We start from the raw sequence: 135,989 nt of genomic DNA on the forward strand, positions 1-135,989 counted from the left end.
AGTTGGAAGTTCCCAATTTCCAATTACAGACGAACGCAGCATATTGGTTAGTGATGATCTATGTATATGAATAATTTTATCATGTGATTAACGATTCACATGTGTATTCTATTAGTTACATGTCTAATTTAATACATAAGTCGGAGGATCACGCTGTTTTTTAACTTTGAACGTAAGTTGACATTTGTGTCAAACACCCCCACCTACAGAAACTATTGACCTTACTCTTGTTTTAACATACTGGACATACATATACATACTAGTGTACTCGTTATTGCTAAAGTTTCACATAATATCTTCTTTTATACCAGTTGGACGACTACACTTTCATTTAATTTACCCTGGACAGGACGCCAGTCTATCGCAGGGCACATAGAGACGAACAGAGACAGACAACCATTCACACCTAAGGGCAATTTTGTAGAGTCATCAATTAACCTCACACGTGCATGTCTTTGGATTGTGGGAGGAAACCGGAGAACCCGGAGGAAACCCACGCACACACGGGGAGAACATGCAAACTCCGCACAGAAAGGCCCACGCCGGGATGCGAACCTGGAACCTTCTCGCTGTGAGGCGACAGTGCTAACCTTGTGTTTCCTTATAATATTGTGAAATTGTAACATTATTTAGGTGGAGGCTTCAAATCAGCCCACTGGGTTTTCTGCCTCTTCCTTCACTGTATGTTATTTGTATTCTTTGTCATTATTTGTGTATTTTTTTAAATTGTGCTAAATAGATAAATAAATAAATAAAATATTATTAAAGCATGAAATGAAAAACACAACTGTTTATTACAAAAAAACATAGCACGACAGATTTTACTCACCTCATTTAAGAACAGCTTTGCAGGGATAACGAACGGTATGACGCCATTACATGATCATTCACAGGATTGGTCAGTCTTATGTGCTGAACGTACTGACGAAATTTGACGTGTCGGACTTGCATGGTTTCCGGGAAATCATTTCATTCGTCCCGTGTTTCAATCGTACCGGCTCTCCCTTAACTTAAAAGACAATTAAATAGATGAAAATATTACGGAGTACAACTTTAAATCTTTTTGTAATCTCTTCACATGAAGCCCACCCCTGTCCGACGCCCCTGCAGGCTGCAGTGTTTCTTACATGTCTTCTTTTGAAAACTGAAACTGGACCATCGTGTCACCATCATGTAGTTTTCAATATTGGTGGAACAGTTGGGAGTCGAGGGAGGACAGACAGAGCGTATGACCTCATTGTAACCTTGTCTGCTGTTTCCTGTAGCACTCCCTCGTTTGTTTTGAGTCCTGTAACAAGCCGACTGCCCATCGAGATGCAGCAGAGCGAGTATGCTTGGACATTTCAGCATCTGTGCCTGCTGAACTTAACTACCGCTGGACATACAGTTTCCTGGTCAGATTTCTTTGAGCAGTGACAGAGAGAGCACGCCACTGAACACCTTACATAACTCGGTGGCTTTGAAAGGCACAGAACCCCATGTCTGCCAAAATCTTCTGTGCAAAATGGCCTTCAGTCACAGTGTGAATGTGTCTGCGCACTTGGGAACTTTCTATAGCCACCTGAAGAGCACAAAAGTGTAGTTTGAAGAGGATTATATGTGTTCGCACAACTGTATTTGGCTCTTTATTCACACAAAGTGAAAATGGGAAGTTTCCTGAGAACACAGTGTTCTTTTTTTACAGTATTAAATATGGAAGTGAGCAGATGCTGTCTTCCCCGAAGTGTCCAGTGTCACGCTGGTGATAATCCTCAGGGCTTCATCACTCTGTGTGTGTGTGTGTGGTGTGTGTGTGTGTGTGTGTGTGTGTGTGTGTGTGTGTGTGTGCGTTTGTGTGTGTGTGTGTGTGTGTGTGTGTACAGCAGTGTCTTTCCAGTCCTCTCATGTATATTTTGGTGTTGTTTGCTTTTGGATTCCCCTCCGCCGTGCTTTTCATCCTTGAACAACACGTCAGTCAGGTGCTCTCTGAGGACTAGAGCAAGAGAGGAAGAGAATGAGATGTAGGGACACCAAGAAAGAGTAAAACAGAGACAGAGAAAAGGGGAAGAAGACGGGGGGAAAAAAGAGTTTGAAAGACTTCTAACTTCCAAGCTGACTGTCATAGATGAGCTTGCCAGAGGGGAGAGCACCTTTAGGCATACTGGATGAGTAACGATGTGGAGTGACTACAAAAGCAAAGTAATACATAATAAGCAGCGCCTGCTCGCTCTGCTCCTCTGCCTGCTAACCTACATGAAATTGGTGTTGAGAGAAAATTTGGGAGTGCTTGAAAGGTCAGCAAAGGCCTTGTGTAAAAGGGGCTTCTCCTTTAACACTCTGCACACACTGTAATAAGGTTTAGAAAGCATGAACGTAACTGTTAGATTGGGACGTCGACCTCAGCGCATAGATTTCCATAGAAATGAGAGAAAAAAACAGACAATGTAGTGACTCAATCAAAACGTGACAACATTTTTACATACTGTATATAATCCCAGTTATACTTCCGCAGTAATTCAGTCATTAGCTGCTGCTTCGTAAACCTGCTTCTTTTTCACTGCAGCATGAATCAATACATGCATATTTTTCTGCTGTTTTAAAAGAAAAAGTAAAATAAATCATCGTGATCATCGTTGAAATAGCTGAACCGTTTTTCTTTAGTGCCACTCATCTTTTGACTTCATTCCCAGTCCTGTTTCACTCATTAGGCCTAAAAGGCATTTTCGCTGGTATCGATGATAATAGAAAATGAAGAAATATGACTGTGATGCTGTGTGTGTGCAGAGCATTGCCTGCTGTTTGAACAAAATACCCTGTGGTTTGTTTAGCACCACCCAGAACTCAAACATTAGGGTGTTTGCGCTCATATTGACAGACAGCCAGCCATGCAGTGTTATGCCAAAATCAACTGCTTGTATCCTTGCAGGGATTGACCATGAAAGTGTAGTTAGGTTTGTCCTTGTGCGTGTGCACAGCAAGCAAGATCATTTAATTTATTTGTATTTTAGGTTTCTGCTTGAACATGTTTTTATCATAGACTTTATAAAAAATGGATGTAGCATACCCCTCGAGGTACGTTCTCTCAACTTGATCCAAGTTTGCCTACGGGAGTCGCCATCTTGTCAAACTTTGACTCCGCCTCATTTCCTCTTACCAAAAAGTGCATTGATGTGACCCCACATTATTTCTCTCATACTGTCTGAATATACCTGTATTCACCTTCTGTCTCAAAACGCTCTGTTTTAGCGCCTGTCTCTTTAAACCCCCTCCTGAAAATCTCAGTCTGCTCTGATTGGTCAGCATTTCCGGGTCTTCAGGGTCTGCACGCTTGACGTCTTCGCACCGTCATTGCACCCAGACTGTAGCAGAACTTTCTCAGCTTTATATTTTTCTGAATATGAGCAGTGTGCATTTCTCTGTGGACTGAGCGTTTTGATACTATCACAGTATTTATATAGCAACTAGATCTGCTTTATAATCATAAAGACATTAAAATATCACCCATATAATATGGGAACTTTAAGTATGACACAACAATAGCTCAGCTGAACTTAGTTTAGTTCAGTTTGGAAGTCTAGCACATATCATAACTCGTCTGTGCTTGAACACAAGTGGAAAGAGTAATGGGTCCTCTGCACGCTCGCTCTTTCCAGCTCTTTCCTTCTTAGGATGCAGGACAGCTCCTTTGTAGTCACTTCATTATGTAGAAATGATAATTATGCCCCAGTGGAAGCTAGCTTCAGCAAAATACTGTATATTGGAGCCCTCAGTCACATCCACTGATAATCACTTTGTGACTGTCATTTTCAAATTCTTAATTTTCAGAGTCTTTGAGCGAGACAGTCGTTGGACAGGAAGAAAATAAGCAAATGGAAAATCTCATCGTTTGTGCTTTAACCTGTTACAATGACCCTGACATCGAAGACAGGCAGAAATGAATCATTCAAATTGATGGGAGGATGTTTTTGCTTTATTTGACATCACAGCACGTCAAATAGGAGGCAGAAGTACTAAGAGAAAATGAGACGTGACTGTGCTCACATCTCGCTTCAGTCATAACATTACTCTGAACTCAAGGGCGCGGACACTCACACACACACACACACACACACACACACACACACACACACACACACACACACACACACACACACACACACACACACACACACACACACACACACACACACACACACACACACACACACACACACACACACACACACACACACACACGCACACGCACACGCACACGCACACGCACACGCACACACACGCGCACGCACACACAATGGTAATTGGGCATTTTGTGCAGCAGTAGCCTTTCAATTGTGCTGTAGGGAGGATCTGCAGACCTGCTAAAAGCCAAATTATCATCTAAAGTCTGAAAAGTGGCAAAGTCAATGATATTTAACTCAAATTGAGGGAGTGCAACTCTTGATAAACTTATGAAACTGCAGCAGTGTTTACATTTCCAAAAATGAGGCAATAAGTCTTTCTATCTAACTAAGCTCTTGTTCTATCTTTGACAGTGGTCTAGGCCTGCAGGAAGTGGAAAAAAACGACCCACAGTTGAATTGTTTGTCAGTCAGATGGGTTTGTGTTTGCTTTCATGGCTTCCTAACAATGCTGGGAGCAGCAGGAAAGAGATTTGGTCGACTAAATCCAGGTCAGACATAGTCAGATTACCCCCTGATCTGGCCCGGAAAATTCCACCATCCAACACACTAATGTGAAGACGCTTGGTGCTTGATTGAAGGGAAATAAAGGACAAGAAATGTATTCTTTTAAAAAAGTAAACTGTATTATATTTGTTGGATTTGCATACAATATAGAGACACAAAAACAATCATATGTACATTAATGAAAATCAAAACATTTCACAATTCACAATAGTAAAAATGCATGTAAGTATGCTTAGTTTGAGGGCTTTAGTAAAAGTCAGTGGGGCTGTTGCAGATGTTCATGGTGATTTGTACTTAGTGTGTCGTGGATTTTAAACTGAGGGAGATTTAAACTAACCCTGAGATGTGGAGGGATTGGAGAAAATGGCTTCCACAGACAATTAAAGTCAACTGGTTTGGGGGGAAAAAGGATTTACTTCAAAGCCTCCCAAAATGCTGCAGTAAGGGTCAACTGGGTGTAACAAACGAGAACATACTCGGGGACGTCGCCTAAGAATTGAAAAGGGTCCAAAATCACAACAGCCACTGTCTTTGTTGTCATTATCACCGTTACCAGGGTTATAATTATCAAGTGCATACTGTTTTTTCTGAAATGTTCCTCTGGAAAATAAAAGACTGCATTTTGAGTAACATCAGTCTTCGTTTCTTTGGCAGAGCTGCTGTGGATGAAGTTAAAGTTTCAGCAATCCTATCTGGAAAAGCACAGCACTTATTACGCGGCTCAATTTCCAATTCTCTCACAGGTACGCTCACAAACACATGCACACACACACACACTCACACAGAATACAAAATGAGGCCGCAGCACAGAACAATCTCCCAGACAGGCTCAGTGATACAAAAACACATAGACAAAAAAGGAAAGAGCTATTATGTGAGGTTTGGGAGAGATAGTAGTATCTATTCATATTCTCCTTTATAAGTCAGGAACAACAACAACAACAACATCTTTCACTCCATTAAAGGACTTGCATTGCGCAAACAGAGATAGTTATCTCCATCACATTACATGAGCATGCTGCTGTGCAGTGAAATAGAGTAGCTGCTCGACAGAGGCCAGTTCCGAGCCATTATTTCACCACAGAGAGGAGAGCTGTAATTGCTGCGGAGGGTACAATCAGGTACTGTGTTTGTCTCTGCTCTAATCTCTATACCCTGCCTGGCCCTATTCATAGACATGAAGCTGTCGCTTTACATCCAGCCTTTCATCCAACTGCACGCGGGGAGTCCTTTAAGTTCAAATTTGTCAGAATTCAGACCAGAGTTTTAGTGCTTTTTGGATAAACCTGAGGCCACGTCAATACATCAGGATCAAAGCTGACCCTGGGCTCCAACACCTATTATTTAGAGTAGTTTGACTTTGACCCCCCTTTATTGCTTTCTGACAAAATGCCACAGCAACCTTTGTGGCTGGTGCCACACTGTGCCGCCTCCCTGCTGCAATCAGACAGTGTCATTTTTTTTCTGAGCAGATTTAGTCAGCGACATCTTCAACAATACACAACACAATCAAATTCCTTCATGTTTATGGTCCCCACTCTGACCTAAATACTTAGTTGTGGTGGCTATAAACCAGACTATTAAAAGCAAAAACGGGGTTTATAGGTGCATTCTAAACAAAAGACCTGACCTCTCTACAAAGTGGAGTTCAGTGCATGAAGCTGTAAAATGCAGACTAAGCAGGATTACTTTACTGCCGTGTTTCACATGGTTTCATTATTGCAGGAAAGTACAGTACAGCGCTTGTTCAGGATTGAGTGCAATACTACTTTTAGAAATAAAAACACCCCCCCCCCCCCCCCAAAAAAAAGAAAAAAATCACTTCTTTATGTCCTTGGGGATTTGGAGAAGATGGGAATTCACTTTCTTTCTTCTTCTGGTGCCCCCTAAACCATTTTGGTCTGTTAAAAGCTCCTCACAGAGATATGACTAAAGGCCTGTGCCTGATTCATGTCTTTTTGATTGAGAGGGCAAACATAGTGCCCTTTGAAGGAGGGAAATGTTTTTTTCTCAAGGCACAGTTGTCAAGGCTCCTATCCTTGAATATACTGATAAGAGCATGAAGTTTTACATTCAGTTAAAAAAAGAAAACACACATTCTGGGTTTTGGTTACTGTGGAATAACAAAGAGTCAGGCTGAAGAAGAAACAGACTTTGGACTAACTAGCTGAGATCATTTCAGTGTTACAGTAACAGCTGAAAGGCACACACAAACACAAAGCAACAAATGAAAAAGAAAAATGTTTATGATTGTCACCTTAAAAAAAGAAATCTTACAAAATGGTAAATGAGGGGTGACTAGAGGTAAACAGTGCCTGATGGGAAGGCCAGCGGAGGTCAGAGGTTCCCCTCGTCAAGCATCTTGTTGACCCCGTTACAAATCCTCTGCAGGTGAGCACGATAAACCTCAGAAGGCCCGTAGAGCGACGCCAGGAAGTCACAGTCGGCGAAGTGATTGAACACGTGGTTGACTCGTGAGTGGCTCTTGGCTGTCAGGTGGCGTTTGATGGCCTGGTGCAGCAGTTCACGGCAATCATTCAAAATGGCACTCATGACGCGGCGGTCGAAGGTAAACTCAATCTGGTGGAAACTGACCGCCGTCATGGCCAGAGTGTGGACTTTCTTCCTGTGAGACGAGAAGACAGAAGAGAGGCTGTCAGTTCCTAATTCTGGCTGGAGCAGCAGAAGGAAGTAAAAATAGAAACTGCTGTCTTGTGATTTTCTTTAGAAAAGTTTCACAACTCCCCTCCATCACTTAGTGTTGTCCTTTGCAGCGATGCGTGTCCAGGCTAATATAATCACCATTCACCAAACTGTGCACTTCACATGCCTCCAAGCTTGGTTTGACTATTTAAGTGGAAAATATATAAACTGATGTAAAAGTCATTTTCCTTAATTTGCTTCCATCAGCACACAGAAATGTTCTTGAACTGAAGTTCTCACCACTTGAAGCTCTCGAGCAGAACCAGCTGTTGTTGGTTTGTCACCTTCTGATACACAGTATGACAATATTTAAAGTTCACATATAATGCCCGTTTTTTTGAGATTCATACTATTATTTTTGGGCTGTTGTTCAAAAAACACATTATTTTGTTAATACTGTGTCTGAATATACCTGTAGTCACCCTCTGCCTGAAACGCTTTATTTTAGTCTCTGTCTCTTTAAGGCCCCTGCTGAAATAGTCGGTCTGCTCTGATTGGTCAGTGTTTCCAGGTCTTCTGCATCAGCGCTGTCATTGCAGCCGGGGAATGACTGTAGCGCGGTTTGTACCTTTATATAGTAAAGGTGGGACATCACACCTGTATAGAAGTCTTAACGGCTAGTTTGAAGGCAGTCTCTGAAGGGCTGTGTGCATTTCTTTGTGAACTGAGCGTTTTAATACTTTCACAGTATTTATATAGCACCTCAATGTGCTGTATAATCAAAAAAAAAAAGACATGGAAATCTCACTTTTTAAAAAAATGAGACCTTTAAATCTGTGTACATATAAAGCGCTGATCAGATATGAATTGATATTCATTAATAGTCACTGTATTGCATATTCCTTTGCTTTGTGACAAAGTCGAGCCGGAACCAAGCCGGACAAACTTTCTCATTTTACAGCTAAACAGTACACTAAAATATGTTTCTGAAAACACTTTATGCAAGAAATATGCAATATAAAGACATAATATTGATTCATATTTGATCAGATTTCATAAGCAGTCATCATCAATCTTCTCTCAAACTTTAAGAAAGAAAGCAGAAAAGCACATTACTTCAAACGTTCGAGTATTCCTCCGATGCCTCTTGCTGCCTACCTGAAGTTCTCCACCAGGATGAGCTCCTCGCCGTTGAACTGGTTGTTTCTGTAGAGTACTCCCAGCTTCACCACCATCTTGATCAAGTTTTTGATGATCTTCTGGGACTCTTTGCGGTTGCGGGTGTACTCCTTTGTGACGCGGTACAGCTCGTCAAGCACCTCGCTGCTGGTGTCATCGATGAAGAGGCTGGCCACGCTCTTGGTGGCCATCTTGCTCATCAGCTTCTTCTGCGCCTGAAGGGCTAAGTTCTTGGTGCTGAAGGAGTCCATGGTCAAGTCTGGTTCAAGAAGGTCAAGAGAGAAAAAGACTGTTTAGTTAAATGGTTATGTATGTGATGAGTGGATACAGTTCTATTTTCTTTTGTTTTTACAGGTGATACGAAAAAACTTCTTAGAGAACAGCTCAGACGTTCTCATGTGGAAAGCAAGAAGGGCAAAACACAACACACCAACAGCCTGCAATGTGTGAGGTTATTGCAAATAGCGTCTACATTAGTACTGTTTAAACTGCAGGGCCAAGATCTGTACCCTGTATGAGATAATGAACCGTGGCAGCTGTCAAATTAGTGCCAGCAACCCTCTGGCTCGGAGCCTACAAGGCAGTTAGAGAAGAATGTGTCATTATACATGCAGGACTAAAGTCAGGTACAGCACGACCATTCAAAGCCGACAATGTAATCTGGACATCTCATCTGCTGAATGCATTCAGAGAACAAGGTGTGCATGTGTGTGTGTGAAGGTGAGACAGACAGTACCAACTTATTCACTGCACACATGTTGCTTGATTTATGTATGCTGTTGTTGTTTTTGAGTGTGTGTTTGTGAGCCAAAACCTCAGAGAAAGGCTGCCCCAATGATGGAGGCTCATGAATAGCAGGTTCACGGGGGCCGCCTTCTTTCTTGCCCCCTCCGATCTCTACTATCAAATGAGGCAGGTTCACACAGCAGCCCGCTTCATCATTTCAGCAGCCTCGATGTGTTCTGCAGGTCATTTCTTCAGGTTTGAACATTCTGGTTTTAAAAATTAATCTATTTTTCAGAGCACAACTTCTCTTACCCTCACAGATTTCTAAAGGATAACATGCAGTACACGAGAGTAAACACACAACAAAGATGTTTTTCACACCTGCCCTCCAATGCCAGTGCAGGCAGATTGAATGAGGCAGAATTGCCGGAAGTTTAATTTTGATAAGACATGGCTATCGTTTTCAGAAGTGTTCACTCAAAAGCAAGCATGCTTATTTTAAACAAAACAATAAAAAGCCAATTCATTGTTTTTAAAATCATAAAACTACTCCCTAGATGTAGCCTGGTGAATGTTCTTTTGTCCAGGTCATCGTTATCCCCAAAGCAATTTCAGTCAAAAGCTACTGGACTTGGTTATTTGTCTATCCGCAGAATTTTAAGGCTGCACGGTGGATCAGTGGTTAGCACTGTAGCCTCACAGCCAAATGTCCAGGGTTTGATCCCCCGTGTCGAGTTCGCATGATCGCCTGATTCAAAACATGTTCCACACAATTTCATAGATAAAAATTACACATAAAATGTCTTCTTCGCTGCAGAGTTTAGATGCAATTCATTTTGAATGAATTATGTAAAATGGTAGCCTACAGCAAGGTCAGTGAATAGACCATGAACAAAATACACACACGGTAACTAAAACTGCTCTTGCACGAACAGCAGAGCTGTCCAAGTCAAAAAACTCCCTAGATTTACATAAATATGTATTCTGATTTATCAGATGAAGAGAGGTGGTACTGAACCTCAATAGTTTTGTTTTTCACACCAGAAAACTATCAAGTACAGATAGCTGGCATTGAATGCCAGAGCTAGTTCATGTTCTTTATTTTATTTAAAAAAGAAAAAAAACTATTTTGCCACTTTTTAGACCACACTCTAGGTCGTTCTAATAACTATACGTTTGGATTCCTTTATCAAAAGGAAAAAGAGGTAGAGAATAAATTGGCCTGCAAGGTCTATTCTCCGTATTGATTAACCTGACAATTATTTTCTCAACTAACTGCTTTGTCCCTGAAATGTCAGACTGAGTGGGAAATGTCAGCTTCAGTTTTCTAGAAACCAAGGTGACAGCTACAAATACCTTGTTTTGTGTGACCAGCAGTCCAAACCACTAGGGCATTCAGTCACTCTGACGTAAAACAGAAAAAAGAAACAAATCATCACAGTAGAGAATTAACGATTAACAAAATAGTTGCAGATTTATTTTCTGCCAACTAACTAATCAGTCAATGAACTCATATTTTCTGCTCTATGGGCTAGTGTTGTTTATATTCCTCAAAGTAAACAAAGTATTGGTATCAGTAGGCCTACCAAAAAAAGTGTTGAATCAGCACCAGTGTTCAAAGCGTTTTAAGCAACACCAAGCCTCATTCAGCTGCCTCTCAGGGTTTAAGGGAATATTCATGATAACAAGTAAAACATTTCTTCACCTCAGGGGAAGCATTTCCTTAATACACCATTATGTCACTGACAAGCTTAATGTAGCGTAATTGGTGACTGAATAAAATAGATTTACGAAAAGTGTCCCAAAATCTCCTCAACATGAAAGTAACCCAATAGCTTGACTGAAAATCTGAATCGGATTTTCTATTAGTGCAGCAGACATTGAATGGTGACACATCCCTGCTGGGTGACTAGTGATTTTTACTGTTGGTACTAGAAGGCAGTGTTTCTGCTGCTTCAGTGTGTGACTTTCACCCCCTCTACTCTCCATCTCTCCCTGCAATGCCTCTCCAAGAATATCAATAAGACTCCTTGGAGAGAGTGTCAGCAGGATGCATCCCAGGGAGGAGACACATGAGGAGAGGGAGAGCAAAGACGGAAGCAGAGAGATGGAGGGGAAAAAGGGCGGTGTGTGTTTTGTATATCAATCGCCAAATATCGAGGGAAATGTAGGTGTTGAATGAGAGGTCATTTATATACACTGTCTTGTGCTGAGTCTAGTTTTACTCCCTTTCTTTGCAGGTGGTGTTTAATCGGCTGTGCTGATCAAAGATCACTGGCAGATCCCCATCGACCGATTCGCAACGATTGTAACTCTCAACTTGCTGCACTTGTTACAGAAAATCTTGCTCTGATGCAATGTGTGTGAAATGGATAACAAAGGGAAAGACACTAATGACGAGACTGAGTAAAAAAAACAAATTTGAAAGCTTTATATCTGTGAGGCGCGACTGAAAACAATCACTTAGTCTCACTGTCACGCTCTAATCGCAACGGTGAGCCTCAAGAGGACAATCACTTATCGCAACACTTAGAGTAGTCTGCGTTTACCTCCCGCTCTTCCTCTGAGCCACTTCTGATGGACATTTAAGAATTTAGAGAAGTGCGACTTGATAACGGGCACATTAAGAAAAGCAACCTCTTTGTCGGATTAGACAAGGGTTTTATATTGCTTATTTTATTCCACTCTCGTCGGGGACACTTCTCACAACTCTGTGCGGCCTGCTGATGAGCACCAGAAAACGAATGAGAAAGGGAGGAGTGTTTGTCTTTCATACAAACAATTTAAGGTGGTGGTGGTGGCACTTGGGATTGTCTGTGTGAGGTTTTGCTGAAAAGATAAAAAGAGACATAACAGACCCCTGGCACGCTTATCTTAAAGATGGGGGGAGATCTTTACTACTCTCACTTTCTCCCTCCATTTCCCCCAAAATGAGAAAACTAAAGGCCTCATGAAAAAAGGTCCTCGGGGAAGAGGTGCTCAAAGTGATGAAAAAGGTTTTCCATCAAGGAATCCTTTTTTGTGACTTTGCAGCATGAGAGAGAGGTTAGTGCCAGATCTAAATGGCCTGTGAAGTCCAGTGCTCAGGGAAAGCCTTGCCAACACTCACACAGTATTTATAAAGGAAAATTTTTAACGGATTTAAGGCGGAACAAGACATGACAGCGGCAAAATCTGCTGTGTTGTTCCAAATATACACACGCCACAGCCACGGCTGCATGCAGAAATCACACAAACAAACATCTGCACGCATGTATGCATACACATTACTGATGGGTCTGGTTTGAGCAGCTGAAAATGAAATGAAAAACAAAGAGCAGCCGCCAACAGCACCCCAGCATAATTACAGCAGTTACAAAATCATCAACTCGCATCGAACAAGCCAGCATACACTCACTTACAAAGACATGCAGGCGAAAGCTCAGCAAAGATGACTCATGGAAATGAAACCGGACCCTACACAGTGCTTGCTGGATGTCTCGTGACAGTGAGGGAGTCTGGGTGATGTACCCAGGGACCCAAACACCCTCCAGCAGGTGCAGACAGCCTTGTCAGCCATGTGTGATGATGAAGAAATAACGATGCAGGATTATTGAAGCTGGGTCAGGTGAAGCTGCATGCAACCTTTTTTTTATTTGGTTTTGCCTCTTTGAGTTTCAGGGCAGGTAAAGCGGATATCTGCCTTTGGGGATACTTCAACCAACATCTTTTCCCAATTCATTTGGAGGAAGGGGAATAAGGGGGATGACATCTCTTACTGGCTGTCGTTTTCATTTAGCGTTTTCACAATGTGACCGTTGTCTCAAAGTTGTGAGACTGATGCAATGAACAAGGGCTGTGAAGAATGATTTCTATGTCTTGTTGCAACAACTTTGAAACACTGTGTAACTTATTGAGCATCCAGGACTGTATTATAATTATTAGCAATTTTCACATTAAGGCTGAGACTAATGATTACTTTCATTATCAGAAGAATATCGTCGGTTGGTCCACCACTTTGGTCCAGACTGAAATGTCTCAACTATTGGATGGATTTCCATTAAAAGTGTGATACAGACAGATAGACAGTCACGTTCACCGTTGGATGAAATGTAATGACTTTTCATTTAGCACCATCATCAGGTCAAAATAAATGTGTTTTATTTGCGTCTTCCTCAGCTTTGTATTTTGTGTTAAGTACTAATTGGCAAATGCAAGCATACCAAGACACTTAACCAAGGCGGAGAGCGCTGTAAACATTATACCTGCTAAACATAGACATGTTAGCATTTAGCTCAAAGCCCAGCATCACTGAGCTGCAGGCTTTAGACTCGTCTTCTCGTTTCTTGTGAAAGACTGGATCCTTTAATCCTGAATAATTCAAATGAAACAACCCAAGAAGGAAAATGACTTAGGTTGAACTGCTCACAACTAATACTAAAACAAATTGTAATTAGGGGTCCGGACACTCAAGCAAATATTGCTTCCTTTTAAGTTTCCATAAGACAAAATGTCGAAAAATAGTGTAAGAAAATATTAATCACAATTCCATCAAAGCAACAGCCCCAACTATATGTGAATTATAAAGGATATGAAAAAGAGAAAATCGGAAAATCATCATCATCATCATCTTTGAGAAGCTGTAGACAGTGAATGTTTGAGTGAACTAGCTCCAGTATTTATTGACTGTGTTGACTCACTCACCAAATAATAAAACAAAAAAGAGCTATCTACAGGGTAGTACATACAATTCCTCACATGCTACTTAAGGAGAACGTTTTGTTCCCATTTGGCGGTTCATATTTAAAGAAAATCCAGCATGATGCGAGCGTGGCATTGGTTTTCCAAAGGGGGACATTGAGCAGGATCCAACCTCTGCATTGACTGCACTCACTTGACAGTCAAACTAACGCTGAGGTGTGACAGGTGAGAACGAGCCAGAAATTGGATACACCTGTAGCTCCTGCCCACTCTAACACATGATGGCATCATGCGTCAGGAGGAGGAAGAGGCCACAGCACCTAAAATATCACCACTCCAATACCTACTGCCAATCTAGACAGCTTGGTGGGTGCTGATAACTGACAGCATAAAGAGAAAACCAATAAAGAATGTGTTTGTACGGTGTTTGGCCACAACATGTTCCTAAAAAAGCTTTGGCAGAGAGTGTAGAACTTTCCATGACACTTCGTCTTACAAGTGATTGGTTGATGGCAGCAGAAAATGTCACGACTTTCATATTCTTCAGGGATGAGTAGTCACATGGATGGGGGCACTGTGAACCTGACAGAGGCGACTCCCTCAGCAGAGACAATCTTCACTGCTATAGGATGACATCGATTACCGAGAACAGCTCTGTTTTTAGGGATTTACTGCTCTCGAAACTTCTGAACAGACGTAAATCACACCACATAACACAAACAAGCCTATTATCTGCCCTTGATGTAATGTGTGTCCATGATAGGCTCGGGAAATATGATGATATACATCTTCAAAACGTTGTAAAAATGTCTGATATGGGGCCAATATATTTTTCAGTTTTTCTATCTCAATGTCAAAATTACAGCGACGGAGCTGCGTTATTGCCAGTATTTACGTTGTTTGAACAAAGCTTTACGGGAAGTCACAATATGAGATTTTGATATCACGAATATTGTTGCGGTTTTCATGATTATTCATAAAGGAATTTATTACTCAACACTAGGGAAGAAAAAGGACAAGCATTTTTTTGTTCCTGTACTTTTAATTTGTGGAGTATTTAATTCATGCAGGAATATACAAAAATAGGCTTTACCGTGTGGTTGTTTCATTAAGACTATTTATTTATCGAAATACCAGAAAACATCTTATAGCCTGATATATATTGTTGTTGAAATATGAAATGGCCATGACCATGTCACCCAGTCCTAGTCCATAATTACCTCCGATATTTGAGGTGAGAGTACTTGTTCTGCTGTACTGCACATTTTATGTCAACATTCACAACCTTAATTTATATTTTCCAATTTCTAGTCCTTCACAGATTTGAAAGGATAAGTCTTGGTGACTAAAATGTCAAGGACAGATACCATATGACGAAGTTTAAATCCAGTCCTCCCAAACTCTTCTGCTGTCAACTGTTCAATAAATGCCATAAATATATGATTTGAATTGCTTAAAACTGGTAAAAACTAAACAAATACTATGAGTAGTACAAACAGAATAAGTTTAGGGCTGTAGCAAACAATTCCTTTCATTAATCTACTGGTTATTTCTCAATAAATTGCTTAATTGTTTGGTCCATAGAACTGTGAAACGGGCCATGTTTAAATTGCTTGTTTTGTCCAAAACCCAAAGATATGCAGCTCACTATCTGAAGTACATACATATCAATGTGAAAGTTAAGAAATACAGTTTATAGTCCAATTTTTTGGAGTAAGAAACTGAATTTAGGACTATTTGGCTAAAAAATGCCATAAAACAATTGTTCAATCATTCATTTTCTGCCAATCAGCTAACCACGTCAGTACAGTACTTTGCAGGACGCCCCAGTGTGGAGACAGTGACAGCAACGTCTGTGGTCTTTAATAAAACCCTGTACACAAAAAAGTATTTTCTGGATCAATCCTTGGTCTACAAATGTCAGAAAATAGTCATTAAAATTTCACAGCGCCCAGGGCAATGCAATCACAGTGCTTGTTTTATTTATCGGAGCAACGGCCCAGAACCAAAAGATATTCTGTTTACTATCACAAGACAAAACGAGAGCAGCAAATCCTAACATTTCAGAAGCAGGAGCTAGTCACTGTGGTAACATTTTTGCTTTAAAAAATAAATAAAAACGTTTAATCGATTCTCAAAATATGTAGTTAACAATTATTTTTCATCATATTATTTCAGTTTCAACATAATGACTTAATTTACCACACAAGGGAATGGTAGTATTTATGGCGGGGCTGTTGAACTGGATTGGATGACATGTATTGTGTACAATCTTTGAACATTTGTTTTTGCTTTGCTGCCTTTTGGTAGAACTCCTGCGTGTAAAAGGTGAATAAAAAACAGCATATGCCGTCTACAGAACAATAAGCATATCTTTTCCTATGCCAGTTTGGACAAAAGCCGGCACGAAATAACAAGAAAACTGCGGCCCCCTGAGAGAAAGTTTGGAAATAGCTTCCTGAACGTGTCCACAAGCATCACGCGTCATTAACATGAATTCTTGAATCAGAAAACTTCCCTTCTCCACAGATTCTCCCCAGCTGTATGATATCATCCGTCTCTACTTTGAGAAACAATAGACAGTCCTGGTTGTTATATAAGGTACATCCGTGCTTTGTGTTCAGAGAGGACAAGTAACCACTCAAATGAGCTGTGCAACTGGAACCACTCCACTGTTAGGGAATCAGCAGCAGGATTTCAGGACAACTCAACGCTGAAATGTTTCATCTTTCATCAAGTTTTGTAGTGTTTGCCTCACTCTTCTCTTGAGATGTTACATAACAGAGGAGGTGCTGACTGTTGATAAGAGAGCCAGTGCTGTGTGTTAACAATTGTGGCAGGCGTGTGTCTGCGTAATGGCCTCTTTGTACACACACACACACTCATCTGGTTCAGTGGCTCTGACATGAGAGCCGTAATTAGATCCAAACAGATGCATGTGAACGCCCGACACGCATGCTTTGGATAAAGTAGTATGATGGTTATGTGCTGTCGCTTTCTCATCCTCCCACACGGTCATCATCTGTGAAGATCTGCTGAGAAAGGAGGCAATCATTGCCTTTCGCTCGGATACTATGCCCCGTCCTTCCCTTTTTTAACGGTTTTCTCAGATCTGCCAGAGCCCTCTGAACAATTAATTATTAACACATCAGCATATAATGGATCGGAGATTAATAATTTAGCCTTGCCGAATTGGACTAAAATAGACCGGAGGCTGAGAGGAGTCTGCTGCGGTGCAACAGGTTGGGGCAGAGATGAGGGACAGGGATAAGGGGTGGACCGTCAGCACATACAGTAGGAGACCGTGACTGTGAGCTGATGGCGCTAATTTAGGAACATCAGTCACTGTTATGCATATATAATAAGGCTGGGAATACAGTAGCTGCTGCGCTGCCCGCGGGCCAACACAACACTCACTGACAACATTTGTTCAAGCATTTAAACTCAGAAGCTGGTAGTTTTACGATTAAAAACATACACTGTAACTGAGCTAATTTGGAATAACGAATCTGAAAAAAAATTAAATAATAATTAAAAAGCAGTCCAGCATTGCCTGACTTCACTTTGACTGCCATGTCCAAGTTTTAATTACATATTATTTTGAATATAATTAGCATCTCAACAGCGCTACAAGACATAATCAAGGTGCTAAGTGGTGCTAAGAGTGATGTAAGGGCCTAAGACATTTTAATCAAGCCCACCATAAGAGCAGGGCACATTGTGAGTAATTTTCTTCACCTCGAGCTTCTAGAGAACATAATTTGTTAACTTGGTATGTCAATGGAGTGGCATATACCAGAGTGCTTGGCTGTAAGAATAGCAGGGATGGAGAGGAGTGAAAACAGACGGGGACCAATATGGGAGGACATGACTGTGACTAATAGATGGCTCAAGTGGGATCTCAAATGAGTCCGGCCTATTGGCAGATATCTCCATTTCAAACAATGCCATGATAATTGCAGGTCATGAGACTCTGCTCTTTCAGACAAGGCCACATGCTTCGACTGTTTCGGGTTTCCAGGGAAACTGGAGGCCACTTGCGTGCTCCGATGAACTTTGCAGCCTAGTAAAAGCAGGTCAAACACCTCTCTTGTCTCGTCAGTGAGTTACCATGGATTCTCCTCAGCAGGAAGAACAGTGTCTCTAGCATTACTGCTGCAATTTCAAGCTCTGCCTTTAATAACACTACATGGGGGATGTCTGGCAACGTGACTCTATTGTCCTATTCTGAAAGACACTGAGAGGAGGGGAGCCGCACAGATACAGTTACACTGAAATATACATAGACGAGGCTCGCCGGCATTTGCTTAATCCAGCTATTGACTGACAATTATCATACACCATTATTATTATTTCTTGTCTTTCAGAATCACATTGTGCTGAAACAATAATAAAGCTGTTGTGAAGCACAAAGCTATGATTAATGATGAAAAGCAAATACTCATTAAAACCAGCCATGGATGAAATCTAAAACAAAAGGACTTTCATTGTTCTTCTATTGTACTATATTTCATTTTCACTATATTTCTCTATCATGGCTTCCAAGACAATGTGCATGAATTTGATTATTTAAGAGCGGTAACTTTCGATTATTTATTATTATTATTATCATATTAATGAACTGTATTAATCGTTTATGTCACAAAAAGTCTGAAAACAGTTTTTAAAAATGGTCATCATGATTCCCTAAAGCCGAAGGTGGAGACTTTGGATTGTTTGTTTTGTCCGACCAGTAGTCAAAAACCCAAAGATATTCAATACAATAAAGATATTGCTCCTTTTGACGGTCACATGCCAAAAAGGTTGGGTACGACAGGTTTAGCCTAGACAATGACAGAAAATTGCACAAAAAATGCACACCTGAGGAGAAACCATTAAATAGCCAAGTATCTAATCATTTCAACAGTGCAAAGACATGCAAAGTACAATGATATTACAGAGAACAGCAGCAAATCCTAATAACCAAAAAGCTGTAACTAGGAAAAGTTTGGCACTTCTGCTTGAAATATGATTTGCGCAAGGAATCAATAATCAAAATAGTTGTTTACTGTCAATCTGCTAATAGATTAATCAACTAATTCTGGCAGTTCTAGGTTATTTAGTCAGTATCTTTACATTTATTTGCTGATATATGATAATAGAGAAGATCGAAGAAGTTCAAAGTCCTGCAATTGTTTTCCTTGCCCACCTCAGCTCAATGCTACCAACCACGATGACACAAAGGGCGCCTCGGCAACTTAAACAGAGTGGGTTGAATAACACAAAATCATTTCACTACTGATACGGCTAATGCAAGGAGAGAGGCAACTTCAACTCCTGATCCAAGGCCATAATTCATTTGACATGTCTGTTGAGGCTGCGCATGATAATGTGTGCTGCTACCTGCCAGAGCCTTGACTGCACAGAACAGTAAAGCTATTCATCCACACTCAAACCTTATCCTGGAGCGAAGCTTTACAATGTAAACACAGCAAAGTGTTACAAAACATATCAGTGTTTGCAAAACATATGTTTTTACCCTTTTCAGTCACAGTCTGGATATTCAGTGGATTACACTGAAACTACGAAACAAAGAGGCTGATTAGGTGTTCAAACCAGCAGGAATGAAAGCACCCCCCCCCCTCTTTCTCTTCTTGTTTTTAAATTTTACATTTATTTAGCTATTTTAAATATCTTGTGAGACACTAAATCATGTTCATTCACTATGAATGTAAAACTCAAAACTCTTGTCGATAGATATTGTCTGAACTGACCACAATATACACACATTATCTATAATGGTGCTCTACAGTTTGTTTTATCTAATTGCAACCAGAAATGGAGCATACATAATACAGTTTATGTAGTAGTGTCTTATGAAATTCAGCAAACATGGCCCTGAAAAGTGTAAAATTGAGATTTGGATGGTATTTGATGATATTTATCAGATTTTACAACCATTGGTTTCACATGACAACACATATGGTTAGCCAGTCTGTGATGTTTTACCATTGACAATTATAAATAAACCTGGTTAGGAATCTTAACTGTCATCCACATGATGGCCTAAAACGCCTTGTTTAATTCATGAACAGAGTCAAACCTAATTTTGTCTTCGAATAACATTATGCGTGATAGTTGCTAATAAACAGCATTGTTTCTATCTAACTTATAGCCTAAATAACAAAACCGGTCAGCCAACTCTGAGACTGCCAACAGTACCTATCACATTAAGCCAATAATTTAGCAATTGAATTTCTCACATAATCACCACACTTTTATACGTTGAAGCAGTTTTGTTGTTGCTAGCTTAATAATCAAAATGCTATGTTTGAATCACGTCCTAACTGACATGCTTGACCGTTACTTCCGCCAACTTCGTAGTAAAATACAGCCTGTAAAGAAAGACAAGTGACCCAGCAAACGATACTAGAGCCTCATTAAGCTGATATTAGTATTTGAACGTGAAAAAAGCAGCCCAACAGCGACAACAGTAAACATTTTAACGGCCTAATAATAACAACTCGGGTATGATGTGACCACAGGCCTCTGATAATAGGTGACCGTTACTGTTTGTAACGGCTCGACCGTTAATTACCGTTACTGTTTGTTCACGAGACGTTCCATTCCAAAAACTGCTCGACTTGACTTTTGGTAACTGTTGTAACTGCTCGACCGTTAGTGACCGTTGCCAGACGTGGGCTCACCTTTCTCTCACCTCAGCGGGACTCAGGAGCGGTCAGCCGACAACACGACAAGGTAATGTGGACTAACGTTACGTCTCTCAGGTCTTCATCCTGGCAGCGCAGGGGGAAAAGTCACTTCACAGCATGTTTTTTGTTTGTTCACTTGTTTCGTTGGAGCTCCGCGATAGAAAAAAAACCAGCAAGAGCTCCCCTCGCAGCTTCTTGTTCTGTAACCGTGTATCAGGCACATATGTGTCAATTATTGAAAGTGTTTTCTTCTCTCTCTCGGCTGCTGTGAGATCGGTTACAAGAGTCGGTTGTAATCCGAGTCCTCCTCCTCTTCCTCGTAAAAAAAAAAGTTTCAAACTTGAGGGGGACCTGGAAATCAACAGATTGATGTTGGCTCGGACCAATGAAGGCGGAACAAGGGGAGTGGTCCAGCCCAATCAAGGCCGAAAGAAAAGGGCCAAGTACAGCCGGCACATTTCCCTGCCCCCCCATCGGGGTTTCCAGTAATTATCCTTGTCCAGTCCCCAGACCCAAGGCTGAAAGGTTCCCAGAGGAAATGGTGTTAAGGGAACAATGGACAGGAACTAAAGGGAGCAGTTTTTCTGTCATGTACTACATTATGTACTGGCTGGTTAATTTATCCATTAAATGCACTTTTTACATCACAATTTTCCTACAAAATTGTACATTTCATTGTTTCTTCTTGGTTTGCACACATACACACACACACACACACACACACACACACACACACACACACACACACACACATCCACACACGCACACATCCACACACACACACACACACACAAACACACACACACACACACACACACACACACACACACACACACACACTTTGTCAGCGGATGTTTTTAGGATACAGGAAGTTTGTCATCTGTGTAATGGGGAAACAGGAATTCCCGAGGTCAAAATAGCCAGAATTGCATTGTTACTTTAACGCTGATGTTATGTTATAGTGGCCCATATATCACACTGCGAGTTTTAGCCCCTACATTGCCAGAAGCTGCATCCTCAGTGTTATTAAAGCGAGTCCTACACCCCATAAACTAAACCTTTCAATACTTATATATCTCATGCTGTAACTCTAAGTATTGTGCTGCTGCAAATCTCCTTCATAATAAAACAGACAACACCTGCAGTGGTGACATTGCGCCCTCTAGTGATAAATACTGATCAGTGAAAGAAGACCATGGATAAGGGTATGAAAATCTGCCTGCCTTCATATAAAAACAAATACATATACAACCTGAACAAATTGCATTGTTTTAATAAGATTACTGTTTAATGGTTAAATAGGTTAATGGTCATTTTTCCTGTAATATAACATTTTCATGGGGTGATAGTATTATGTTTAGGGCTGCAACAAAAAAATATTTTCATTATCGATTACAGTAATCTGCTAAATATTTTCTCTATTGATCAATATTGTTTTTCTACAAAATATCAGAAAGATTGTGAATAAATCATCATTACAATTCTCCAGAGCCCAAGATCTATTTTTTTTGGCTGACCAACGTTAGAAATCTTAAAGAATATTCAGTTTATTAAGTCATAGAAAAAGAACATTCTTTTAAGAAGTGAATGTGATTAATCAAGTGTTTTAAAGTAATTATCTGTCGACTAACTGATTCATTGACTCATTATTTTAGCTTTTATTAATAGGCTTCCACGTTCTGTAAATAAGTTATACTGGCACTCACGCCTTTGCAAGTGATTAATCAGTCTAGGCCTACATTTTGGTCATCACAGTGGGGTCATATTAGGGTATTTTTTGCATGCATGGGAGTGTTTTAGGAGGGTTTTTGAGGAGGTTAAACTCACCATTACTCGGATAATCCAACTAACCCAGTACACTTCTAGTTCACCTTTAATTGGGCTAACACAGGCCCAAATTAATATTCACTATATCTATTTATAGTTGGTATTAAAACAAATACATTGATACCATAATGAACTACCTCTGTGAATATATTGGTGGCAAAACAATACAGAGTAATACTCTGACATAATATTTAAAAATGTTTTTTACTGTAAATTATGCTCTCCTGGTTTGATTTGTTGTGTTTTAATCAATAAAAAAGACAGTGAAAAAAAAAAGTAGTTTAGTTTTTTAGATGCCTCTACTTAGGTAGAACCAAACACGACCAAGTTTTTCATCATTTTGATGTCCCCTTCATGAAATGGATGTATATAATAAAAACTATTTTATGCAGTAAAAAGCGCTGAAATTGATCCATATGTTGACTGAAATGTGCAGAATAAAACCACTATAATTTTTCATCTAATTCTGGGATTTAGTTCAAATTTGCACTAATAGTGTCCTGATATCTGCCCTGCTCCTCAAAACAATAAGGAAGACAAAATATGTTTTCATTATAAAACTAGAGGCTTTTAAATACAAAGTGTACTTGATGCTGCAGTACAGGCAAAATGGGTACGTTTTTTTCATGTTAATATGTAATTAACAACAAAAAACAGAAACAACATAATATATATGGTTTATCTTTAGTTAAAACTAGCCCTAAATGTTCTCTAACTGCATTTTTGAAGTGCCCTTGTTGTTGAACTCAACTTCCCACAATCCTCGGCGACAAGCAGGAAGATGACGTATTTTCGCTACGTGTCCGGAAGTTCTGGAGGCAAACATGGCGGCGCAGCAGAATGATGTTGACGAGCTCTTCGATGTGAAAAATGCCTATTATATCGGCAGTTATCAACAATGTATTAACGAGGCTCAGAAGGTGAAGGTAAGAACATAACACTGCATCAGTTTAATGTTTTAAAATGTGCTGTTTTGTCCGTGTTTTACCCCTTTGCCTAACTGCAGTCAACGGCGTTTTCGAGCATCAATGCTAAACATGTTAGCGAATGTTTTCTCTATAAACTACTGCCTGTGTTTTATTGTCTTTAAAGCCTTTAACCCCGGAGAAGGAGATTGAAAGGGACATGTTTTTGTACAGAGCATACATTGCCCAGGTAAAACTTTTTTTGTCACACTGAGCTCTGTCTCTTGTCATTTACTTTATATTCATCGCTGTCACAGTCATTTGTCAGATTAAAACCCTGCTCACCCTGACCTGTTGTGGTTTGCGCTATTGCAGAGGAAGTATGCTGTTGTCCTGGATGACATCAAGGGCAACTCTCCACCAGAGCTTCAGGCTGTCAAGATGTTTGCCGAGTATCTGTCCAGTGAAAGCAAAAGGTAGTAGTTTGCATTAGGCTAACATGAGAGGTGGAAGTGGCGCATAAGGCTACGCTCTTTGTCAATATGCTGTGTTAAGGTTATTTATTTGTACCCTTAGGTAAATTTGGTTTGCAGGACATATGGAGAAGAACAAGGCATCCATCTTAACACACATCGGATAAACACAGACACAAACAATACAGAAACGGTACAAAAGAGCTGTAGCCTCAGACAAGGGTCGATATTATCTCCTATGTAGTAACGTCTTATATATATAGGTTACTGCTGTGGGAACAAAACTGTTTTATATTGGTTTGCTCCACATTTTGGGACCTTGAACCTTCAGCCAGAGGGAAGGTGCAGATATTCACAATGTGAAGGGTATGGGAAGTCATTTATAATGGAGGTGGTTAACTGTCTGGTGTACATGGACTCCAAGTTCATCTGTTCACCAATTAGCATACCGGCTCACCTGACAATCTGGTTCAATAGGTTTTTGATTTTCAAAGACAAATTCCCAAACCTTGACACCAAAGGAAAAAAATAAAATTGACTCAGGGGGTCATTATGGTTTTGCTAATTTGAAAAGAGAACAGTTGCCTTAAGCATTACAAGCGCTGGCGACTCTTCATGCACACAGCTTCACAGTTCATTTTGAAGTTTAAGTAGAATCGATAATTGTACCAAGGTTTTTGTAGGTTTGACCTGTTCAAGATGGACCCTTAATGGTGGTGGAATCACAGCTGTGGGCCTGCTTTCTAAAAATCAAATTAGACTAAGGCCCGATGTATTACAGTCAGTTATGCAGCCACACTTGAATGCACATTAGAGTGCCATTCGTAACAGAGACTTTACCACTTGAGAAATTATATTTGGTCTGGGGGTCTCAGGTTATCCAGCAGAATATAATTGTCCACACATTTCTGATGAAACCATGTCATTAATAATTTGACATATTACTGCTGTTGATGGCGTACTGCACGCACCTTGAAAGAATAATACAGCTATAGGTGTCTACATGTGTGAGTATGAATACTTGTGCAAGATGAGGCTGAAATTCAAATGCATACCTATGCTGCCACTCTTTGGTGACTTTCCTCAGTTTGTTTGGTTTGTCTTGATGGACTGGTTGCATCAAAAGTGCATTAGGTGTACCGCCATATACTTAAGTATGTTCAACTAAATAATAAAATATACTTTATATTTCGCAGGGATGCTATTGTTGCTGATTTAGACAAGAAGATGGCGAAGAGCGTGGATGCTGAAAACACCACCTTCCTCCTCATGGCTGCCACCATCTACTACCATGAGATGAACACTGATGCTGCTCTCAGGACTCTGCACCAAGGAGAAAGCCTCGAGTGGTAAGAAAGGATTGTGAAAATCTGCATTCTGAAGTCATTAATCTCATAAAGGTAAAAATCAACCGCACGAAGTAGAGGGCTGTTTATCAACTGGGCCTTTCACAACTTGTGAAGTCAATAAAAGTTTTGGCTACCCCATCTGCTCCAGAACACTCTTATTGGTCACTGGGTTTATGAGATTGCTTTAACTTTATTGACAAAAGCCGGAACCAAACTGACCAAACTGAACAATTGTTTATTTTTCAGCATGGCCATGACCATTCAGGTGCTGCTGAGTCTGGATCGTGTTGACCTCGCAAGGTATGACAAAACACATAAACAGTGGATGATTTGCATTAATATTTTAGGTTTGATTTGTTATCTGAAGGCTCGCTGAAACCATCCAGCTGATTCTTGGATGTGTTTAGTACAAAGATTGTATTAAAAAATGGATGTAGCCTCTTCGCCGAGGTCCGTTCTCTCAACTTGATCCAATCGTCCCCCCCCTTAGTGAGTCACAATCTTGTCAAAATTTTGACTCTGCCTCATTTTCTCTTGACCCAAAAGGGCATTGATGTGATGTTTGGAGGAGGGAGATACAGCCATCTGGCTGACGTATACCTCTGAGGAAAAGTGCGGGCCAGGGGCTAGCTGTCACTAGAGGCCACAGCCCTCATTATTCATAAACTTTAACCTCCAATAGAATAAAAAATAGCCTGGTACAAAAAAAATCACCCGACTCAATGTTGTCATGGAGATATGACCTAAACATACACACAGGTATGTTTTTTGTACCAGTGAATTTGGCCTGTTTAACATGGAGGTCACTGAGAAATTGCTCTATTATGAAACTTGCCCCTAGTGGCAACTCATCGAACTGCAATTTTTGGCACATTCCTTATTGGATCAACCAGGAAGTTACTGTGGCAGGGGCTTGATTTAGTAATATCTATAGCAGTGTTTCTGGACTTGACTGTGTCAAAAGTACTGTGTTCCTTTAATAACTAGGACATTTTATTCCTCTCATTGACAGGAAAGAGCTGAAGAAGATGCAGGAGCAGGATGAGGATGCTACTCTAACACAGCTGGCCACAGCCTGGGTTAATATTGCAGTGGTGAGCAGGCCAGCATTCAGTTCCATTTGGTGACATCTTTAAGATACATGTATTTATAAGTCCCCCATACATGGCGCGAATGTGTCTGCATATATCAAATAAATAAAATTCCTATTCATCACATTATCAACATCCAAGTGGTGTTGTGATTGACTGAAGCGGCAGGTCAGGTTTGAAATAATGAGCAGGCAGGATAAGATAAGAAACTTTATTGTCATTATACTGCTGTGCAAGACAAGGGGGGTGGTATATGTGTGTTGAATAGGAGTATGTAGTAATTCTTGGCGCTGTACAAAACTAGCCTAACCAAAGGATAGCAGGTCTAAGGACTGTGCTCCATTTAATTTGCTCATACTGCACATTATAGTTTTTCCAACTCTCCAGGAGCAGTAAGTACCTCTCACACCATTAAAATACAAAACAAATCCCCTTGTGTGCATTTATTATTGGCTTTTCAACTGCTGGTCACTGCCTACATTTGATTGCACTATGCTTGTTGTTCAGGGCGGAGAGAAGCTGCAGGATGCATACTACATTTTCCAAGAGATGTCGGACAAATACTCATCTACACTGCTGCTCCTCAACGGGCAGGCAGCCTGTTACATGGCCCAGAACAAGTGGGAGGAGGCTGAGGGGGTGCTACAGGAGGCACTCGACAAGGTCAGATGACAATAGTTTAACAAACAGTACTAAACGCAATTTGGTGTACATGCATGCACAGTTTATTCAGCTCAAGCTCTGTGTGGCTGGTTTCTGCGGCTGGTATTAGATTCATATCCTTCATTATTAAACCCTCACTGAATGTCTCACAATGTTGTGCCGGAGGTGCTTTGTAATATGCATACGGGGCTAAATCTCATTACAAGCATTTACGGCTGTGGCGGTATGGCTTTTTTCTTACCGTGGTGAAAAAGCAACATATCACCCCGGTAATATATTTATACAGTGCCTTTTTATTGGGAATCAAAAAATCAATCAATCAATCAAAAAAATGGACGTGAAACATAAGTAGAGTAAATAAAGCAAACACCTTTAATGAACCGTCAGCATTGTACAGCAGATGGCACCACAAACTCTTTTGTGGTCTACAGTTATTTTACCATATCCATGACAGGACAGGGTTTGACTAGTGCACACTGTTTATTCACAAGACACAACAAAAATATTCACATTGCTGTTTGTTTTTAAAGTTAGTCTATTTTTATACATTATCCATATTCATATTATACTTTGAGAATATTGCAGCTCTCTCTCCAAATGCATTGTGAATGGATGTTTGAGTCTCTTGAGGTGGCTTTCTGTAATGGCTTAAAACTAAATATCTTCATTTTACTGGTTAAATTAGTACAAAGTGATCGTTATCCAGACAATTCTTATTTTCATGACTAAAAGGAATAGATAAACAGGAGTTAAAGTGTTTCACACATGTAGAAATATACACATTTGGAGCATATCTTGGCAGATGTTTACATTGGGACTGAAATACTGAACAGTTACCCGAACCACCTTGTTGCCTGCTGTACTTGTGATATCTGAAATTAAATACATGTCAGTAAGTGACACAAAACTTGCTAAATAGAAGTAATTTTTAGTTTTCACTGAAACTGTGTTTTTTTTTGACTCCACGTTTGTGTTTCTATTGTTGTCCTGTTTGATATGCGAGGAGTGACTGTCTCACTTTATGTCCATCTCTTTTCTCTTTACCCTTTTAGGACAGCAGCCACCCTGAGACGTTGATCAACCTCATAGTGCTGACACAGCACCTGGGCAAAGCTCCTGAGGTGAGACTTTGGACCCAATGCTGTAAATGAGAGCCACGCTTTAACAGTTTAGCACTTTATCTTAGACAAACTCGTCCTCAGTCAAAGAAGACTTGAAATACCTCTAAGAACACCGCTCATAGAGTGCAAAATGCTCTTCTCAGCAATTGTTTGTGTGTTTGCTTTGATTGAAGCAGGCAAAAGCATTCAACCAAGCAATTTCTTTGATTGTGTTTGTCCCCTATCATGAAAAGTGTCATCTAAGCATTTCTACTGGTTTAGTGCTGTGTGAGTAATACAGCCTGAACTCAGAGTTCATGAGATAAAGACTCAATTATCTGTCTTAACTAGAGTTATTTTCCGATACTGATACCAAAAAGTAGTTGATGTTCTTTTTCCACCATGGCTGTCAAACAAGATCATAAAAGAAAGGTCTGTTGCCTTAATTCTCTGTATGTACAACCTGAGCCAGGCCATGCAACAGTCAGAGCGATCATATTGTGTCCGTACAGGGTTAGCAGTATACAGCTCTTAAAAAAATAAAATAAACACACTGCTATCAGATCAGTACTTAATAGCTGCTGATACGCGTGTTCAGGTAATGGAATCGGTATCTGAACATCTCTAGTCTAAACGTTTTATGGATTTGATGGTAATGCAGAAGATTGCTGTGTGTCCTACTGTGATAACCACTGATTAGAACATTTCACTTAAGTTGAGTTTTTCCATTGTAAACTTTGGGTCTGTAAGATACTCCCAAGATGCACCATCTCCAAAGTGCGCCAGAACTGCCTCCAAGAGGGTTGTGTGACGTGAATAGCCATTTGTTTTCTGTTTCCTCTCCTCATCACGAAGCCGCTCTGGGCCGGCTGTGTCATCGTTTTCCTAAGGGGAGAGTGGTGGCGCCCCAACTAGGTCGAAGCACCACCCTTGGCATTAGCGATCCGCTCCAAATTTCCACTGAGCACTGCACTCAAAGTTCAAATTATTTCAGCTTCAGCGGTGATGACGTATACCTGCACGTGTCTGCACTATGCTCTGCTGTCCCTCGCAATGAGCCAATTTCTCATCATCTGAAGGAAGTTTAACTCAAATCCGGTCTTAAAATCTCACAAGAGCAAAGCCATTTGAACACAACTGTACAAAGATCACGAATATTACGATGTTCAAGTACCCACTGACCTGCCTTTTTTTCCTCTCTAACATTAAATATTCATGTCTAAATTGTGTCCTGACAGCAAACACAAACAAACCCACAACAGTCATCAGATAAGTGAAACGAGCCTCACTCGCTTCAAACTAGTGAGAAGAGAGAAAAATTGCTCTTTTTACAGCAGAACATTGTCACGCACTGAAAACAGTTTTTGTTTTTGACGAGCCTTCACGACACTTTCTCTCCGTGAAAGTATCTGAAGTTAAGGTCTTTAGAGGCTTTAAACGTTTGTTTAGAGGCTTTTTTTTGGTTGTAATTTACTCCGAGTTCATACAGTGCTGTCAATCCCTCAGAACACTTGAATTTTAGTGTGGTGTTTTCAGGGTTTGGACAGTGCTCGGATTTTTAATAAAGTGCTTGAAACTGGTTGAAATGTATGTTATGTGGTAATACATTTATCATATAAGACAGAGAACAGAAGAGCTCTATATGTAAGAAAACAGCATTTTCTGACATTTTTGCATTAAAAATGACTTTTGTTGATTAGCAGATTATGAAAACAGTTGGTCTAAGGGTTGCAGCTCTGACGGCAAGTCTATTAAACATGAAACATTGTTTTCCTTTAACTTGTCATCCTTCTGTAGAAAGCTATCTCAAAACATAATGTTGGTTGTTTATAGGACAATAACATCTAATATAATGTGATGAAGTGAAATAATCAGTTTACTGAATATACTGTATGCACTTTATTCAAATGTGTAGTTTACCACAGCTGTTAGGTGCTGGAAAATCATGAAGTTTCATTTTGAAATGCTGAAAAAGTGCTTGAAATTGACTTTGGAGAAGCTGCAGGAACCCTGTTTACTATTGTCACTTTCTAACTTCCCCATCCTCTGTTTACATCTGCCCTCAGGTAACCAATCGCTACTTCTCTCAGCTGAAAGATGCGCACAGAGCCCACCCATTCCTCAAAGACTACTTAGCCAAGGTAACTTGATTAATGAATGCTTTTCGTTCTGAACGAGGCCTTTGACCTGTGGCTCGGACTATTAAGGTTCACTTCGTTGTTGACAAAACCTTCACAACCTTTAATCTCTTATGATTACCTGGCTTGGTTGTTTCGGATGTTGGACAGCATGTGTCTTTGAAGCAATTACACAGGAGTACAGATGTACATAAACATGCTAAAACTGGGTTATAACATTACCAAACAAACCATGTGATGCACAGCTGGTCACATATTTGTCTTGGTGTTTTGACCGTTTCCTCTGCTCTTTGTTTCCCTGCAGGAGAATGAGTTTGACAGACTAGTCATGCAGTACGCTCCCACCGCTACAGCATAAGACATCGTCTTTTACTGAGACACCAGTACAACGCCATGATGTCACCGTGCTCTATACATACCTGTATTTGTTTTGATATTTCTACCAGTCAAGAAAAAAGAAAGTCAAATTGAAACTTTGGCTGTATTATTTAAACCCGACCAGAAGCGTAGATGACACATGTTTATTCATTCAAATGCAATTCATCTGTTTTAATGTAAGCATTCCTTTCAAATGATAATAAATGTGTAAAACCTGCGTTGTGGGGGTTTTGTGTGCACATGCAAACAACATGAATTCAAGCCTTATTAGATATAAATAGTGGGGCGGATTAGCTCAATATTTACACCAATCTTTCACTTTGTGATAAAAGCATGAAATTTGGTAGATTTTTTGGTGAATATGTTTCAAACAAATCTGGATATTGGGCCACCCCAAAAGCGCCCCCTAGTGGCAGTGGCAGCCATTTATGTGAAATGAATGATGAATAAAAACTGCCCTTTCTTTAATAATACCAACTGGTAATGTATATTGTTGGAGAACCTGATTAGTCACCTTTACAACGAGCTCCAGCTTGTAAGGACTGCATTCATGGAATAAGCAAAGGGGCTAAACGTGTGGGTAGCGACCCCCAAAAATGTGCATCTCCTGTGGGGCTGATTAGCTCAATTAATACAGCTGTTTGTTTTGTGAGAGAAGCACAACAGAAGAATGGGGATATGGACACCTAATAAAATGTTATAAAACGTTTATGTTCTTTTATATTAAACTGTAATAAAGCTTGTGTCACTTTAACATGTCTCTAAATTATATTTGTGGTGCTGAAAACATGAAACAGCAGCTGAAGAGTAGGCAAAACATGCATATTACACTGTCTATATTAATAATGATAAAATCCATAGACGGTATTCATCCAGATATCTTGTGCACACGGTGGCTCTCAAAGGTAAGATGTATCTTGTGTGTGTCGAGCATTTGTCTGCGCTGTCCCTTTAAGTCATCCTTTAATCCTCAAGCAGAGGGTTCTTACAGAAGATAGCGGCCCCTTAATCACGTCACGCCGCCTCTGCATTTTTTTCCTCTCCTTCTTTCGCATAAACGCACGCTGTCCTCTTTTCACCGTGCCACTTGATTTCCATTGAAAGCGACGCGCGGCTCGTCAAAGCGCAGCCGCGGACACGTTGACGAGCCCCAAGAGCGGCAGCAGCTGCGGCGAGAAGAAGAAGAAGCAGCAGCAGCGACGGCAGCAGCAGCCTCTTTATAGGATAATACTCCTTATTCATCCTTTTTCCCACTTCGCTGGAGATACCGCGGCTCCGTGTGCCGGTTTATCGGGGAATGTGCGGCTCATGAAACGGTACAGAGACGTTACATAAGACGAATAACGGACAGAGATGAGACGTTACAGCGCAGCGGCACAATAATAACCGCATGTGCTGTCGGGGCTTTGGCGCTAGAAAAAAAAGGCGACGCAACCGTAAAGACTCGAGCTTTATGTCGTTCATGTGTGCGTGAGCTCCCTCACCTTTTTAGGGGTAATTGATTTAAGTAGCTACAGCTTTTAGCTCGGAGGCTGCAGCCAATGCTGGTCCATTCACCGGTGTGTGCGTTTGATTTAACTTAGCTTAGGCGGCTAACCGGGACGCGCTGATGAGCCTGTGTGCGTAATAGCGGAATGATGATGAGAAGAAACCACCAGACAGACGCTAATGGCCCACAGTAATCGTCTGAACAGCATTTGATCATTGGTTTGTGTGATTATCAAATAACAGCCTCACAGCCGAGGTGTGTGGTCGGACCTGCGGGGCCCTGCTATCATTCATAAAACTGTCCTGGACGCACAAGAATGGGCCCATGTCTTAATGTGGAAAACAAAGAATTAGGCTACTGAAGAGGGTAAGCTGGTTAGATAAGCTTGTTTTAGCGTTTTTAGGTGAGCTATCAAGCTGGTTCACGGATTATAGCCGCACAGTCTGGACACTACTCCTCCCTGCACTCCCTCTGTCCCTCAACTGGAGTATTTCCCCCCGGTTTCCACGTTTTGTCCTCTCTGCGCCGCAGCACAATGAGCAGTCATACCGGCGAGGAGACCGGGCCGGTGGAAGTGGAGCCCATGCCGGGATACTTGGACCTCATCACCAGAGCCTCCACCGTGATGCTGGGCGCATGGAGAGACTGTAGCCCCTGCGGTCTGGAGCTCTCCAAACGGACTCTCCTGGATAACGCATACATTACCTGGACCGAAATCGCCCTGTTCTTATTTTGCGCCTTTTTGTGGACGCAGGTCAGACGGGGACTGACAGAAAGTCTGTTTCAGGTGGGTGACACACAATCACAAAACACTCTGATTTCTCTCCCCCAGCTCCCCAGGGTTAATTTACTGACTCCCTTAATGGATGCGTTTAGTGGCTCATTCCTCTCATTAGAGCCGCAGCACCGTGGCCTCTGTGCCTCCCATCTCTCAGGAGTTGTGCTCTTGGCAGGCTGTGAGGCAGCAGGTGAGAGCGAGCACAACACATGTTAACAAATATTAGATCCAGTTGTAGGTTTAAGATTAAGGAGCAAGTCAGGAGGGACAGAGTGTATGCATGTTGGACAGTAAACACCTTTATCTGTACTTGTGTTGGGCAAACATTTGAGCTGAACATGTGAAACAAATAAGAATTTGAATTTGTTAAATCATGTTGGCACATACAATTAAACAAGCTCAAACCTCACATACGGATAGGTACAGGCATTGTATTGCTTTACATTACAGAACTATACATTTCTATTTAGAAATGTTGCATATATATATATATATATATATATATATATATATATATATATATATATATATATATATATATATATATATATATATACATATATGGCCATAGTCCCAGTTATATATTTTCTGGTAATCTGGTAACAGATTGGAAATATTGTGGTGACAAAGCCGTTCTTTTTTTTTTACATATTAAAAGTCTAAAACAAACAATACACGACAGTATGTATTGTCTATCTGTGCTGCTCGCTGACTACAACGCAAACACACCATTTTTCTCATACTGTGAAAGTCAGTGTAATCCTAAAGCTTTTAAATTTGCTTTTTGGAACATGGCAGCAAGGTCATTAATTGCAATTATGTCAATTGCAAGTGATGCAGACTTCCTACCATCCCCTTCCTTCCCCCTCTGTCTCTTTCTCTCTCTTTCACATAATCTATGCTGAAGGTAGGGACAGGGGATGCAGATAAAATGTCGTATTTATAATTGTATATATTGTGATATCAATATATGTTGTAAAATAATACATTTTATGAATAATTAATGAATATAATAACCAGAAAGAAATGCCCGACTTTTGCTTATCCAGGACATGAAATGATGCATGAAGAAAACCCTATAAAAATCATCAGTCGCAACAGTGCCCACAATGACCTTAACACCTATAGACGTATGTAAAGAAATGGATTTATTTTCAGAAATGAGACCATCACACTGCGAAACATCAGTAGAAAAACCTTGGTACGCTTAAGATACCTGAGGATGTGCACTTACAAAACCACGTTGTGTCTCTAAAAGCAGCATCACAACGTTGTTTCTTCTTTTTACCACAACATGTCAGTCAGAAGCCCGATGCTCAGGCTGTGCTCTGACGGCCTGGCTCTGTGCCCAGGCAGGCCTCCTATATTCCCTTCACCCATCTAAGTCCTGACTGAGTACCTCTACTTCCACCCTGTTGGTGCTGCCAGGGACGGGCCACAGTATTCTGCCATGATAGTGGGTGGGGGGTGGGGCGACCTACACGTGGTAGATGCTACGACAACGATGACGCTACAGCAGTAAAGCTCAGGGCCCCATGTGTGAAGCCAGATGTGTCCCAAGAATGCAAAGAACAGGGCCTGTTTTGTCACTTTACATGTGCGTCTCACGGCGTGTGCATGTGAGTCACTGACCCCTGTGGAACAATATAGGATGCACCCCATTTAAGGGGCTGGATACGATAAGGGCTGTGGAGGATGAGGGGAGATTTTTAATGTCAGTCAGAGTGCACTCGGTTATGTAGTGCTTGTGTAATAGCACCTTTACTGTGCTTACGTTAGAGAAGAAGAGGATGGGTTCAGTGTTAGGTCAGTCGTGTTGAGCTAATGCAACATGATTATTGCATTATACATCACAAGAGCTGAGGCAGGTTGTCAGAAGAGTCCAACCACATCATTTGAGGTCTTATTTCACGCAGCTAAATACACTGACTTGAACTATACAGGATGATTTCTCACTTGTTAAGTAAATAGACACACTTAATACCTTGTCAGTAATGTAATGATTGAATTGTGGTTTTCATAGTGTCGCAGTACACACGGGCTGTGATGTGTGCACAATATGAGCAGAATAAAAGAGAGAGTACACACATTTAATTAGGTCCAGAGCTCCTGAAACCGTATGGACATTACATGTTAGCTTAGACATCAGTGGACAAAGCAGTGTGTAAACTCGTTCTGTTGTGATGTTGTGTAGACTGTGATGTGATCTGACATGTGAGGAATGAATGTTGGTTCCTCTGACACACTATGAAAATGCCATTTATAGACCTCAAAGAATGGTGTGCTAAAGAAATTACACAGGTGCCAATAGAATTGTATGTGTTTACACATTATGCCTATTAGGGCTGGGTGATATTCTCCCCCAATATAGATAATTTGATCATTAATTTATGGTAATTCAATTAATAAATAGTCTATAAGAAATACTCTTGAATGCAAAATGAACATAACATGCGAGGCTCAGAGCATAAAGCGTCACCCAAATGACACAAATATTGCTGTAAAATGCAAAATGGCTGCTGTTTTGGGGTAATTTTGATAGAAACGATATAGAGAAATATATAGGATAGACATTTTTATGTTGTTTGACGATGTATATAATCATATCATCCTGCCCTAATACCTATTTAATTTGTTCTACTGGACTTTATTATTCTTAGTTATTTTATTATACATCATTACTTTCAGTCATCAAACAAAAATGCAGAATAGTTGATGACTCCAGATTCTCAAATGTGAGAAAAATATGAGAATTTGACATTATATTAATGTCTGTGTTTAAACAGTTGACATTTTTGCTGACTTCTGATGTTTTATAGACCAAAGTAATAATTGGCACATTATGAAAATAAATGAAAATGAAAATAGATGTTAGTTGCAGCCCTAACTTCTTGTGTCTGTCATTTGCAGAAGTTGCAGTTAGATTTCTGAACACATCTGCGAAGAGCTGATGGATAAAAATAATTGGTTTCCTGTTTTGTTACTTATAGTACTCTCAGTCACGTTTGAAGGATGAGACTTGACCCACTTCAAACATCTACTCACTCTTTTGCATTTTCTAGCGTACAGTCAGACTCCAGTTATGAAAGCAGAGTGATGCATGATTTTCCAATCTGGATGCTCTGTTTAGTCAGAGGCACCACAATAACAGCAGCCAAACCTTGTTCACATGTGTGACCCATACAAGTGTGAGACTAATGCCTTCTGGTGGAACCCACTTATATTGACAGCTGATCAATTCAATCAAGGAATCAGTGTCCTCGAGCACACCGCCAGACATAAAACTGTGGATGCACGCTTGCGTTTATGGTGATTGAACTTGGTTTTAGAACAAGGCCGTCCATAAGCTAGGAAATAAGAAACCTTGAGGTGGGATGGATCCATCTCGCCCTGAAATCTTTTGTATTTATCAACGTTTCTGTGTTTATCTTAACTAAACCAGGTTCCACACGGTACCATCGCTTCGCATGTCAGGGTGAGGTACTGTAGGGCGAGAGTGTTGGGGGTGGGGATGACCCCCTCATGCACAGGACTGGCTGTTTTATTGAGCAGTTTTCATCATGCTTCACTTTCATTTTGATGCTCGAGTGTTAGTGTTACTGGCAACTATTCACAGGATCAATTAAACGTGTTGATGAGCCACTTGAGCACTGCTGTTATATAAAAACACAGCGGTGTGCATCATAATCACCTGACTCATCCATTGGCACTACGTTTTAAAATGTGTCCTTAACATGTAAAGTGTTGAAAAGCTCACCGTTTACCTCGGGAAATGAATGTTGACATTCTTAACTCGGCAAAAAAATGTACCTTGTAATCTTCGAAATGTCATGTGACACAGTGTGAAAGTAGCTGTACTCCTTCCTCATTATCCTTTTCCCTCCACTTTGCACACACACGTTGTCAAAGTGCTTTCGCCTGCGTGACTGAAATCGGTGTTCCCAGGTGGTTTATGAAAAGTACATTGCATTATATGCACATCAAGTGTTCGGCGTTTCAGATCCATTTGTTTGTTTTTGTATACGAGCGTGCATATGCAACTTCTGCTATAATTATGCAAAGCCTCAGTGAATGAGAGAATAATAAGAAGGTGGGAAAAATAGTGAAGAGCGGAGAAAGTTTAAAAAGAACAGAGTCAAAAATGATGATCGGGGGATAAATAAACAAACAGAGAAGGAACAGACCGCCAGAGGAAGGAAGGAATTCAGTGCAGGATGTGACGGGTTGTAGAGCTGGGGCCGAGCCTGCTGACTCAACATGCAGCCAATCATTAACGCAATTTCACTCACACCCACACACACAGGCTGGCGAAAAGGATATACGCTTTCTCACACACGCATAAGCAACTTCTTCCCACTACCCAACTTTTCTGTCAGGCAGCATCAGTGTTTCGAGAGGTCACACACACTAGCTGCTCAGTGCAGACAAACAAGGCAGGCAGTGGTCAAACCTTCCTAGCTGCAGCAGTTTATAACCACTCTTATAAATGTCTCCCATAGCCCCTGACACACACACACACACACACACACACACACACACACACACACACACACACACACACACACACACACACACACACACACACACACACACACACACACACACACACACACACACACACACACACACACACACACACTCAAGGGAGAGAGCAGCAGTATGCTTGCCAGCTCCAGCCTTGTTGCAGAGCTTATCTCCCTGCGGAGAGCCGAGCAGCCAGCACCCCATCCCCTGCTGTTGTTCTAAATATGAAAGCAGCCCGAGGTTTGACAAGGCTCCCCGACCACAGATCCCAGATCACCTTCCACTGAGCCCCTGCCCATTGTTGTGCATTAGCCGCAGAGAGAAACCTGATGCTGGATTTGTGGTGAAGGGGAAGTGCTATCCATTCAGCCAAAAGTGCCCACTCAGGTGAAACTTTCTTGTAATTTTGACACTGATTGCAAGCAAGTGTTTGGAAGTTATTATTAGTTTCCTCTCCTCTCTTGTCTCTCCTCTCCCTCTCCTCTCATGACTCAGCTATCTAATTTATCATCACATAGTGTTAAAGCAAGCAGCACTTTCGCCATCACCTGACATGTAATCTATCACTCTGTGTGCTTCAGCATGTCATACATCATAAATACAGAGCACTTACGGGTTCACAAATCTGTCAGTTTCCTACACAGAGGTTGTGTTTCAATTAATCGTTATTTGGCTATAAGTCTAATTATATCCCTCACATTCACAGTATTTTTTTATTAAAACATGTTTCAGTGCCACAATATGTTCCTAAGCTTGTGTGTCTGCAAATAATTGAACATCAGAGGACTTAGTGCACTTGTCGTGTCGGCTACCTGCAGGATTGTTCCAACCTGTAATGCCTAGACATCAAACTGTCCAGTTCAAATTACCTACTGACCGGCTCCTACTCAAGTTTAGCAGCTGGTTTTCACATCACTACCTTTTCGAACCATTTGGACCTTTTAGATGAACTGTTTTTGCAGCATAAGCAGAAATGTCAAGTCAATGTAGCATGATGGTCAGAGTTCTTTTTTTAACGTTAACTTTTGCCATTGCAAAGGACTGTGACCATTATTGCGGGTCTAAAGTCTGTATGAACCTCAGAATATATCAACAAATTGAATTTGCTCATCAAAAAAACAGTGGAGTGGTGCGGAGCATGGAGAGGCGTTGTTTGTTCACTGTGTCGTCAAACTTAAAGCAATTCACCCTCTTCCCCCTGCCTGACCTCTGACACTCCCTCCTCTCCTGACATGTGCGTTGAGAGAGAGGGGAGATCTACCTACCCCGAAATCGCTAGTAGGAGGTTCCACTTTGACAGGCAGTGCACTTGGTCCGAATCTTCGGACTTCCCATGGCACTGGAATGCAGCGTGAGCAGTGAAACGGAGCGACGGATGACAGGCAGGAAGCTCGACCAATCATTTTATTTGGACCAAATAAAATGATTGGTCAGGCTTTTTTAGAAATATATGAAAATCGAATATTGATGAGTTTCAACACCTGGAGGATTTCTTTTACATTTTAGTGTGTATTACGCTTATCAGGAGCATCTTACAAAAGAAAAGTGTAAAAATGCCAGAAAGGTAAGAACAGCTTTAAGTCTTCAAGTTCAGTTCATTAAATAATTTACCAATTGACGAGAGAGTGTGAGGCTCTTTACAGCCCCACTGACTTGTGTTGTCGCCATAGCAACGAACAGCAATGGCCATTTTCTAGTCAAATGGCCGCAGCAAACAGTTCAATGTCCGTTCTGTACTCTCATTCTGTTTCTATTTCTATGAATGAAAGCCACAGACTTGTTCATACGCCCTAACTTAGTACGAGCCTGGAGTTGTTGTATTGACAACAAGTCTATCAATGATTGAAGGTAGAAAACGGCGGGAGCGCTTGTATACTCTTTAACATGTTGAATCAGCAGCCACATGGATCCCCAGCTACAGATCATGATCATGAATCAGCTCTGTTTGCTGACTGTGACAGTCCGGCTTTCCTCTGGTCAACTGGAATGTGCGGTGAGGCCTTGACCGCGACAGAGCTGCTGCGGCCAGCCTCGTTATCTTTTTTCCACTTGCTCTCACTCTTCTGTCTCACTAACTTGCCTCCAGACAAGCACGGTGGACAGGCTGTTAGAAGAAGAAGAAGAAGAATTCCTTCTATTTATCCTGAAAGGGGAATTCAATTTTTTCACTCTATTATTATACAGGATACATATACAAAGGCCCGAAATACACACATGCACAATCAGGACCTATATACATACAATTAATTGAGAGGTGTCAGAGCGAGGGGGCTGCCAATAGCTCAACGCCCCGAGCAGTTGGGGGTTCGGTGCCTTGCTCAACACCACCTCAGCAGTGCCCAGGAGATGAACTGGCACCTCTCCAGCCACCAGTCCACACTCCATTCATGGTCCACACAGGATCTCGAACCGGCGATCCTCCGGTTTCCAGCCAAGTCATCTACTGCCGCCCCCAAGACAAGAACACACTGTTGGCTTCACACTTGGCAGCTGTCGCTCCTCTGGTTTAAGGGAAGTTTTTGGATCATCTTCATGCACTTAAGTGCGTAGTTCATTAAAATCCACAGGGTGTTGATAATTATGTGATTCTTCTCTGCTTTGGTTATGAGGAGGTCTGGGTATCATTCAAAAGGTTTTGATACCAGTACTGGTACTGATACTTTGACTTCGATACCGGTTTAAGAATGATGCTTTTTTGTGATACCAAATTCATTAAACCCATTTTAACAAAAAAAGTACAACATTCAACATTACGGTACACACACTGTAGTGTTTTCGTTTTCCTGCACGCCTCTACGACGTGTAACGTTAGACACACAATCACCAGCATTTTTAGATCTTGGTTCAAGCAAACTGCATGCTCATTGATTAGATTTACACCTTAGGTATTGAAATTTTGCATTTTTCGAAATTCACGCAATGCCTAAAAGTATTGAGGTTTGGTACCCAGCCGTAGCTATGGGCCATAGTATCTCCGTCCCAGTCTCTTTCCTCGCTGTTTTGTGGTAGAAACTGGGACATTCGCATGGACTCATAATCCGAAAGGGTGCACTTTCCTGTGCTAAATGTGATCAGAACAGTTGGCTGTGGCTTTCTTCTTTGTCCTCTCCCCTCAGTTCACCTCATCTCCGTTCTTTCATTTTGTCTGTATCTAACTTTTATCCGTTGTATTCTGCCCTCGCATTTCTTCTTCTCTGTCTCATCCTCACCCAATAGTTGCTATCATTATGTTTGCACAGGAACATAGCTAATTAGTCCGTTAGACCCAATGGTTGAGAGTGGGACCTTCAGGGGAATTCACTCACTTCTGGCAGTAATTACAGAGTAGTTGTAACAAAGTGACAACACAAACTGTCTTGTGACTGGGGCTATGTGTTAAGATACCAGCAAGTGATACCAATAGAGTTCTTCATTTGAAATACTCCTTCCAGGTTTTATGCATTTATTTTTATCAGATGATACGGCAGGGGTAGCCAACTCTGGAGAGCTGCTGCCCTGCATGTTTTTATGTTTCCCCCAACTCCAACACACCTGATTTTAATGATCTGCTCGTTATCAATCAGCTGAAGCTTGTCGGGGCTTTGATAATCACCTGTGTTTCAGTAGGGAGAACCTAAACATGCAGTAGACAGTAGCTCTCCAGGAGCAGGGTGGGCTACAGGCCTGTGCTTTCCAATGTTTTGGAGGCATCTCGGGTGTAGTGGTGAAGGAATTTGTGGTTCAAGGTGGCTCAAAAGTGTGGCATGCAGATTTATTGCATCTACATATAGTGTGGAGATTGATGCACTTAATGAGGAACCAGCCAACCAAATTTCAGAAGTGTAAAGTCTGCCCGCAAACTTTAAGCTGTTGGCCGTTAGCAGCAGTTAAGGTCAGCTCAACAAGCGGACTCAGTCACACGATGGCAAACTCAAGAATTGGCGGAGCTGAAAGAGCCGTCAGCAGGTTCCCGGTCAGCTGCAACAGCAATGGAGAGAGTTGTGTTTAGGATGAGGACTATGTCGGCGTGGCTCCAGTGCTGTAGGGGATGTGAATGGAAACACTTCCAACATGCTAACACGCATTCAACAGCATCACCCATGTCCTTATCCCCGCTACTTTTAACCATTTTAGATAGAATTCTGGTCCTGGAGGGCCACTGCACTGTATCTTTTAGGTTTCTCCCTGCTCCAACACACCTGAGTCTAATGATGTGCATATTATCAAGCAGCTGAAGCTTGTTAGATTGTTAGACTCAGGTATGTTATGCAGGGCAGTGGCCCGCATACACTGAACTTGGTCATCAACTTGTTTGGGCGGCCTTTTTATATGGATGTAGCCGACTGCTAAGGCTTGTAGCCTTGTAAAACAGTCTTTTTTTAATAAACTCTGGGTTCCCCTACTACGTCGTTGGTGCTTTTTTTTATGTGTAGGGACTGTAATCATGCTACAGGTGTTTTTTTTGCTTCGCCCCGAGCTACTCAGTGTTAGCCGTGTCCGGGATTTCTCTGTTAATAGGTGATCAACCAAAAAACTTGTCTCAATGCCTTTTTTGATGTATATTCATACTGGAACAGTGTCAAAAGTTTGTTTGGTTTGTATGTGGATGTATTGTGAGAAGATAGCGATCAAACAGGGTCTTAAAAGTCTGAAAGGCCATTATTATTATTATCATCTCATGTATATTTGTGAGATCAACAGAGGTTATCAGGAACCTAAGGAAACATTAATTGTTATATATATTTTATTGTATTATCAAAGAAGATGAAAGCTAAAATAGAGACAGGATAACAGTGTTTGATTAACTGCACAGATCTATAGTGACACTGTGCAGCCATACCATCCAGTAATGTGGGTCTGCCTCACTCCTGGCTGTAATCCATACCCGACCTAACCTTAATCCAGACATCCCATCATCATTTAACTCCATTAGGCTGTTAGTGTAATGAGGCCTATAATCTGCAACATCGGAGCTGTAATCTTCAGCCTGACACAAGCTTTTCCAGAAGATTCTGGTCTGTACACACACACACACACACACACACACACACACACACACACACACACACACACACACACACACACACACACACACACACACACACACACACACACACACACACAAACAAACAGTATGATGAGTTGTTGCCTTTATGGAACTGTTGATGGATATTGTGCATTTATTTTGAACATAACTGTATTTATAAATTCCATAATACATCATTAGTTTATATTACATTTTTCAATGAATAGTATGGACCTTACAGGAAGGTTTCCAGACTCTGCTGCCCAGATTCACATTTATTATTCAGCTCCAATATGGTGTCAAGTAATCGTCCTTGTGTTTGTCACATTACAATAATGTGTGACTCTGCTGTGACGACAAGGTTCAAACACATCTCTAATCATTAAACCAATGAAACGCACCAGAACTTGCATTTAGCACGGGCAGCTGAACTTTTGTGTTGTGTATCATGATACGCCACATTTGTTTTCACTTTCCAGAGTCATCAATGCATTATAAAAGTCTAAATAAAAATAATGTAGGTCTTAAAATGGATTTTCCCATCTCCAACAGTCAACTGTCTGAATGTGTGTGTGTTTTAAGATTGCATCTGTGGGTGGATGATTGAACCAACAGCCTGTTGATGCATGCATACCGTACAGACACACACACACACACTCTCTCTCTCTCTCTCTCTCTCTCTCTCTTTCTCTCTCTCTCTCTCTCTCTCTCTCTCTCTCTCTCTCTCTCTCTCTCTGCCTCTCTGTGTTGCCAATGGTGGCATGGTTAGTGCATTATAAATGACAGCCATATGTCTTATAGCTGTCAGTGTGGACGAGGAGCAGCTTGACTGAATATCTTAACACTTCACTGAGACTGTACCTTTTCTTTTTTTCCCGACTTTCTGTTGCTTTAACTATTTCAGACACACAAGGATTTAAATCTGTATTCACATAAACATGTCGTTCTTTCTGCAGTGTGGGAACGTACACAGAGACAATAATTATAACTTAATCTCCAGTGTGACAGTCATCTGACCCAAATAAAAAACATATTACCAAACATCATAAGCTTTATGTTCCCTGAGAATTACAAGATGTACAACTCCAAGAGAAAGAGCTCTTTGTACGCTACTTAAATGCCACAAATGTGTCCGTAATGCTGTAGACTGTGGAGTAAATGCAACAGAGTAGGAATACTAGGAAACTAATGTTGTGTCCCTGTACCATCCTTAACCAAAACGTAACAACCGCTGTCCTCTAAATAATTTCTACTCTTTCTGCTGACTGTTTTATAATACCTAGAACTGGAAGAGTTCATTTACAAAAACACATACTAGCTGTTCTCAAAATGAATAAACCAACCAACAACATTCAGATTGATTTTCCCTTTGAGTGCACAATAAAAAAAACTAAAAAATACTAAAATTGCAGTTTTATTTCAATTCCCCTCAATTGCGAGAAAAAAAAACATAATTTAGGAAAATAAATCAAAACGGAGATATTTGAAATGAACCCTTCAATGTAGACTCCAGAATAAAAAGATATCCAGCGCCTGTGTGTTCACTACAATATATGTGGAGGAATGGCACTGTGCAGCACAGATAACAAAGATAAAGGAAAAAAGAACTAATAACGAGCTATATCAATCTGCACTGAAGAGTGTGATCAATCTGCACTGAAACAAATAACGTGTAGGTTTTAATTTAATATCAAGAACAAGTCACTCAACAATATCAATTGTAAGGTATTTGCCTTTAAGTGTAACAATTGAGAAGACATTGAGTAAAAGTCTATAAGTAGATTTTTCTGTCACGGTGGGACATTTTTAAATAGTTATATATATGATTCTTAAAGACCAACACAGTGATACTTTGTGTTTACAATGCGTTATTGGTGAAAAAAAAAGCAATTTTATTGGTAAAATATATATATATATGCATCATGGGAGTTCCTGGTTAGGCTTTTTCTGCCGTATCTCGTTAACCGAAGGTCGTAGAGAGATGGAAGTTGATTTCTTTAATGTGTTTTCATGTACGTGCTTTCCAACGGTGCCACATCTGAGTGTGTTCGACCTTACGTTCCAGAGATACGTCACAGTTATCAAAAATATAAGAGAGAAAGGTTACATTTACTGGAAATCACAAGAGTTTAAGTAAAATTTAATATTTAATGTTCAGTGTATTTTAATGTTAATGTGCAGTAACTAAATAATTTAAACTGTATTTGTAAATGTATAATAAATTGTCCTCTTCCTTTTCAGTGAATTCATTACATGAATAAAATGCGTAAATATTAAAATGTTTACTTAAAATATTCTAGTTCCCGCTGAATTTTGATTTTATGTATAAATTACTTAGATTTTTAATACATTTTTCTATAACAAAAAGTCATTTTTTTCAGTGTGTGTTCTTCCTGCTGTAGTAAATGTCACAGACTGAATGGTAAATGTTCGGATGTTTAGGACCCCCCCAAAAAATAACCCTCAACCCCACAACTAGGACACAGTAAACAAAGGTATGTGATATTATTAAGAAAACATAACGCTGCTTCATAAATACGTTATTGCAGTAATGTAGATGAGTATATCTTTCAGCTTAATCCTGTGAAAGTCCGTCTGCTGTGATGCTCCAGGAGTTAATTTGAGAACCAAGTAGGGATTAATGCCTCTACTGGGATCTACTAATAAGATAGACCTCCTCCTAAAAGGCACACCTGCTCTCTCTCTCTCTCCCTCTCTCTCTCTCTCTCTCTCTCTCTCTCTCTCTCTCTCTCTCTCTCTCTCTCTCTCTCTCTCTCTCTCTCTCTCTCTCTCTCATGTGCACTCAAATTGTGACACAGGTTTAATGACTCAAAATATCTCTCTAACGGTTCCTTTGCTGTGAGCGTGTGTAATAGTTGCCATACCAATCAACTTACAACACGTTCAGAGAATCAAACGGTGTTTCATAGTATTGAGGATGTTTTGCAATTTGAGACAGGCCCACTCACACACACCCTCTATTTTCTAGTTAGATTAGACACTGACTTTTATTTTTGCTTTGTTCATTTTTTTGGGAATAAATCCTCGTTTATGTACCTGCTGTTTATTTAATGTTGCACAGGAGTGTAGTTATTGATAAGGTCATTTTGATTGTAGTTAGTTAATCTAAATTCAATTCAATTGAATTCAATTTTTTTTATCGTGCCAAATCATAACAAAAGTTATCTCAGGACACTTTACAGAGTAGGTAAAGACCACACTCTATGACTTAATTATGATTTACATAGACCCAACAATTCCTCTGTAGAGTATGGTGGCAACAAAAACCTCCCTATAACGGGCAGGAACGTCAGACAGACCCAGCTCTGTGGAGGACGCACACCTGTCTTGACCGGTTAGGGAGGAAGAAAAGGAGAGAGAAAGAGAGAAAAGACGGACAGATGGAAAGAGAGAGACAAAGACAGAGACAGACACACTTCCAGTAACTATAATAATATCTATAGTAATTTAAATATGACTTAAATGTTATGGCAGTTAATACAGCAGAATAGTAGAAACAAGCACAGCTAAGGTTATAGATTATAATAGCAGCAGGAAGCGTCATGAAGGACCACGGCAGCAGGCACCACCACGATCAGCAGAGACCTGCGAGACGACAAATCACGAACAACTCCGGGGAAGAAGTTGAATTAGTAACATGCATTGATGAGACATGAATGACACAGACAGAGAGGAGAGAAGCTCAGAGGATCTGGAAAAGTATTATCCCCCGGCAGACTAGGCCTATAGCAGCATCATTAAGCAGAACAAAATCAGCTTAAAAATAACAACATTGCTAAGGGCTCGTAAACCCTAGCTGTAAGCTTTATCAAGAAAGGGAAGTTTTAAGCTTACTCTTAAATATGGGGACAGTGTCTGCCTCCCGAATAAAACTTGGGAGTTGGTTCCACAGGAGAGGAGCTTGGCAGCTGAAGGCTCTGCCTCCATTTCTACTTTTGAAGACTCTAGAAACGACAAGTAGCCCTGCATTCTCAGAGCGCAGCGATATAGTCGGGTAATACGGTACTATGAGCTCTTTAAGATAAGACGGAGCCTGACCAATAAGAGCTTTGTAGGTAAGGAGAAGGACTTTAAATTATATTCTAGATTTTACAGGTAGCCAGTGCAAAGAGGCTAATACAGGAGAAATAAATGTAAATCAGAATTACAAATTAATTGTTTGGTATATTATATGAGACTGAGGCATGGATTAAGGTAGCTTAAATTCAGTTTTAAATGGGACATATTGTGCTAATTTTCAGGTTCATTCTTGTATTTTTGTTTTTTTACAAGCTTTAAAATACATCATTCTTCTCATGCTGTCTGTCTGAAATGCTCCATTTAAGCACCTGTCCTCTGAAAAGCTTTGTCTGCTCTCTGATTGGCTTGCAAGAAAAATATGTCACACCTTTGCAGAAGTAGTCCTGGAGCCGTGGGTGGAGATACTCGTGTGTGTATATTCTGATGAGCCTGTACGTAACATAGGAAGGGGCGTCAAATCTGAATGCCTTGTTGATTCTCATGTTCTCTGATCCAGCCCACAGAGAAACAGACGGGGTCAACTTATTGTTGTTTGTGTGTTGGACTCTCAAGATACCCAAATGTATGTGCACAAGCACTGAAAAGTGAGTTTTCCACGTCCTTTAAGACTTTTACACGACTTGCAAACGTTTTGAACTTGTTGAATAGAAGCTTGATTTTTACACTAGCCAAAGTCAGCAGGGGGGGGGGGGGGAGTATTTGCTTATTCTGCGATGGTCAGATTTGTTTTTTTTTTACATGTCACAGTCATCACTTGTGGTCTCTTACTTGTGGATGCTTGGTAGGAGCTCATCCAGTCACGTAATTTTGTGCAAATGAGTTTGCTCAGTGGCGTCGGTGCTTCGTCTAATCGTGTGTTTTTAATCAAATCAGGTTCAAATGTTCAGCCGGTCTCTTGACTCAGCATCAGTATTCCAGCAGTGTCGTACTGGTCATCTATGATTGTGAGTCGTAGTCTCGCTTCATCCAGATGTGTTTCTTTTTCTTGAAAGTAACTGTTGTCCGTATCAAGGATGTGATTGGGCCCATTTCTCAAAAGCAAATGTGTCTTTTTTCCTCCTGGCTAACCTCAACATGTGTTCCCTTCAGGTGCCTGTTGAAAAAAACGTTGAACTAATCAGTATAAAATTTTCCGCGTGCAGAAGGAACTCTGCAAAAATGTTTCATTACCAGACTTTTTAAAAAATTTTTCATTCATTCAAGAAACAGGTTTCAAATCATCTCGTATCTTGATCTGATCTGAGAAGTGCAGCGTACATTTTTTCATATGTGTTCCTTAGCACTTTGGTCAGTCACTCAGATTCCTCCGATGGATCAGAGGTCCTCACAGAGTGTCTTTCATCTGTAGTCCATTTCCTTTCAGTGAGTCGGATGTAAATTAACAGCCTCATCTCACCAGAAGACAGGATATGGATGTGAAGAGATGAGCACTGAAAAAGCTGCCAGCATAAGTGACCTGGAGAGGTTAGGAGGGAGAGAGGGGAGTGGGGTGATGAAAAGACAGCAACACATTTTCTTACTGCCCCATTACACAGTACAAGGTGCACAGAAAACATGGGGAATCGCATCATTATGAAACCACTTATCAAGATATGATGATACACAGTATCAAAGTCTAAAAAGCACATATACTAATTCAAATTACTCAGACAATCTGATGTGAAATATTTTGAGGGAATATAATTTCCACACTATCTGTGCACATGCATGTAAACAGTCGGTGTTTAGCTGGAAAATATATTTTTTCTCTATAATTTCACTTGAAACGTATATAGACAATTTATTGAATTAGCAGAAGACATGCTGTACCGTGAAAAATATCATTATCGAGATATGAAGATTTTAGAAGATTTTGGACAGCCCTGCCTTTTATCTTGTCATTCCTGTCACATGGAAAAACTATTCAGGAAAAGCGTCTCTGGATCCTCCTGCTTTCTCCCCAGTGACAGCTGTCTGCTCATCACATTGGTTCAGATAGTGTGTTGTATAAATTGTTCATCACAGATAAACAGGCTTTACTTGCATATGTAAATATAGTATGTAAACATAATATGTAAACCAGCCACCCATTCGATTAGCCTTTGTAAATCCCATTTAGCCCCAGTCTGGAAAAAGATTTGAAGACACCAAAGAGGATCTGTGGCAGAATTGGGTTTCGGTGACAGCGAGATGGACAAAAAGTGACGTCAGATTTACGAGAGGGATCGAAAGAATGAGAGAGGGGGGCCTCATCGACATATCCACACACCTGACTCAGCTGGCCCAGTTTATCTTCTTACGCAACCGGCCAGTGGAGTCCATTCACCCTCTCTCCTATCATCACTTGCTTCGAGGAAGGGCATTGGGGGCTGAGAAACTCTCAGGGAGCGGAGGGTGAAGGGGAGGGTGAAGGGGAGGCCAGCGGGGCGCAGCTGCACACAAGGAGGGGAACGGTCTGATGAGAGAGGACTAGTGGAGGAGAGATGGAAGAGAGGCTACACTGTAGGCGCTTTGCCAGCATTGCCGCATGGTTGCTAAGGGAACCACTTATTTGTCATCAAGTCTCTTTCATGCTGACTCTTTTCCTGTCGCACACACACTCTGTTTCTCTTCCGTTTCCTTTCCTCCTTCTGTTTGAAAGCTGCTTCTCTTTAGCGGCTGAAAAGTGAAATGAAATCCAGCAATGCCTGTAAGCTAGAGAACGAGCTCAGCCAGAGAGAGACAGAGAGAGAAGAAGAGCTGTTGAATGGTCGTAGGTCCCAGCTGAGTGTAATTCAAGGCCTTGTCATTTATCCGACAGAGGACGAGTGGATTACCTCAGTGTCCTTGACCCACTATACCCCCACTTTTTATGCTGACATAGAAAACTACAGGGTATGTGGACAGAGTGGGTGTTTAGGACCCAGTGTGGTGGTTTCTGTCACTTAAAGGCCCGGACCAGAGAGACCACCTCCGTCTAAAATTAGTCAGGAAGTAAAAACATCACATACCCACCAAATACCTCAAAGACAGATCTGCTATCAGTCGGTGGCAGGTAGGGATGTGAATTAATAAGATTTTATTGACACCAATGCCAATACAGATTATACTTATCCGTCTGATTCTTTATCGATTCTCTTATTGATTCCTGATCAAAAGTCGGCCTACACAGCTTTTCAGAGTCAACACAAGTGTTCTTTTATATCTGAGTCCAGACACAGTGGAGATAAAATGAGAGAATATTCATGTAGCTCTCTTTTTTTATTTTGTTTTTAAGGTTTTTGAAAGAAAAAATGACTGCTAAACCTGCCTGTGTGGACCTCAATGTTATTACAACGCCCCGCTTTGGACAATTACTATCTCCTCGCCACAACTCTATCTTGTAGCAAGTTTCCAGCAGCGTAGATGCATGAGTTTGGCGTCATTTTTCAATGCACAACTTTCAGAAAAACATGCCGGCACTGATAAATGGAATTGCTGAGCTTGGAGGCATACGATTCAGATTACAATTTGTTGCCGGTTCTCAACTAGAGCTGGTTCTCAACCGGCGCGTCAGTGATGCCAACGTCCTCTAGCCCATCAGGACTAAGCTCTGGACCTGGGGCAACAGCCTTTGCTGCTGCAGCCGCACCCTCCCTCTGGAAACACCCTTCCAAGCCATATCCGCAATGCTGATGCTCTTCAGTACTTCAGGACCTACCTTTTTACTCTTACTTTTTACCTTTAAACTTCTTCTTCTTGTTTTTTTTTTCATTTTTGTTCTGTTTTGATTTAGTTGCTACTGTAAAAGTGTCTTTGAGCATCTGAAAAAGCGATATATACAGTAATTTCAATGTATTATTATTATTATTATCATTACGCTAGTTCCAGTTACGATCGGGGTCTCCATGACCACATTTTGTCATACGACACACACACACACACACACACACACACACAAACTATGACATGGAAGATATACCAGTGGTGTTTAAAGATGCAAACAGGTCAGGAGTGTTGAAGAATGAGGCAAACACAATATATGGATTGCTTGTGTCTGCAGTAAACTGATTCAGCCACTAGTGTGTTTCAGCCTGTGAGTGTGCGTAGGCTTAAGTTTTTGTGTATTGGAGGGGGATGATGTGGTGGAAAACTGGGGAGGGGGGTTATGCTGTGTGCTGACAGCTGGCTTCTATAAATAAATGTCGCAGGCAGGGGGGAGACACAGGGGTGGAGAGAGAAAAGAGTGAGAGAGCTGGGAAGACAGAGAGGGGCTGATACAGATGTACTGGACTTAAAAGAATGCGAGTGTCCTGAGCTCCGGTCATGACTTGCCGAACACGCGCCACATGTCGTCGCCGTCTCAACCAATCAGCAGCCCCCGGATGGGATCATGTGCCCCCTGCATCTGCCTATCTTCCTCCTCATGTGTCCCGACTTGAGGACCGCAAAGACGTTACATTTTTATCTTGCATCAGTGTTGCCCTGTCCGCTTCCTTCCCCGTCTTGTTTTGACTCTCTAGTGTGTGACGCAGGGACTCCAGAGAACAGAAGAAGAGGAGACAGAAACACAAGAATGAGAGAGGAAGATAAATAAAGAATGAAACTAGGATGATTAACAACAGATTAAAAAAAACACTGTTTTTAAGAATCTCTGTGAACGTGACTTTTCTGAGAACTCACATGCGGCTCTCCCTCCATTAATTTGTCATGTAGTCGGTCACTGAGCCCTATCGTATCATATCCTGTAGACTAGCTGCTTGGTAACAACCAACTGAGATGTACTGTATCACTGACACCAGCAACTTTCACTTTCCTGCCTCCTGTTACACCATTTCATTGCCTTCTAAAGTGGTGTGTGTGTGTGTGTGTGTGTGTGTGTGTGCGTGTGTGTGTGTGTGTGAGATAGGCTGTGAGCTGGGTTTAGTTTCCTGTCTTGGCACAGCAAAGGCACACTGAACACCTGCCTGTCTTATTGCTTACCTGTCTTACCTATTTCACCTGCCACTCTGCACGTCTGTGTACCTCCATGATTACGATTCAGAGTTTCTAACAGAGACACAAGAGGAGAGAAGAGGTGGGAGGGAGGGAGTAGGCAGCAAGATTAAGGAGGGGACGGACAACATGGCCCCACTTGTGAGTAGGTGGGGTCATCATGTTATCGGGCTGCATCAGGAAGCCAGGAACCTCCTCTCCAACTTCCTCTATTTCTGCGTGCACAGCACACCATAAGCAGACTTGTGAAAGGTTTCTGTGGGCAGACGGTCACATGGTTGTCATGTACTGTAGCTGATGAGAGTGTGTCAGGAAGAGAGTGCGTGTGTCATTTGTTATTTGCAGTGTTGTATATATATCTGTCTCTTTACATATTGTATCTATCCACAAAAGTATTTATATATGTGTATTCTAGTTAGGTATATTATACATCTAAACAACATCCTGACACTAGCGCTGGCAACAGGCCAATAATAGTCATCTTACATTTTCTATCGACATCTCAATATAAACAGCTCTATAAACGAGCCAATCATGTGTTTATTCTAATACCTCTAATGTGTAGAGCAGTGATCATCAAATGGCCCACCAAAGCTTCCCATCCGACCCGCACAATGTAAACCGCCCAGTCTTCACACCATTTCACCAGGAACGTTTTTGTATCTTGAAGAGCCTATAGCTGCCTCCATGTGAAGATTTTGGTATCATGTGAAACTAGACAACCTGAGGCAACCACATCATGGTAGTTTATCTGGTAGGGGGATACAAAAGAGGATGTGTCTCCCCTTTACAAACATGAACACTTTATGCTTATCCAATTCTAAAATTATGTCATTTCATATTTCTGCATACTGTAGTCCCTAAACAGTCTTGGATTGCATAAATGGAGACTCTTTTGGACTCAGTAGTCTGAATGTGTGATGCTGTTATTCCTCATAGTAGTCATTTCATTGAAGTGAGACCATTTTGTGAAACTGGACCTCACTGTATCAAGTGTTGTGACTTCTAGGATAATCACATCCTCATGAAACTTTACAACCACGAAATAGAGACCTAGGGCTTTCTGCATGCTATTATTTAACATTTCCTCAATGTGTTTAGGAGTCTGTTCACATCGATATATATATATATATATATATATATATATATATATATATATACCTGTCATAAGTTTTAGCTTCCTTGACATGTGGTTTGAACTTTGTGCACAGTGATACAAGCCCTGTGTTTCATGTGATGCATGTGTGATAGTTCATCTGTTTGTTATCAAGACACAATGTTCACTGTCCTCCTCGTGTCTTCATCCTGGCTTTATTTAAAGCCCATTTGTTTTCTGCAGCCAGAGTTTATTAGCTCAGAAAAATGAGCCGTCGGTTGTTGCAACAATTACTCTAAAAAGCATCTGTGGTCCAAATGGCCAAATTCCTTCCCTCTAAATGTTACTGCTCATTCTGCTTAAAGGACATAGTGTGCAAAGAAATTGATATAAAAGGACCGATTCTGTGAAAGAACACTTAATTAATCGGTTACTGTGTCTAAATGACCTCCCATCCGTTCACCCAGCTGCATGCTCAAAGAAGCAGCCAAACGACTTCCTGCCCTGTGTCTGACTGTGGCTCTTCTCTCTGCTCTGTCCCTGCAGCCTCTAGCACGGTGGTGCAGGCTGCTGCCCAAAGATGCTGCCAAGATGCCGGAGAGCGCGTGGAAGCTGGTCTTCTACACCATGTCGTGGTCATACAGCACCTACCTGCTTTTCTTCACCTCCTACTCCTTTTTCCACGACCCGCCCTCTGTCTTCTACAGTAAGAGACACAACAGCGTCAACACTCATTCAAAGGCCATTTACATAGCCCTTATAAACTGTAGTCCACTTTGCTATCTGTTAATTAAATCACGTTAAAAGAAAAGAGCCTTCAATAATTAATAATTTTAAATATGTTGAATTAAATGACTGAATTTTCTGGTTTTAATCCCTTTTATGTGTTTGAAGCCATATTAGTTAAATATAAGCCTCAGAAAAAGCATGTTTAATAGTATTGTAACTGAGCCCTTTTCTTACCTCTCATGGAGCTGAAGTCATTTTAATTTAATGAAACAGCTGGCAGCACGCCTTAATCCTATAGAGACTCTGTGGGGGTAAAGTGCCACTTTTCAAATAGGGAGATATTTATAGCAATGTGTACGCGATAAGCAGCCGGGTGCTTCATGCATATTCTGAGCCTTGATCACTCTTCCCTGTTCTCCAGTCATCAGTAATCTGCTGTTATTGATACAAAAAAACATAGTTTGATAGTAATCAAAAGCACAGAAATGAAATAACAGCAATTCAACACTTATTATCTTCATAATTGTACGTAATTGATGACTATCACTGCTAATGGAGGATAGGTGTGCATTGGGGAATTCATTTATAATCCAGCAACGTCTTTTTTATAACCTGAGTGGAGCTATCAAAGGCCGGTTGACAGTTCCAGGTTCATCTGTAATAGCTGCATCACCTCTAATAGCTGTCAGCCCGAGATGGGTACAGAAGCGGCGTAATGTAATGTGGCTGTTAGGGAGGGAGAGGGAGAGATGTTAGCTAATAAGCTTCAGTCTCCAGGAGAAAATAGCAGTCTCCAGTTCCCATGCCTTCCCTTGGCAGCTCTTCTGTTGCGATCCATCCAGCAGCCTTCCCCTCAATGTTTAATGACGGACGGTCCAATCAATAAACATTACACACGGCCCCGAACGTAACCTCATCCCACCAGAGACAAACCTTACTCAAACATCGGAGGGGAAAGTTTCCGTCCAACATCTGATAGGTTTCAGAGACATGAGCTAGCCTAGCAGCCTTAACGTACATTCGGCCTGTGGTACTTTAGAAACCCTCTTTTAATTCCCCAGAGGTTAAACCTGATCTCTCCAGCCGCCTCCAAATACTAACCACCCCAGCTGACCCTTCACATCTGGTATCCCCCAGAAGTGACCGTATATGGCTCAGTATCTGGACATGTTAGTTATGCAAATGGGTGTATATGTGTGTGTATATAGCAATGATCCTGCTGTACATACAACATATTCATCATCTACACAAGATGAATACACAAATACTTGTGCGTTGGACCTTTAAAGGGTGGCACATCAGGTGTATGTCTTTAAATTAACGATACTGATTTTTAAATTAAAGTTTGGACAAACCTAAAAATGTGAATTGTAAAGCAGAATGTAGTATTTTATAAAAAATATTTTACCAATGTATTCAAGAATCTATTTACTACTTCATTGAATGCACTGTACTCGATATTCAGAACATTAATAAAGCAGCAGATAACTATTGTTACTATGTAAAGATAAAGGGGAGTAATGGCGTCCTGAGCAGAGGAAAGTTACTCTCCCTCTGTGTGTGTGTGTGTGTGTGTGTGTGTGTGTGTGTGTGTGTGTGTGTGTGTGTGTGTGTGTGTGTGTGTGTGCGTGTGCGTGTGCGTGTGCTGTAGTCCGATTTTCTCTGCTGTTTCCCGTGATAGACGGTCCGACCACGTGCATGTTGGTGCATGTGGCCGTGAAAATACTTAATTTTTCAGTATTTGGAGTACTTTTAAAACACAGGAGACACGTTACATGTTTAATCATTTTAATGAGATAATTTTTAAACTGCATCAGTATAACTGCAATTAATTCACTCATCATATGATTAACCATACGCTTATCTTTGTATCCACATCTCCTGGTTTTTACTCACAGTGTTTGAGAGACAATGAGTTGTGTCGTCTTAACGCTCGCTGACAGACGGGTGACTCCTCCACATGTGAGTGAGCACTGATAAGCAGCGAGTCTGAAGTAAATGCGTCTGTTGGCGTGAACTGTTTCCAACCGTGATGGCTGTGAAACAATCACCACCTTGTGTTTTACTGCGTGAGCCAAAAGTCAACTAGAAACAACAATAAAAACAGATAAGAAGAAAGTTAATGCAGTTACATTAGATAAGAGGAAGCTCTCAGAGTTCAGCACGACTCAACGGCATATTTGAATACTACAAAATGTTTTATTTCCAGTCTGCATCTGGCTTCAGATCTGTATGAAAATGCATATATGTTCTGTTTTAATTGGAGTAAGTGAGTCTCACGGTGGAGTTCCACCTATAGACAGGAAATCATCACGTGTTTATGGTTGTTTATGTGAAATTGGCTACAACGTAACGTTAAATGGTATGGAGGACTCACTCTTCCACGTGTCATATAGCAACTTTGAATGAAGTTTAGGGGGGAATCAGTGAAAAAAAAGTGTAAAAGGGCTTATTAATGGCCACTAGGACATCAACTAAAGGTTACTTTCATTATTGAAGTATCTGCTAGTTATATTTTGGATCAATCATAGTTTGGCCTATAAAATGTTGAAGGTTTTGTCTTTAAATGTCTTGTTTCATCAGTCCAAACCCAAAATATATTCACTTTAAGGTCTGAATGGTTGTCTGTCTCTGTTTGTCTCTGGGAGCCCTGCGATAGACTGGCGTCCTATCCAGGGTGTACTCCGCCTCTCGTCCAATGTCAGCTGGGATGAGCTTCAGCCCCCCCCCCCCCCCCCCCCCCGACCCCGATAGGGACAAGCGGCTGAAGATGAATGAATGAATGGATGATATAAAAACAGAGAGGCAGGAAACCTCTACATCAGAGATTCTGAAAAAAGCATTTTCTGTCTTGTTTGCATGAAAAAATACTTGACTACTGACTCCTGACTACAGTTGAATTAAGTTGATTTCAAAGTGGTCGACCTTTACAGTGTGTCCTTAGCAGCGGCCACGAATTCCCACGGCGCTTTGCTGCATGTCATCCCCGCCCTCTCGCTCCCATTTCACTCTCCAGCAGCTTTGTGTAGTAAAGGCAAAAAAAAAACCTAAAACATCTTTTTAAAAAGGTCGATTTCAGAGTAAAAGCTGGCATGCTTTATGTGCTCTCAGCGTGTATGAGGCTGGAACCTTTCCTCACATTTCCTGCCTGTTTCTCCAGACTGGAAGAGCGGTATGTCAGTGCCTACAGACATCGCCATCGCCTACTTGATCCAGGGCAGCTTCTACGGCCACTCCATCTACGCCACAGTCTACATGGACGCATGGAGGAAGGACTCGGCTGTCATGGTGGTGCACCACATCATCACACTGGCGCTCATCAGCTTCTCCTACGCCTTCAGGTACTTTGAATGTGTTTAATTTGTTCTACTTTTATAGGTTTTGGATGAGCATGAAGTGTCCTACCATTCAGTGTATGTCACATTACCACAACAAGCCACATGACTTGTGTTTTTAAATCTTTTTATTTTTTAATTTTATTTATATTTTTCAGTTGTATTTATTTTTTGCTTGGTCTTTTTACTGTTAAGGATTGTATTAACAATTTAATCATGTGACGCACTTTGTGACTTTGTCTGTAAAAGGCGCTATATCAAATAAGCGTATCATTATTATTATAAACGTATTATTACGACGGAGCACAGATGTATGGAATTCATGTTACGGACAATGATATAAAATAAATAAATAAATGAATATGGTTATGAAATAAATCCTGACATAAACAATACATACAGTCTATAAACGAGTCAACGTAGTTCAATGAATAAATAGGTTTTTTATTTAAAAAAATACTTTTTCAACGGACAGACGGATACATAATCCCACATTTATTTTTTTCAGGGATTTTTATTTTTATTTGCTGTATATAATTCCACAGTTATTTAACTATCTTTTCATTGCTCAAATGGCACCCAGAATCAATCCAAAACAGAAATGTACTTGTTTGTTTGTATTTTTTTCTGGTTTGTCCGTCCAAACAGTATAATACAGTACAGTGTATGCAAGTAAGGCTCTCAGCTTTCCTCCTGCAAATAAAGGGATTTTACATAAAAGGGGAGATCTGATAGGACTGTTTTTTGTATTAAAATTAAAATTAAATAAATGCACATTAACCGAAGGAAAATATTTTTCTTGTACACTGAAATTCAGACAGACACATGCCTTTAAAATGAACCACGTCATGTTTTCTTTTGCAGACCAAAGACTTAGAACCCTATGTTTTATAAAGGTTTCTGCTTTGATCCTAACAGTGCACAAAACGTACACTTGGTCTACCCCCTTATATTACATATACACATACTTTTACCCTCAGATACCACAACGTAGGGATTCTGGTGTTGTTCCTCCACGACATCAACGACATCCAGCTGGAGTTCACCAAGCTGAACATCTACCTGAAGTCCAGAGGAGGAGGCTATCACCTGCTCAACGACGTGCTGTCCAACATGGGCTCGGTCAGCTTTAGCATCACCTGGTGAGGCTCAACACACACACACACGCGCACGCGCACACACACACGCACACACACACACGCACACACACACACACACACACACACACACGCACACACACACACACACACGCGCGCGCACACACACACACACACAAAGACTCACACTCATTTTTGTAGTCTTGACAGCTTCATCCTGTTTTCTTATTTTCTTATTGACTCATGGAGAAACTAAAGATGTATAGACACAAATTTCCATTTCTGTGTTTCTGTTTTGTGTTCTCTCAGGTTCTGGTTCCGTCTCTACTGGTTCCCTCTCAAAGTGCTGTACGCCACATGTGTGTCCAGCCTCCAGTCGGTCCCCAACATCCCCTTCTACTTCTTCTTCAACACTCTTCTCCTGGCACTGCTGCTCATGAACATCTACTGGTTCTTGGTGAGGACAAAGAAAGCATTTATGGTCAATGTTTGTTTGGTCTAAACTGCCGCATAGGGATGTCAGGATTAACTGATTCTGCCATAACCTCGGTCACATAATACCACGGTTTCGTAAGAATTGTAGAAGCTACGACATGTACGTGTCCTGATTCCTGCGTTGAATCTTGCGTGTCACTTCCTGCGCAAAATCCTCCCATGGTCTTTTTCGGCACTTACATACATCAAATAAGCCATCGAGACAGTTTTTTTCCTTTCACTACAATTAACGGGGAAATCCGGTAGAGGTGCTGACAGCCGGACGTGGCAATGATCAACTCGGGGGCAGTACGCTGAACGCATTACACATAAAAGACCATGGGATGATTTTGCGCCAGAATAACACTTTAATGTGTGAATGTGCCCGTTTGTTTTGTGTGTGAGAGAGTCGTCGTGCCGCTCACCTGAAGCGTTGTGAAGAAAAGCTGTTGATATGGCAGAGGGAACTGACCTTCCAGCCTTATACCCGCCAAAGACTGCCTTAAATCAGCAGCGTGGGAGCATTTTGGAAACTTACAAAAGGAACAGGGAGTTGTTTTAGAAGATGGATATCCATTTTGCAAAGCGTGCCAACACGCTTTGCAAAGAGGCTGAACACTTTACATATGTTCCAACATCTTTGAGATAATCATCCAACCCTTTATGCTCAAGTCAGGGAGATGTATTTCTATTGTGTTTCATGGAATTATGGATTAATGCCAATTTAAATCGTGGAAATCTCTTCTGGTTTTCAAGACAATGGTTTGTAATGTTATTTTTGAGGGTTATAATTGTAATAATTTATTTCCTTGTTTCTTTATTTATATCTTGGTCGCTTTATTATTATTTTTATTCTTTTTTTAGGTCGGTAAATTTAATTGATAAGAATAAGAAAGGCATATATAGGATAGGCATATATAAGCTTTTTAGTGTTTTGAGTTTAAAATGATTGTTTTTATGACGACAGATTAAACAACAATTAAAAAAAAAGTTTTAAAAAGAATACCTAGCAAATTACAACGTTACAACGAAACAGTTCAGACTTGGCTGATGTAGTTCACATGTTTCTTTCTGAGTCCAGTCTGAGTCTGGGGATGTGTAGTAGTTACCTGGATGTAACTCCAGTTCTATGAGTACATGCAGAACCCTCTATTTGCAATATAACGTAGGCTGACATGTTTTATGGGGACGGAAAAATGCCTGTGTGCCGTGAAATATGATATTTGACAATAATCGTGACATCCGTACTGCCACAACTCTGACCTCTTTGTGTTCCCCGTTCCTCCCCTGTTGTGCGTGCAGTTCATTGTGGTTTTCGTAGTGAAGGTGCTAAAGGTGAAGGAGGTGAACGACGTCAGGGAGTACGAGGACGAGGAAGGCAGCAAGGCGGCAGCCGGCCTGCTCAGAGAACCTCGGGCAGAAAACAACGAGGATGATGCTGGACATCACAACTCTGCCCAGGGGTGAGCTCACACCGACAGACCCTCAGATCCGGGTGGACAGATACCATCAGCCAACTGCTGCCAGGCTTTCACTGTTAATGTTGAAACCAAACCGGCAGTTTAAGGTGTCATTTATAAGAAACTATGCGTTTTAAGACAGGTCATTGTGGAGACGTGAACCACTGTGAAGAGACGACCTGTTCCACTGAAGCTTTTTACACCTGCGTTAAAACTAATGGCCTGATGCCACGAGACCAAAATAAAGATTTCACAAATAACAGTGGTGAAATGGCTGAGTGGTTAGAGCGGTCGCCCCGTGGAAAGAGGCTGAAGGTCCTCGAGGCAGCACCCCCGGGTTCAACTTCGACCTGCGGTCCTTTGCTGCACGTCTCCCCTCTCTTTCACCTCATTTTCCCGTCTGTCCTCTATAATAAAGGCTTGAAAAGCTGCCAAGAAAATAATCTTTTAAAAAAAGTGAGAAAATACGTGTTAACCCATAGCCAGGTGTATTTTAATATTAGTATTCGGAATAAATAAAATTAAGAGTCATTTCTCTCAGCTTTGACCACATCTCAGTTTAGTGTGTTAGCTTACTAACATTAAATAATTAGCACTGACTGAACACAACGTACAGCTGAGACTGGTATAATATTAGCTGCTAATAAAAACAGAGGCTGGTCTCGACATAATGTGACCACACTGACACTGTTTTCTTTCTGTTAAAATTATTCCACTCCATATTGGAGCTTTTTTATAAAGACTTATGTCATTAATTTACTATTAATGCCACTGCCATGAGTTTGATGCCTCTTAATCATCTACACTGCTCACGTACAATCAAGCATTTATGGTAACAATGGTACACGTAGCGCTTTTCTTTTCTATTTATAATTATTTAAAATATTTCTTCTGTCCTAAAAGTCAGTTTTGTTTGGTAAAATGGTGGATTTGATCAATTTCTGTAGCCAGTGTACCAACAACTAATAAATATATTAATGTTAATATTATTATGCCACTTTAAAAGGCGAGTGAGTGAAATAACCAAAGAAACCGTTGTGTTACGTAATGGTGGTCTCGTGTAATCTGAGAATAAGTACTCAGCACTTTTGAATAGTGAGCTTTAAACAAGAAAACGCTAACTTAACTAAAACTAAAAGTCTATCTGTTTGCATCTTTATCTGAGGAGTTGCCTTTTAGCCTCCTGTCGGACCGTCATGTGTCGCTCTATCATCTGCTGCTGATTATCACGGCGCCCTTTGACCTCTGAAACTCTGAAGAAGAAGAAGAAGAAGAAGAAGAAGAAGAAGAAAAATAATTACTTTATTGATCCCGCAATGGGGAAGACCCTGAAACTGCCGACATCTCCGTCATTTTTAGTTTGGAATATTCACAGAAACAGAAAAAACGAACACTATCTCAGCTTTCGTGTTGTTGTTGAGGCGTAGATGCATTTCCCACTGAGCTTGTGTAACCAGCGACCCTCACAGGTAGATAGGATCAAAGAGCCTGAGACCATATGGAGATGTGATTATGTGGCACTCCTTATCTGCCTGGCCTTGACCACTGCTGATATCCTCTCTGCCTGCTAATGCCCCACACCTGCAGATCACCTCACCTGACAAGATAATTCCCTCGTTACCCGTCCTGCCCTTCGTCCTTAGTTCCCTGAATCTACTCTGTTGTCACTGATGAAGGAAGAGGTCTAACAAGCCTCACATCTCTCTGATGGAGTATCTTGTATCAGGAGGAACTTCAGAGATACGGTCCGAAGCTAAGTGGAGCACACGGACTTTAGGCAGAAATCTCAATGACACGTTTCAAGGTCAGGTGTGTCTTCATCACAGTTGAGCAGAACAGAGACCTTGATTAGGAGCTTTTTCAGGGACAGTAAACTGCATGTTGTTGTTATAGTATAACCTTTATTTAACCGGGAGAAACGCATTGAGATTAATCCCTTTTTCAACGGAGATCTGGCCAAAACAGGCAGAAGAGTTACAAACAGAAACTTAAAGATAAAATAAATAAAAAATAAGCAACATCATTTACAATTACAGATACAAATAACAGTAAAGGAACAAGAACAATCAAAACAACATTAAAAACATTGACATGCTTAGGAGATTGACTCAATTTATTTAATTTTTTATTTAAAAACACTTAAAGGAATTAATGTACAAGTTAAAGTCATTCTGCAGCAAATTTCATGTTGACGGTGGAAAGAAAACAAACACACTTTTACCCTGTTCTGTGCGGACAGAAAGCACGACAGAACACAGAGTATTGGAGTATTTTTTTGCTTCATGTAGGCAGGGTTGACCTTTTTTCATCATCATTTTGAAATTATATTATTTCCAATAACAGGGGAAGAACATCGTTATTTGTACATTGTGAGAAAACATATGAAAGGGAGTTCAAACAGGCGACTGCAGAGGATCACTTACATTTACTCTCCGTCACATTTATCGCATTACTTTGATCAGAATTTCCTAGATATTGTACAAAAGGGCACAGTTTTACACAATTAGGACAGGACTATATGAGAAAAATATCTAATGTTGAATATTTATGACTGATACGATTTGATTCACGATATTGACGGAATGATCATGTTTGCATCATTATTCTCTTTTTCATTGAAAAATATATTCAGATGATCATGGAGTCATTTTTGCAATATTCTGCACCAAAATATTTTATTTTATTTAATCTGTAGAAAACGATGTGTAGGTCAGGATGTCTCTGCAGAACCACCATACCAGTCCATAATAGTCCATACTGTGATTGCGATCACATTGTGATAAATTGTGCGGCCATATACCCAATAGAAAAGCAAAGAAAGAAAAGTAAACATATGGGTAATTATAACCACGTCCATTCAAATGTATTACTTATATCAAAACTATAGAAATTAGCCCCTCTGAAAGACAGATATTTTAAATATTAGATATTTTACCCATTTTAATGCAGGTCTGTGGTCGTGTGGTCGTGTGACGGACCAAACACTGTTCATCTGAACACAATACCATGACACAGACCTGGATTCAAATGGGAAAGTATCTCTTTCAGTACTTAAGTTCAATTTGGAGGTACTTGTGCTTCACTTGGGTGTTTTCTTTCTTATGCTACTTTGTGCTTCCACTACAAGAGGGAAAATATTATTTTTACTACACTACATTTATTTGACACTTACAGTCACTAGTTACTTTATAAAAAAAAACATAAGGTATATTATTACTATATAAGATGCCATATTACTAATGATGAACTACATGTATTAGACAGAATAATATAATATTCTATAGTAACTTTCACAGGGGTCATTCTCACTGAGGACTTTTTGACACTTTAAGTACATTTTGTTACTTTCACATCAATTCCCTCATGAAGAGTTCATGAATCTCCCTGTTGTCTCTTTTTGCAGGAAGCACGTGCAGAACGGGGTCACCAAGGAGAAGCATCTATAACAGGCTCTCCCTCGCCACCACCTGGCACGAGGCTACAAGTACAAGCAAGACGAGACGCCCCCCTCGGACGGCTCACACTCAAAAAAACGTGGCTGAAGGGAAGAGTGTCACAAAAAGAAAAAAAAGGGAGGAAAATAGCAAGTTTTTACTCTTTTTATTTGTTTTAGAACATTTCGTTTCATCGCTGTCATGTTGTTTTGTTTTTATTAGAGCACTGTGAATGTCATTTCAGGTGACTTTTTGTCTTATTGTTGCAAAACTTTACATTTGATAGATTCAGTAGAAACAGCAAACCAGTTTGTGTGAGAGTTGGACTGTGATTGTCACGTACAGTAGTGCAGGGCGTCATAATCCTCACTGCTGCTCTGAAAGGCGCCGCCCGACGAGGAAAAAGGTCTTGAGGCCTCTAGTGGTTCTGGAAACATTTAGCAACCCGGTACACAAGCAATATGCTGATTCTGTAGGGGTGAGCTGTGTTTTCCGTCAGTGAAATAATGAATTCCTTTCCTCCTTTGAACTCTGCCCATCTTCTCTGACGCCAGGCATGAAGAGAGAAGTTTTCAAATAGGAAACCTTGTTCGCAGTATCATTTTTTTCATGGCTGCAGTGGTGCAGGAGCTCCTGCCTGGCATCGTCTGCCGCCCCTTCACCACATGTATTGATTTTCATATCATCACACGGCAGCGGTGGCGACCACACAGCTCTGGCGTCCATTAGTCTGAATTTAAAAAGCCACACTGGTGTGTGTAGTTATGTGCGCATGTGTCAGATGTTTCAGGGTGGATGTAGCCGAATCTTTTAAAACTCAAAAATCCTTCACAACATTTCACCTCTGTTTGATTTTCTTTTTACATTTTATCTCTTGTACTGATGATCAACAATATTTAATTGTATGGAAAAAGCTTTTTTTCCCTTTTTGTTAGTGCGTGTGTGTGTGTGTGTGTGTGTGTGTGTGTGTGTGTGTGTGTGTGTTGCAAAGCATCTGTTGCTGCACTGACATGAAGGCGTACAAGCTGGTTGCTGGTTTAATGACAGCAAATAGCTAGAATTGATTGACTGGGTTTCAGTGTCATCCTCATCATTTAACTTGTTTAAACAATATGGATTTGATTAACATTTATAACCAGTTTGTGGGTGGTGGCGGCTTCTAGGTCCACAGAAAACTTGGAACTATAGCCGAGGAGTTGTGTAAAGATAAAAATCAGTATGATAAAAAAATCAACAACATTATGTATGCACACATTATGGTATTCAGGAATGCATGACATCGAATGATTTTGGAGATATGCTATGAAATTGTCTTACAAACAATGAAGGAAAAAATCCTCTCGACATGTAATCATATTGTCTTTATAAATGTCTAAAAAAATCATTCAAAAAGGGATATTTTTCTGAAGCAGCAGTGACCAATGAACACACACAACAAGCCTGACAAACACAAACAAACAAACCAGTGTGATAAACCTCCATGTGGCACTTAAATGTGGGTATTTCAACATTTATTTTACTCATTAAAACATGAGATTTAAGTCTACGGGAAGATTTCTGATGTCATCTGTAAGACCCCACTGGTTGACTGTGTGTGTGTGTGTTTGTGTGTGTGTGTGTGTTGCTGGACACTGCTGCCCTAGAAAATAAGGGATATTTCTATTCTTCCTACCTTCTCGATCAAATTCAAGCTCTTGTTTCGATGAACAGCGTGCTTGTGCTGCTGGAGCAGGCCGCAGATGTCGTGCTGTTTGTAGTTTATCTGTTTGTCTTCCACAATCCCCGCATCAGCACATGGGGGAGTTTAAACTAACTTTTAATTTTATATTAAACTATCACTATTATTGCTGTAGTTCAGGTAATCATTGTTGATTTGTTTTTCTTCTTTGGAATTGCTGCTGTTTTTTTTCCTCTGAGAGCACTGTTGGTATTCCCCTGTTGTGTACGAGTCGGTGAAAGTCGGCTCAGATCAGATATTTCCAGGTTTGTTTTGTTCATCTACATTACAAACATCTGGATTGGGTCTCTTCCTTTCGACCTGAATGCTTGCTCACACTCATTTCACTGTAGTCATTATACACCTGTACTGTAAAGTGACATGGTTTTATCAAACATGTCGCTGTGTGTAATATATCAGACAACCCGTGGCTGACTGGTTTTATTAGCATGGTGTTCTGGCAGGAAGTGACCCCTGAGGTCTTCTCGACTGCTCAAGTGTGAGACTACGTGATCCATAGTTTGCTGATATTTTTATGATGTGATGACAGATGACAGTGGAGTGCACAGTAAACCCACAAAGACCTGTGATCTGGATTAGGTGCGACTCTCAGTCTGGTATGGTACTGTATCTTCAATCTCTCGTCCGCTGTGTCGTGCTTACAAACAAGCCGTGATGTCATGCGTGAACGAGTAACTACGATGACTAGAGGTGGGCCGTGTGACGAAATGCATCATCAGACATCAGATATAAATTTGCTGTGGTGTCTAGTGTTGTAAATCAATGAGCGGTTTTATGGGGAAAAAATTGGATTTGATATTTTTGCAAAGTACTTTGTCTTGCCGGGTATTTACTTTGATTTAATACCCAAAAAACAAGAATGTATGTCAGTAGGATATGAAACAAATCGTATCCGTGTCACCTTCCCCAATTACCCAGAGGTGAATGAAATAATTTGAAGGAAAAAAAGGTTTTGAAATAGTTAATTAAATTTTGTATGTCTGTATGGATTTGGCTGATTTTTAAATGTTGGAAACATGTGAAGCTCAGTTCAGTCCGACAACTGTTGATGTACAGACTCTGTATTTGATGAGTCGGCTCCGTCCCCGTGTGCATTCTCTAAAATCGTCAAGCTCCAACAACGATTGAAGGATAAGGCCGTGTCTGCAAACTCAGCAGTCAAGTATCACTTTATCATTTGTCACTTGAAATCAAATAAAATGCAAATTAAATTATCCCGTCCGTTCCACGAGGAGCCGTTGATTTTAAGGGTGGCGTAGTTCCTTCCCTGCTTCTTCTCAGAGTCCACTATCATCTCCTTAGTCTCGCTGACGTTCATGAGTAGGTCATCCTCACACCAGCAGCGTCTTGTCCTCTCAGGCAGACCCTTTTAATTGTTATCTGTCATCAGGCCGACGGCACTTGTGTCATCAGAAAACTTGATGGTGTCGGAGTGGCTACGCAGTTGTGTGTACACAACAAGGGGGCTCAGTACACAGCCCTGGGGGGCTCCGGTGTTAGGGGCGAGGGCGGAATAGGCGTGTACGCTCACCCTCGCCACCTGGGGTCCACCCGTCAGCAAGTCAAGGATCCACAAGATGATTGGGGAGTGACGAGTAAGACGATGAAGCCAAATTCGCAGTTTGTAAAAGCTGAAGCGGATTTGTGTTGAAAAGAGTATGATATAATATTTGGTCTATCGGATGTTTTGTAGTATGGCGTTCGAGTTGTCTGTCTGAACTGACTCGCAGGCTTTGCCTCCATTGTGACACAAAGTATCTTCATGAGTGCTTTAATTGTGCCAAAATGTCCACCCAACCTATGAGGCAAGTGTTTGTGGGAGCTGGTGACGAGTGAAGGAGAGCTAGTAGAGCACGACGGGCAGAAAACGCCCCGCAGGTATTTCTTATAAATTGCACTGTAATTTATTAGTATTATTTTTATTGTTCATTCGTTTATCAAAATTTAAAAAGGGAGAATTTGGGGATTTTTATGACTTTCTGGGAAGAATCGGTAACCAAAACTTGTAAAGTGGATTATAATGATGTGTTTTCTGGACCACTAATTCACTGTAATTGATACAAATTGACCCTTTTTTGTTTTCAAACTCAGTTTCCAACCCTTACTGAATCTGACCACTTGAGACACATTCTTGCTCTTTTGTAATGCAATTTTAATACCATTCAGCCAATGTTATTGTTTCATTTTTCCCTTAAAATAAAAACATGTCAGTAAACGAGACGTGCTCCTTGTGATTTATTTTTTAACGTATTTATTTTTTTAATCACAACTGATATCATTTTCATTGCAAAGATCAAGTGTTGTGGATGAAACAGAGTTCAGACCAGAGGAGAGTTCAGTTCAGTGCACAAATGAAAACTAACTGCTTCAATAAATTAAAAATGTACCACACAGCATTTCCCTTGTGACGGTGAATTAAAACATAGCGTGGCTAACGGAGAGGCGGGGTCACAAGTCATGCAGTAACACGTGGAAAATACAGACAGTAAATAAACACCATTCACCCACAACAAAGTAAGGCCAAGGCAGAGAAGAGGTCAAGGGAACACTGCAGTATTCATCCGACACACCAACATCTCATGACATTTATATTCTAGGTGTGTTTAAGACGTTTGTCCCCATTTACTCCCACGCCCTTTGTGTTATTGCCCATTTTAAGACATCCAGTGTTTGAATGCTGCAGTGCTGGCTTGACCAAAATCTGAACACGGCTTTAAAAATGTCTGTTTAAGTCAGATCACATTGCTGCAATCAGCGAAAGGTCAAATCCAGCGTGTTTTCTACTGATAAAAAAGGAGTAAAGGGGGAGCTTTATCGTGTCATGATGTGTTGGCGTTTTACTTTTACGCGCTTAACACACGTGTTCTGATTAGACAGACATGTTTGTTGCATGTGACCTTTCTTTAACATGAGTCAACTTCGCCAACATGACTTTTTTTAATCAATTAAGGATTTAAAAAGACTTTTAAAGACACATCAAGTCACACAAAAACACAACTACAGAAAAAGGTGAAAAAAAGTAAGGAAGACAATCTCAAAGTGGAATCTGGTTTTAAATTTCTATTATATATTAAATAGGGAGATTAATACATACAATAATGATTTGGCAGGGATTTTATTCCATTCCATCAAATGTTTCTTTTAATCATTTCACTACCAAGGAAACTGCATTAGGTTAATCTAAACACTACTTCACATTTTATTTAGACAACTCGTCTTGCACGTAAACGATATTTGTGGAGTCAGTTTCACTGCGCATTTAAAAAAGGATTAATTCAGATTTTTTTTTCGAGTCAGTCTCAATACAACACTCATAGGCCCAGACATGAAATGATAAGTGGATCGACAGGAAATCGCTTCATTATCAAGCACACATGACAAAATGTTAAATGTTTAATCATTTGTATTGTAAATTTTATATTTTTGTCATTTGTTCTGTTAGTTTCACTGTAAAAAAAAAATGTCATCTTGGGCTGCATTGGACAAAGCACATTTTTTGCTATTTTCTGACATTTTATAGACTAATTGATTGATGACTAAATCAAAAAAACAGATGGGCAGATTAGACAATAATGAAATTAAAGGTTAGTTGCAACCCTGAAGAGCTGGAAAATCTGAAGTTCACCTGAAGCTGAAATGAGGCCAAGAGAGTATTTCATAACAAACATTAGAAAGTGTTTTTGCACAAAACGAGGACTGTGGATTTAGGATGGCGACTAAAAACTCTTCAAACGTCCCAACGGCAATGTGAGTATTGTATTGAAGCAGACTGAAAAATGTGAACCTGTCCTTTAACAACACATCTCTCGACAAAAGGAATTCTGGGCTAAACTCTGTGTGGTCAGTTTCTCCCTGTAAGCTGCCTGAGACAACACATGACGCCGGTTTGGCAAAACGATCACACGTACAGTAAACTGAGATGAGGAAGAAGGAGTGATCGCCAACATCAGAAACACACGTGATCCGTCTAGGAGGTGTGTGACATCCCTCACAAGAGTCAGGTAATGAAACATTTCTGACACCAGGAATTATTTTTAAGTGAATGACCAGGCATCTGTGTTGATGTCGACAGGGAGAGTGAAAAATGATTCCTGATTATTCCGGTCTGTGAGACCAAATGGACTGAGTAGGCAGCAGGACAGGATCTGACATCATAGTTTGTGGATCAGAATGAAGGAAATGGAAAAAATTCTGCTGGTTTGAAACCCCATCGTGAAAACAGCAGCTCGGCCCAGCTTCTGCGTTCTCACCGCTTAAAGTTCCTTGATTTGACGAATCGGTGGAATTTGGAAAAAAACAAAACAAACTGTGTCGTGCCCCTTAATGAGTCTTCGTCTTGGGTTGAGTGATTCTACGGACGACACTGTACAGGACTCCGAAGTTCTGTAAAAAAGGAGCACAAGACAAGTCTTTTTCAGATTTTCACCTTTCAACAAAGTTCTCTGTTAGAGAATGACTGAGGTTGTGCCTTTTCTATGAACAACTAATTTTAAGATACACTAAGTAGTAGTGAAAACGTATCACTTAATCTACCATCACCTTTTAAGTTGATGCATTAGCAAACAGTTGCTTATTTACACATCCATCAGTTAAAGAGCAACAAGATCATGTATTTGAAGTCCTGTCTCTGGCCACCCCTTAAGTCCAATATTTACTCTCCTTTAATGTCTGCTCTGATCTCCACCTCCACCTCCTGAGGGAACTGTCTGAGTTTTAAGCTGCTAAATTCTCCACTGTGTTCAGCAGCTGGTTTCTAACTGTCGGCCTGCAGCTGAGCAATAGTTTACAGTGGGTCTTCAGAGATTATTTGCTGAAAAACTGCTGTGGATAAAAGAGCATTAAGAGTAAATGTACAGACCAGACAGCTGAATAATGAGCTGAAACTATTCAGGTTAAAATTCTCTGTAGGTTCACCCCCATTGACACACCGTAATTGTAAAATAGCGGTTAAAGCTGCCTTAAACATGTAAAACTGACAGCACATTTATGTAATGTGGTGCATGTCTGAAAGAGGCTACAGACTTACTGCAGGAACACAGACTTACCTGGATAGCAAGATACATCATCCCTAAGTAGGCTGCAATGCAGACAGCCAGCAGCAAGTCAAAAATAGCAGGCTTCACTCTGAGAGGTAGAGAGAGAGACAGACACACACAGAGTGATTATTACAGGAGAAATCTTTGACATGTGATGGCTGTTTTTGATGTTTGGATTTGACCCATACAAGTAAAAGATAAAAGCCTGACAAACAGTTAACTGAGGACTAATTAAAAGCAGATGAGAAAGCCTTGAGACAAAGCTACATTAAATCAGCATGAACTTCATTAAAGACTCTCAGAGGAGGAAGAGCAGCTCATTACAGCGTACCTGTAAGCATTCATAGTCTGCTTTAGCTGGTCGTAGAAAACAAACTCTGGATCCCTGAGGACGAGAACGTTAGATAATATTAGATCGGTTGTTTCTAGAAATATACAGGAAGGAATTATTACAGTAAATTCTGTGACAATATATATATTATATTAAGCATCTAAATTCTGACGTCAATGTCAAATATAACTAAAATCTTTCCATTGGTGGTTCAATCACTGAATACACATGGTCACAAACACATCAACGTTTAACAGAGTGATGTCTGATTTATTAAGGAATATTAGGATACTTAGATTTTTCAAAGACCGTTACATCAGATGGAAAGACGAGATAATAAAAAAGGGAAATGTGTGCAATACATAATATTTTCCCCAAATCAAGTATTAACCAGCCGTTCTAGCCTTTTAATCTGTATCTTTATTGTTATAGTACCAATTTTGTATTAATCTTTTCGGTCGCCTCCACCATTTTCTTTACCTTTTGTCAGCTTTGACGTAGTGTCTCTTGACATCTTTGAGGTAGTGTCCCAGGTGATACTCCAGAGTGGACACCACGCTGCTGTCTTTGTCCACCAGCTGAGCGGCTCGGGGCTGCGCTGTGAGCCAGTCCACCACTGCTGATAGCTGCTCGTCCTGCACCTGCTGACGCAATGGACAAAAACTGCGTTAAACGGAGGCGAAACAACCATCAGAGTCTGTTTTTGGAGGAATATGAAAGATTCAGATTTAACAAAAAAGGTACCAAAATAGCAATTTTGTGGAATTCAACACAAATTATGTCCTGATAAAACTACCAAAAATACAATTGTTTTTACTGCCGTTTCTTTTAAGATCTATTACTGTGGTGCCCACACAGTTTATTGACTTACCATCTGTTCAGTGAAGATCTGCAGGTCTTCAGGAGCGCCCTGTGCAGCGGAGTACACAAACAACAAAAATGTCAAATCACAGGCAGAAAACAGACGAAGCATATAACACTATCTCTATCTGTGTTTTACCTTTTCAGTGAGGTTGTAGATGACCCTGGCCAGTGCCTCTGCTACTAGCTTGGTGTTCCTGCTGAGTTTCGTCACATCGACGTGAGGCCTGTAAGACACAAACGCAGGTGCACACAGTTAGAGACGGTAAAATACTGTTAACACAAGGAGAGAAACCAGAAACTGCAGAAAGCGAGAGAGGAGAAACCAATTACAGAGCATCCATTTCCACACAGGTGGGCTGAATACAGAAAGTTTGAGAAAAGAAGACAGAGCAAATATCAAATCACCTGATTGGTCAAGTGTGAAATTGCAACACAGAACCAATAAATGGTTTCCTAACAGACAGAGAGACGAGGAGATGGATGGCTGCAGGAGCAGTAAAGGATGAAGGGATGGAGAGTGGAAAAGAGAGGACAGACGGTGTTACTGCCACACTCCGACAGCATCAAATCCAAAACCTCACATGCTCATTCCTTATGACAAATGCATAAATACAGCCATGAATGATGTCAAATATCAATCTAGCCCTCGCAACACAGGGTCTATATCGGCACCTGTGACATGAATGAAAATGACTGGCAGCTAGAATGGAAACTATTTCCTTTCGCTGATTCAGAGACTTGCAGTAATGAACCCACCCAGCAGGGGGCTCTCCCGCTCCATGGCGAGAGGATGGGGACACTGACCGCACGTCCATGATGCTGGAGCGCTGAGCCAGGCGGTGGGAGGGCAGATGGGACAACGTGAAGGCCGGCAGCCGGCGGATCCCAAAGCGCTCATGCTCCCATGCCAGCATGTCGTCAGCAAGGTTGATTTTCTTGTGGACCATGGAGAACTTGACCTCTGGGTACTGACTAGCAGCCACCTGGGAGGAAATGAGAAATATAATCCTGAATTATAGTCTATATTCTATGTGCCGCAGGTCAAGAAGAGCAGAGCAAAACTGATTCAAACTGCTCGTATCACGAAAAAACTTGTAAAGGGAATATATGTAGGGATCCAGGACATCAGAGCCCCTTTTAACATGTTTTTGTCCATGACGGATAGAAACAGATATCTGACTGAGGTGTATGGAGCCTTGAGGTTCTTACCATCTCTAGTTCTTTGAGTAAAGAATACTGAGGAGTTCCCTCTTTAGGAGGTTTGGACACATGGAGGTGCAGAGAGTCTCCGTTCCCCAGAGTGTCCAAACACAACACAAAGGCTACGTTGTCCTGCAGCAGACTGGAGTCTATGGAGAAAGGGAGGGAAAGGTTTGGACGACATGGAGACGTTAATGATTACATTGAAAAAAGAAAGAAGGGCACATGAGATGTTTAAAACAGATGTATCACCAAATATTATAAATAGAGCAAAAACTAGGATTGGTTCTATCCAACTAGGAGTCTATTATTTTGTTCCGATCTGCTTTAAAATTAAAATGTAAACGCTTTGTCTACTTTCTAATGGGAAACATCCTATGGTTAACAGATGTAGTGTACTTCTATGTATCTTTTCAGACTGGTAAAGGGAGCCTGGTCTTGATTTTGCATTTAAAAAGTATTAAATGCAAACAATTGTCTTCAGATTTTTAGGATAGTATTAAAATTGAATCATAGCCCCATCATTGAATATCAAACCAAATTCAGCTGAATGAACACTTGACCTCCCTTCTGTAAGCACTATACGGACTGAACAGTACCTGTATGGTCCAGATTGTCCTCCAGCCAACGTTTGGTGCCCTGGTAGTTGAACTTCCCTCCACCAGATACAAAGAACAGCAGGTTGTACCTGAACACACAACATGATTCACTTATGAGACACATCTTCAAGAACATGATGATAGAGTAGAGCTGGGCGATACGGCCAGACTCTTCTATCCCGATAAAGACCTTTTTATGTCTCAATAATGATATTTACCAATGTACCATGTTTTCTAGTCATTCAATAAATAAATAGTGTCTATATGAAATAACCACATGGTAAAGCCTATGTTTTTATACTCCTGTGTGAATTAAATACTTGACAAAGGAAAAGTTCTCATTGTGTTAAGAACTTGTGCAAAATGAACACAACGTGCAAGAATGAGAAAAGTTTGTCCGATGGTTTTTCAACATTGTGGTTGAAACTATATAAAAAATGTTAATGTTACACATTTTTATATAATTTTGATGAGATGTATATATTTATACTGGGCGATATGATGATTCTAATTAGAAAACCAAAACTTCAATTTTCAAGCAATATTCCCTCGGGTACCCCAGATAATATGTTCTGAGCTGCTTATTACTGTACATTTAGACGACATAACTGTGTATAACAATATCTCGATATGTGACTTCATCACGACATGATTCCACTGAAAATGATCAATTATCATATTGAGTCATCACCCCACCTTTATGATGGAGGATGTGTGATGAAACGATGTTTGGACACAGTTACCAGAGATGATAGTGAAGTGTTGTGTTGAATTTAAGCCTAAACAGACAACTGTGTCTTCCATAAAGTTGGATTTGACAGTACAGTCCATTGCTCCTTTACTAACCTCACATTATATTAAGACATCAGCGTGAGCCTGTACCATATTATCGACCGCTTTAAGTGTTTAACACAGTCCGCTGTGATTCTTACTTCCTGCAGAGAGCACAGATGATGTTCGGTGTCGATCTCAAAAGCATTTGGAGCAGGACACTAACATTAAAAACACTTTTTCTCATGTTCAGATGATCCACTGAGGTCAGTAATCAATACTACTTCTGCCTTTTCATCATGTACATAGATCTGCCGCATTTCTTCGACATAAATATTTTAAACCGTCATTTAAAAAAAATGTTTGCACTTTATCTAAAATGCTTCAATTCATTCCCATCAGTGTTTCCTCTTTAGTCATTTTGCAGCAACGGAGCTGATTCACACAATCGTTAAATATCCTCTGCTCTCGTGTTTCACGCTGCACACACAACACGGAGCAGAAGTGTTTGGATTGTTTTGGAATAAGGAAACAACGGATGTAACAGACGAACCAGCTTTAAAACTGACATTTTCTTTTTAAATTAGTTTTATGTATTGGGTCTAATTTACGCTGATGTGACGAGTGGTTCATGTGGATTTAAAAATTAACAAATTAATAATTAAAATATTTAAAGAAACTTTATAGGGAAACTAAAAAAGCCCTCTATTTATTTTTACTATGTTGCATTTGCCGGTATAAACCTGCACTCTGCACATTAATATGTGTTATGTTTGTGTTGCATTATACAACAGCATGCAGTTTGTCAAAATAAAATTAACTTCCATTTTTGGGAGGAACAGAAAAACAGTTGTGTGTGGCAGCATAGAGCATCACTGATGGGTTTGTGTTGTTATGAATGTGTCCAATAATCAGGATTTGTGCTTTTTAAAATGTATATAAAATGTTATGAAGCTCATGAGACACAAAATGATCCATAAACAGTTTAAACGTGAGTGCTGTCATCGTTACTCACCCTGCGTGTGTCCTCTTGTAGGTGTAAAGTTTTGAGAAGAGACGAGCCAGCTCTAGTAACATGGACACCCCGCTGCCGTTTGAGTCTGCTCCATACGAGAGCCACTGGACAGAACAACACGCACACAGTCAGATTACTTCTCCGTCCTGCTCTCTGTTTACTGACAGCTGTGTTGCATTACTGTGGTATTTCCTGAACTATTACAGTATAAAATTATAGAGACACCGTGTCTAATTAATGGAAGGAACCAAACCTTCAACGGTGAAGAAGGAAGAGTGATTTACACAGAAAGACAAAAAATGTCTTAACTGGAGAGACATTGAGGCTCCACAACTTCTGGACGCAGAAATCATCAGACAATTTCAAGGAACAGAAAGAGACGTGGTTGTTTGTGACCAAATTAATAAAACCGGCTCTGTGGACGTGGTATAATCCATGTCCTCCCTTCTGCACACTCTCCTGTTGTGTGCTAGATGTGTGAGAAAGAAACACCAAACTGTCTCCGGACCTGATTCTGCTGACATTGTCGGGGGTTCATATGTGAAAACTGCTTTAGGGACCAAATTTAACCAGATCCTACAGTTATTTGCTGACTATGTATTTGTATTCAGCTTTAAGTATGTTTTTAATGAGTCAGGGATTATTCGTAAGAAAAAAAAAGAAGAAGCAGTGAACATACTGGAGCAACACCAAAGGAGTCGTAGTGAGCAACCAAGACGATAGTGGGCAGGTCCTCTCCTCCAACTCCAGCCAGACGACCCTGGAAAACAAAAACAGCCATTAGATGAGTTACATAAAACAGAAGGAGCTGATCTTAAGCATGAGATTTAGTTGAACCCATTGCACCATTCGTATTATACTGTCTTGTAGCGCGACAGTGCAGAGTTGCAGTGGGTTACAGTCACGGTCGACCTCCTGTCCCCAAACCTCGGCATCTCCTAATCCCCTGCAGTGTGACTAAACCACTTTCTCCTTCTGGGTTTAAGCTCAGATCAGAAAGCCCTGAACTACTTCACTCCTGCTTTGTTTTGCACCTGTTCTAAATCAAACAGTGTAATCTAAAACTATCTTCAGACAATGACCAAAGCTTTATAAATAAGGGCTAAAAAATATAGTCTCAATTTAACCTGAGCAGGCATATTCTGCACTTCATTTTAATCCACCTAGATTTCACAATCCAGGGCTTTCAGTCCACACAATTGTCTTTGTTACAGGATTTAAGGCCACCCCACATGTGCAGAAAACACACACTGAGAACTAAGATAGCAGCACACACACTACTACCCTAGTCCAACAACACAATAACAGTGTAGCTGTGTAACTCTTGTCTTAAGCAAAGCCTTCTCAAATGCCTCTAAAATAACTTTTTGGCAATTAATAGTATTACCAGAACTCAAAAGACACAAAACAAGCTTAAAGGTTGAGTTATCAATACCCCAATTAACATTATTTACCTTGTCAAAAGGAAGACACTTGCCACAGTTGCATTCATTCATTCATTCATTCATTCATTATCATCGCATTATAGCCACGGAGTTTCTGAAACATCTGACTTGAGAAAAGGGTTGAAAGTCTTAATGGTGCAACAGATTATTTTACTAATTAAGATGAGGATTTACTGATATAATCAAATAATAAAACAACATTTGATTTCCTAAAATACAGAAATGTAATTTAACAATGAAGCCTTACCAAATCAAGAGCAAAGGGGAGTGTTTTTAGATATTTTGCAAATTATCATGAACTCCCCGTACAGGAAACATTTAGATCGTGTAAACAGTGAATCCAGTTTTTCCTGGGACCTGAGCTTCAGGCCTGTAGACTGTGGCAGTAAAGTGGATTGAGCACCCACAGGGAAAACTACGCCGATTAAAGCTCACACAGAAAGGACCAAGGTGGAGGTAAATCCAGGGCATTCTTGCTGTGAGTCAACAGTCCTAACCACCAAGCCACCGTTCTGCCTGATGTTACTGTAACATTATCCTGCAGGCCTCTGTGTAGTGCTTCTGAGGATTATTTCTGTGTGCAGAAAACTGCTTGCACTTTGTTTGGTTTTCAAGTTGGCTCTTCCAAAAACTCCAAAACTAGTTTAAAAACAATATAAGAACAGAGTTTACAATACTGAAATATGTAATTTGCAAAAACTGACACCTTAAATTACTAGCCACTAAATGTTGTTACATGATAGCATCACTTTTTAGAAAGCATCCGGGTACAGTACAGTTCAGATTGTGGTGAAGTCTCCTCACCTCTAGACTTGTTATGGCCCAGTCATTGATAGCTTTACTCTGCGCTCCACTGGTGACCATCTGGAAACCGTTGGCCGTGGCCGTATGCAGCAGCACTACAGAAATGAACAGAAAATATATTTTAATCAGACCTTTGAAGTGACCGACTTTCAGCATGCCCATCCCACATTACCAACTTTCCTTTCTGTGTATGATAGGATGACTTTTGGTTATAGATGTACATAAAATGTTGTGTATAATGCAGACAGGTGGACAAATTGGACCCGGCCGCAGGTCCAGTCTAGAAGGAGCGACTCTCTACCTTCAGCTGCTGATAGGGAGCCCTGTGAGGAGGAGGAGGTCAAGGTCTGGGTGTATATCGACAGCAGCTCATCGTCCTCCATGGCAAAGTAGACGGGGACGATGGTCTCAGTGGCCAACATCTCCGGCTCCAGCTCCATGAACTGCTACACAGATAAAAACAGATAAGTTACAGCTAAGTTTGTTAGGGTGAAACGCTGATGGATTCAAAGTGAAAGGGGAAATCTGATTAATTCCTTTAACCCTGCGTGTTCAGCATAGCTCACATTTTGAGAGAGCTGTAAGTGATGTCAACTGTGAGCTAACATTGTAATCCCTAAAGCCTTTTCTTTGTTTTTGAATCACACTAAACTTGGAAAAGTTGACTGGAAAAGCTTAAAAAATAGTAACCAGCAGGATGGTTATGTTAAATCAAATATGCGCTGGGACACCTCTTGCCTGTCCGTTTTTTTTTACTTCTTCTTCAACAGCCTGCAATGACTGTGGAATTAGGGAGCGGGGGCACTGCTTGGTTATCTCTGATAAAGTTTTGTATAAATAAGGGATGTCACTATGACTTGTCTTGTACCATGAATAAAAACTGAACAAAACTGTGTAAGGCTTTCTTTTTTCTGGAGATCGCAATAACTTCAATCACCATCATTTGTGAATTTCTTCCTTTTTAGCTATTCACATGTCACAGGTAGCCCTCACTTTCAAATGTGTCAGTTAAAAATCTCTTTTGGAGGTGGAGAGAAGTGCTGAATCCATAAAGCGAAAGTTCTGCACTACAACACAATTGCATTTTACTTGAACACACAAAATGGAAACAGTGAAGGTGGAAGTGGGGGTTAGAAACAGGTACAACTAACAAGACTTTGATATGTGGCATTCAAGTGTGTTATTATTACCTGTACTATGTCCTGAGGCATAGCAGACATGTTCTTGGGCAGGATGATGACCACAGCTCCTGCTGACTGCCGCAGGGCTTTCTGATACTCTTCGTAGGAGAAGTCAGCCAGCCGCATGATAACACAGCGACGACTTAGTACCTCTGCTTCCACAGTACGAGCCTCCGTATTCAGGATGGCATTCCTGGTACCTGAGGGTGCAAGACACATTGATCATCTATTATGATACAATAACTCCTCCTGTCTTTATATCAAAAGGAAAGGACACACACACACTACCTGACACAGACCATAACAAAAGGGTTTGATTGGGTCGATCTCTGTGTCAAGTGTGGTAACTTTCATTCATCTTCAGCTAAGACTCGCCACAGAAATTATACTTAAAATGCAAACTGTTGTATCCCAATTTGATTTGCCTCAACATGTGGGTTGTGGAAGAAATGATGGTAATTATCATTGATTTTCTCCAAAAGTCAAAAGTGTTTCCTAGCTTATGATTAAATACCGTACTTACAAAGATATTCACCACTTAAACAGCCCCAAGATCAGAGGGTCGAACTTATTCTGCTAGTGCTTTGGGTCTGTCCCGTTTGAGTTAGATGTCTTATTCGTTATGTTATTAATCTGTGTGTTAAACTGAGAGAAGTGTCCTGAGAGGGGAAACAGATGTTATGTGATGTTTAGTGATAGCATGCTGATGTAAAACTGTCTTTAAAACCATGTTAAACAAGAAGGTATGGGAAATCACCTCATCCAGTCAACGGTTGGATGTTTTGTTATTATTAATACTAAGACTATTGCTATGGCTGACCACAGCTATTTGATATTGTAAGACATGAGTGGAAAAATAAGCATGTTTGTGATCAATATTTCAATTTTCAGAATGGACCAAATTATGATTTGTGTCTGTCTTTGTCTTGTCTGTGTCATTATCCTATGTGGTGTGTTATGAAATGACGCTCTTGTATGCGTGTGTAGTCTTTGTCTGATGTCTTATTTTGTATTGGTTATGGTGTGTTGTAGTGTGTATGATGTACATGATTCATTATTGCATTGTTCGATTATAAAGACACTTGTAAGGACCTCAGGAAGAATAGATGCTGCAATGCAGGAGCTATTTAGGATCACAAATAAAACACACACACACATCTAATGATGAAATGATACCGGTAATCATGAAAATAATATAGGTTATTAAGGGGATAGACTCGTAGGAGTGACGCTCGGGTTAAATGTGAAGTAGTAACGCTTGCTTCTAGGAAACGAGCTAGCTGCCATTCCCTGCTCCTAAAGCTAAGCTACATTAGCAGCTAGGTAGGTAACCGTTTGCCGTTAGAAGCGACAACGAGGCTAACTCGAGTTAGCTGTTGGGAACCGACCTAGTTACTGGTCACGGTAACATTAGGAGCGTTTATATTTATCCCAGTGTGATAAAACAGACAGCCGACTCACCGTACGGCTGTCCCTGCAGGTCGTACTGCTGCATGCGGTACACCGTGAACTCATGTGCCGCCTCGGCCGGCAGCGGCGACACCAGGATCAACACCGCGGGGATGAATACGATGAAGGTCAGGGGAAACGAGGATTTAAACATGTTGTCGAACATTTCACTAGCCTCTTCAAACATCGTGGCGATTGTATTGAGCGCACAGCTATAGGAATAAAATGATGTGTTCAGCTGTCACGGGCTTCAACAACTGACAGCCGGAGACCCAGTGTAGCTTTAGCCAGCTAACAGTTAACCAACCGCTAAACGCAACCGGAGCAACTGCAAGGCTAATAGAAGAAGGCTGGGACACATACACACACGCACACACTAGCATGGGCGACGCCGTTCGCTGGTGTTAGCCGTATCCGGACGGATCTGGTCTGCCGTGGTTTCCGGTATTTTCGTGTTGCTTTTACTGGGTGATCCCCACCGAAGTGCGTGTAGAATTAATTTACACACTTAGAATAATCTACAATTGAAGTTTCATATTTGTACAGGAACATTAACATGTCAAATTAGTAAATGACAGTGACGTTAATGAGAGAAAGCAGTCAGAACTTTTGGGCGAAGCTCAGTCTGAGCGGCCCGGGTGGTGGTTCACATTAAAAATGTAAATTAAGAAGACTTTACGGTTCAATTTAGAGCTGTTAAAACGTGTCATTTGATTGTGAAGGATTGAAGTATGGTCCCGGATGTTTTGACAACATTGATGTTGACGTGGACGACCAGCAGCTCCCAGTGTTTACAGCGAGGAGATCGGGGTGTCTGGAGTTAGCGTCCTTTTGACCACTCTTGTAAACATGAAGTTAAAATATAAGATAAGACGTTAGACTTTAGCTTAACACCATGAAGTTAATTCAAAACATTACACCATCATTAATATTCGTAGGTTCAACAGAAAGTTTGATAGAATTTAGCCAAAAACTGTCCGACTGTAAGTCCTGAATGAAAACATCAGTTTGTCTCGAGCGCCATCTTCTGGAAACCTCCAACGGCGCAGCTCCAGTTGCATTGCGCATGTGTCAAACCCCGGACATTTATCTTTTGATGTCCCAGCCTGCTTACATTAGCCTTGCGCTAAACACAACCGGAGCATGGACAGCATAAAAAAAGCCCACAGTGATTGATGCTTTAATATTTTAATCTATCTGCTGTACTCATGTTATTCAAAAGTAATATGTCTGTTTCTGTACTTGATGCTCGCTTTACTGATGTAAATGACTCACCACTTGGTAAAGTATGCTTCAGCCCATCTGGTATTAAGAACAATCCTAAAATCTATGCTCTAGTCTTTTCCAATTTAACATTATTTCTGTTTCTCCTGTAATATTTTACTGGAGTAGTCATAGCAAATCATTTATGTTGGGAAACATTATCTGGTCTCTAACTCATTTTTTTTGTGGTTAATAAGGTGAAAGAAGTGTCATTTAAAATCATTCATCAATGTTACCCTGTTAAATCCTTCTTTATCAAACTCAAACATTTTAATCTAGATCTGAATTGTGCCTTTGATATTTGTAGATTCATTTTAGATAATATATGCTGTGATTTTGAGCTTCCTCTTGCAAAATGCCCCATTTGGCTTTGTAAAGAGTGACGCCCCAGCTGAAAAAGAATATATATATTTTTAATACTTGCAAAGTTTTACATCAACCACTGTAAATTTGCCAAAGTAAAACACACTTTTTCTTTTTCCATGAAAGAACTGGAAGTGAATTCAAGTCAACATCCTCTGCTAATAACAAGGAAGCTGTCAAAACTATAAATCTGTGCTCCCACTGTAATATCTTTAATTCAATTTCATTTTCATTCCCCATGTCCCCTGGTGTATCTTACTTTTTCCTTTTTCCTTTTTTTAAAAAGAAAAATCATTATTTTTTATCTCTATTTTTGTATGTATTTACTTTGTTGTTACGTCTATTTGTTATCCAGTTGTTATTAATGTGATGCTCATGTGATTTGATGCAGTTAGTGTATTTTGTAAATCAATAATAAAGTTGAAGTAGCTGACAGATGATTCTGATCAGGCAAATAGGTGGCCGATTTTACTCCACACTGGGACCTGAACAATTAAAACATTTAAGGAACAAAACAGTGTGAGGTGTGTTTAACATAACATGTTCATGTGGAAAAATATATCTGATAAATAAAATGTTGAAAGTGAGTTGAATGAGTTGAATCAACGGCCGTTCAGGCATCATCCAGGGCAGCTGTAATTGAAGGGCCATGTATGATCTGATGACACTAGATGGCGCTGTACAACAGAGAAACTATAGATTGATATACAACCTACCATGATGCATTGACTGGATTAAAGATTCAGACCTTAGTTAGAAGTTTTAGCTGCATTTATTCGTGTAATCCTGATAATCTGAACCTAAAAGAATAAGAGGTGCATCCAGTGAGTCCAGTATTTTTAACACACAACAATAAAGCGCAGACTTATCCGTCCCCAGGCTACTACAAATACTGTCTATTATTCCTGTTGCAATAAGGGCATCAAAGAAAGAAGGCCTATTAAAACGATTTTATTTTTATTTTCATTTTAATATTATTAGTAATGGGCAGAGGCGGATTGATGCACAGGCTGGACTTGGCTGCAGGCCCCGGGCCCCCGGTGTGCAGGGGCCCCTGATTGGCCAGACTCTTTTTCTTAAATGTACTGTTGTTCTTTCAGTTTTATTTATATTTATATAGTTGATATATTGTACAGTATGTCCATTACATTGCACATTTTCATGTCCTGTTTTTTTATTTCTATGCACTATTCCGTTTTTATGTGTTTTTCTATTTCTCTTGCACTATTATAGAATTTAGACGTTATTTCTTTATTGTATATATATTTTGTACTGTTGCACCGTAGGTCGGAGTGAAGCGTATTTTTAATTCATCTGTATGTCTGGCACATATTGCAGAATTTACAGTAAAGCTGACTTTGACTTTGAACTACTACACTAGAAAAACAACAACTTAGAAACATTAAAACTATGAAGTCGCTGATTGGATAGATATGGGACACATTTACCCAATCAGCTGCCATCATGTTGCCGGGTTCATGAGGTCAGTTTTGTTGTCAAATGATAGGTCACTCACTGTTAATAGACAGTACAGCGGAAAAATGTCAGAAAGGAAATGGGATAGAGGAGCACGAAAAAGAGAAGCACAACGACTGAAAGAACAGCAGAACCAAGATCTACTGAAGAAAATTCTTACATTGACAGGAATTTTTCAAGGTTGCGGACTCTTCTTCTGCTCTAGCTGGGTTTTTTTTCTGATAAAGCATGATTAATAATGTGGGGGGTGGTCAAACAAACATTGGCCTAGGGGCCCGTGACCACCTTAATCTGCCACTGGTTATGGGGTTTATGCAGGGGTCATTTGGACAAGCCCACCCCTAAATTTTTAAATATAAGTCAATCATGGGGCGTGGAGTGGTTAGAGTGTAAAGAGGCTGAAGGTCTGACTCCGACCCGCAGCCCTTTGCTGCATGCCCCCCTTCCCCCCTCTCACCCCATTTCCTGTCTGTCCTGTGTAATAAAGGCTTCAAAATGATAGGTCAATCATTACACTGGAGGACAACTGCCACACCTGATATTCATCGAAATTGTAAGTATCAGGTTGTTAAGTCACTCACATCCCCCCAAAACAGAGACATGTTGCTATAGTTACAACCACAAAGATCAGTAAGACCAAGACTTTTGTCTGTCTGTCACTTTAAACTGGATTTTACCCGCCAGAGCTTTGACTTGGTGATGGTTTGAATGTTTTTTTGGCAGCGACCATGTTCAGACACAAGAGAAAATGTGCTTTGTAAACCACAGTAGATGGCTTAGATACTTAGATACTACTTATTTCCATTTCTCTCTCTGCAGTAATTGTTCTGCTAAAAGTCAAATATCTTTGATGACTCGTCTTATACTCGGAATAAAGATCACTAAAAAAATAATTTCAGTGTGACTTTGAGGGAAACATAACAGGTTTATAAAAACAAACGTTACAAACGGATCAATCAGATCAGACCAACGTTTTCTATCATAGAAAACAGTAATAAAAAAAACAAACTGAGTCCAGTTGGGAGGAGCTGAAATCATATTCTCTCTCTCTTCTCCCTGTCTGCCCCTCCTGAGGCTGCTCTGCTAAGTGGCAGATTAATGCTGATATGATGTCCTGCCATCCTACTTAATGGACCTTGGCGTCATTATTTCCTCTTGTATGAGTAATCCATGCCCGGGCGGTGAGAGGGTGAGCAGCAAACAAAGCACAAAACCAATTTGGCGTGGACGTTGAAAGTCATTGTAATGATTTCACATTACTAAGAAATTAGCATTTGGAGATCCGCACATGACCCGCCGTCTGGTCGATGGAGAGCATGCTGCTCAATGTGGAGACAACAGCAGAAAAGAACAATTGTTTCAAGAGGAAGATAACTTGGTGTGGATGGTGGTGTGAGTCACATGAACCTAATTCCTCAAAATTCATAACATCCTTGTATCGCAGGATCTTCAGACACAGTGGCTCAGCAAAAAGGTCACATTTGTTTTACTTTTTTTCCCCAGACATTACTGTGTGCATGCTACAGTGAAGACTGAACACACACACACACGCACACAACACACACACACACACACACACACACACAAACACACACACAAACACACACAAACACACAATGCATGAGCTGTTCAGTGTCCTCATTTCTTTCCAGTGCTCCTGGGAATGTCCTGAATCAGACCGGCCTTTGCTCCCGACCCCCGGCCACAGATAAACACTTTCTCTGTGCGACCACACAAAAGGTGCAGTCAGTGTGTGTGTGTGTGTATGTGTGTGTGTGGGTAAGTACTGTGGATTAACAAGAGATTAGCTACCTAGCAGTAAGTAAGCAATTTCTGTGTATAGCCTGCCTATGTAAGTTGTTCCCCCTCCGTTTATTGCCCCTTCCCATTCTCAGAGGATGCTGTCATTTTCTCACCGCACTGCAGGGTTGCTGAAACACTGACCACACTGAAGTGTTGAAACCGCTCAACGACAAGGTCAGAATCACAGAATACCAAAGATATACTGTAAGAGGGAGTGATTTCTGGCAAGAAGTCTCCACACAGACACCACTATCAGCACACAGTGGTGGTCTTTCTAGCCAAGACCTATGGAGCAGGTCTTTCACTCCTTAAAACGCCACCGCTATAATCCCCTTGTTAATGAGCAGAAGCTTGAAATCAACAAGGTACTGCTTGATGAAACAAAAAACGTGTGAAAGAGTGAAGCCGTCCATGATGTGAAGAATGGTCAGGGGAGACACTATGTTCCTAAAGAGTAACTTCATACTAAATCCACATTTTCAGCTAGTATATGAAGCCTACACTATCATTGCTCTTTCAAAAGAAACTACACGCTGACAAATGACAAGGTAACGTTGTGTTCACTCCCCGTAAGTATCACCAATAATCGTTTTTAAAGTCATTTTAAATTTGAAAAATCCTCTACCAGAAAGAGGGCAAACTCGTGCCTTTATATGCCATCGCTTAAGATTGATTGATCTGATTGATTGAAACAAAGGCCCTGATCGATTAGAGATCGAGGTCTCATTGGGAATTAAGTGAGACCCGAGTACAGGGAATGGAAATTTAAATAAAATTCAAATTCATTATAATAGTAATGTTATGACATAAAATTACAGTAATAAAACGACTAAGAAGAAGAAGATTCGGATACAAATGAAAATAAATTCTTTCTGAAATATCCTCGTGTAGATTAAAAAAAGGGAATATGAAAGAATATGATATAATAATGTATGTAAATATGAAAACATACACTCACACAGACAATAACGTATTTTGTTACTGGGGTCACTATGAGGATTAATATAGCACACCTGGTCAACACACTGAGAGGAAGCAGAACCTGAAACATGTTTGTCTTTTAATGGAAGGTTTCTCTTAATGTATTAGAAGAAAAATAGATCAAGAAAAGGTTTCGTTTGTGTTTCTGTGAACAGCCGTGGTTGTTCTCTCAACATGACCTGGGAATGATGGATCTGAGATGATGGCCGCCTCTAAATACAAAATATGACCACCCTTTTCTCTTCCCCTCCTGATGATTTACAGTTGATTTGTGGCCACAGGCCGGGTGGAGGCAATTTTGCCCTGGCTTCTTTACGTACCAGGGAATTGATTTACCAATCATTTTCATTAAGGCCAGTGGAAATAAGACAAAGAAAAGGGAAGACTATAGTGTGTGACAGCTGAGCTGCAGCCACTGAGACCGTGAGCCTATTTGGTTGCGCAGGGCAACAGTCAGATAATGGATGACGAGGCCTCTTGGAGCCAGCCGTTCCATTAGGTTTTGTTAATGCGGTCAGAGAAGGCTGGCGTGGCTCATCCGCCTTCATATCCACTTTCAGAGATGCTCACTCATGCTGGCCAGTGGGTTCAGTCCATCTCTCTTTCTCTTTTGCTCTCTCCATTGTCTTACTGTTAGCTTCTTCTTGCAGTATATCCGTTTCTACTCTCTCTTCCTCTCTTTACTTCTCTTCTCCATGATTTGTGGGAGAGTTTGAGTGGATCTAATCTGTGTTGCTGCTTTAGATTAGCTGGTGGTTTTCTAACAGTATCATCACTGTCGTTGCACAAGAGTAAAAGAGTACATGTTGTCTCTGAATCACTGCACAGAGGGATTTGCGGTTGGATTCACGCTTTTGCACAACACAAAATTCTTAGAAGTATTATTTTAAACAAGTTTCACTGCGGCTGTGTGGGAACTTCAGGCTTGTGAAAGAGGAACATGGGTCATGACCGACCGACTGTACTGTGTGGACTGTACATTTTGTGGGCAGGACAGAGAGAAATTCATGAATGGAGACACAGACGTGTGTGTATGTGTGTGTGTGTGTTTGTGTGTGTGTGTGTGTGTATGTGTATGTGTGTGTGTGTGTGTGTGTGTGTGTGTATGTGTATGTGTATGTGTATGTGTATGTGTGTGTGTGTGTGTGTGTGTGTGTGTGTGTGTGTGTGTGTGTGTGTGTGTGTGTGTGTGTGTGTGTGTGTGTGTGTGTGTGTGTGTGAGTGTGTGAGTGTGTGTGTGTGTGTGTGTGTGTGTGTGTGTGTGTGTGTGTGTGTGTGTGTGTGTGTGTGTGTGTGTGTGTGTGTGTGTGTGTGTGTGTGTGTGTGTGTGTGTGTGTGTGTGTGTGTGTGTGTGTGTGTGTGTGTGTGTATGTGTGTGTGTGTGTGGCAATCTCCTTCTACAAATTGCCGGTAAGCAGCATGATGGGAGAGGATCTTGTCTAATGCTTTCCTGTCTCACTTCCTGTCTTCCCATTACAGCTGGATTAACAACAGTGCAGAGTAGTTGTCTTCATACTTGTACGTCAGGTTCATTCATGTCACTTGGGTTGGGAAGTTTGATTAAATGCCATTTTGTTTTGCACTAGGGTTGCACGATATGTTAAAATTTTCCAACCTGCCACCGTCAGCCCAGCAACCGGTGATTGCAATATATTCACTCAAGTGCATTTGAGCGGCAACTTCACTACACTAACAAATAAGCGAAATAAACCCAAAACCTGTCAAGAAAAGCGGATTCTCACACTTTTTTCCCTCATGAAACAGAAAATTACAATCGCACACACCTTCAGAATTCAAGTTGCTCTTTCACTGACGATGTTAAGCTTAGGCTGATTAAGTTCATTAAACTGGACAGACACAAAATAAAACTTACCAAACCCTATCTAAGTAAGGCGTTCACTGTCAACAATCAGAGGACCAAGTCCAGTGTGAAAGCTCAGAAAAATTGTCAAAGTTTGTCAGTAATGAGGTGGCAGAATGTGTCAACTCTGCCCTCTCTACTTATATGTGCAGAGATAGATTTTAAACCAAACCAAGACTTTCAAAAACCTCGACAAGACCGTTTTCCAGGATTTATGTAAGATGTGGGACGGTGCAGAGAAAGGGTTCTGCTCTCCTTGAAGTTAGGAGAACCAGCACTTGAAGACTGCATTGCCTCCTCTGTCAAAGACCGCCTGATGACACCACCAAAAACATCAGGTCATCATGTGCAGGTTCCTTTCCTCGGCAGGTGATTTAGTTGTCTTTATTTAAAGCAGGTGATCTGCCAAACCAAATAAAACCAAATACAACCAAATAATAAATTCTGCCTATCTCAGATTTGTAATATTGTAAATATTCCGGTGAGTTTCACTTTTAAAGTACAAAGAGATCAGTTTATTATTTTTGCAACCCTGGTTTGTGTTAGCATTCAAATTATAGTCATGACCCAAAATAGTAACTATTAATATTAATAGAAGTTCTTTCAGAAAATGCATTTCAAGCGACTCATTGACCACCCAATTGTAATCATAGGATAATAAGAAGAATTAATAAATAAAATGTATTTAAAATGAATTACTTTTGATGTATAGCAGGAGGGAAAGTGCCTTCTACGGGCCAGCCGCCATTGATTGTAAGGACAATTTTCTGTCTTTGTTGACGATCACATACATGTGTATATACATAGATATGTATCAGGTAGTCTAAAAAAACTTGTAGAAGAGGCTCAAGACATTTTTTCTTTATATTCAGTTAATTAAAGCAGTGTTTGTTTTTACTGGCCACGTGGGGGCAGCAACCCAAGTGTAAAAACTGTAAAACTGTTGATGTAAAATATATATTTTCTGAAATACGGTCCCATGAGGTATAGAAGGGCACCAAATACTGAAGTTATTTTTGTGGCTGATAACATATTAAGGCGACGATTTTCAGTGATGTGTACAGCTTGGGTCACCGTTGACTCTGACCTTCCTCTCATCGCTCCTTCACTGCCTCACATTTTTGCATTTCCACCAGACTGACCCTGATTTCTCCTAGACTGAGTAGGCCTTGCGTTCCTCGCCTGTACCTCCCTGTCATGTTTTCAGCCACCCGGCTGGTGCATCACAATGAATGCCTGTGCCTGCCGAGCTCCCTCTGACCTTCTCCCTCACCCTGCCGCTCCCTCTCTCTCCCAGCTGAGCGGGAAGCTGCCTCTCTGGCAGCCTAATAAATACAAAAACAAATTGCAGCAGGTTAGAAGTATGCAGCGTGGGCCGGAGCTGTTAATGTAATGAACTTGGCTTCATGGAAATATGAGGCAATTAAACTCCCACGGTGCCTCCCTCTGGCCCAGACCGACAGACAGACAAAGGGGGGTGTTAGAGACCCTGGAGGGGGAGAAAGCAAGAGACGGAGCTAAAAGAGAGAGAGAGAGAGAAGGAGACGGGGGTTTGACAGAGAGAATAGAGCCATTTAGCCGGTCCACTGGAGTAGGAAGTGTGCTGACTGTGATTGAGCTTAAACACCAATCATGAGGCTGCCGAGTCCGGAGGTCATGTAGAGCCTACGGGAGCATTGTGCGACCATCGCTCACCCTCCTGCTGTTTGTTTTGGTTGTTTTGATTGGCCTGATTGGTGACTGATTGCCAGTCAGGTTGAAGTTGTTCAGGTGGCGAGAGAGAAACAGGAATCAAGGCGAGGATCACCATCGCGTGTGTTCACATATTTAGATGTTGTTACATGTTCGTATTGCAGCAGACTGTGGCTTCTCAGAGAAAACAGAATAATTGTCATGTGAACAGCCTTATTACATCTGTTGAAAGAAATGTATGAAAGTAAATAACACTTATCCATTATTAACTTGCAATCTACCAGCAATTACAAGTTTCAAAATACTATATATAATGATGAGAGAATGCAAAGAGGGTGGTTCATTCTATTTCTTAATGTATTTAGCTTTAATTTAATTGTTAATATATATATATATATATATATATATATATGGTGTTACATATATTATATATATATATATATATATATATATATATATATATATATATATATATATATGGTGTTACATATATTATATATATATATATATATATATATATATATATATATATATATATATATATATATATATATATATAATATATGTAACACGTAAATTTCTTATCTTATCTTATCGTGCCGCTTAAAGAATTTAAAATAAACTAATTTGCCTTCTGTCTTCATAATGGTTAGATGAGCTTAACATAAGGCTGGAAACAGGTATGGTCATATTATTCAAAAGAACTGCTCATTGTTCGTTTGTTTTAGGAGGCAGGGGTTGCTGGGTTTATCTGGAAATAATCACTAGGATAATGACAGGGTAAGATTTGGATCAGATTGAAATGTATACATCCCACCAATATAATTTTGCATGTGTGGACAAGGTTTAGCAGCACTAATTTACTTGTATTGCCAGAACTAATATCAGTCAATTTACTGCTTTTGTCTGTGCGAAATATGTTTAAGTTGCCTTGCTTTGAATGCAATTCATGCAACGTACAACAATGAAAACATTTTCATTGGCACGATAAAAAAAAAAAAGTCTATAATGTACGAAAAGAACAACTCTCACCAAGTACAACTCGGTTCCCTTCGTTCCTGCCAAAGATCCGTTAAAACGAAATGTTTGCAAACGAAACATTGCTACCAGACATCTGCACACTGCAAAATCAAGAAGTAGTCTGACTGGCACATAACTCCACATGAAGCCACATATTAGTTTTTACACTTTGTTTTTTGTACAGAATAAAGAAATGAGATAAAACATGCTAATTATTATTTATTTAACGTTATCATCAGACCGAACTCTGGAAGCTGTTTTCCCTGTTTACAGTCTTTGTGTTAAGCTAAGCCACGCGGGTGCTAGCTCCAGCTTTATGCTGATCAACATAATCGATCAACATGAAGCAAGAAAGCAAATGTCAAACTGTTAAAACATGAACTGAGCACGACCCGAGGACAGGATGACTCAGATCCACTCTGCAGAACTTAAATCAAGAGCCTGAATCAAACGTGAGATGTTGATCTGCTTCAATCAGGGAGGCCTGATCCAGGGCTTTTGCCACATCTGGTTTGTAATTGGCCGTGCTGCTGTACGGCTGATGCAGACTGTTGGAGGCTTCCTTCTATCCAGCTTACTGGTGGATTTACGATGGAAGTCAAATATCTGCCAGCAACCCATTACAGCATGGCTGTCATAACGTATCTGCCTCCTGAGCCACACTGCTTGAGGTATTCTGTCATTCTCTTTTCCTCATGGATTCATTGTTTGTTATAAATATATATATATCCAGCCAGATGCACGAGAGTAAAGGGGTGGGAGGGTGGGGGCGGGAGGTACTTAATTGAAATTCTAGTGAACCTTCAGGAAGTAATCTGGACCGGGGCACGCTGGAGAGTGGGAATGGTTTCCGTCTGCTTCTGTTTGCACTCACACTTCTATTTGTGTGAAATGAGACATTCTTGCCACATGTCTCACACTCTTTCTCTCTCTATGAATATCTCAGAACTGACCCACATCTTATCGATCTCGCTGCTCACACAATATCAGCACGGGGTGTCAACTTGATCTCTCGACACAAACACAAAACATCTGTGCCGCTGACTCTCGTAAAGCCGAAGAGAGGCTCTTTTGGTTTGGAAGGAGCTCAAAATCGGCCGGATTTGAAGCTACCAGGAAACCCCTCTCTCACTCAGCACAGATAACACTCAGGCCTTAACCCAAACTCAGATCCATCTGCTTGCCCCACACAGGAAATGAAGAAAACGTGATGAAATGAGTGAGGAAAGCAAAGAGTGTGAAGTTCAAAGAGTAAAACCAGAGTTTGTGCCAGCTGTGGACTGAGTAATGACTTATTTTATACATAATACAATATATAGATCATTTAAATAGAGCCCAGAGGGTGAATACAAGTATATTCAGACAGACAGTATGAGAAAAATAAAGTGTTTTTTGAACATTAAAACATGAAAATAATTCCCCCTTTATAGATAGTTTCATATATTTTTGAAAACATCACTGCACTCAGAAAACAATAAGAACAAGAACAAGAAGAAAGCATCACCAAAAACATCAAATATGAAGAAAATTATACTTTGAGAAAATGACAAATGATCATGACAAGGCTACCGGTCTAACGGTCACTACATTCATCTCAAAACTTATTGGCATTCAAAAGAACATTCCTTTGAATTCAGGTACATAAGCCGTGCACAAGGTTCAAATACACAAGAAACTCCACAAACACAACACATCACAAAAAAACTAAGGACAAATCAATACAGAAAGCAGTCAGAAAATCTAAATAAAACACATATCATTCTATCAGACCACTCATTTCTCATTAACATTCCTACTCTACTATTATTATAGTTACTAAACAATATGATGTAGTAATGTAATCTCACGTAAATCACACTGTGTGTTAATAATTCTACTGCCTCAGGAAATATCATATTTTAAAGTACAATGGTGGTGAGGCTCCTTTTTCCTTATGGCTGAATCCCAGATGAGGATACGTTGAGAACCTGACAGGAGCCGATTCATCATCCCTCACAGGTCATCCATCACGAGCGGCAGGCAGAGGAGCAGCGCTGGGCGAGGTGACAGGCCAGGAGCATATGGGGGGCGCTCTGCTCCGAACACTCAACTGGGTGCTCAGTCCAGCATGTGCTTCAGGGAGCTTCCTATAGTGCAGTGCAGTGATGAGTTCAGCCTGTGCAACGTCCACATGATGAGGTAATAGACTGCTATTATAGGATGTCTATTAATGCCACCACACCAGCGGAAAGGCCCAATACGAATCCAGGGTGTGAGAGATGAGTAATTTACATTTTATAGGACTGAGATTACTGGAGTATGATTCTGTTTCAGTCTGTGCTTTGATTATCTAACTTTGAACTTAAAAGGTGAGGGGGTGTTGGAGGTGGAGGGCTCAGGTGAGGAGCTTTTTAAAAAAATAAATCAGTGGCCAATATATCAGGCCAGGGAGTGAAATTTATTTATTCCAGGTCATACAGCCTTGCCACCTGTCTGGCTCTCCGCTGCGTCCCTTCCTTTGATGCAGGGCGGCGGTGTGTCATCCAGATGAAGCGGCCGAGGTTTGAAGAGTTCAGATAGTCCCTGGGGATTTTCCCCCTGAGCCCCTCGCACAGGCAGGGCTGCTGCGAAGACCCACACAGCCAACATATGTGTGTCTTTTCTTGTCTACCTCTCCTCATCCTTCCCTCCACCGTCGTACGGCTCTCTCTTCTTTAACTTCCCACTTCCACTTTCTGCTTCTCCTTCATCTGAACTGCTGCTTTCTTCTTCCTTCTTCGTCTCCCGTTGACATTTGTCCTCTTGAAATCCTAACTCCAAACACATGAAGACCTACTGTACTACTGTACTTAAAACTACTGGATTAAGGTTAGTAACACCTTTGGGGTTCTCTTTCTTTCTCTGTGTCCTGATTTAAAGTTAAAGATCCCATATTGAAAAAGTAAGATTTCCCTTTCTTTTATTATTCTTTTTTAATTATAATGCAGGTTAAGGTGTTATATAAATACTGTGAAAGTATCAAAATGCTCAATTCACATAGAAATGCGTTCAGCCCATATTAATAAACTGTTCTTTTAAACGAGCGGTGAGGATTTCTGCTCGGTTGTGATGTCACAACTATACTATATATAGGTAAAAAGTGTCGCTACAGTGCTGTTACAGTCACTCCGGAAACGCTGACGAATCTGGGCTTCAGGAGAGTTGCTTAAAGAGAAAGGAGCTTTAACAGAGCGTTTCAGACGGAGACTGGATACAGGTATATTCAGTATTCAGACAGTATAAGAAAAAATATGTTTTTTGAACATTAAAGCACGTAAACATGCTCTAGTAGAAAAACATAAGAATGAACCTGAAACTGAGCACAATGTGGGACCTTTATATATGATACCTTCGTTTTTCAGCAGCTCCATTTTTTGTCGTAGCAGAAAAAGCACATGTAATTAATAACATAAATGCCCAGAGCCATGGTGTTCTGCATGCTGGCTCACTGAGACATAAATGTGTAACTTAGCCACTGTTAATGTTATTAGTTGCACCAGTGCTTCTACTGCTATGACAAATAAAAATGTCTGTTGTGGGAAAAAGTCGATTGAATGTATCAGCAAATTATCTCATAAAATATAAATAAGGTGTGTAATCCATTGCATTAGACTGAATGGAGAAGTGAGCGTGTTCAAAATGAACGCACATGTGGGCTACAGTTTGCTATAAGCCGAGCTACAGATGGCCTTGATGGAGTATGGGAACAAATAGAGTGGGAACGCTAAAAGAGGGAGCCCTCCAGGTAACATGCATTACACACAATCCCTGTCTTTAATGGCTTACAGTAAAAAAAAGTTACAGAGCTTTTGGAAACATATGTGTCTAGCATGTGTGTGTTTGTGTGTGTGTGTGTGTGTGTGTGTGTGTGTGTGTGTGTGTGTGATTGAGTTTCTCTCACTATGTCTATGAGAGGTTGTTCAAACAGTCAGTGAAGTTATTGATGCCACAAAAAGGTGCAGCACCTGGAAAAACTGGCCCTACTGCAGCAGGGGAGACTGCCTCCGGCTATATGATCCGAGTTCAACTACTTTCTCATCAAGCCTCTGCCGTGCTTCAAGGTACCTTGGGCAGCAAACTGAAGCAAGTACTGTACTCTCGCCTCTGCTGGAAAAGGAAAGAAAAAAAATTCTGAAAAATATCTTTAGGTCTTTAAAACCTCACACGAGGCTGACTCGAGGCAGACTCACACATGATTTACGAGGAACTGTGAGTGATCTACATTTTGTAATGAGAGAGAGATAAATTATAAACATTTTAAAAAAATCTAAAAAATCTGTGTAATGTTTTTTTTTTTTAAATCTGGGGCCATGTTGCTGCCCTGCGTGAAGAGGCAAGCTCTGGTTTGGTCTGGAAACAGGATGTGGGCAGCAGAACTGGGCATCTGCCACATGCCATGGAGCCTCTGAAGCTCATTTGCATAGGTTATTGATGTGTGTGTGTGTGTGTGTGTGTGTGTGTGTGTTTGTACAAGTGTTTGGTTTGTAGCTGGGTGTCCAATGAAGTCCTTGTGTGCGTGTGTGTCAGCGTATTTGCCTATTATCGGTGCGTGTGTGTATGTGTACACTTGCAAATTTTGGGTTCATGTCCCCTGTTTCATGAAATACTTGTATCAAGGCGTGCGTGTGTGCATAAATGATGTGTTTGTGTATGTGCTTGTTCCCTCCCCCACGTCTTGCGTAGGCTTCTTTTCCCGGCACAGCACCATGCATGGCATCCCCGCTGGCACTGTCTTCAGCCCACCCTGGAAAAGCCAAAGCCAGCCAGGCTGTCTCCCTCGGTCCGTCGTCAGCCTTACCTCTTGATCTTTCCGCTCTGACAGTGTGTGGTTCAAATTTAATGAATATGTACCCCTAAAAGTAAGAATCTTGCTCTGATCTTGCGTCATATTACTACAAAACAATAACCCTTGGACTGGTAAAAAAAGTGCTTGACTACATTGTACTAAACTGATTTTTTTGTGGAGTTGTGGAGCTCTATGAGGTACTTACCCATAGCCAGTGTATTACCTACAGTAGATGGTGGTGTTCAAGCCCCCAGTTTGGAGTTTGGAGAAGCAGGCCACCAGACGTCTTTGACAAAACAGTAATTTTACTTTGCAAGGATGTGCTGGTCTGCCGCTGCCTCGATTGGTTTAGTTTGTTTTTGTTATTTTGTGACTTTGGTGAATCCCAACCAGCCCTTTAAAACAACAAAGTCACACAATAACACAAACTAACTAACCGATCAAGGCAGCGGCAGACCAGCAACTCTTGTGTTCTGCGAGGTAAAATTACTGTTTTTGTCAAAGGAGTGGGATTAGGAGTTGGGACTTCGACTGGTGTGGTTTACTTCAGATTTGAAGCCTCAAGTCCAAAAAGGTTTTAAAGCCTGCTCTAATTCTTAGGCTTATATGCTTGGAAAGGACCCAACTACTATATGTATTAACACATCTTTGAAAGTGAAATGTTCAAATCTAATGGCATTTTAATGGTCATCATTTAGAGACCGGACTTGACCTGAAGACGACATGCGTTTCCTGTCATCTCTCTGCCCTCAAAACTCTCTACCAAAGGCATAAAATACCCCCAAAATACTTTGCAACATGAATTTTTGAACATTTTTTGACAGCTTGACAAGACTTGGACCTTCGACATAACACCACCTCTGCAGATCCGTCCTCCAGTATGAAGATGATGCCATTTAATTCAAGTTGCACTGGAAACAACAAAATGTCGGTAGTGTCCTGACATACAGTAGTAGGAGAATTTTCCTTCTGCAAACAAGGCCTCATCATCCAAACAAAGTTTGACACTGTTTATATAGTGTAACATAGTAATGTGTAACAAAACAGAATTCCTTGCATGCAGTGAAACCCCGCTGCTTGGTGTTTTGGTGAATGTTTGGTTTCAGTTGCTGAAAATAAGGGAATGATCCCTGTCGGTCAGCCTGCCTCTCTGCTTCACCCTGGACCGTTCTTCTGGAAAGTCTGAATGCTTCAGACTAGTTTAAACAAACAAATAAGCCCAGAGGGAAAATATGAGAAACACAGGCAAACATCAGCACCTTGGCTCGAGCAATGAGCAGCTCCCATCGCAGCCTTGAAAGATGGCTGGTTTTGTGCTGGGACGGCATCGGCCACATGATCTATGATTAATGGTGTTGCACCGCGTCTGAGTTCATCCTGTGAAGTTTTTTTCTCATTAAGTGCTGATTAATTTTCAGTAGTTTTCCAGAGTGGGCAGTAATTTCTTTCAGTATTTGCTCAGAGTTTGATATATCCACCTCTGAGATATTTGACACCAAAGCAATGAAGGCGAGTTGAATTTTATACCTGTTGCTGAAAGCATCGACAGTTGCATTAACATCTCTTTTCAGAAATAACGTTCCTTTAACGTCTGACATCAACAGTTTCTTTAGGTATGATCTCTGCCCACATCTCAGATTTGTTCAGCAATTTAAACAAGTCTGGTGTTGCACATTGAAGGCTGTTGCCCCAGTTTTAGAAACAACTGAGTCAATAAGAGATGTGTAGGTGGGAGGAAGAATGTGCACGTCATCCTCCTGTGCCAGCTGCCCAGAAATTACTACAGAAACATCATTGTATGTCCACTTACATAAATAAAAACTCTTGCACTTTCCTCAATTCACATTAAAATGTTTAGACAGCTGCTCTAAGCACCCACCGCTGGAGCTCCTATGTCTACTGAATAATGACGCTGATGGGATGAATGTGGCAGTTTGTCATTGGGATATTGTTACTATAATCTTAAAATACGAACTAAGCTTTCAGCGTAACAAAACAAATCCCATTCACCTTTGTAGCGTGCCGCAAGGATGCCATATTGTTTTAAACCTCACCCCGGTTCCCTCAACAAAAAAGTCAATGGGATTTTTCAGTTGTACTTTGGATTCATTCAGAAAATAAGATCTGTGGCAAACACAAGTTTATGATACTTACACAACATAATGAATTTTGGGATTTAAATGCAGTCGCCAGAAGTAAAAAGCTATTATTAGGCTATAAACGAACTGCACCATTAGTTTCTTAACTTGATCCGCTTGTACGGTGAGAAGACGTTAGTGGTCTCATTCAGCAACTTGTTAGCAACGCCTTTTACAAGACACATACAAGCTTCAAAATTCAGATATGGGGTATTTACTGCTGTATTTGATCTCAATAGCGCCCTGTACTGTTGGCTCAGGAACTTCAGAAAAGCCAGCCTGGAAAAAGACACTGAAGTCTAATTTTGTACAGTGGAAATGATAGATCGCACTGATAAAGTAACTGTGAGTTATGAGACGGACAGATGGCTCCAAGAACATTGCAGGGGCAGCAGTTCTCATCCCCAAAACTGCTTTTGTAAGATATTATCTAACTTTAAAGAGAACACAAGAGTTTAATTAATGAATGTTATGTCTGGACATGTAATACTCTATGAAATACTAGTCTAATCTTAGCTGCTGCCCTCTAATCATTTTAGATTTACAGCAGGGAGCAGTTGGAGCCACTGACGGCCATGCCTCTGCCTCAGAGGGACATCATTAGGATGTTCCTGCTGAGTGTTTTTTTACTTGTTCACATATTCTGCTGTGCATTAATGACATTAAATTCTAATTTTTATTGAAGTTGAGTTATTTCACCCAGACTGACGTTTGTAAAGCCTGTGTGAGGATTTCAGCATCGTTTTTAAAGACACCTCAGAAGGACAGAAAAGCTGTTTTTTGGCAACACTGTTGTGGGGATAAAATTCGTGACTTTCTTCTTACAAGACGCTCTCTCCGCTGGGCCTCCTGTCACTCTCCAGTGTCAGATTTAAAGGCCAAATCCAAAACTGCTGCATCACTTGCTGATGAAACATTGTCACCCCTCTTCTGGCTTTGTTGACAGAGTTATTTACAGGGTTGAACATATTGATGCCTGGGCTTTAGAGACACCAGTGGATGTGACTTTATCCCCTCTTAACATTTACTTTTTCATATATTTACGTGCTGAAAAGTGCTTGTTATAACATAAACTGTTTGCAACTACTTTTGGTTTCATAAAATGGACTTTGGTTTACAGTTGACCGTTTGCTAAAACACTTCCCATGAACAGATTGCAAGTCCAGTCTTAAACGTAGCAACTGTAACTAGTCATGGTTTGGATTTCTCAACACACTGAAGCGACGTGAAGGGCTATTTAGTAAGAGCAAAAGGCTACTTAGCATTTAAAGAATTTGGAGGATGTGTGAGTGTTTTTTTAGGCTTTCTAAAAGGCAAAAAACACAAGCAAAGAATGATTTAATCTGAATATTTATCTGCTCTAACATAAGCAATCGTTAGCATGTCTAACTACATTAGTAATTGACTTAACAGACTGTTCCTATGGATATAATATAATGGATCTACAGTAACTATGAACTGTGGATGGCAACAACGTGCCTTGAGGCATCTAGTCTGCCGGAAAACCAGAAGAAGAAAGCCGTCAGTGCAGAGTGAAGCTGAGGAAGAGAGCGGGCAGCACCTGTACGGCTTCAGAGGTTAAATCACTGACGGCTTGATCTCACTACAACACAACAGCTCTTTAAGAGCCACACACTTCACCTGAGAGCTCATTTATGTTCTTTTAAAAGCATTCAGACCCCTGGTTAGCACTAGCATAACTGCCGGGGGTTAGCTTAAGTTAGCTAGCCGCCTCGGCTGCTACATGCGATTGAAGCGATGAAGCGATGATCAAAAATGTGACAAATGTGAGCAAGTGACGTGAAACTCGTTCCAGGCGTTTTAATCGCCTTCATCGCTTTTGGTGTGAATGCACGGTTAAGATTAAAGCATAATTGTTGGAAAATACGAACCTGTACGTAGCTAGGCTATTAAGGCTAGTCTAAGCATGTAAACAGGGTAATGTAGAATATAGAAATTTTGTTTTCAACCAACCAATGGTGCTAATGTTAGCTACAGAAGGCAAAATCTGTTGGCGATATTTGGCATTTCACCTGGCAAAACTTACATTAGCTGACCAGAAATAAGAAGCCTGAATTTGTGTTAAACAACAAAATAAAAATTAAAATTATCAAAATATCCCAGACATGGGTGGACGTCCCGTCCATTCAACCGCCCCAGACAAATTGTGAGTCGATCACAGCTGTCAATCATCTCGTTTCGCCCTGTTTTAATAGCACCAAATACCGAATTAAAAAGAAACTTATCAGAAAAATTGACCCATTGTTTACAAAATAAATAAGAATTTTCAAAGGTAAATCTGCCTCTGTGTAGCAACAGTAACTAGGGTCGTGTCTAGACGGTAACCCAAGATTTGAAAAGCTCTTGCGAGATGGTTGTGGTTATTTACCTCAAAGGTTAGGACAGGTAGAGCTAATTGTAACTAAGGGCTTCCTAATTAGCAAATAAAAGTGTGAAGTTTAAATTACTCTAATCAAAGGACATTGAATCTTCTTTGAGAACTAAAACGCTTCTTGTAATGCTTCATGAAACTCACATTTCCATCATGATATATTGTGATAATATCCTTTTTACTATGTTATTATGATCGTAAACTAAGTGGTTAAATGTGTTTTCTGCCCATGGTTGTTTTATTGATTCTACGTATCTCCTGCAGTGGCACAGAAGACCATTAGTTCTGTAATAGCGGGTAAACATTGGAGACAATCACAAGGCAAACAGAGAAACACAATCGATGCCTCTCAGCCTCCAGAAATATGACCCTACACCTGGACTCCTTCAAAGTACCTCAGCACCTCCATGAAAGAAAGACAGTGTCCCTTTAAGGGATAACTCACAGAGGAAGAAGAAAAGCTGCAAAGAAGGAAGAAGAGGAGGTGTGTATGTGTACGTGTACATGTCAAACTGATAGACACTTGAGAGAGAGAGACAGAGAAAGAGACAGAGAGAGAGAGAGAGAGAGAGAGAGAGAGGGAAGAAAGATAAGGAGAAAGAGAGACAAAGACAGAGAGACACAGCATTGCATTAGGCACTTAGAGCCATTCCTCGCTTGCTAAAGGCTAATGCAATTGCCACAATAAGAGTGTCTCAGCGGAGGCTGTAAAAAAAAAAACTAGAGAGGGGAATGAAAGAGGAGAGGCAGGGAGGGAGGAAAGAATGGAGGGAGGGATAGAGGGGAGGAGGGAGGCAAGAAGGAGAACTGGCAGCTCTGCCTCCAGACTCTCATATGGACAGTGGATCTCTTGGGACAACTGGTTGAAAGTCTCTCTCTGTCTCTACTGTTACTCCTGGCTGAGTGGGTTGGTGCTCTGTTGTGTCTCCAGAGTGATTTGTCAGGTTTGCAGGGAGGAGAGACAGAGGAAAAGAGGGAGAGAGGGGGGAGACAACTCCGGTTGCAGGCAGGCAGGCAGGCAGGCAGGCAGGCAGGCAGGCAGGCAGGCAGGCAGGCAGGCAGGCAGGCAGGCAGGCAGCAGTTATTTCTGCTGCCGGCTGGGTGTGTTAACTCCACATCTGACCTCTATGGGAACAGAGCAGCCTCCACTCCTCCCCTCTCCTCCTGGCAGGCTGTGGAAACAAGGGGGCAGATCTTCATTTTACCCCTCTCTCCCGGCTTCTCGTCGGGCTGTCGAGCTCTGGGAAGTGGCCCTGGACAAAGCAGGACATGACATGGACAGCTTTGGCAACGAGACTTCCATCAGGAGACTCTCTGAGGATTGCAGTGCCGGCTGATTTTTGGACCTGAAATCGCACAGTTGGTACAGTCAGGCAGTTGTGCAGTTGTCTCGTCAGTCATTAGCCAGTCAGACGGTTAGTTAGTCAGCCAGTAAATCGGTCAGTGGTGTCCTCCCCGTAGGGTCAACTCTTCCACTTTGTGCGTATCCTCATCTGAACTCTTCAGGTGACTCAGACTTACCGAATAACAAAAACGGACCTGTGGGCATGGTGAGTGGCAAACACCCCTCTCTGTCTCTCACATGCTTTTTCACACACATTTTTTCCGTTGACTCTTTTTTTCTTATGTGGGTGTAGCGTACTGTTTCCAAATTTCATTAGTTTTGCTCTGTTGTGTGCCTCCTTTTTTATTTTTTCATGCTTTGGCAGCTGACACAACACAAGGCAAAATATGATCAAAGCTTTGGTCTGGCGTTATGAAGTTTGTGCCGTTGTCATCGTCTAGCTTTGATCTTTTGGCGATGGCACTCGGGAAGACAGTGCATCTCTTTGAAGGACAAACAAATAGTTTCATAGCAATCTTTGACTCACCAGAGTAATTCACACGGGTGGTTTATGATGGTTAAGTGAAAAATAAAATAAAATCTACCCAAGGCTACTTCAGAGCGTAACTTAGTGGGTTTAATAATGTCTGATCAATAAAATAAACCTTGGAAAAGTTGATTTTGATGCACACACACACACACACACACACACACACACACACACACACACACACACACACACACACACACACACACACACACACACACACACACACACACACACACACACACACCTGCATGACTACTTGCTGCTGCACCAGCACTTTTTCTCTGCAAACTCATGACTGTGGGTTTTTTTTTTTTGGGGGGTGGGGGGGCGACATAATCTTACCACTGTTTGGAAAAAGAGTTTGATTTGATAAACTCACCCTGAAGTCAAGTGCAGTCAAGAACATTTTTTTTTTTTGGACAAATAGTTTAAATATTTGAGCGTGCTCCAAGGCTTTATCTGGGTCTGCTAAATCAGTGAGTTGTTCCCATGTGAGGATACATGTTACACAAGGGCAAGTCCAATGCTATAAGAGAAGTTTTATTCTTCGAATTATAAAGTGTTTTTGCAGCAATATAAATGAGGAAATAATGTTACTGTAATGGTGGAACATGACGGATTTTATATGCCTGTTAACAGTAAAAGATAATTATTCATGGTAACAGGCCGACAATTAACAATTAATAATCACAAGCATTTTTTGACTTCTTACCTTCTCTAATTTTTCTCATTTTTGCTATTTTTTTGGTTTTCCCTGCCTGCACATAATGGTTGTCTATGGTTCGTCTGGACGTTGTCTTTCACACATGTAGCACACAATAGAACATTGTCCGTTTCAGACGCGTTCTCACTTACTGGAAATGCTCTGTTTGGTTTAGGTGAGGGATGGTGCCTGGGTAGAGTGTGCAGGAGAGAAGACAGGACGAGGATTACGCCCGGTTTGTGAAGCCAGTTTTTAATTTGGTTATAAACATCCGAGTCTCTTGCTGCTCCTTGAACTTGTCTAGATTTTAGTGTTGACCCTTACCAACAGATGTTCCTGAATATCGTTGCTTCTCCAGTTAGACATTTTTGTTGCTACCTTTGCGTAAATCACCCTTCTTCTTCACCCTCAGAAGTTTGTTTTCTTCTGGTTTGGGGCGAGTGCACCATAGGAACCTCATCAACATGCCCACTCACTCGATGTGAATACTCCGCACGATGAGCGACTGTAGTCACACATGGGCTGACTCGGGGGTCATGCAGTGTACACTCGTGATTGATGTCCGATCCAAGTGATTCAGACATTTGCGTTCACATCAATATACAGCTCCACTGGGTAAAGACTTGATAAGTTCAGGTTGGCAGTGCATGTGTAAAAGGGTCTTTAAACAAGCAGATACCACACACCGAATTAATACAGTTTACCATTTATCAACGCCAACGTCAACCCTGTATTTCTGTTATTATTTTATGTTTTCTGGACTCTTTCCCCCTTGTAGTCAGATATCAGTTATTCAGCTCTATATCTATTTCTGAACACGCCTAACAGTGCATACCCACTGTCTGTGGCAGATGTTAACTTGGGCGTTGTCTCAGGAATAAAAAACAGATGTTTGCGTGTGGTGTTTACTCTCCTTGCAAGAGGTGCACCTGTGTGACTCTACAGTAGTTTCCCATGTATGTGTGTGTTCTGTGTGCAGCCACACGACCTTCTCCTCTCTCTTATGGTTCCCTTGCACTTTGCGTGTTCGCTGGATACCCTTAGATCAACTTCAGAGTGTTTAAGTGTCCAGGACGGCATGGTTTCCCTCAGCTCTTTCAGTCCGGTCATGCATCTACCACAGAGAATTTCTGTCTGAGCCGAGGCAATTACAGCACACATCCACAGCCATCTTAGCCAGGGAGCAAATGAAGGAGCCTTTGATAGGCCCAGACTGATGCATATTTACTTTTTACGACCAACCAAGTAGTAAACAGCTTGCTTTGTTGGCGCTGGAGCAAAACTTTAAATACAGGCCTGTTATCACACAAACATACACATAAAAACACACATGCATGCACACAAATAGAGGAAGACTGTTATCACTTCTTCTGCCAATTCAGCAAACACCGCAGAAATATCCACGACTAAGTGACACTGCCAGCTCAATCTGTTTGCCAGTCACTGCTTTCATAATCAGGTTTGCCGAGCTACGCCTGACTGTTTTTTTTTTTTTTCTTGGAGCTGCAGACACACCAGCAGCAGCAGTAGCCTCCAATTGAAGCCATGTGTGGTGGAAAAACAGGCCTCAGTTTGTGGAGAGATTGCATGCTTGGAGTGGGAGGGAGCCTGCCGGTCACAGAGGTCACGATCCGAACACGCCAACTCCTGTTGTCCTTCTCACACGCCATGCTGACGGATGCATCTCAATAGTCAGTCAGGAATCTGTCCCAAACCTCCTTCACTCCCTCCTTAAATTTATTTGAATCAAATAAGAAGATGCATCACTATTCTGATGCTATTTTTACACTTTTATCTTACAACTTTTATGGGGCGACTTGGAGTGATGAAGATCAAATAAAGGCAAGAAGGAAACTCCTACTGAGCTTTTGTTCTTATAGGTTCAAGAATGCTGCGTTCAGGGTGTGCCACAATAAATAACTAAAAGCAGTTGGTTTAGTTGAGTCTGGTATGAGACTTTATTAGAATAAGCTCTTGTAATGCAGTACTAATACATCCCAGTGTCCTCAGATAACCCTGACAGTCCAATTTTGTTATATCAGTTTAGTCTCTCACACACAAATACTGTATGTATCATCTCTTTTATCTTTCATATTTAGACAGTCTTTTGTGCGTCACTCCCACTACTTCACCACTCCTCAGGTTCTTTCCCTTCTGGTCATAATGTTATCAGTGCAGCCATGGCTATTAGCTAATAGCTGAGATAGCTGCTACTATCAGATTCAGAGATAGCCTATGCAGGCTTTAATGCAGCTGTGCCATTTCTCCTCATGCATTATAATGGATCATGTTCCTGTCAGCGCGGAGGCCCAGATCACTTTTTCATTTCTCCATTGTTCCTCTAAGAGGTGAGTCAGTGCCTCACAGATAACATTATTTGATTTAGCACGCAAGTACTTTTTGACATAAAATCCCCAAATCTGTTTAGTCTCATGTGTCTTATGCTGTTTTTATCCTAAGAAAAGGTTGATAACGATTGATTTTGCATGGAATTGCATCCCCACCAAAATGACATTAACGCTATGCAAAGTGAATTATTGCTAATGGGACATGAGAAAAAGCTCCTGCTTGGTGTCTGCTCCCTTCATCAGTCTCATGGCAGGGCTGGTTTGATCTAATGAGCTAAATAATAAAGCTCAGAGACCCAACAAGCTCTGGTAATGACTTTTTAATGCTCATGGGGTCTTTAGTTACCTACAGAGGTGTGATTGGTTGAGACAGGGGCCTTGTGTTTTACTTCTCTGATCAATTCTAACACTGTCCGATGTGACAACTTCAGACTGAACCAGAAACTCCAGTTCTTTGTTATTTCCTTCCAGTCTCTTTCTCACCTTGTCCCACCATGTTTCTGAAGCAGATTCATTTCCAACCCACACAGTTGTGCTCGTCATCAACTTAATATGCAATCACTTGTAAAACTCACTTTGCGTTAAAATTAAAATCCTGCCACCTGTCTCACCTGCACACCTGAGCAATTACTTAAAAATTTAGGAATAACCGTCTTGCAACTTTTAAATGACCAGTGTGTTGGATTTAGTGGAATCTAGCGTTGAGGTTACAGATTGTAACCAAGTGAATGGCCCTTCCCTCACCCCTCCTTTTCCAAGCGTGTAATGGCCCTCTCTGGAGCTGGTCTACTGTTGAAACTACCTGTTCTCATCACAACTCATCAGGACTCCTTGGCGTCACGAGTATCCCCGCACATCAAACTGTGACACTACGTTTGCTGTTTTATACATGGGGAACACATGGTTAATGTTGTGAATTCAAACAAAACTATGTGGTTAGGTGTAGGCAGCAAAAACAGTTAGTTAGGGTTAGGAAAAGATTGAGGGTAAGGTTAAAATAAGTGTTTGTAACATAAAAACAGGCTTTTCTAATGCGGGACATGAACCAAACTGGAGTTTCTAATATTACAGTTGAACACAGTCAGGATCCACTCCTTATGTAGATATGAAGGGCTTCTTCTAAGCTGATAAAAACACATTTCTTAATATTCTTAATTCAGGTTTGTTTACACTAATGAGAACATAATTACAAATATTATATTCCATTTCTGCCAATAGATGCCTCTGAGTCCTATGCTCTGCTCCTTTGAATAGGCGTGGGTGTTGGATTGTCAGTTTTGAAAAATAAATGATCTGACACAGCAGGAGGGAGGGGGTTTCAGACGCTGTTCGATGATCCTTCTGTACAAAAGCTAGGTTTGAGGCATACTGACAACTTTAGTGTCGGCTTTGAACTGCTCAGTGTTCGAACTCTGTCTCTCTAAACAGCTTCCCATTTCAGAAGAGCTTTGCACACTTTACGTACATGAAACAATGACATACATAAAAAAGGCATTTCTAATGCAATTCGACTTGTAATTGCTCTCTTTCTCACGGGCAGACACATTCTCACCGTGTCTTGTTTCTCCGTCTCCCTCTCAACACTTTGCCTGTGTTTTGTGAGAGCATGGTGACAAATCACAGTGCCGCCAACGTGTGAGATGCAGGGTGACGTCAGCGCTGAACGGCCGAGTTCAGATGTGAATCTTGCGCCTGCGGTCTCCGCCACATATATCACAACATCTCTTGAGTAAACACTGCCAACTGCCAAGAGGAGAATTACAAGAGAAACTTCTTTTTCAGCAGATGGTGTGGCTTTTTGCTCTTTGAAAGAAAATGGAGGGAGAGACGCAACACAAAGAACGTCTGTGGATATTTAAGTGTAGATAATTGTTGCAGTTCATTTTGCGTTTTCGGGTTAGCGAATGCCACTTAAGATCAGTATTATTCACTCTCTCCTTCGGGCCTTTTGCCCAACAAGCAGTTCCTCCAGGCTGTGTGAATGAGGTCATTTTGTTCGGCTGAGTGTGCAAACATTGCACTTTCTAAATGTGGTGACTTGTTCACACTTTCTGCCTCATGTAAATGTAATAACTTCCATCACGTTGTAAATTCTGTCCATTTGGACTCACACAAACTGGAGACATGACATAATGCTTTCACACACCACAAACAAATGACAACAAGCGTCAAGTTTAGTCGCTAAGGACGTATGGACATCGTGTCAAACTGAACACTGCAGAGAATATCGTCTCGTCCTGATAGAAATGTTTTTACAGTAGTCTGCATTCTGCAGCAGATTATTTCTCTATCGTGGAGCTGGAATGACAGAAAATTCAACTATTTCCCTAATCAATTAATCGTTCAGTCATTTCTCAGTCATATTTGATGGTTTCCAGCTTCTCAAATGTGAGGATTTGCTGCTTTTCTTTGTCATATTTGAGAATAAAATGTAAATCCCTTTGGTTTCGACGGTTTGTCTGTTAAAAACTACATCATGAATACATAATGGTAAAAAATAACTGCACAATTACCTGATGATGTTTAGAATGATTATCACTTGCAGTTACAGATATCGGTCCTCTGTATGCCGCGTTGTAATTGCCCAAAATATGTCAAATTATCACACCATCAGTTTAAATCCATCAATAATGTAACACATTAATCATTTCTCATATCAACTTTTCACACCCAGCAAACAAACACTGACTCAAAGATGTGTCAGAGGGCATGACCACTCCTTTTGATTCACTCACACCGCCATGTTCTTCTTTTCCTTCTCACTCAACACACTTCAAGTCATGCATGCAAATGAACAGCACACACACACACACACACACACACACACACACACACACACACACACACACACACACACACACACACACACACACACACGCACATACAGGCAATCCCTCATTTCACTTTCCTACAACTGTTCAGTGAAGCACAACTTTACATTCCACATCTCACAACCTAGACAAACATATTTATTCATGATTCATGCGCAGGGAGGGGCAGACTGTTAACGCTTGCTGACAGGGCCGACATATTTCTCTGTCTGGAAGGATTGTGCACGCCTTCATTGGGTTGTACAACATGTACCAAGGCCCTGCACATAAGCAAGAGGACACCCAGTTCCCTCATGAAATGATGTACACATGCCATTGAGATCCTGTCAGCAGACATTAATGTTTATTATCTACCTGCAAGTCTGGACAAGAGTAGAGCTTTGACTTGGTGTAATTTCTTTGTAATTATCAAGACTTCAAAATATCAGGTGCAGTGTTAATTATAGATGGAAGTGTCCTTCACAAGTTGTTACTGTGATCTGTTATTCATTGGCGTACACTTTATAATAAACTTGGACAAAAAAGGCACAATTAAAGCACACAATTACCTTATGAAATTGACAACTACAGGAATGGCTCATCCTTTTTGGAAATGCACTTTTTCATTTTGTGGCAGAGATGAGAAGATCGAAATCACTAAAGAAACATTCTGTAGCTCCTTAAGTGCAATGTATTGGCATACTCTACAGACAAGTCTGAAGAAGAGCATTAGCTTGAAACATCACTTGTGGTTGTGCCAATAAAGTGCACTTAAGGGAGCTACAGTGTGAGGACCTTGTTTATGTTTTCATTGGGCCAGCACATGCCTTCAACAGTATTTGAATGTGTGCAACTATTATGCATCGAAGATCAAAAAACTCTCATAGCACCAAGACTGGAAAGAACTAGCCTGACTCAATGGGAACAAAATCCGCCCACCACGCAGTATCTTGCTTTACAATAACAGAAGCATAAAAACAACAATTCAGCAATTTGGGGGGTTTATGTGTGGGACTATTTCTTGGCTCTGAGCAGTTCCTAATGAACCAAAGGAGACTCAAGTCCAAAAATGAGACAATACAGTTACAGAACGACTGAGCATGGTGTTTTGAAATGAAATTAATCTGGATTTCCCTCTCGTGTTATAAGAAACTCCAGATGTAGTTCTCCAAAAAATGTTTGCTTCAAATCAGATGTGAGGGGATGCTGGCGTTGTATGAAAGGCGATGTAGGAGAGACTGTTAAGACTCAGCCCTAACCTCCTCCTCGCTGCTCAACAATCCTGTCATTATTCCTTCCCCAGCAGGGTGGGCCTGGAATTTTCCCTGCAAAAACGGCATAAACAACAACAGACAATAATACACCGTGACGTCCCATTTTTCACAAAGGAAGTTGTGAAAAGAGTTTGTTTTTTCTATATCACCCTGTGTAGACCCACCCGGCTACGTCAAGCCATCGACAATGGGGAAACAAATCACACAAACCACTCTGACCTGAAACCCGCTTTTTTACTGGGAAACAGATGATGAAAGAAACAGAATCATCATTCGTCATAGTTTGCTTAATATTTGTAAAAGTAAGACACAGGTCTTCTTATGGTGCACATTCTCCTCGGCTGGCGTTTTATAGTGAGAGTCGTGATATCCAGGAGCAACATTTGCATTGACCTCAAACAATCAGTGTTTTTCATTTTGCTTTAAACAAAGCGACCAGATAGCTGGCTCCGCATGTTCCAACCAGGGTCCACATCTGCTGCATCCTGCTGATCTGTGCAACGGAGAAGTCTGCAGAGTCATTCTTCATATCCCACAAATTTAATATTATCAGATAAGTCGTATCATCTTTCATCCGAGGGTTACATGAGTGGTTTTGAAGTGCACCATCTATTATTTTCAGATCAGTTCAGGTTCTCCTGTAAAAGTTTTTGCTCAGACGAGTAATGTACCCCACATCTGTCTTTTCCTCTTTCTTTCCGGTCGCAGGTGCTCCACAGCTGCTGTGGACGAAGGCATCTGGAGCCCCGGAGGATGTTGGAGAAGATACTGCAGGCGGAGAGGTGCTGGGTGGATCCAGCTTCTACCTCGGCTGTGGTGGGGAGGGTTCCTGGCACCGTGATTTGATGCACAAAGAGAAACAAAAATCACATTGCCAGGGATTTCCACTCCTTCACAGCTCAGCAGGTGACCCGCCCGCGTTATATTTCCACAGTGGGATGCTTTTGTGCAGTCGTCTTGGCTGTTCTGTTACTATCCGACACTGGATGTTGGTATGGAGTCAAAGGAATAAATACTGAAGAGGTTTAGAGGGATATTGAGATCAACTCTCTCAGTGGATTTAAAGAGGTTAACTTGTAGAATCAGTTTCTCACAGAGAAAACTGCAAAATGTGTTTAAGGCTGCAGTTAAATATGCAGCTGTCTGAAATTTAAACCGTCTTCACTATTCTCCTGTTTCATATCAGCCAGGAAGTCGATGTAAATGCATATGAGAGCCATACAGCTTTACACGACAGAACAAATCTTTGGAGGCAGATCACGTTTCGGCTTTTAGATTTATAAACAAGGAGAGGATTTTGATGTTTCAAATGAAGGCTAGGATCCTCCGTTGGCAGCACACTCTGAAACACAATACGAAAGAACCCGGTCGAAGGCGAACCTCAACATCATTAGCATCGCAGGCTTTGAAACCCGCCAAACTTTACCACCGAGCAGTCACGTAAAGGTCTGCGTGAGTCTCTGTTCCCTCAAAAGCCAGCCACCCACTTGCTAAAGGCACAGAGCTTAGCTAATTGGTGAGCATTGATCCCTGCTATGTGTTGTTCACAGTGGCTAAGTTCAGTGCCTGAGGTGAAATAGTTGATTCGACGGAGGGGATTTGTTCTGCTGAATGGAAAGAACTTGATGATCTCGGATATGAAGAAAGGAGGAGGGAGGAGCAGAGGACTGAAGAGGAATTAGGTGGAAAAGGTGGGGTGAGGCGATGAGAAGACAAAGACTAAATACTGGCCCTGCGTAGGAGTTTTGTAGGTTTGAATGTGTTGCTGTGGACCAAATGCAGGTCTTGACTGTGGAATATGGTCCAGGTGTGACAAGCTGTATCGTTTTTTATTGCGTTTGCCTGAAGCATCAACTGCCTTATCTCACCTTATGCATCTGGGAAGAATCATCATGCATACCAAATATATATTTGACAGTGTTTCAATGAGACAGTTTTACCCAGGTTTAATGTGAACTTAAAAATGCCACAGGTTGTATTGCGATTTTAGGAATGTGGTGCTAAATGTCAGAGCTGTCGGGGCATGCCCAGTTCATGTCCAACTGAATTTGCTCAGGACTGTTGTGCCAGTACTTTGGTGCCATACGGCAGCCTGGGCTTATGTGTTGGAAAGTAAACCTGTATACTCCTAGCCTACCCTTGATTCCCCAAGCAGTGATAAGCCTAAATTTCGCAACCGTAACTAAGCATCCCCAAAGCAATTTCAGTCAAAACTAAGCATAACAGACCTGTCAAGCTTTGAATTTCTCTGCAAGCCAAAGCAATGTGCATGTCGCTGCTTAAGCAGGATACCCACAACTTAATGAATATATTTTTGTAGAGTATTCCAAACCCAAAACGCAAGAGCAAAAGTGTATGGAAGGAATTAAAGCAACAGATGTTAGCATGCCTGGCTAGCTTATGCTACTAATAGTATGGCTCAAATAGTAGCATACATGATTAAGTCAGTCTATGGAGTTTAATTTTTGTCAAAAAACAGACCGTATTAATCGGACTATAAGTCACACTTTTTTCATGGTTTGGCTGGTTCTGCGACTTATATATTAAAATATATGATTTCACAAGCGCTAGGCTTGTGTGCGAGTATCTGCTACTCTTGTCACACTAAAGATGAAAACGGTAATCGAGCAGCAGGAAGGAAGTTTGGAGTTAGTGAGAAACTTGTGATGGACTGGCGAAAAGCGGAGGATACTCTTAAGAAAACAAACAAAAAAACGAATTAACAAAAATATACCGTTGCCACTAAATGAAAAAGACCTTTTTTTTTAATATCTTTTACAGATTCACTTTTAAACACACCTAATTTGAGTTTCTTTTTTCAACATTTCAAAAGTTTAAAGAATAACATTTGCTTGACAGTTGAATGAAAACACAGCTAATGAAGGTTGTCGTCTAAGCCAGCAAAATTGCCGGTCAGATGCCAGAAATGAGAAGCTGCATCCGTCGACTATAATTAAGATGTTTGAGCTGTAATTCTCCATTCTTATCATTGTAAGTGCCGTGTGAGAAAGGAAAGCTGAACAGACGAAGCAGCTGCTGGGCTTAGTGAACGCTACATTTGCCCTAACGCCACGAGATGGAGTGTTTGTTTACACTGTTCTTACACCGCGTGTCACATATCGTATTATCCTTTTTGTTGGAGCTTAAAAGACGTCCTGCATGCAGACTGCACCTGCATTTTCAAATGGGACGATGCTCGGGCTGTGCCCTCCTGTGCCTACTGAACTGGTATCAGTGTTTTCCCTAAAAACTGGCTCAGTTCAGCAGGAACAGGAGTGGAGTCCACTAACTGGCAGTATCTATGTGTTCCCTCGCCAACTTCCACCCAACATACAGCAAGACAGCCCAGCCCAGATTCAAGACTTCTTTTGCAGTGCTCTCATGTTTTAATTGACCACACCCAGCAAAGAGCGATGTGGGGAGTTTGCCGCGAGTCATTGGCCCTGATGAAAATCAAACCAAAGCCTTCCAACCTGTCAGACGACGGCACTGAACCCTGAAGTGTATGCAAGCTCGAGTTTGAGATGACTGTCCCTTTCTTTGCTAAAATATGAATGTTTCATGAGCAGATTTACCATTTTTTTGCTTGATAGGTAGGCCCTGGCGTCCTGAGTCGATGTGTGAATACTGTTGCATAGTTATGCCGTAGATCTTGTTGTTCTGCTTCATGTTTATTTCAGCATTCTTCCCTTGAAAAAGCTGCAAACACGTCGCTCTTTGCCAATGTCTCTCTCTCTCTCTCTTTCTCTCTCTCTCTCTCTCTCTCTCTCTCTCTCTCTCTCTCTCTCTCTCTCTCTCTCTCTCTCTCTCTCTCTCTCTCCCTTTCTTTCTTTGAGACTGGAGTTCATTGTCAGGTAATCCTAGTGAAATGTCTGCCATGTCTGTATAATTGATGTCACCCAGCAGTCCCCATTATCAGTGATAGGGAATGTGGGCAATGCTGTTTCCTCCCCACTCTCCAGATAACTCGAAGCACCAGAGGAAAAGCGCTTCATCTTGAAGATTTCATACCCACGGGAAATGAAAGCTCGTTAGAAAGCATGATGAATCTGCTCTTATCCGGCGACTCCACTGATCGGGGTTGGCACCATAAAATTATGTTTCTGTTTCTTTGAATTTCTGCAGATAAATGTTTCTTTCAAACCTGGAGAAGATTACGCAAAGAAAGGTTAGCAAGTGTTTTTCTCATCATGTCTGCGGTGTGATATTGTCTTCAGGGCATTGTTCCAGCCAAGTGGCACCCCTGACAAGTTAGCTGTGATTTGTGTAAGCATTTAATCTACCTGAATGTGGGCGACTACAGTGCATGAAGTGCATTATTCTAAATGTCAGTAAGTTTCTAACTACTTTCATTTGGAGCATGATTTATTTTGGTGCAATGGATGTTTCATTTCATTACTAATCTAATCACAGTTTCATGTAATAAAGTTCAAATGAGCCTGAACAAGAATTCTAGCAATGCTTTGTTTTTTTAATACCATAGGATAACATAATTTATCCCCGGGAGGGAAACATGTTGGAGCAGGAAAGAAGGTGAAGACAAAGGTATGAAGGTATTGAAATGAAGATTAATGTGAGATTATCTCTGTGGTGCTGAGAAATGTTGAAATCGTGGGTTCAAGAAACGGGTCATGGGTTCAATTTGGGGGTTACATGTTTATATTCGTCATTTGGGGATATTTTTCAGGTAAACTTGATACTGTCTCCTATAATGTTGTCAAATAATGGACAACCTAATCATCTTTTTTAATCACACACATCCTTCTTCCTTGTCAAATCCCTGGCCCCTACATTACGACGCCAAGGGTTCACACATAATGAGAGAAATTAAAGGATACGACATAAAAGAAAAATGTATTCACTGTGGAGAGCCGCACATCGCCGCTTCTTTGTGAGTTTCCAGCCAGTGAGAAGCATGCTACAGAAGTCCTGAGAAGAAGCTCACTTCTTTCTAACTAATACACCCTTAGATTTTCTTCCTTTCAAACTTGTCGTCTTTAGCCCCAATAAACGCTGAGAGACATCCCAGATTGTTTGCACATGTACAGAAGTACTGTCCCAGACATGTAAACAGACTTTGATGTGTAAAATTGATGCAGTTCCCCCTGAATGATGAATTGTTTGTTTATGTCTTGATAAAATGATACCATTTCTTAGACGAAATCAAATAAATTGTCTGAAAAAGGCATCGTCAAATACCAAGACTTCTTTTTTTCTTTAGCTTTCGGTTAATTAAATGGTTTCAGGAGTAACCGTGATGTTGAAAATAAAGTTTACAGACAATGCTGTTGAACAGGTAACTGACTTATTGACAGTCTGGTTAAATGGTCTGGGACTTGGACTCATGATCTCAGTGTGATGAATCCTCACCAGTGTGACGAGTGACTTTGTTTATTGCAGCAGACGATTTCCATCAAACTGCAAAAGGTCAAGGGTTCAACTTTCTCTCTTAGTTACACTTGTTACACCCAGTTGCAAGCTGCCTGTTTCATGCAACAGAAAAAAACATGACAGAACACAATCTTGAGTTCTCCTGAAAACAAAAATGCATCTTCACAGCCAGAGACAGGTACCCAGACAAAAGCCTCCAGCTCTCCATTGAGTCTCCATAGCAATGTCAATACCTCTTTTATCTACAGACCTCAAAGGCTGACCAGATTTCCTGATGTGGCTGCTTTATTGAGCCTGATGTGCTTTTGTTGCCCCCTTTGCCATTCAATCAGCATCTGTGCGGTTCTGGCCCGTGGCTGTGAGCTTGGCTGCGTAATTTGGTTTAGAGCTGAGCGGGAACATCTGTTCTACAAAGCTCCATCTCCTTTCATTCCTCAGGCCTCATGGAAAAACCCAGGGCCAGCGACGGAGCCACTGCTGAAGCAGGGGACCTCCAAAACGTCATGTTGAGTCCAAACTCTCTCAATAGTAATCTCAGCGGTGAGAGAAGAAGAGTGACGGTTCTTTGAGATGCAAAGTTCAAATATGTGAAGTCGTGTAGGATTTATAGTTGGATTGACAGTGATTAAGAGTGTGCTTTATTGGTTTCATATGTATAGTAGGAGGTTTTAAACGTTGAGACAAAGTGTTTCATTCAGTCAGATCACTCACATGGAATAGATTTATTATGTGAATACAGACTATGTAGAGTGGTGACATTCATACTTTCAGTGATTCAATGTTAATAGTATTATTTAGTCACAGATCCGTGGTCACATTCAAGAAATGTGCACACATTTTGTGCCTGCGCCCAAACCCACAATGGGGATTGATGAAATAATAGTGGATTGTTTGCATTTTCAACAAATGGTGTGTTTGTGTGTGTGTGTGTGTGTGTGTGTGTGTGTGTGTGTGTGTGTGTGTGTGTGTGTGTGTGTGTGTGTGTGTGTGTGTGTGTGTGTGTGTGTGTGTGTGTGTGTGTGTGTGTGTGTGTGTGTGTGTGTGTGCAGCTGCAGCTGCAGCGAGGAGACAATTAGCTCAGCTTTAGAGACTGGAAACCAAGGGAAACAGCTAGCCTCTGTGCAGTGACTTTAAAAAATCTGCCTAGTATCTCTAAAGCCCATTAAAAAACATGCAATATCTCAAATGTTTAAAACAAAATGCCCAAAGAATAATAGAAAAAAACAACTACTGGATGTATTGCCATGGTTTTTCCACAGGCAGTCATGATCTGCACAGGATAAAGCCCACTGATTCTGTTGATCCCCTGAATTTTCCTCTTTAAAATATCTAAAAGAAGTAAGGAAAAAGATGCATATGGTTATTTGTCTAGGAAGACGTTTCACCTCTCATCCAAGAAGCTTCATGTACGCATCTGACCAGGCTGGGACTGTCCAAGTAACTGGTGTGGAGATCCAGGTATTTAACCTCTCACAAGGACGATGATGTCACTGAAACCCTTTGTGCTCCAAGTACCAACGGCTGTCGTTAGAGTGACAGTCGTTGGTGGGAAGTAGGTTTCGAGGTTACACTAGTTGCTAATCTGGAGCACTAGGAGGGTCAGACTGACCTCCTAAAGACCATCAGTCTCTACCCTTTAAAAAAATCCCACTCCAGCCCATCCTCGTTACAAAATAAAAAATTACTCCTGTTCCCTCCCAGTCTCGGAAAAAAAATCTTAACATTGACTCGCACTCCCGTTTATCTAGCAGCGTGTGCTGTTAGCCTAGCTCCTGAGTGGTGGCGCTAATGTGGATTATTCAGTAAACATCAGCCAGATGGACGTATCTCCCTCCCCCCAACGTCACATCAATACCATTTTTTGGTAAGAGGAAATGAGGTGGGGTCAAAATCTGACAAGATGGCGACTCCTATAGACGAGGACAATTGGATCAACTTGAGAGAACGGACCTCGACGGAGAGGCTACGTCCATTTTTTATACAGTCTACGGTGAGCGCATACAAATGGTACATGACTCGCAAGAGGATATTTCACCGCACACACGAACAACCTGACTCGTACGATTCTTTTTCACAGGGCAACAATGCAGGACTTATCATAGATATCGTAGCGTCTAACAGTGAAAAACGGTTACTCCAACATTTCTAGTCCGATCCAACTGATTTAGATATTTGTGTTCTTACATACAGCTCCACCTGGTAAAGCTTAAATAATTTCATGTGTTCAGTGCATGTGTGAAAGGGGCTTTTGTCTGGTTTCTAAACTAGTCCCCTGCAGAGCCCCTCTCTAAGAAAACCTGCGTCCAAATTATCACCCTTGGAGCATCTTTCACTACACAATTAGTTAAGTGGTCACGGTGCGCAGCCAAAGAACAGCAAGAATGAGACAGAGGATTAAGAGAAAACTTGCTCACATACATTTCCAAGGTTGAGAGCAAAGTCACTGCACATGGCCGACATCCAGCCTCAAGAGAAAACTTGTCCTGGTAATTGTCTCCCACACTAACAATGGAAGAGGAACGGAAAAGCATTTTTATACACTTGTGGCAATTTTTCAGCCTGTTGAAACAGGTTTTTTTTATTTAAAAACACGGTTAATACCGGAATTTGTGTTGACACTGTGCCAACCTCCATCATTTTAAAACTCATAACGTCTGGCCTTTGTATCCGCTATCCTGCTATCTAGAATCTGATAAAGAGGAAACAGCTGGGTCCAGAGATGGTGCAGATTTGAATCCTTCATCCTCCACATGTACCCACACTGGCATCAGAGTAAATCTCTCCAGAACAGACTCTTCTGTGTACCTCTGAGCCATTCTTCTGTTCAGAGAAAACAAATGTGCAGGCAGAAGATGACGTGGCGGTGTATTCCCTTTTAATTAAGGAATGCCTTTCTCTGTTCTCTCATCCTCCCTCATTCATGTTTTCTTCCTACTATGTTTCTCCAGTTAAGAGACAGAAATACACTGTGTGCGTAAAGGCAGTAACAGACATTTCCCCCTGAAAAGCAAGTGATGTTATAAACAATTGTTAATCACAGAGGTTCTTTCAGCTTTGATGGTTGTGACTGTGAGATCCGGTGGTGTGTCTGTCTTTGCAGAGGACCTTTTCTCTTTACTTTTTTCTACAGTCACATCAGCCAACCGTTACTACAGAGGGTTTTGAATTGGTCTCAAAACAAACAAACCATTATGAATAAGAAATGTGATTGAAAACAGTTAAAGGAAAGACGGTTTGTGTTGCCAAAGATAGAAACACAAGTGATCCATTTGTGCTTACAAAAAAATAAATAAATAAGAAGAACTTTAGGGCTAAAATGTGGCAGTTAAAAGTTACGGTGGAGCTGATTAACAGAATTCAGATTCGTTTTTAAATAAAGGTTATATATAGCAAGCATCGTTTTGTGACTGAGTCTAAAGAGATTTTAATATCCACAGTCAAAATGTTACGTGTGTACAGCTGGGTCGTATGTAAGTTAATGTACTTAATAAATAATTGTAGGACTGCTGGTATTCTGTCATTCTTTCACCCATATAATCATTAAACGGGTATTTAATTGTACTCACTGTAATATCAAAATGTCTTAAAAAGTGCCCCTTTTTTGCCGTGATAATCTGCCCCTCTTATTGTCTGTGCGTGTCCCTGATTTCACGTGTTTACGCACAACTATAAAGACATGCATCACTTTACACTATGAACAGGAAGGACATCAGTCCTAAATTAGATCCAGCTCCAGAGAAGAAGAGGACGTTGTTGTTCCTCAGACCAGATTTCTCGGCCAGGTGCAGTCGACAGAAATAGACACGTGGAGAAAAAATGGTTTGCAGCAAGCTAACGCCCTTCCTGGTCTTTTGTTCTCCTGGTTGGCGAGAGCGTGATGTCGGCTCACAGGAAAATGGCAAACACATTGATTGACTGAGTATAAGTGTAACCATAACAGAGGATATTTGCACAGACATTATTGATGACTGAAAGTGGAATGGGACGCTGAAATGTAGCCAAATAAACTGGATATTTTCTTGGGGAGTTCTTTTCAGGGCTCGAGTCCGCTGGGTTAAATCAAGTCGAGTTTGATGCTGCCAGTTTATGAAATCATCCTATGTGTGTGTGTGTGTGTGTGTGTGTATGTGTGTGTGTGTGTGTGTGTGTGTGTGTGTGTGTGTGTGTGTGTGTGTGTGTGTGTGTGTGTCTGTGTGTGTGTGTGTGTGTGTGTATGTGTGTGTGTGTGTGTGTGTGTGTGTGTGTGTGTGTGTGTGTGTGTGTGTGTGTGTGTGTGTGCGTGTGTCCGTATAAATGAAAAAGACCAGATAACGACCGCTTGACCCAGCAGACACCCGGCTGTTACTCTCTGCTTCATATCACTGTGGGAACACATTCACTGTACATCAAGGAGCACACAGGTGCAAAAGCACATGTACACGTATATCATTCACTTAAACACACTCAAACTAAGCTCTTTTGTGTTTTCCTCCAAATTATGACGAATATATTTAGATCATGACAGATATAAGATGTCTAATATTCAAACAAAATGTATTTTAATGACATTAAATCCATTGCTGTGCTGTCATTTCGCAGGAACTTGCAATATTCCCATAATATTATCTATCAAACAGTTGTAGGAATCCATGCAAGCCCTTATTTTCAGTTACCTGTACTGTGCTGTTTATCTTTTTTTTTTTACTTTTTATTATAAATATAATTTCCTTTAACAATTGCAGTCATACAGTATGTCACAACAAATCTTTTTGATGCTATAGTAAGGTAACCTGACTCTCGCCAGATGAATTTCGTTCCGCCTTGCTTCACTCATACATCTGTGATTGCTCCATAGGAAAGCCCAGGGCCTTATTAAAAATCCTTGCATATGATTGGATAAACCACTTGTCCTTCATCTTTATTGACGTGCTACTTCAACCACTCACATCGAAACCAAACCGTGACGCTGATGAGAGTGACGCAGGGAAAAGTCAAACCCTGTCGGAGAAGAGTGAAAACATTGTTTCCACCAACAAGAGTCTTCAGAGCCGTTCTCTGGTGTTCTTTTAAAGAAGAAATATTTGCTAGATTGGACAAAACGGATGAAATAGCAGCATCGATGTTGACGCCTGCTTCCTTGATGTGAGCCGCCATTGTTGTCTGAATCACAACAGTTGCTTCTCCGCTACATCACATCTATAAAACCCCGCCCAGCGGTCCTAAAATCACTTTCCTATGGAGCGATCCCAGATGGTTGAGTGGAGCTGGGCAGAATCAAGCTGGAACGAATTCATCTGGTGAGAGTGAGGTTAACAGTAAGGTACCGCAGGTAAGTCCAGAGAAAGGTTAACAGTCCATGGATATCTTTCATCTTAATCATTATTCTGTATACTGTACGTAAGGTATGATCATTATGGCAATACCACATACATAGAGTATAGATTTTGGCAAATTATTAGGTAATTTCAACATTGCAGATGACCATTAATTAAATTAAATAAGATAATCATAATAAAAGAATAAAAAAAGTAGTAAAAATAAAAAGCAAAAAATTATCACCACTATAATCATCATCAACAATAACAATAACCACAATAATAATAATAACAGTAATAGAAACTCTGCATTTCAATCATATCAAATGAAAACTTAGGGCTAGAGTGTGCTGTTTAAAACATGGTTTCTGATCATGCAATTGTTCTCATGTAACAAAAACAATCAGACAATCTAATATCTGACATACTTTGACTCACTTTTCTGTGAGCTGTAGGTGCAGATGTCACAGGCTCTCTCTTTCACAGCTTTTCATTACTGCGTGACCTACAGTGTGTGCATGACAACATGTCAGCAGGACAGGAATGATAATCTCAACTTCAGATTGTTGTTTTTTTCTCTTTACCCCAGTTGTCATTGTAGCGAGCTGTGTGTCTTTTAAAATGTGGTGTCACTCAGAGTAATCGTGCTTATATACACTATGTGCCTTCTCTTTGGAGACTGTCTGGAGTGAAGAGTCAAAGAGTGTCCCTCCATTTCTGGCCTGTGGACACTTGTTAAGCCCCCCCCCCCCCCAATCTGAATGTAGTTGATTTCACAGTTAGTGATCTATGCTTTTTCACTAGACTTTGAGCAAAACTATACCTAATCTATATTTTAATGCATCCTTTGATCTGAGCGGGGGTGAAGCTAATGGTAGAGATGTACTAGATCCTATTCATTTTCTATGGAGAGCAGGAGAGATGTAGCCACGTGTTACATGACTGATACGGCTCACTGAGTTCACCGACAACTTTCCATATCTGAATTTGCATAACCGTGACTCAACCTCAGCTTAATGCAAATGAGGTGTGTCCTTCTCAACGCAGATTCAGATCAAGCCGTCAATTCAAGTATGAATCAAGAGTCTGTTATGCTTAGTTCTAGCCTCAAATGTTTCAGAAATGTATTTTAGAGTACTGTTTAGCTGTGAAATGAGACCGTTTGTGATCTGGCTGCCGTGTTGAAAACAGTTGAGCCAGGACTGTCTTGGGTTCTGGCACGTCTGTCTGTTTGTTTTATGTTGTGTATCTTCACCATAAGTCTGAACCCGGTTCCCTCGTGATCAGTTTGTTACATTCTCTCTGAATGCATCATGATGTTGTAAATCCCAAACAAACTCTTCCTCGACATGCGAGGGCCATTTATGATGAGAGGTTGGGAGAAATGTTGTTGTTATAGTGATAGTTTCGCATAACATATTTAACTCAACCTCACTTTTATCTTTGGGTGGTTGTCCTGTGTAGCTGCTTGAGATTCATCTTACACAACTATGAAGATAAAAGACAAAGTCTCACACTTGTTGAGCTGCATGTTATTTCTTTTTCCAAGTTTTAGCAGCACCTTAGTAGGAGCACCTGAGGTAAAGGTGGGTTAAAGGACTTTGGGGACCCAGAGAAGGACAAAAGGTCTCTGTTATATCCAACAATGCTTCATGTCAAAGCCTTTTGTGTTGCATTAGGCATCCACAAAGCAACACACACACACACACACACACACACACACACACACACACACACACACACACACACACACACACACACACACACACACACACACACACACACACACACACACACACACACACACACACACACACTCACACACACTTATCAGCAGATCTGTCACACACAGAGGGTTGTGTGCAAGTATATATATGAGTATATATGAGTTGAGTGTGCACACAGAGATCACAGAGAAGCAGATTATGCTGCAGGAGGAGATTTAAGAGACGTTTCTGTGCACATCTTGACCTGAATTTTTTCAAACTGAGTCGCTTCATAGCTGCCGTGAAAACATGTCGACCTCGGTCCTGAAAGAGCTACAGTCAGATTGTGTTTGAAGTGATTGCTGTGTCTGCCAGTGATGCCAAGTGGAGTCTACTGTAAAGCTGTTAGTCCCATATCTCAGCAATTAAGCTAATAAAATGGTATTATAACTGAAAAAAGTGGAATTTCCCTTTAACAAATGGCTGATTACATTTTTTAACAAACTGAAAAAAAACAACATTTCTCATCCATAATGGTCAACTAGCGATTTTGACATAGTTTTGTTAGATTCAGTTTTTTTGTTGTTGAGTTGTCGCAGCTGCTGATAGAAGCGTGTCACACTCTCTCACCAGGCGTAGCTTCTCATGAGCCTCACCCACTGCCTCCCCTCTCCTCAGACAGTACATCATTAGCTGTCTGCTGAACACCTGGAGGCAGAGCAAGCGAGGTAATTATTGAGGGCATAGCCGCGTCTGCACGCAACCATCATTAACCCATCGTACCTCATTTAGAGCAGAGAAAAGGCCTTGTTGTTGTAGAAGAGAGAGAGAGAGAGAGAGAGAGAGAGAGAGAGAGAGAGAGAGAGAGAGAGAGAGAGAGAGAGAGAGAGAGAGAGAGAGAGAGAGAGAGAGAGAGAGGGTTGCTGATCAGCCCCTGACATGTTAAATATGATACAATGAATTTCTCTGAGGCTAAAGCTAATAAAGCCTGGAATTTGATGTTGCTTTTTCATCAGGCATCGGACATGGAGCCGTGCCAGGACCAAGGATGAGAGAAGCTCTTAACCGTAAAGATGCAGGAATTCATGAGTAGTGAGCTCACACACACACACACACACACACACACACACACACACACACACACACACACACACACACACACACTTACACACACACACACACTCACACACACACACACACACACACATGAAACCAGCAATGACTTGTTTGCTCCAACAGCCACATAAAAACAGGAAAAGATTTTGAGGAGAGCCAGCCACAGAAGTCCTTACTTCTAAGAAACCTCATAAACAACTGCAGGGACCTGATTAAGTGTGTGTTTGTGTGTTTGTGTGTGTGTGTGTGTGTGTGTGTGCGTGCATGCATGTGTGTGTGTGTGTGTGTGTGTGTGTGTGCATATTTGAATGTGGCTCTCCTGCTGTTACTGCACAATCACCTCAGTTGCTGTGTGGGCGGCTGTTCCAGGTAAAAAAAAAAAAGATAAAGCAAAGTTCTTCCTTTCTCACCTCAACGCCTCATTTCCTCCCTTCAGTCGTCACTGACGAGTTCGTGCAGCTCACACACGTCACTAACAGGAATGCCAGGATGACAGCGCATCTCAAAAGTCATTATTGTTGTCAGTATGTTTGCATCAACAGAATAAAGCTCAATGATTTTTGTATATGCTTTTTATTGTTACTTGCTTGCATGAATATACAGCATATTACAGAGCTGAAATGCAATCTATCTTTTATTGCTCCAGTGTGATTTCCTCTTTCTTGAAATAAGATATCAGGGTTTCTGTATACATAACAAAGATTAGAGACAGATTACTCAATCCGACTTGAACAGAGCTCCCATTATGCTTTAAGAGCATGTTGATAAAACTCAAAGCATATGTTATTTAATTAGATATTTAGCTGTAAAAATGATGATTCCAGTATCATGTTTGAGCTTTTAACTCTATGAGAAAATGAATAAATGAACAGAGGTTGACTTGAAAAGGAAGAGTCTACACTTAAAGACATACTTTATTAATTCCAGAGGGGAAATTCAATTTTGTCACTCTGTTTATATACGTACATATTCCGCAACGGTCGGAAACACCAATGATAACAACACCTACCGATCTACTTAGGTCCTGTTTACATGTACAAGGTTATTTTTGAAAACACAGACATTTCCCTGCATTTGCGTTCTTCGTTTACATGCAAACAGGGAAATCTCTCAAAACGATTCTTTCTGAAGAAGCCAGAGGAGAGATGATGAAAAACTCCGGTTGTAGTTTGCATGTAAACACAGAAAAACAGAGCAGCCAATGTCAAAGTCATAGACTGTATAAAAAAATGGACGTAACAAACCCGTCGGGGTCCATTCTCTCAACTTGATTCAATCGTACTCGCCTACGGGAGTCCCCATCTTGTCATCGGGCTGACGTATACCTCCGAGGAGAAGTGAAGGCCAGCATCTAGCTGTCACGCAAGAGAATGCGTCCCTAATTATTTATACACTTTAACCTCCAATAAAATAAAAACTAGCCTGGTACAAAAAAATTCACCCCCCTCAGTGTAGTCATGGAGATATGACCTAAACATACAGACAAGAATGTTTTTTTTGTACCAGGCCTTCTTGTGCTGTGAAAATGGCCTATTTAACATGGGGGTCAATGAGAAACTGCTCTATTATGAAACATGCCCCTAGTGGACACTCGGGGAACTGTAGTTTTTGGCAGAGGCCGTTCACCTTGGAGACCTGCTGCGGATTTGGGTACGGCCTGGCGCGACATTTACACCTGGAAGTCGCTGTGGTGGGGGCTTGTAAAGTAAAAAAAAGCTTGAAAGTACGCACCAGAACATGCACCTGCGTCATAGGCGCAACCTATGTTTACAATTTTATTTGGCTGTGGTGATCACGGATAATGTGATCTTGAGATTCTCTATACAATACCACCTACTGATTTGGCATATTCTTGATGGCATTTATAGATGGGTATACATGGGGACAGATGGTTTTTTTTTAGAAACGGAGACGGCGAAATGTTCGTTTATGAAAACAGCCAGCCACGTGTAAACATAGCCTTATATGGAGCAAGGTGGCTGCCCGTGGAGAGTTGACTTGCGCAAGAGCATCTCCATACTTGGTCCGTAGGTGGGGCTTGAATCCGCAACCCTCTGGTTCCAAAGCTAAGTCCCTACAGACTGAGCTGCTGCAGCCCCCCATTTATGAAAATATTCTGCAAATCTGTCTAAAAAAGGATTAAAGATATTTGGACCATATTTCCCTCTTTCTTAATCTTTTTTTTCATCAGTATGGGTTTGTGAACATGGCTCACACACACACACACACACACACACACACACACACACACACACACACACACACACACACACACACACACACACACACACACACACACACACACACTTATCAGCAGATCTGTCAACTGGTCTTTGTAATAGGCTAATAAATCATGTCAGGCTGCCTGTTAAAAAAATCAATCGTGTTCAGAATGTCCGCTGACACATTATTATGTGTTTGAATGGTCTTAAGTTATACACTTTATGAAACATGTAGGAGTTTAAAGGCCCCATATTATGCTCCGGTTCATACTTGTATTTTAGGTTTCTACTAGAACATGTTTACATACTACGCGTTATTTTTCTTGTACAGTTTGTCTGAATATAGTTTTAGAAAAGTGGTGTTGACTTTTGAGCAAAACATGTAAGTATCATAAACTGTTTTTCAACGCGGGCCTTATTTTCTTCTCTAATCCAAAGTCCAATGAGCGAACCAGGGCGATGCTAACTTCTGGGTCGGCCTACAGAAATATGTCATTTAACCAGCACTTTATATGGTATAGCTGTGACATCACAACCATGTACAAGTCCTCACGCCAATTTAAAGACACAGTTTCTGAATTTGGGCTGTGTGCATTTCTCTGTGGATTGAAGATTTTGATACTTTCACAGTATTTATAAAGCACCTCGGCCTGTTTTCTAATAAAAAAGGACATGGAAATATCTCTTCTTACAATATGATATCATCTATCAATATTTTACACCAGTGTGTGTTTGTGTGTGTGTGTGTGTGTGTGTGTGTGTGTGTTTGCCAAAGCTCCTCTACAGTATTTGGAAATAGGTTGTGTCACGCACTCCTGAGCACCATTCAGCATTCAGCAACATTTGAATCAGATGACATTTGGTGGGTTGTTTGCTGACGTCGGTCAAATGTGATGAAACCGCTCCACCCTGCAACGAATTAGCTGAGATTTTGAGTAAAAGCTTAATAAATTATAACCTCAATGAATATTTAATGTTAAAGAGAAATGAGGCGTTAAGATATTAATAGTCATTCGTGTATGATGTGATGTGAAAATAGATACTTTAGAAAGTTAAGCAAACACATACTGAAAGTGGGAACACGGTATTGACTTCTCGACTCGCAGCAAGTGAGGCCGCACCTTGCGGCTATGATCTATTGCAGTGACAGTTTCATGAAATGAAATTGTGAAACTATCAGAGAGCACACTTTGCATACTAGCCTCTGCGGAATGCAGACGGTTGGTTTTGTTTTATGAACATACTTTTACACGTGAAAACAAAAGCAGTTGCCCCAGTACACAGTAGAAGGAGTACAGTACAGTACATTAAATCCTGTATAATTGACGGGTGCAGACTATCTGCTAAACCTCGTCTATCTATCCTTCCAGACGGTCATAATGCATTTATCAATTAGCCCTGGCTGTGTGTGCCCTTGGGGCTGCAGTCCCAGCCCTCACAACCTCTGCACTGAACTTCAATCAGTCATCCTGTCAGAAAATCAGGGAGGAGAGAGCAAGTCTAACAAAAAAGAGGCTGAATTAGAAATATATTTTCTCACAGGTACGGTCACATAAGTAATTTGCAAAGCCCCCGTTAACCTGATGAGGGATCAAAGATTTTGTTTTTGGCAGGGCGGGGAAATGGTTTTGAATCATCTGATCCGTCTGCTGGAGCAGGTCAAGGCTTCAATGATGTGTCTCCCTCCAGAGGAAAGCAGAGGTAGTTTACTGAAAACAACATGCACTTATTTATGAAAGCAAATAAACTTTATTAATAGTTTAATCATACAGTAAAACATCTGGCTCACACAAAATGTTACAATGCAATGCAATGCACATATATACATATTTGTCTCCTCTGCACATTATACATTTCCTTGTTAACTCTTACATAGACAATACTTCTGGTACATAATCTGACTTTATATGTATAAAAATAATATATACTTTTTGAATGGGTAATAGCAACAAATATAGTGCAACAACAGATCAATAAAGTGTGTCAAATGCATTGAAAATAGGTGATGCAAAAAAACTGCACACGTTGCAAACTCTAAGGAGAGAAAAGACTGAGGATATCGTAATATTGTACGTGTTGTCTTTTCTGGTTTTAAAGTGATGCCTTTATTTATTCATTATATCCACATTACTGATGATAATTTATCAAAAATGTCATTGTTTAAATATTTTTTTAAAGCACTAATACTCAAACCCTACAGTACAATAGCATCGCAATATGGATATTTTGGTATTTGGACAAAAATATTGTGATTTTTTATTTTCTCCTATCAACCAGCTGCAGTGGGGATTGCCTCCACACGGCTCTCACAGACTATCCCCTATTACCTGAAATACTGATGTTTTTTTCACGGCCACTTGCACTAACATGCACGCACGGCTATCAAACAACAGAGAAATGAGGATGACAACACACACAGAGGGAGAGGGACTTCATTCCCTGATGCCATTACTCCACCAAATCCTTACATAGACAATAATTCTTTGCTGCTCTCCTTCAAGGAAAGGAAATTCATATTTGAACAGGTTTTCTGACAGTGCGATATCATCAGTGCAAATACCTGCAGGTGAAGCACTGAACATTCAAACCAAAACTCAGAGGAAACGGTTAGATGTGTATCAGTGCACACAAGTCTTGTTTGCTTGGGAGGGGAGCACACTGTGGTTTAACCACTTGAAACTGACAGGCAGCTGGTGGTGGAGCTCAACCTATATTTTTTGGGTGCCCTGCGAGGCTTGTTAGGAGTTGATGGTGGAGAAGCCACACTCAGATTTCTGATCTTGTTAAAACTGTTCCTCAGACTGTCCCTCCTGCTCTCTGAGGTGCTGCTGGTCTCTTTGGACGTGAATGTGTCTGGGTGACAGAGGCCGGTCTTCAGGCAGCAGCAGCACAGCAGCTCAGCGATAGCCTTCCTCATCTCACTGCTGCCCAGGGCGTAGATGATGGGGTTCAGGCCGGAGTTAAGAACAGCCAGGGAGATGCAAAAGTCAGCGCTGAACAGCAGCGCACACTGGCGGGAGACACAGAAGAAATCCACCAGTAACAGCAGGAACAGTGGCCCCCAGCAGACCATAAAGACTCCTACAATGGTGATCACAGTTTTAAGCAGAGCCAAAGAGCGTTTGCGACTGCGCTGGGGGCCCATCTGTGCACTCTTGTGCACGTGGCAGTAGATGGCACCGTAGAGCACGCCAATCGCCAGGAGGATGACAAAGAAGATGATGAGAGAGAAAAAGATGTAGGTCTTGGAGTAAAGAGGGAGGAGGGTGGAGCATGCATCAAGGGAGCACACACAGTTCCAGCCCATCAAGGGGAGGAAGCCTATCACCAGCGCCAACACCCAGCAAAGTGCCACCAAACCGTAGATCCTATAGTAGGTCTTCCTGGCGGACTTCTGGGGCAGTGGCTTCATCATGGTGGTGTAACGCTCCACAGCAATCAGCAACAAACTGAATATGGACGCGGCCAGGGCCACAAACAGCATCCCTTCCCTGAACAGCCACAGAGCAGGGGTGAGGCGAAATGTCTTGCTGCCAGACATACAGATGTTGACCAGGTAGGCAACGCCGGTGAGGAGGTCACTGAGTGTGATGTTGGCAATGCAGACATAAACCCAGCGCCGACTGTGGCGGATGCGGGAGATGACGGCCACCAGCACCAGGAGATTCTCCAGGATGATGAAAATACTGAAGAAGAGGAAGACGGCCATGGGGGTACTGATGTGGTTGTGGGTGTTTGAGATGTTCCTTTTCTGCAGGCGACCAGTGTAGTTATAATGCTGCAGGATTACACGGTCAATGTCACTGGCTATAGTGTCGTTTGATATGGTGCCGTTGCTGGGGTAACTGGGTAAGTGGTACAAGTGGGGGCAAGAGGAGGAGGAGGTGAGGGAGGAGAAGACATCCATAGCAACAGCAGGGCTGGTCAAAATCAAGGCTGTGAATGGGAAAAGGCTGGTACGAGCTGCGCGGGAATTAGTGTGGCACTCCTGTGATCAAACAGGCTGTCATCACACTCTAACCACTGGAGCTCTGCCTGAGCACAACACACACCTGAGAAGACAAAAGAAGAAGACATTTCAATATAACATCTATATGAAAATAACATACAATTACCCTGACTCTCACAAGTGCACTGTGTGCTTCCTCATTACGGCGCTTCAGTCAATTTAAAAGGTATCATTTAAATGTCTCCGTCATGTGTTACAATACTCCACCTAGCTGTGGTTAACACAGGATGAGTGAACAGCTGCAGAGGTCATTTAAATCACCACATGAAGGAAATTCATACATTGTTTTCTTGCAAGAATGCTGGAAATGCTCAATTAAAATTCCCAAACAATGCTGCTGATAATGATAATTAACAAATAAATAAATAAATAAATGCAAAATGGCAAAAAAACATTCTCCAAGATCTCTCGTCAGTGAGATCAATCAAAATAAATCAATCAAAACTGATTAAAGAAACATAAAGTTTCCCCCCCCCAAGGCTGACATTGTTTTAAATTAAATTAAATCAGAGCAGAAACTTCACATCACAAATCCACATCAAGTAAATGCTGCACCCAGAGTTAGGAGTTAGAAAATCTGAAATCTGTTCAAAAACATTGCATTCTAATTTTATCCCATTACATGTTTAAAACATCAATTTCAGGTCATTATCATAGCTGTAGAGTGATGTGCACGCTGTGCAGTGGAGAGAACTTACTCTGGCTGTTGGTGGTGACGCTGACTACGGATTACTGATGGGGAAGTAAGTCAAAGAAGGTTAGGTAGTAAACCACACCCAAAACACTCTGCACACACTTGCACACACACACACACACACACACACACACACACACACACACACACACACACACACACACACACACACACACACACACACACACACACACACACACACACAAACATATGCAACACAGACATTGCAGACGTAACAACTGTGAGAGTGCACAGTTGCCTACAATAATCCAATTTCACTATCTGACCAGTCAAAACTGGTGGACAAGTATGGTTTATCTATTTAAATATCTATCCTATCGAAATCTATTTCTCTCTAACTGATATTTAACAGTTCACCACTTTTCTGGTGCATCGAGATATCTTTTCCCAGGACATCAGTTCAGATAATACTCAAACAACACATCAGATCATGTTGCTCAAGATGTCCTATGAGAACTTATACGGGAAAGACTCTTTCAACACACGTGCTACACTGAGTTGTAAATTTGTAAAAGTGATATGACTCAATATTTTTTGAGGATATGTGGCAAGAATCTTACTTGCACTTACCCTGGTATCTCACCAAGGCTAGGTGATTACAAAAGCCTCAAATTAGAGTAGAAGAGAAAAACAGGAACCAATAAGCTGGAAAGGTACCCCACCCATGCAGATAGAAGGTTTCAAACGTTTCATGACACAGCTGCACTAGTTGCCACTGTGTGAACAATACTGCTGGAGAAATGCTGTATATAGATAATATACTATAGTATTATATTATTATTATAGATAGTGTAACTTGCTGCTGCTCATGGAGGAATTGTTGGGTCTCTGTATATTAAGAATAAGTCAGTGTGTGGTCTAAACCTTTTATATATGTAAAGTGAGAGAACTTTTGTTATTATTTGGCACTATAAATAAAATTGAATTGTTTGAATTGAATAGTTGGTTTGGGTCCCAGACTTTATTAAAAAGGTTTGGGTATACAGGCAACAGGGTGTAGCACACTATTCAGTCCATGATTTTTTTTGTTACCATGCAGACACACTTGACTTCAGGAAACCTCCAACCATGCACCAGCAGACCCTAACCACATGACCTTTTTCAAGTCAACCAAAAACACATAACATACTGTACAGCATATGAGGCATCTTGCAAGCACCATAAAGTAATGCCAGACCCCAAAATCAAGAAACCACTTTTCAAATATGAGCAAAACCAGAACTCGTGGCTGAACACATTTGCCCTTCAGAGTGGAGTTTCCAAAGACTTATGATTATACATTTCAAGCGTGAAGCAAAGTAGGCTCTAATTGTATCACTGTGCTATAATTGTCATTTATCAAATGCTTCAAAAGTATGTGTGGTCTGAAAGAAGGTCAAAATAATCCCAGAGGAAAACAGAACTATACCTATAATCATGTCAATGCCCCAAATGTTTCTTTGAGAAAGTATAGTTTTTTCATGCTCAGAAAATATTATTATTTCAGTAATATGGAAAATTGCAAGTGCAAGTTTAATCTGTCATCTTCCATCTTTGTCTATCACAAACATGTTTTTTCTGGTTTTACTCAACAGTTCTCTCCAGTTTGTCAATTCCAAGAGCAAGAAAGGAGAGTGCATATCATATACGGGCCTTTCCCCGTAAAACCAAAGTATCTTTTTTTAAAACACCACTTCTCCTTTTTAAACCTCAGGTGTAAAAAAAACAAACAGACATGCATCAATAAACATATAATAAGAATTTTGATTTTCCCTTATCTAATGAGAAGGTGTCATGCCTGTTATTGTAAATGAAACTAGGAAAAAGAATAGCCCAATTCGATTCACAACAAGTTACTGCAACCTGAGGTGTTAACAACACCCACGACTGTTGAAAACGCCCTTACTCTGAAAATACAACTTCAATCAGCAGTGTAACCACAGCGCGCGTATTCTAAACCACAAGTGTATGTAGGTCTGTGTTTGTTTTTAAACTGACAAGCAGAACCAGCCCTGCAGCCTGTTACTGTAGGCGCTCTAAACAAGGTGCTTGTTCCCTTAAGTCAAACCAGGGATTTGTTTGTCTATTAATATCTACCAAACTACACCTGTCATGAACTTTTATGTTTGTTTATCCTGTTCAAGAGTTAAAAGGGGCAGAAGATCGCTCCCAGAACGCTCTTGGTGAGAGAAAGCATGCAGACAGGTCGCTGGTCCGTCACCTCCCACAGGAAACCTTGATGTCCACATGCAAACTCGACACAGAAAAGCCCCAGCCGTACCAGTGGGATTTGAATCTATCACCTGTGAAATTTTACGAATGCAGAGGGATGTAGCGGTTTAAAAAACGTAATGAGAAATAGGCCACGTGAAATTGAATAAAACTCAGTGTTTGTTGCTCATTTTTAATATAAAACACATTATATGGTCAGTAATGTTTGTTTAAGCATACAAAACAAATATCCATACAGACAAAAGAACAACACATGTTGCTTTCATTATTCACATGGAAACTTACCAGCTCTTCATCTTGATATACAATTTCAGACTTCCTGTTTTTAACATTGAACGTTTGAACCTCAAATTCTGTAGAATTACAAACTTAATTTGCATAGAGCAATCAGAACATGTGTGAGAAAGCCCTCAGCTAAGGAATAATCTATGAAATAATCTTTAAAAGAAAAGAGAGTGGACAATTTCAGGGTACTTTAGTGGCTTTTAACCCTCGACAGTAGTCTTTGGGAATGAACATTTAATCTGAGTTAATATTCTATGAGTTTATATTGCTTATGTATCATTGCATCAACCTTACTAATTTATTTAGACATTTTCCTTTTTTATTTATTTCTCATTTTGAACTGTGCACTCGACGCCCCGCCTGTTGTTTTTCTCTCTGACATGCTTCTGTGTCCAGTCTGTTGTCTATACTGTGTTAACACTTTGTCTAGGCTTGGACTGCTGAAGTGAATTGCCCTTGGTATAAATAAAGTACCCATTTAAAACATGCCTGTTCAAGACGGGCTGAATGCTTACAGCTTTCTCAAGAACAACTTCACGCTTGACACTGTGTGTGGGTCCTCAGCAAGACACCACCTGTACACATCATTTGCTAACAGCTAGCTATGTGGGATCAGGTTATTTCGGGAACATAAGTATCATTCTGAAAGTTGGTTAAAGGAATGTCCCCTCTCAATACGCTACAAAGTGTGCACATAACGCACTGCAAATAATTATGACCCGTAGATCTCAAGAGCTGGCACTTGAATTCAGAAATAGACCCATTAAGTGTGAAGTCCAATGGATGAACGGTTGTCGAGAAAATCGAATGACAGACACACAGAGACTCCGGGATTTCATGCAGCTTCCTCTGGAGCCACAAAAGACTTTTGCAACTTTTTCACATGCACTAGTACCCCATGAAACCTGTAAACAGACTTTGATGTGAAAAATTAAGGTCTCTTTTGAAGTTTCTGCCCATGTAGTATAGCATGTTTCTGTCTCATGTAATTCAAGGGGTTTCTGTCATTTAAAAAAAAGCTTTTACTCATTTGGGGGCAGATAAACTCAACAACTCAACAGTCTGTTTTCATTGTAATCAAAGCTTCCAACAACTCATTGGCACTCCTTTACAGCAACTTTTACCTTTCTGGCATGTCGCACAGCACTTGAACAACTCTGCCTCCCTCCAAAGTCCTTCCCTATTCCCCCTGCATGACCTCTGACACTACCTCCTCCTTTTATTTGGGAAAAAAAACGATTGGTCAGACTTTTATCAGAAATATATAAGAATTGAATATTGATGAGTTTCAACACCTGGTAGATTTCTTTTACGTTTTAGTGTTCCCTATGCGTATAAGAAGCATTTTAAAATTAAAAAAAGATAAGTGTTGCCAGAAAGGAAAGAATAGCTTTGAGTAAGGGGAAGAGCTAACGTCAGAGGATAACAACTGGAGTGAAAACCTGCGACTAATAGCTCTTCATGGCTGCCCTTGTTCTACTGCACCATAAAGTTGTTATGGCTTAGACCAGGGGTGCCCTATCCTGCTCCTGGAGATCTACTGCCCTGCACGTTTTAGGTTTCTCTCTGCTCCAACACACCTGATCCTAATGATGTGCTCGTTATTAAGCAGCTGAATCTTGTCACAGGTTAGAAATTTGTTAGAGTCAGGTGTGTTGGAGCAGGGAGGAACCTAAAATATGCAGGGAAGTAGCTCTCCAGGAGCAGGATTGGGCACCCTTGGCTTAGACTGTGTGTAAAGATGGATGACGCTTCTCCACTTCCTCCCGCTGCACAAAAGTGAAGCCAAAATATCCTGAATACGGGCATCGCCATGTTGTAATTTGGAAAATGGTCTGTGCAGTAAGTTGCATCCATACAACGATCATAGCTGTCAATCGTGACGTTTCACCCTGTCCTTATAGCATCAATAAGTAATTAAAACCAAACATATCAAAAAAATTAACACTTGAACAAACACCAGTGTGATAATAAAAAAAAAACTTCCTAAATTGACAGAAACCATCTTTGGGAAAAAGATGACTTTAGTTTAGCTCAGGTCCCATCCACTTAAAAGGAAGGGGGCGGGACATATGACCTGTACTGCAGACCGCCACCAGGGGGTGATCAGGATGATTTGGCTTCACTTTTGGGGAGCTGTGGAGCCGTTAACCAGTCTGTGACATACGAGCAAACAATTGCCTACATACACATCCACTGCACCACCAGCCATTTCACATTACACAGCCACTTCATTCATCGTTAATGTAGAGAATTTATTGATTAGCGGTGCTTTACATGTTGAGAGAAATCACCTCCCTTCCTGTTTGTTGGGTTTTTGATGTGGATCATTGTGTGTTGTGGTCAAACAACAACGAATATCAGAACTCTGTGAAAAAATGGAGACAATGGAGAATGAGGGTAATTATGGACAATTTGTTAGAGAAATGATTTTAATGGCGGCCAAAGAGAAAGAAGTAAATGGTGATTCTAATCTCATGGCTGAGAGGTTATTGGTCACAATATAGAGCTTTGTATTATGGTGACACCATCTGGACGATCTAACAAATGTTTGCTCAAGTCTTACTCTGAGGTAAAGATGCTGACTTGCCTGGTGTTGAGCAGTCAACATCTGGTGGCCACAGAGCAGTATTACAGTGGAAGATGCTTGAATACTCACTGAAATCATGAAAAAAACCCACGATAAATGTGGAGGGCAGACACAACTTATTATGACGTGAGTTTTAATTTATCACAGTTTACAATTCTTTGTAAATTGAATTGTAAATCCCAATTTCATTTTGATGGTGTTGCATTGAACATATTACCAGGTTTGAGAAATTTAAAAATCTTTATTCCATTATAACATTTAAGTTCTTGTTTGAATGGTAAAGGAAGGTCTCCTACACTTTGAAAAAAAGCACATCATGTACGTTTTCACTCGAAGCAATGGTCAAACTATGAAAACAGTGTTGGATAGAACAAAATAATTTAACCATGAGAGTACAAATAGAAAAACAATTACTTAGTGCTAACCAAACCATGAGCAAGAGTTGGACCATACATGTTTCAACAGTAAATCAGTACATTACTGTTTTGTTTCAACGGCTCTGGGCGCTTCATCTCTCCATTTAATGTCTAGGCCCTATATGTACAATTAACTTAGTTCATTTATGTAGCTAAGAAATGCTGCTACACTTTTACCACTGTTAACACTTATCGCTCCTTATCACTTATTTAGTTTGTACTTATTTTATTTCAACATGCTGCTAAACTGCACAGTGCGTATTGTTGTATATTGTATATACCTACGTTTAACCACAATGTCCGTTGCACTTATTTGACGTTAGCTTTATTTTTATTTAATTTATGTTTTATGCTTATTGTCACTCTGATCCGTTCCCATCTTTGTATTGAAATGGTTGCACAATAATTTCCCTTGGGATAAATAAAGCTTCTTAAATCTTGAATCTTGAATGAATGTGTGTATTTCAAGCCTTTGTGCCGGTCAGTATTTTCCTGGTCACAGACCTGAAAAAATGCCAATTAAACCACTGGAACTGTGCCAGCAGTGGTTGCTCCTGGCAACATAATGTTCAACAGAAACCAGCTGCTCATAACGTCATTTCCAACACCAGCTGTCGTTTGTGATCTAGTGTAACAACATTTTCTACTTCAATAATCAGATCACATGTCTGTGCCTGTGTACATCACCTGAGCTGGTTGATCAGCAACGTCGCTGATGCCAGAGCCTTTGTGCCACTGTGCAGTAGTAACCATGGATACTATATATATATATCCTCCTGAGACCCAGCCCATTGACTTGTGTACTTTGTACTACACATTACTTTCACACGTGTCTCCTTTTAGTCTTTGGAGCTACTAAGTCCTTCTGTACTGCAAAGAGGACATTCTGGGCTTTCCAGTGATACCTCATGTGATCGGCCATGTTGCTGGAAACTTCCTGTTTCTTTTCATCCAAAATGTAAATAAATTGTAAAATTTAAACTTTAAACTTTTAAAAAAAGAAAAATCTAAATTGTAAGTTGTTTCTTTAACCATAAATAATTAGGAAATCACACAAAAAAAGAAATAGGAAGACCCTGACCCCTGAATATGAATAAATAAATATATATATATGCACACACACACACACACACACACACAAACACACACACGCACACACAAACACACACACACACACACACACACACACACACACACACACACACACACACACACACACACACACACACACACACACACACACACACACACACACACACACACACACACACACACACACACACAAACACACACACAGTATCGAGTAGTTTGGATATTACCCTGTAACTTTGAACTATTACTGGAAAATGTAATATTTATTCATATTCATTAATTATTTTGTCAGATGCGATACAATATATGAGAAACAATATTTTCTTATCAACCTCATAATATTATTTCCAAATGAATTTATTTTCAATTTATTATTTTTTGTTTAATTTTTGCTTTTCTACTTGTTTGTTTTTGTGTATATATATTTTATATACATATTTCTGTATACTTTATATCTACTTAAAATAAATGAAGTGTATTATCGTTTTTACGTCATATTTGTAAGAATTACTAACTTTAAATAAAATGTAAAAAAAAACACTGGTAATATTATTTGCAAAGTAATTTATTTTCAATTCATTAATGACCCCTGGCATGTTCTGTTTTATATTCATTTATTATTTATTTATTTTTGGTTCGTTTTTGCTTTTCTACTTGTTTGTTTTTGTCTATACACATCTCATCTCATTCTCATCTTTATCCGCTTATCCGGGGTCGGGTCTCGGGGGCAGAAGCTCTAGCAGAGGACCCCAAACTTCCCTTTCCGGGGCCACATTAACCAGCTCTAACTGGGGGATCCCGAGGC

The 135,989-nt window shown here is 40.8% G+C and overlaps 5 protein-coding genes across 8 annotated transcripts; 2 read left to right on the forward strand and 3 right to left on the reverse strand.

The window, feature by feature from the left end:
* Positions 1-4,901: 4,901 nt before the first annotated feature.
* On the reverse strand, positions 4,902-20,846 carry tnfaip8l1 (tumor necrosis factor, alpha-induced protein 8-like 1). The gene is made up of 3 exons (XM_083911557.1): positions 20,579-20,846; positions 8,466-8,745; positions 4,902-7,290 (listed from the first exon to the last, which is right to left on the reverse strand). Exons 2-3 carry the CDS (start codon positions 8,735-8,737, stop codon positions 7,002-7,004), a joined length of 561 nt encoding a protein of 186 aa, XP_083767683.1. The 5' UTR covers positions 8,738-8,745; positions 20,579-20,846; the 3' UTR covers positions 4,902-7,001.
* A 2,375-nt stretch (positions 20,847-23,221) lies between these two features.
* On the forward strand, positions 23,222-31,016 carry cope (COPI coat complex subunit epsilon). Its single transcript, XM_083911168.1, has 10 exons — positions 23,222-23,337; positions 23,504-23,566; positions 23,692-23,792; positions 24,986-25,138; positions 25,385-25,438; positions 26,151-26,232; positions 26,737-26,892; positions 27,945-28,013; positions 30,059-30,133; positions 30,435-31,016. The coding sequence occupies exons 1-10, from the start codon at positions 23,236-23,238 to the stop codon at positions 30,486-30,488; spliced, it is 909 nt and encodes a 302-aa protein (XP_083767294.1). The 5' UTR covers positions 23,222-23,235; the 3' UTR covers positions 30,489-31,016.
* Positions 31,017-32,458: 1,442 nt separating this feature from the next.
* Positions 32,459-62,986, forward strand: cers1 (ceramide synthase 1). Its single transcript, XM_083911559.1, has 7 exons — positions 32,459-32,784; positions 52,920-53,079; positions 56,263-56,443; positions 57,418-57,579; positions 57,844-57,991; positions 59,311-59,471; positions 62,872-62,986. Exons 1-7 carry the CDS (start codon positions 32,533-32,535, stop codon positions 62,912-62,914), a joined length of 1,107 nt encoding a protein of 368 aa, XP_083767685.1. The 5' UTR covers positions 32,459-32,532; the 3' UTR covers positions 62,915-62,986.
* A 3,962-nt stretch (positions 62,987-66,948) lies between these two features.
* On the reverse strand, positions 66,949-79,608 carry ncln (nicalin). Of its 4 annotated transcripts, none has more exons than XM_083939272.1 (15): positions 79,348-79,608; positions 77,896-78,086; positions 77,007-77,151; positions 76,706-76,800; positions 75,136-75,216; positions 74,457-74,560; positions 72,671-72,759; positions 72,081-72,220; positions 71,676-71,854; positions 71,008-71,095; positions 70,879-70,917; positions 70,488-70,648; positions 70,008-70,061; positions 69,686-69,764; positions 66,949-69,023 (listed from the first exon to the last, which is right to left on the reverse strand). In XM_083939272.1, exons 1-15 carry the CDS (start codon positions 79,520-79,522, stop codon positions 68,961-68,963), a joined length of 1,683 nt encoding a protein of 560 aa, XP_083795398.1. In that variant the 5' UTR covers positions 79,523-79,608; the 3' UTR covers positions 66,949-68,960. The 4 variants fall into 4 exon arrangements, with proteins under 4 accessions (XP_083795398.1, XP_083795397.1, XP_083795396.1 ...); XM_083939271.1 differs by having other exon boundaries at positions 70,488-70,651; XM_083939270.1 differs by having other exon boundaries at positions 71,628-71,854.
* Positions 79,609-125,688: 46,080 nt separating this feature from the next.
* On the reverse strand, positions 125,689-127,850 carry s1pr4 (sphingosine-1-phosphate receptor 4). The gene has a single exon (XM_083911048.1). The coding sequence runs from the start codon at positions 127,771-127,773 to the stop codon at positions 126,532-126,534; it is 1,242 nt and encodes a 413-aa protein (XP_083767174.1). The 5' UTR covers positions 127,774-127,850; the 3' UTR covers positions 125,689-126,531.
* Positions 127,851-135,989: the final 8,139 nt, after the last annotated feature.

This window comes from Echiichthys vipera (assembly GCF_963691815.1).
Source record: "Echiichthys vipera genome assembly, chromosome: 3".
Classification (NCBI taxonomy): domain Eukaryota; kingdom Metazoa; phylum Chordata; class Actinopteri; order Perciformes; family Trachinidae; genus Echiichthys; species Echiichthys vipera.

Bases quoted from the DNA above. Each gene is read 5' to 3' on its own strand.
- ncln (XM_083939269.1), bottom strand. From the start codon at position 79,522: ATGTTTGAAGAGGCTAGTGAAATGTTCGACAACATGTTTAAATCCTCG. The intron at 74,561-75,135 runs GTATGTTCACTG...TGTTCTGTCCAG, and splicing joins ACTCCTTTGGTGTTGCTCCA to TGGCTCTCGTATGGAGCAGA. The intron at 70,062-70,487 runs GTAAAGAAAATG...TCTCGTCCTCAG, and splicing joins TACGTCAAAGCTGACAAAAG to GGATCCAGAGTTTGTTTTCT.
- cers1 (XM_083911559.1), top strand. From the start codon at position 32,533: ATGAGCAGTCATACCGGCGAGGAGACCGGGCCGGTGGAAGTGGAGCCC. The intron at 32,785-52,919 runs GTGGGTGACACA...CTGTCCCTGCAG, and splicing joins TGACAGAAAGTCTGTTTCAG to CCTCTAGCACGGTGGTGCAG. The intron at 56,444-57,417 runs GTACTTTGAATG...TTTTACCCTCAG, and splicing joins AGCTTCTCCTACGCCTTCAG to ATACCACAACGTAGGGATTC.
- cope (XM_083911168.1), top strand. From the start codon at position 23,236: ATGGCGGCGCAGCAGAATGATGTTGACGAGCTCTTCGATGTGAAAAAT. The intron at 25,439-26,150 runs GTATGACAAAAC...TCTCATTGACAG, and splicing joins GATCGTGTTGACCTCGCAAG to GAAAGAGCTGAAGAAGATGC. The intron at 28,014-30,058 runs GTGAGACTTTGG...ATCTGCCCTCAG, and splicing joins ACCTGGGCAAAGCTCCTGAG to GTAACCAATCGCTACTTCTC.
- tnfaip8l1 (XM_083911557.1), bottom strand. From the start codon at position 8,737: ATGGACTCCTTCAGCACCAAGAACTTAGCCCTTCAGGCGCAGAAGAAG. The intron at 7,291-8,465 runs GTAGGCAGCAAG...CTCGTCTCACAG, and splicing joins ATCCTGGTGGAGAACTTCAG to GAAGAAAGTCCACACTCTGG.
- s1pr4 (XM_083911048.1), bottom strand. From the start codon at position 127,773: ATGGATGTCTTCTCCTCCCTCACCTCCTCCTCCTCTTGCCCCCACTTG.